This window comes from Rhamphochromis sp. 'chilingali' (assembly GCF_963969265.1).
Source record: "Rhamphochromis sp. 'chilingali' genome assembly, chromosome: 17".
NCBI classification, from domain to species: domain Eukaryota; kingdom Metazoa; phylum Chordata; class Actinopteri; order Cichliformes; family Cichlidae; genus Rhamphochromis; species Rhamphochromis sp. 'chilingali'.
The window spans coordinates 32,988,285-33,132,463 of NC_137944.1; the positions used below are offsets into that span (position 1 = coordinate 32,988,285).

Here is a 144,179-nt window from a genome sequence, read left to right on the forward strand (position 1 = left end):
TTTTGTAAAAGGAGGTTTGTTTATTGCCCTCAGGTAGCTGAGTCAGATTCTTTTCTCTGACTTTGAATAGCTGCAACATCACATGGCATGCAGGGAAAAAAATGTCTGTATTTAACGCACATGGAACAAAAGGAGTAATTTATTAATTCCTGGATTAGTCGGGATCATGGGGTAATTTCTGCACCGTGTTATTCCTCTACACATCCTATAGCCCGGCTGTTATACACAGACTTATACACAGTCCAAAGACAGCCCTTATACTAGAACATATCAATTCACCTTCCCCTCCTGCTCCCACATTACTTCATTTGCTGCTTCTGGAGAGAAACACATGCGTAAAGCTTGTGCTCGTTCACTCTCACTTCCTAATGGATCACCTGCAAACATCCCTTATGATCACTGAGACGTCACTTTTATTTGTCCCGCCTAGTAACTCTGGCCAAATATAAATTCCTGCACATGGCAAAAATAAAGGAGTCCCTATTGAATCATCAAAAATACTTTCTACATGATAACTTTACAAGTGTAACTGTGGTTGTGGTAATCAAATGTAACTGCATTACTGGTAGATACAATAAATGGCAGTTAAAGGAAGAGTTATAGGAAGGTGTTTTACTACAATAAAAGCCATAAAATGAAACTAAAAACTAAGACATAATTCAAATGTTTCAACAATGTTTAGCTCTAGAGTGCAGCGCCCACAGTCAAACGACAGACTCTCAAAGGAGATTCTGAGAGCTTGTATTTCAGTTAGTGATTATTTATTTGACAGTGAGTTGATTCCTTGTGATATTCCAGAGTCTGTTTTTACTTCAGGGTTTTCTAGTAATGTCCTCTTCTAGTTTGGGTTCATGCGTTCATTGTTACTCCAGTGTGTTGAGCTTTATTTTGACCTTTTTTTAATTTGAAGTCTGTTTTCGTGGCTTCCTGATTCCTGATTAGATGGTTGCTGCTCTAGCGTTAGTTTTGAATTCTTCATCTGTGTTAAGCGTCAGCTCCTAGTTTGAGTTGGATGTTTGTGTGTTTGGTTCTCTTGGTGTTCTCGTGTTTGATCCTCCTCATGTCTCATTTTGTGGTTAATTGCCTTTCATGCGTTGGGTAAGCAGCCGATAAATGGCTCACTTTTCCATCATGTCTGCCTTCGTGTCCTGCATAAACCTTGACAGCTCTCCCCTGTTTAGAAAGTTGCTCATTAAGGCAAAGAGGTAACACATTATCTTAATGAAGGCATCACAGGAGAAAAAACGTTTTTGGCACAGAACAGCACAGAGAGGAATTTGTTTCCCAGAATATATATTTTACACACAAACAAAGCTACATTCATACAAACATACATACAGTGTTACATTCATACAAATACATATCGGTTTATTTGATTTTTTCCCTTTTATTATAAAAAGCAATTTGATATATTATTACTTTGTATTACTGTGTTATACTGTTAGGGCTAGTTCACTGTTAAAAAGCATGCACGTTCTTTTGGTTGTGTCCAGAGCAAGTGTTTGCAAATAACTCCAAGTGCATGCCTCAGGTTGCCATGAGTTCTAGATTACGCCGTCTTTACCTCATCAAGACATCTCAGCCGTCAGTCAAACCTAAACACATTAATTAGCCAATCAAACTGCTCTCTGACCAGGTATTTCTGGCCTTGAAGGGGTGTTTATTTTTGCATACAAAAGCCTACTTCTGATGCTGAAAGCATCTTGAAACAGCCACTCTGAATTATTTGCAAACCCTGATTGTGCCCATGTTTGTTGTATTGCACTGAATTTATAAATAGGCCCTTAACTTTTTTCTTCTTATCCTTTCTTTTAATTTTCCCCCATCCCTCTGTTGCCAGTTTGGCTTTCAGTCCTGGTTCTTTGTTCCAGTCAGTCCAAACTGTTTATTGAATACATCTTTATTCTCAAACAGCTTGTTTCAGCAGTCACTGAATTCAAGTCTCTCTTCTGCCTTAAATTAAAGTTAATTAGTCTCATATATGTGATATTCCAGATTTCCCATACTAGACTGGTGGTAGGGGTGTCTCCTTGGCCATAGTGTACATTACATCCCACATTCTCATCGAAAAAAAAGTCGCATTTCCTCGGCCTCAAAGTAGGTAAATATTTGGGAGAGGGAGGGGTTGGGATAATAGCTTGACTGATTATTGAAGTATTAATTTCCAGTTTTTGACAGTGTTTCGTCCAAATGACTCAGTTGGTTGCAACAACAACAATGGAGCCCTCGTCTGCCTCTTCATCTTTCTCTTCCAATGACTGGACGACGCAGGGCGTGACGTCAAAGGGTATCCTCTCTGCGACGGGTTCGGTGGTCTGTGCTGGTAGTCCTGGGCTTGAACCTCTGGTCGAAGGGGCATCTTCCCTCAGCGGGGAGGGCGTCAAAGAGCACGGCTCTGGCTCCAAAGTTAATGTTACCTCTTCTACCTGTGAAGGCAGGAAGTAGAGATTTTTAAGGACATTTGTTCTGTATCGCAGGTGAGTGAAGCTCTGTTATTCATTCTTGTAAGGTGCTTACATGTTGTTCTTACAGATAAGAGCCAATTTTTGAAATAATTGTGCTCTCTAAAATGTTAGTCATGTGTCTGATTTGGGGCAGTAGAACCAATAGAGCTTGCCCGGTTAAGATGCCACCATCCCTTCACCCAAGGGTTTGTCAAGTGGCATTACGCAGGCTTCATTTAGGCATCATGAAGTTTTGGAACCATGGGTGGTTATAATTAGTCAAGTGCTTAGTTATAAATATTTATAAGCAAAAGATTTGACTTTCACTCACCAAAACTACAGCACAGATTTCTAAAACAGTCACTTTTCATGCTGAACTGTGCAAGCAATAAAATTGTCATATAATTTCATTAATAAAAAAACACAACAAACATGGTCAAGAAGTTCAGTTCGGTGACTCGGATAATCTGAAATAATAATAATAGTTATGAAAGATGAAACTGGTTATGGAGACCAAAACTGTTTATGATTTTTTATTGTGCACAGGAGTCTATGGAAATTTGACAAAACTGCAGTTCATCACATGGCCACTTGACTCAATCCCCATAGGTTTCCATATTAAATATTCAGCTTTTTAGCATAAAAATGTAAAACACAGTTTTGGTCTCCATGGATACTTTCCTGTTTGAAACAGCTGGGTTATCTTTTTTTTAATAAATTGTCTCTTGGAGATTGTCAAAGCTTGGCTGCTTTGTTTCCAGGCGGCTGGTAGGTGTGTCTGTGTGATGCAACACGCAGTTTAAGACTGCAGCTTGTTAACTAGTTGATAACCTAGTACTCCACCATGACCACAAATATTAAAAAAAGGTATGGGCTGCTCTTTTATGTACAATATTACTGTTTTAAAATGGGATTGACTTACCTTTACACCCAAGCGGCAGTTTTTAATAATAACGTTTTCCTGATTCTTCAGCGTTTTTAGTACAGTGTATTGTTTCTAACTCACCTTTGTTAGCTCCTCCTCTTCCTCTTCACGCTGTTCAGGGAAGTCTTCAGACTCAGGCTCTGGCTCTTCTCCGACCGTCTCCACCACGCCTCCGACCATGTCAGCCATCTGTGCATTCAAGTGTCCAACGATCTCCACCTGCAACCAGTTAAATTTGACTGAAGCGCTTGTTGAACGGAATTTAAACTGGAAAGGGATTCAACAGGTTAGTGGCATTTTCACACGTAATTTAAACTGACATCCGTCCTTCACTTGGGCTCCAGAAGTCCCTGATAACAGGTAAAATAAAAAGACAAATAAAACAGAAGACGAACAGGAGATGGCCCGACCCAGCATGGTTTTCATCTGCAGGTGGTCAGAGCAAAAGAACATACACTTTAGCTGGGTGCAACAGATACAGATGCCGATTCCAAACGCTGAAACTTGCGGACCTTGTGGCATGCCACTCTGACGACCAGGCTGATTTACACATCTCTTTCAAAACTCATCAAATCCACTTCAGGCAGTCATGCTGAGTGCTCCATGCAGACCTCCAGCCTGTCTCCTACCTTGCAGACTTTCCTGGCAGTTCATCTTTCACTGCTCTACAGATGTGTGCTAAATAGGCCTGCTGATATAAACAAAGCCAGATTCATAAAACAAAGAATTAGCAGAGAAAACACAAAAATATATCAGCATTCAACCTTTATCTTTAATCGAGACCAAACATCATAAACCGTAGCTTCCAGCAGAAACTAGACATGCTGTCACGGCTATGATGACTGCATTGTCTCAGTCACTCTGTAATAGTGACAGGAGACAGAGTCCTATCCTTGCAACTGCATATATAGTCACGCACCCTTGTGTCCTTGCAAACTGTCATAGCCGCTCTGTCAGAACATATTAAACCACCATCGAGTCTGCAAGCTCTGTAATCCGAGCATTTGGATTCAGCAGGCGAGCGCCTACCTGATGTGCCTCAACCTGTGCTGCTCCCCACAGGTCAGCTAGCCGAGGGTGAGTGGGTGGACCGAGGCTGTGGATGGTGCTATTGGGCGTGGCTTGGAGTGAATGGGAGGCACTGTGTAGCCTGTGCTCCATAGACTGTAAAGGGAAGCAAGAATAAAAACAGAATATTCAGGATTTGGCCGTTAATATGTAACCCCGATCAACAATCTCTTGGCTTGTGGCCGCTTATTTTTTAAACTTTTGTTTTTCTCTGGAACAATAAAATTGCCTCCCACTAGGAATCTAAAAACACCCACAACCAACTGCTCCTGACATTTGAATAATGGACGGCGTAGTGCTGTAACGCGCACATATCGCCAAACAAAAGACGAGGCCGCTTTTTTCTTCCAACATTTATCCCAAGGGCTTTTGCAGGAGGTGGAGGACACATACTCTAGTATTTTTTTTTTTCCACTCTCTTCTAGTTTGGCTTCTACTTTTAAAATCTCTCTAAATTATGAGGTTGCTGCAGGGAACGGTGAGGAAATGCCTTGACTGGAAGATTTTATTCTAAATGTAACACGTTCAATAGTCTCCTTCTCCGGGGAAGGCATATAATACACACGGTAAAGCTAACAAGCTCATTTCCATTGTGGTCTCGGATCAGTACACCTTTTCTAAGACACAGTCCCTGACCTTTTCAAGTATGTATTTCATAACTCGCAGTTATTTAATGAGCTCTGAGAATGCACCCAATGCAAGAGCAGCCAACAAAGTCTCGGGATGTCACAGTTCACCGTGACTCACTTCGTTTGCAGAAAACCTTCCAGCAGACTGAGAGCTGAAAGTCAGCAGCTGATTTCAACAATATTCAAACTGTCTGCACAAAATGAACCCATAAGAAACTTAAACAAGGTCAGCAAGCGCACATGTTGTGGTAGCAGAAACATGTGGTGTATAGATTTAATAGGACAGCAGACCTAAGGCTGTGTGCATGCATGATTTATACTGGACTGTGTTAGTGTAACAGTTATCTGTGAAGGTGCTTTGAATCTGCTGAGTGGTATTTGTGTTTTCCATTTTAAGAAGCTGCTGCCATCAACACTGCAAAATCTCACCAAACAAGGTGGAAACCTTTCCTTCATGTTGAGAAAGTTAAAGTTCAGCCATCATGGACTTTTTCCCCTAAAGCAGAGGTGTCCAACATAAGGCCCGGGGACCAGAACCAGGCTTAAATCCAGCCCACTGGACATCTTTGGAAAATGTAAAGGAGGGTATTATAATAAGGAGGGCTGTATTTTTATCAGTTTTACAGCTTCACCTTCTGATAAAGACCTCCCCCATGGCCTTTTTTACTACACCAAAGTAACAAGTAAAATATAACAGAAATTTCTATATTATAGAAATTATAATAATTATTATATTTTTTATTTTGATTCATTAATTATGAATTACTAATTTAATTGTGACTGTAGGAGAGTCTAAGTAAAGGCCATAACCCTTTCTATAATTTTCCACATTTGTTTATTTGTCCTGACTATAATTCACTTCTTTCACTTCTTCTATCTTTCTTATATAAAATGGATTGAATGTGTAGTTAAAGATCCTTACACAGACAGAAAAGAATGATTTGGTTCGGCCCACTTAAGATGTAAGTGGGGTGTACGTGCCCCATGATGTAAAAAGAGTTTGATATAAGTATACACAAAGGACAAATTCAGCCTCTAGGTCTGAAAAGTAATCAGAACCTACATCCTTTCTAATGGCCACCAGGGGGCGACCTCTCTAAGTCTGTCTGTAAATAAGTCTTTGGGAAAACGTCTGTACTTGTTGCTTCATGTGTGACCTCAGTAGATGTTTTTTGGATGGGTTTATGTTATGAATTACTACTTTTAAATCTTATTTAATATAACATGTAATTATTTTGTTATGTTATAAACTAGGGTACAAGCAAAGACGTGGCTAACTTGTGATTTACGAGTTATTACCGTATGAGCATTAAATATCCTCTGTTTGTTGTTTTTGTCTGTCCCACACCTTTGTTAAATCTATTTTCAGAAACCCAAGCTGGTGATGATCCTAACACTAAGCTTCAGGCCTCAATCAGCAATGCAGAAACCAGTTGGTGAATAAACAGTGGATACATCCATTTCTTTGATAGAAATTTATCCCTGGTGCTGACATGTCTGCTGCATCTGCCGCTGTGTTTATATGAAAAACAGTGCAAGGCTTTATAAAAATCACATTCACAGACCTGCTGCTGTTGTTGGTACTGCAGAAACTGTTGCTGCTGGTAGTGATGAAGCTGTTGGAGATGTTGGAGTTGACTCTGCTGCTGCAGGGCGAGTTGAACCTGGTGCTGCTGAATGTAACTTCCTACTGTCCCCTCGTACCCCTCACCAGGTGTGCCTCCTGCTCCATTGCTGCCACCTGCAACAACCACAAGACACCCAGTGTGCAGTGCTCAGTGACACAGTCTGGTGCTTAAAGCCTGTAAGAGAGGATGATAAATCATCACCGGCAGCCATGATGTAGGAGCCTGCAGCAGGCGATGCCACGCCCGAGGGCTGGCTGGTGATTGGGTCCCAGGCGTCAGAAGACGACAGGCAGTACAGGCCCTGCGAGACGTAGGTGTGAGGCCAGACATCCGCAGAGGAGTGATGGAGCACCTGGTCTGTACAGGGAAGCACAGACAGATGGTAGGCGTTGTAGAGGAAAACACAGACAGAGAAGACGCTGCTAGGGTGGAGAGGCAGGGGTAAACCAAGTCATGGGCAGAGAAAAATCAAGACGTAGCTGGAGGAGCGGAGCTGGAACGTTCTGTAATTTGTCTTTTTAGTTTGCAAAAGTTTAGGAGTTGGATTAATATGGAAACTTCAATCAGTTTAGATTCAGAGGTTTTACCAAACTATTAACTGTCGCATACTTTTTGGATAAAATGTTACCTATTCTGAGATTTGAAAGCCACAAAAATTAAAAAATACCCTAAATTACATTATTTTAGAATAAAAAACAAACAAATTCAGATCTTTCATTTCTCTGAGCTAACTGACATTAAACTGAGATTAAAGCACCTGAGCTGGCGTTTCTACCATAGCTTTGAATGCACAGAGAAAGTTGCAATAAGCAAGCAGCGTGCTCTGAGTGCTAATTACAGCTTAATTATTATCCATGATTACAAACTGTAGTTATGAGGATTTTTTTGTGTGGATGTGTTTAAAAGCTGTTATGGTTATAAGTGGTTATATAATAAATCCTAACAGTTCCAGAATGTTCTTGCTTCTTTCACTTTCAATAAAATATAATCATTATAATTAATAATCATATTATAATTTTGGCTGTTATGTTTTCATGTCTTAGATATACTGGGTCTGGTTTTATTTTAAAACCTAATAATTACTCTCCCTGCACTCTGAAACATTTATTAATGATTAATCATCCATTTATTAAAGTCAGACAGGAGAAAAAGATCTGTAGTTCAGAATTTGTTGCAGATACATTTGGTCAAAATTCACCCAAACTGTACTGTAAAGGTAAACAATGAAATGTTCTTCTTAAACATATGATGGAAATCAACAGATGACTGTTTCTCTTCACTTTGTGACAAACAAAGCACGAAAAAATACTTTTGATAACTCCGCAGCAATATCAGAACCACGCTGTTTTTAATTGCAAACCTTGTTGTGATCTCTTATGGATACTATTTCCTTTCTAATGAACTAAATCTAAATCAGAAGATCTAATATTACACCTCAGCCATTAGTGTTTATCTAGGCTGATATAAAACAGGGTTAAACCTGACCTCAGCCAAAAGAAACATATGGTAATAACTTTAATAGCAGTATGATTAGCTTATCTACAGAGCAGAGCCATGGAGGGATGCAGCGCTGTGGAGGAGAAACATGCCCTCAGTCCTAATGTGGATATGAAGTAGCTGTGTAACCGTTGTTGTGTGTGTATCCCTTGCACGTGTGTGTATGTTGATGTTGCATGCTAGATAAAGCACTGAGCAGAGCCCATATGGTGGTGTTAATGAGAGCGGGGCTAAGTCCTTGTGCTAACCTACAGGCTCCCTCAGGGCTTGGACAGTGCTCTGCTTTACTAAACACCAGTCAGAACAAACATTTGCCTGCACAGAGAGTTTACAGTGTTACTCTGTATGCAGGTAAATGTTAAAGCGTACACATTAGTTTTACTTTATCTTAGAATGGGAAGAAAAATATGGGAGTATTTCTTGTTTTGCTTTGATTTTTATGAGGATACACAGCCATTCCTGTGAGGCCAGAATGTGTTTGAAACAAATATCTTATCACCCGAGGCTCAAATCAGGATATGAGTTTGCCAACATTTTTCTTTAATAAAACCTTGTGCAAAATTTAAATCGCCTCAACTTTCATCCAGTCTGTTTCTGCCTTTGATGCACGCAGCTCTTTTGGGCTACAGACATGAAGCCCTAACAGAATGTGCTCTGGTATTTCAGCACTGGCAGGCTGTCATCTGAATTTGTCATTTGGAAGTTATTGAGTAAGTGCCCGGTCAGAGTGAAAGGCAGACATGTGCAGCTGTGAGCCTGCCCTCCAAAAGTCCTTTACCCCTGCTTTGGAGACAAACTGACAGGACTCTTTTTTTTTTTCCCGGAGTTCACTGTGTGGTCCAAAGACGTGAGTTTGAGACCTGTTTGAATCTCTTGCACAAAGTGAGTCCGTGTTTTACTTTAACAGCGTTCAGGTTTTAGACACAGTGAGTTAATTTATCACAAATCTCTGTCTCACATTTAACTCTTAGATCCTCTCAGTAGTTCCACATATTGTGTCATCAACATAATTAATCTCTATTGTGTTGATGGCACCAAATGTAGCACCATAGCACCTAATTTACAAGGACCGGGCTTGACATCTAAGACTTAACTGGTCACTCTGCTGTGGCTCACAGCGACCGAACAGTGGGACAAAACAAACGCTAAACCGAGTCACCAAATGGGCCGGCTGGTGATGCACTGACCTCTGCTGGTGATGCTCTCCTGGTTGACCTCACTCAGGTGGGCGACGCTGCCCTGGTTGGAGCCGGCTCCCATGCTCTCCCCGTCCATCGAGTTCCAACCAAACAGAGTCGCCTCAGAAATTGCAAACTGTTGCATGATACCTGAAGATGGAGATAAACAATGCATGTAGCAAGAATGAAAAAATCCCCCGACTCGCTAAAACATCATGAACGTGAAGCAAATCCCAGTCCCTGCTCTGGTACCACATACACATGTTAATTAATGATACAACAACAGTCATTAATATGGATAAACAGCAGGTTTGTGTTGGATTGGAGGAGAATACTGAGGGTTTATTAGACTCATTTTCAAAGAAAGTGCATCACCCTGTTTTTTCTCTGAAAGTGCTGCAGTCATTAATTACCAGCGACAGCTCAGCTAAATATTACCTAAAAATCTGATCAATGTTTCATTTTCTGAAACAACACAAGGTCGTCTAATAACATTTCAGACTTCGTTTTGTTTTAATAAATAGCTGCAATGTTCTGAAACTGACTGCCAAGTATTTGTTATAAGTTTATTAAATCTTTTGTATTCATGTAATTCTAGCCATTAATCAGCATGAGATGAACAAATTTGTAGGATAGATTGATTGTGAATAAAATATGGACGCACAGTTATGGTCTCTGAAAAAATTGGAAAGGATGCAAGTTGGCTTCACTTTCCAGACTCTTTATATCCTGTTTACTGACTTTTTTTTTTGAACAATTTGCCATTTGTTATTTATGTTTACTAAAAAGTCTACCTTTAGTCTTATATACATAATGACAACCTGCTCATGCAACAGACAACCAAGAAGTCATCCAGTTATTGAGCAACACTTTCAACCTCTGGTTGCACGTCACAAGTGCAAGGTAGTTGCAGAGGTTGTCACCAGACAACGGTGGTCTGACTTGGACTCACTGCAGTTTCTTTCAGAAAGATTAGTGATGATTTGCAAACGCAGGCACTTCAGCAACTCAGTCTGCGCTGAGCAAAACTCATCTACGATGCAGCTTTTTGCAATATAGGACTCAACTCAGCTGTTTGTCCTCGTGGTTGTATTCTGGGTATATTTCTAACAAAAGCAAGATTTCTAAGCTCCTCCTTTCCTCACAGCAAGAAGGTCCCGAGTTCATTTCCACCATCAGGCTGGGTTTTCTGTGTGGAGTTTGCATGTTCACAGGTGTGAATGTGAGTGCGAATGGTTGTCTGTCTCTATGTGTTAGCCCTGCGACAGCCTGGCAACCTGTCCAGGGTGTATCCTGCCTCTCGCCCTAAGTCACCTGGGATAGTCTCCAGCCCCCCCACGACCCTGAACAGGATAAATGGAAGAGAATGGATGGATGCACTAATTAATCATTTTCAATATTATCATAAATAGATTGCAAGCTTGACTCCATTTAATCACAAACTGATAACATACTGATTGCGAGTAATCACAGACCCGCTGTCCGTCTGTGGACCAACCATTTCAAAGGCGACAAGATTGCAAAATCATTGCACACAGTTTCCTCAATGCGACTGAAGCATTAGTGTAGCATATTTGCAAATTCAGCACTCAGGTGTGTCCTCACCTGCAGCAAAGCGAGCCTCCTTCTCGCCATCGCTAAGGTCACTGTAAGCGTCGTTCTCCATCCTCCTCTCCTTTTCCCTCTGAAGGTTGGTATGGCCCGCTCCCCCTAGCGGCCCCGCAGATGGTTTGCCCCAGCTCTGCCACTCTATCATGTGGGCCACTCGACCCTGGGCCATGGCGGTGGGCTTGGTCACCTTGTCCTTCATGGAGCGAGTCACACCTACAGGAGGTATGAGGGCGGCAGGAGGGGCAGACCAGCAACACACACGTACAACACACACCACACACACACACACACACAAAAACTCTGTCAAAACTACTTCTGGCCCCTGCAGTTGACTACACCTCCATCTGAGGCTCATGTGGGGGTTGGGGTGGGGGTAGGAGTAGAATGATAATGAGAAATGTGAGGGTCTGTTTAACACTTGAGATGATGATAGGAAATGTTAGCTCAGTAATAAATGAATTTGTGATTGAACGTGATTTTATGACAACAACATGGCACCTATTTAATTTCATTAATCTATAAAAACGCATTCAGTAGTATGCTAGGATCATCAGAATGAGCATGGATGTATTTGTGGGTGAACTGGTGTTTCATTATTTCCAAAGAAGCTCTGCTGACTGCAGTAATATTCAGTCCTTTGGACAGCTTCTAGTCACACCGGCCATGTTTCAGAAGCATTTAGTCTGCACGGGTCTTTTTGTTATTATAAGCCTTCCTCAAGAGGAACATGCTAATATTTATCTCTCTGTGGACCACATTAAACTCTGACCTGAGGATATCAGCTGTCAGCAGTCAACTCGTTTTAAATGTGTCACCTCGGTTATTACCCCAGTACTAATCACCACAACGAGCGTGACAGTCACTCCTCGGCTTCTATAGTGAGACAAATTGTTTAAGATAATAATGATACGTGCTGCGATAGTACAAGATGTTTGATTCAGTATGAGACTTTGTTTGGCATGTGAGTACTCCCCACGGAGACCCAGATGTGTACTCATACTGGTCAAAAAGTTGAGTGTAGACACTCAGTGTGGTGGAGAAACTTCTAGCAACCACTCACCAACCGTTCAGGTTATACACATTTTTCAACCTGTGGTTGCCATGGTGAGGGGATCAGCCAAAAGAAGAAGCAATCACTGACCAGTCTACAGGCCAGTGCAGCCAGGATCTAAGCAGAAGATTTGAACCAGAGCTGTGTGCCCTCACAGATCCTAAAACACTAATATTTTTTTCCATTTTTTTTTATTTGTCTTTTGTAAAACTGAAACATGGCTCTTAAAAGCCATAACTCCACAAATACGTTGTAACTTGACTGATAATATGGGAGAAGCCAGCATATCAATGTGACACAAATTGAAAATATTTTAAAATTAATAATTGCAAGATGGTTTATTAGCTATTAGCCCTAGCATAAAAATAAATATACATTTTTGTATCATATAACTCTCTATCATCTTTATTCACTGCTGAATCTTCGTTTGTATGCACAGCAAACCATGCTTAATCTTTGGTCAGGTGATTGGCAGGAATGATGAGGTCAGAGGTCATCGTGGTTGCCCATGTGCTTGTTAAATTTTGCTCATTTTAACAAAGAACAAAGGATGTCGAGTGAAATGCTGACGAACCCACATTAATAATTACAAGAATTGCTCATCTTCTTGTAAACAGAATGAATGAGGTTCATTAGAATTTACGTGATTAAAAATGTTTTACGGAGCCGAAGAGAGGCAGAAGAAATAGTCCCTCGGTGTAAACAGAACAGGGAGAAGTGTCCACCGGCAAATCTCTGTCCAATTAAGATGCAAATATAGGCTCCAAACTGGGGACATATTCACTGACTCAAATGGGTACGGAGACACTGATCGATTAAAAAATTAAATTAAAATCCAGCAGGCATGAATAAACAAAGAGCGAGCTTTGGAAATTGCTCCCCTGGTCCATGGGGCAAGTAACAGGCTGGGCTAAAAATAGAAACACTTTTCCTCTTAGACAAAGCCAGCCAATCTCATTTGAAAATCAAACAGTCCCTGCAGAGCCTAATTGGGGATGGAAATAGGTGGAAAGAATGGGGATGAAGGATGAGGGAGGGTGTTGGGGTCTTGGCTATTCAAAGGCTCAAAAATATAACACTATACACTGTTAAAAGATAGCTGCAGATGTATTTAAAGTGCACCAGACACAACAGAAAATACATTTTTTACATAAACACTCTGAGATGCTGCACTCAGACAAAAAAGAGCACTACAGTTTGAAGCACAGAGCAAGAGAGAGCACGAAAGAGGCACCGGCCACTTGTAGTCACGACACTGCACAACAGAGTCACAAATATTGGGCCACACCACCAACACCACCACCAGCAGCAGCACTGCCACGGTACAAATACACTACATTTCCCAACACACCTGTGGAGATGCTTCAGTAAGTAATTAAAGTAAGTATTCTTACTTACTTTAGTTTCTTTGAAATCAAAGATCTGATTGAATTTCCATCAATGACTCTGAAATGTGTCCCGTCATTGACGTCTGCTGTTGATATCAGTGGAAGAGAGAGGAAAGTAGGGAGTGATATAGGAAGGGGCACCCACAGGGGCGGCCATGTTGGTTCCAAGCTCCTCCTCCTTCGCCTGCTCTAGAGTGAAGTTGTTTGTTAAGTCAGAGTTTCATTTACAAAGTCCATTGCCGTTTATGGCAATTTGAAAAGATAATTAAACATGTTTTCTTCGAGGGTGTCAGATGATTCTTTGGCCTGCAAGCAGTGTAGAAACCAAGTGATGGAAGAAGCAGAGTGGAGATTTTATCAAGCAAACAGATCTCAGAGGCTGCCCTGGAGGTAAAAACATGTCCGTTTGTTATGTTAAACCAAGGTTCAACTTAACAAAGAGCATTTGACATGTAAGATGTGTAACTGTAAGTTCTGTGGTTTCAGTTTGTGAGGCTCTTGTGTTTTTCATATTCGGTCTAATGAAAGCACAACTTCTTCACCCTGAAGTCCTCCTAAACTCCTTTGTTCACAGGCTATCGAGGTGCCATGAAAAATGTTCCATCTTCCCATTAAAGGTTAAAAACTACCTGATTTCCATTTGGCCCATATCCCTTTCAAGGTCTTCTCCGGGTGCATCTATGGACTGCTGCCAGCACTGCTAATAATTTTTAGAGATCTCCTTGAAAGTCTTGCTCTGACCACCCTCACAAGTGGTTCTTACCTTGGGGTTCTTTCTATAACATCCGAGGATATTTATCTTACAATATAAAGCACTTTACATGACTATTGTTGCTATATATGAAAAAATGAAAGTAAATTGAACTGAATTTTGGTTAAGATGGAAACACATCAGACACGTGGGGCAGGTTTTCATTACGTCAATGTAATGAAAACACTCCTTTCTGAACCATGAATGGGCAGGAAATGGGATGTACCACAGTTTTTGGTTGTTTGATGCTAATCGTCTTAGAACTTTTCAGGATAACTCTGATCCCGGTTGATGAGCACGCTTCTGTTTTTTCTAACTTGATGGACGATTTTTGAGGAGCTTGGACATCATGAGCTCATCTACTGATATTTGATGTTTGGACCCTTAACATGGAAGCCGGGTTGATGCTTGGTCTGTGTGTTTGAGGTCTGTGGTAAAACTGCAGATGCACACATGCAGACGGTCAGAGCGTGACTTCCATCAAGCAATCCCAAAATTAAGCTGTGCCGTTGACATGTTCACAGGGAGACATCCTTAAAAGGAAGACTGACCAAATCTAAATGCGCTCAAATATTATAGTTATTTGGATTTTGGATAGTAAGCCAACTGTTCTTCTTTGGTGTTGGTGTTGTTTACAAAAAGCTTTAATAATCACAGGTTGATGGGGGCATATGCTAACTACCACTGATGGTTCAGGAGGGGTTGTCTACACTGTATTAGGACGTAAGAAATTATTTACTGTTCAGAAGTTCTTTGATCAGTCAAACGACTCTTTTCAATGCATTTTTGCATTTGTTGTCAAATTGCATGGGCAGAGCTTTTCCAGATTTTATTTCCAGACTACTCTTTCTATTTTGTAGTTTATTATAACTGAAAGGTCAGCCTGCACCTTCTGTCTAAACCAGTGTGACTGCCACCGCTTTATCACCCTCTGAGAAAAGTTTGCAGAAGGGAAAAAAAACCCCACTCTGCAAAGAGGAATGAATGGTTTGGTTGCCTTAAATAAAGGGCAACACAAAGATTTAAAGTTAAGTCAAAGTAATTACCAATTAGAAGAGAAAAATGACAAGAGATTACACAGTCCATTTAGCCTCATTTATACTGGTGATTCCCATTAAACCAAACCACACACTGATCATTTGGCTGCTGCACTAATGTGTCACCAACCAATCATCTGAATAACACGCAAGAAGAAACCAAAAATTATCTTTTGCACAGCAGGGAAAGGAGATGCAGCCCCTGCCAGAGCTCAACAACAACTTCACTCTTGATCCACCGTGGAGCATGTGGAGGCAACATGGGGGCTGTTTTACCATCTAGCAGCACAGACACACACCTGACACACCTGACAGAGAGGACTTAGCCAGGGCACCGATCCCATAGGTGTTGGTGGGCTTCCTCTTGAGACGAGGCAGAATGGAAGTAGTGTCCTCCATGGACAACTAAAGAGAGAGGAGAGGTAAATGTGGTATTGGTGCAGCACAGGGGTGGACAGAAGGAGGAGGAGAGATAATAGAACCAGAACAGGTGAGAGAGATAAATGCAAGAAAGGAAAAAAAAAGGGAATAAAAGAAATTGAGGTGAAGAGGGCAGACGATACAAGACTCAGAAAACAGTCTGATGGAGTGAGAAAGAGAAGAGAGGTTGTAGCAGAGGAGATAAGATAGAAGGGTTAATTATTTGAGCACTTTGTAAATGGCTTACAGGGATCGTTGAAGAGAAGAGAATTATTGATATTCTGTGTCTCAAAGGAAAAATTAATGATAAAGTGTTGATTTAAAACCAAATTAAAAGGGTAGCAGTCTATTGTGAGCTCAGCAGCTATTATTTGACATAAAACCATCCTGAAAAATGTGATATTGAACAGATATTGAAGGCAGAGTGTTGTCGCATTACAAAGATTACCTGTAGCGCATTTTGCTGTGACTCCATTGTTGGATATTACTCACTGTCTCGTCTATCACCGTGAATGTTACCAACCCAAATATGCTCAGCTGTTTCTGCATTTTACCAGGAAAACGTTGGAGGCTTGTTGTGAATACATGAAGTCGTGAGACTGACACCAACAACCGCTCCTCAATTTACAAAATCAGGTCATACAATTAGTGTCAAACACCACTCTGTTGGATATCAGATGCCGTATATGTCGTATCGTATCTACAGAAATCCTGAACACTGAACAGTAACCTTTTTTCAGGTTTAAAACTCTGTGAGAGAGTGAGTTGCACGTTTTGTAAGCCGAGGAATGGTGGTTTGTGTTTTTTGGGAGCTTTGCATTTTGCATTTGTTTTGTTTTCATAAACTTTATATCTACGCTTTCTGGGTGTAACCAGACCCGATCCTTACTAAACCTTTGGTTTTCTCAAGCTGCAACAGTGCTTGTGTTTTTTTTTCACCCAGCAAAGACTACATGTTAAAGATGGCGTCTAGCTCAACTGCTACAATGGCACGCTCTCAAATCATTGGTTAAAGGTGTGGTAAGATTCAGCCAGGCACCGAGTGGTTCTTGGGGGCCTGGAGCCCTGGGACCCTGATCTCTGCTCGCACCGGCCTCTCGCGGCTTCGACTGCCCTTTGCCTCCGGTCCTTTGGGAGTCCCACACCTTAGCCGTGGGTGCCCCACTTAAGGCCTCACTCCTTCTCCTGCTGGGATGGGCGTGCAGATTTCACCAGGATGTGTGGCCTTGGGTCTTCAGTATTCGTGGCTGCCAATGGCCCGGTTCTCCCGGATCCATCTCTGTCTTTCTCTGACTCCTTAGGGGCTGTTATTACGACTTCCCACCCTCATTTTTAAGTGCATTTCATCACAGAGACACACACTCTCTCTTTCACCCTCTCACACACACACACACACATTCTTTTTTCTCTTGCCTGTCCTCCCTTAAACATCGTCATACTGTATACCAAATATAATAGAAATAACACGAATAGAAATGATGAAATAAACAGATAAACCCTGAACAAGAGGAGCCTTGTACACAACAGTTCATTCAGCTCATTATTCTGCCCCACAGGACGGGATTTGTTTTTCCTCCTTTGTGCCATATAGCCCACATTCACACTTACAAGCCGCATCTTAAGATTTCTCCAGTATTTAGTCAATAAAATAATGTGTAGAAATAATAATATGTTGATTTCAAGCTATGATCATTCAATGTTTCTTTTGACATTTATTGACAGGAGAGTAGAGCACGCAGGGAAGCAAAGAGAGAGCGAACAGGAAAGAGCAGACTCAAACCGAGGCCCCTGCAGTAACCTTTTCATCTGTGGGTGTTCTTGACTCAACCCTCACGTATCTTTGTGTTCTGATATAAGAGGAAATCACATTGTTGGCGCTATATTTTTACGCTGATTTGAGATTTGTCTCAGGGATGTAAACTACAAGTTTATTTAATCAGGAAGTGAAATTATTTAGATTAGGAATCCTGAGCCGTGATAGGCCGAATTAAACGGGCTTATTTGAAAAAAAAAAACCCACAAGAACGGAGGAGAACATCCAAAATTCACAGAGAAATCAGCTGTAGTATTGTTAACATCCAAAACATCCCCAAACCTTGTCACCACCGCCACTGTTATAGGAACTTTCTGCTGAACTGCCAATCAAAAGATGTGCAGACAACCCAGCTTAGCCAAGACCAGAACAATTGACATGGATAACTACCAGCACAAACAAAAGATGCATGTTTGGTTTTCGGAGTAAACGGTCCATTAAAGTGAGATGTTTTGTCTTTTATGAATCAACCAGAAGGTCCCCAAAGGAGAATAATTTAAAGTGAAATTTCAAACATAAGTCAACAACAACATACTAATAATGAGAACCTAGATGCTGTTCCTCTCCTTTACACTTAAATAGCTGAATGTTGAACAGTTTTCAAAGCTATAGTTATTCCATAAAAACACTCATGTGTACAGTAAACTTGTGTTACTTCCCGGCAGCAGAGCTCCTGGCAAACAAAGCCAAAAATTAATGAACTCAGAGACTGAGCCCGGCTCTTAATGAGGCCCTCCCAGCGGCTAATTACAGTAAGAAATAATAGGGAAGCACATGGACTCTGTTACACGGGAGGATTTTGTGAGAGATATGATGTAATATTTTGAGTTAAGGTGTATGACTCACAATAAAAAGGCAAACTGATATGATCTGGTCCCTCTGTGGTGTGCAAGTGGAGCATCATCCACACGCTCCTACTTTAAACTGCCTGCATGCACCAGTAACATTATATGGTGTTGTTGCTGGGCAGCCAGAGAGTCAACAGGCATACAGATGAAACTATTACAGCAATCTTCTTCCATTAGTCGTGTATCTGCTTGACTCTGTTTCTCCTCAAATATAATAAACCACAGGTGGACGCCTATTTTGCAACTAAAACCATTGTTCTCCATTAAAATCCTCCTCCAGTCCTTCCAGCAAAGCACAGCCATAGCTAAACCAATATGGCAGAGAAGTGTTTTAATGTGCATTAATCAGCATTTGGTTTTATTTGTAAGGTTAAAAGGGTCACATATTCATATTCATATGCTACATAACTTTGCCGCCCCCTTTCGCTTATGGTTTTTCATTCACTGCATTGTTCAGGCTCACAGCAGGCAACCTCAGCTGCTCTCTACTGCTTTGATTAAACCACTGCAATCACTCCACTCTGTACTGCCAAACAACAGATTGGAGCTGATGGAATATTGAAGAGTGTATGGAGCCAGGATAGGAGCTTAAAGGATCCCGAACTTTAAGATGTATGAACTGACGTTCTTTGCTAACAGCAGAAACAACTTTCTAAAGCAGTAATATGCAAAAGACCCTAGCCTCATTAGCCTGTTTCATGAGCTCTTAATATGCCTTCATATGATCTTAAAATCACTCTACACTAACATTCAGAATGTGGTTTCCTATTAATATGCCATAAACCAGAACAGAGTTCACACAAACACAAACTTTCGTCTTTTTGGAGAGTTTTAAAATGTACTTAAAACAAAATGTACTCTGAAGTAGCTGAATAATGTTTCCCAATTTCCAAATAGCTGAACATTGAAGCTTTCATGCAATGGTGTGTACTCCCTTCATCCTTATTGGTGAAGCTGACAGATGAGAATGTGTGACGGATGTGTTCCTTAGACCTGAGATTATGATGCATTTTTCCCTCATCAGTTTGGCAGCACTGGTGTTTTCCTACTGTATTTAGTTTGTGTTCTTCTTTAAAGGGAGTAGTACACTCCAGTCACCCAGTTCTTAAAAGAAATATAGTCGAGTTTCAGTATAAAGCTCCTTTGCTCTCAGCTAAACAGATTAATTGGTTTTCGCTCTGCAAAGTTGTCTTCATGTATGCAAGTATGATCCGTTAGCATTCTCCCAATAAACTCAAGTGAAGTAACACAATGTGCCACTGGGACTCAGGATGTTGGGTACTGAAAATATGTATGCCTACATATATACACTGTGATATAAAAGTATTTACTGTGTATTTTACATTTTTGTACTGTTCATTTTTGTACATATGCATATTTAGATTGTTAAAATACACACATGTATCATAATTTCACAGATATTTGTCCGTTATTTGAAAGATTGAACTGTTAAATTCAAATGTAATGCTATGGAAATATATATATATAAATGATTCGTATAAACTTTTTTTAAATCAAATAATAATAATTATTATTATTGTTATTTAGGGCGATCGTGGCTCAAGAGTTGGCAGTTCGCCTTGTAATCAGAAGGTTGCCTGTTCGAGCCCCGGCTCGGACACTCTCGGTCCGTGTGTCCTTGGGCAAGACACTTCACCTAAAGTGCTTTGAGGGTCTCAAAAAGCGCGATATGAATGCAATCCATTATTATTTAAAGCAACTGTTAACTGTATATTTCTGTACATTTAAGTATTATTATTCATATTGCCGCATTCATTGACCTTGTTTATAAGTAATTTCATTGTTTAATCACATTAAAATGTTCCTAATTTAATGTTTAAAAGCACTTGAAAAAGGCAAAATCCCATGTAAAATTAGGGCAACAAACTGTATTGTCATTACTGAAAATAACCATATTTTCATGAGAAAGTTATTTTCTGTTATTTTCTGGTATTATTTTTGGCGCCACAGCTGCCGGAATATTACTTTTCTTAGGATTTTTTTTTTACGGTGTGTAAGTTACTTGCACAATCATGTGATTCCTAATTAATGATCCCATTAATCGTTGCTTGTACTCCTCTCATGCAGCAGGGACTCCCACTACTCTTTTCATTTAGTTGGAGCTAAGTCACTGTTCTACAAAGGGTTTACACATTTGTATGCAGCCTTCAGTTTTTTATCGGTCTGAAACAGCCATAAATTTTGCAGCGATGAAATTCATTAGCCCCATAATGATTTATGTATTTGTTTGCTATATATCTACATATATGAAAAAGTCTAAATGACTGCCATTAACATTTGCAACATTTAAGATCAATTAACACTTACATGGAGGAAGTTTAAAAAAGAAAACACAGGCATTTCTTAGTGACTCCAAACTTTTAACAAGTAACTTTCAAATAACTGGTGCTGTTGCAAAAAGCTGTTTTTATTATTCCCTACATCACTTTACTAAAGTACCACACCAGTTTATCACTTTAAATAACAGTAAACAAAAACCTCCTTTGTCGGCTGTGTTGCCGATTCATCCAGGATTCTTACTCCCATCTTAAAATCAGTCGGTGCTTTACATCAGAAATGTCTCTGGACCGTTGTTGCATAAAACCCAAAATATGTCTACGCAAGATTATTTTCCTCCAGTCAGCTCCAAGTTGAACAAATGCACATGGTGCAAACAAATTCTGCTGAAGGTACATAAACAGTTGATCCACCTTATCATCCATTGCTTTCAGTTAAAAAAGAAAAAATGACTTGTGCAAAGGCTTCAGCTGTGCATAAGATAAGCTTATTACAGCCTGTTATCTGTGACTCTGTATATATATATGCAGTATATGAAGCTTACAGTACAGTAGATTAGCAGAGAGCTAAGAGTGGAGACGGATGGGGGAGTTTACTGGGAGGGAAATAAAAACTAGGGGATAAGAGAGAGGCAGTGGGAGTGAGAGATAAGAAAGTAAGAAAGAGTGGCAGGAAAAGGTGGAAGGATAAACGAGTGGGATGTCAACTTATGTACTCCAAGTCAAAGCTCAGGTAGTCGGTTAAGTGATGGAAAGGGAAATGACAGGTAGAGGAGATTTGAGGAGAGAAAGGAGATTTAAACAAGGAGACTTACATTGATTCCTTCCCAGGAAAACTCGGCACGGCCATGCTGGGGAAGGAGGGAGAGAAGGGCAGAGGAAAGACGGAGGACAGAGGGGGGAGAAAAGTACAAGAAGGTGTAGCAAAGGAGGGAAGAGAAAAAGGCAGATTAAAAGAGGAGGATGTCAGATATAAAAAGTGCTATTAATTCTGAATTTGAATATTTACATTTTGGATGTGAGGCTTTCGTATTTCATTTTTAAATGCACCAAATTATATATGTTTGTTGCTCTTGTAAAATGAAGATTCACATTTATTTTGAAGGTCAGAAAGGACTAAAGCTCAAAAGGTCATTTTAGTTTTTTATTTTCTGGATGTCAGGACCATATGTGGTTGGACTCTGGCTATATTTCTAGAGAACTGGAAGGTTGCTGAGTGCAAATGTAATCTTTGAATGTGAATTTGTGTTAAATGGGAATTTTTGTCTACATAGACAGTAACACATAGGTGATTTTCTTTGATTTATCACAGTTTATTGCTGTAATACCACAAACAGATTGGATGTAATTGCCAACTTGACTCTATTAAAATGCCAGCTGATCTTCATCTTCATCTCATGGCAACATTTGTAGCGGATTTTAGTGATAGTGTTGCTCGACAATCTCATTTTGCAGCAAAAAGATAAATAAATAGCTGAAGTGAGATAACTGTATCTTATTGGATACAACAGATATTGACAAAGTTTAACTTTAATATCTGAATTTGCTTTCAAGATCAGATTCCTGTTAACCTCAAATCCACGACGAACTGTTGCAGATTAATATTTTCCTTAAACCAGTCTGCTCGGTCCGGACTGTGTTTGTGAAACATACGCTGGAACCCACAAACTGAACTACATGGCTCTTTATGTGAGTCATACAGTGTATGTGTGAACATTACTACAACAGTCTAATCTCACAAGACTTAAAAGGCTTTATTTTAATCAGCTGAGTCAGACTTTAGAGAGGAACAAGTAGACGAGCGGGAGGAGAAAGTGCAATTGCGTGTGAGTGTGGCGCTGTGAATGCGATCAGCTGCACTCACCCTCTTCGCTTATACACGCTGCATTGAATGTTTAGGTAACCAATGGAACCCACCGAGGAGTGACACTGTTGCTGGGGGCAACAGCAAATCTGATGGGTGGCCAGACCAAAGTGCCATGTCCTCACATGCACACACACGGATGCAATCATGCACATTCATCACACTGTACAGCAGACACAAAGAGTGAAAGAGGAACACGTTGAAACTGTGGTTGCTCCGGAGGATTCAAGTCGACAGCTGTCAAAAGGATTTTTTTCTTTTCCTTTTTTTTATTTGTTTTTACGTCAGACTCTTTGTCACGGTGCCCCGAAGAGTTTCTCCACTGGCACTCCGAGCTTGTTATCGCAGTTGTACCGTTCAAAGCCACATATCAGACCGCAGGAGAGGTGAAACGGAAAATGCCCTAAACTTTATGTCAAAGTAAATGCCAAACTTTATCTTCTGCTCCCCACACTGCAGCCGCCGCTGCATCAACACAGGTTTTTAACATTTACATTAAACATAAACTAGAATTTATATGATTCATGGAAAGAGTAGCTGGTTATGCTGCACACTGATCCTTGTATTATTTTCACACAGCACAGAAATTTTACACGTAGATGTTCACAGAGTTTTTAAATATAGATATTTGAAATGTAAATATGTATCCTCATCATCTAGATCATCCAGGTACTCTGACAATTGGGTCTATAATGATCTACTAATGGCATCTGATGCAGGAAATTGTTCCGTGATCATTTTGCTAGATCTTAGCGCAGCCTTCGATACCATCGACCACAAAATCCTACTCAACAGGCTGAAGGTTCTGGCTGGTGTATCTGGCACTGCCTTAGACTGGTTTTCTTCCTACTTATCAGACAGGACTTTTTCTGTTAGGACTGATAGGTTCTCCTCTAACACTGCTGCCCTAACCTGCGGGGTTCCACAGGGTTCAGTTTTGGGTCCATTATTATTTTCTTTTTATATGCTTCCTTTAGCTGGCATTATTCAGTCTTTTAGTGACCTGTCTTATCATTTCTATGCCGATGACATTCAGCTGTATATGTCCTTTAAGCCTCATCAGCTGTCCACCCTAGTCCAGGCTTTAACTCAAATCTCTGATTGGCTTTCTAACAGTTACCTTGTTTTAAACATGAATAAGACAGAGACCATGATCATAGCTCCTCCTGATCTATATTCTAAAATCAGTCAGGTTCTTGCCCCTTTCTGTTCTTCTGCTAAGCCAAATATTCAAAGTCTTGGAGTAATATTTGACTCTTCTCTGGGCCTTGACTCACACGTGAAATCTCTGTCTCGTTCCTGTTTCTTTCATTTAAGGAACATTTCTAAACTGCGACATATGGTCTCCTTAGCTGAACTGGAAAAAATTGTCCATGCATTTGTGTCATCGCGTTTAGATTATTGTAATTCCCTGTTTACCAGCTTGGATAAATCATCTCTTTCTCGCCTCCAAGCTATACAAAACGCAGCAGCCAAAACAAACTACAAAACTAACTCGCTCTAGCAAGCGAACTCACATCACTCCTATTTTATGTTCTTTACATTGGCTCCCAATAGATTTTAGAATTCGTTTTAAAATTATTGTTTTAACGTACAGAGCACTAAATGCATACATTTGACTGCTCAGTACTCGTGTAATAATGTAACAACAACACATGTTTTAGGATATTTTGCATCATTTGAAAGTCCTATTAAACACCATCTTACTACTTACATGAATAAATTGTGCTGCCTCTCCTCTAATTTCAGTGGAATTAGTGCTCCATACCAATCAAGGATAGACTACACTCATCATGGAACTTAACATCTTAAAATCAGCCAAGTCATCGATTACAAAAAACAGGATGGTCATTAACCTGGATAAGTCGTTTAAGAGGTTAACTACACGCCTGTAAGCTTCCTGACTGTATCTTTGATAGTTATGACGTTGTTGTCTTGACAATATCTGTCAACAGAAATTAACATAGCCACCATCTGCGGTAGTTCTCGCTGCAGTAGTTGTCAACAGGATTGTATTCTGCCACAGCGAGACACAGACAGACTCACAAGGTGAAAACGATACCCCCCATCCTGCCAGTGTCAGTAATATGGCTGGTGGACACTCATATTTGAAGATGGCAATAAAAAGGAATAAAAATGGAAAGCAGTGCACCAGCGGTAATAAAATATTAAAGCGCCCGGCCTCTACTTTATTCATGCTTTAATCAGCAGCTGCTGCGCACAGAAACTCTTTAGCTCTACATCTCCATGAATGAGTGTGAATGTGACTCTCACTTGGTTTTAAGCCCTTACTGCTCTGATTAACATTTTTCATCTGGTGTCAAATACTGACGACGGTTAGCAAATTGAAACCACGGGCGAGCAGAAACAGAATTACTACTGGCTCCTTTCACTTCCTCAGCAGATCTATATTCACATCAGATGTTTATTTTCATGACAGGAGAATGAGGAATAAGAATAATCCTTTTCTAACAAAGCAGCTTCTGAGACGGCAGAGGGATTTAACAAAGACGGTCGTGTTAGCGGGTGATTCATTCAGATGCAAGCACACCTTGCTCAGTGTTAGATGTGAGCAATAAATATGCTAATAAGTTACATTTGTTAACCTTCCCGTTGATTAGAAACTCATTTTCCTGGACAAACATGTTAGTTTGGGGTGTTAATCACTAAAACTTTGCGTAAAGCCAACACAGCTGACAGATTACACCGATCTAATTGAATAATGCTTCGTTTAATCTCAAATGCTAATGAACGCGCTCGGCAGTGCGTCGCTCACAGAGCCGAGGCAACAAAGAAGGTATCATATCGCTGTAATCACTGTGTTAGTGTATTAGAGTATTAGCCAGATGAGAATATACACGAAAACAGCAAAATATCTGCGGTTTCTGTTTAGGAAATATTCGGTTAATAGTTGATTCAGTGATGGGACGCGCTGATCCAACTGACTCTACCTCTCCATGCTGAATACTAACCTGACATCACTTTCACTCTCTGAGACTGAAAATCTTATTATTTCATAACCTTGTAAAATAAAATGTAGCAGAAAGTGAAGCAAATAGATGGGCTTCATAATCAGTTTATAGTCAAAGACAGTTGAACATCTGCTGGACTCACAACTCAACTAAATGTCATACACTAAACAGAAATAAATTAAAAAAAAACCTGTCATCTGGTATTTTACACCTGTGTCGTTTTTACATGGATTCCAGCTAAATGATCACTTTGAGTATAAGTATCATTATTTTTGGTCTTTTCAGTATCTTATCAGTATTTTTAGTCTTTTTAACCATATCTCGACACAAACAGTACTAGTGACTGACTGACCCAGTTTAGCCCCCAAAATAATGTTAGTGGACATAATGAATAAGTCTTTATTTAATCTCAAACAGTAATAAACACACTCAGCAACAAGAAGCTTACAAATTCAAGGCAAAGAAGAAGATATCGTCTAATTGTAATCTTAATAAATGTATGACTAACACTCATGAGAGAATACGTTCAACAGCAGCATGAACCGCTTCTGTTTTAGGAAATGTTTTGTTAGCGGCTAATGTATTCAGTGTTAAAGGCCCATTGAGTCACTTATGACCTCTGTCAGCTTCTGTTTGCGTCCTGCAGGAAATCATGCAACTGTGAAAAAAGCCATCTCCTCTTTAACTGAAGCACATGCCCATATTAGTACAACAATGCAAACTCAAGCTATAAGACTTTGCACCCACGTTGATAATTCACAATTATCTGTCCTCTAAGCTTAAAGCCAATCAGCGATTCATAGATGCTTTCAGTATTTACGCTTTTATAACTTTCTTTATCCTTTAATGTGCTATTTGCTGGTACTCGTAACTCCTAAAAATGAGAGCCAGGCTTATCTTTAGCCTAAACTGCTGGTTAATCTTTGAGCATCCTGCTCCAGATCTCCTCCCCGCAGCGCTAAACACACTTAGTTATTCTTCCTGAATCACAGTTCATTTGTAAAATTATTATTTCCCATCCTGCTTCTGCTCTCTGTAGACTACATCTGGGTTCTTATGGGACAATTATACCTAGTGCAAACAGCTCCGTACCGTTTATACCAGCTATGAGGGCACGAGTACTCACTGAGTATTGAACTGAATACTAGTTGTCACCACGCAGACAAAACCTCTACATCAGTACACACACATATGAGGTGTAACTGGTTCTTTACACTCAGTGAGACCTACTGACCGTAGGACCAGCTGACAAATATCTGCTAAGAAAATGTTTACGCTCATCTTTTATTGGTTTGGGGTGGAGCCTTACTCGCGGATAAGGAAGATATGGCTTTTCAAAACTGAGAAACCCAAAGTTACCCCTCAGATCTGCAGTGTAGCGTGTTAATAAAAAAATTAATGAAGCTCTTTTCAAGAGGTCAGACAGGAAGAAAGAAATACAAGTCTTATTCTCAAATTCTGGGCCTTTGAATAAGTTACTGCTTTCACAATAAGGTTATTAGTTAGAAATCACCGGTCTTCAGTATTTGCCAAACAATTCTAGGCATTTACACCAATGAGCAACACCAACAAAGTACTGAGTGGTGATGTGACCACACTGTTTATCTTGTGATAAAGTTGTGTTCTGCCTGCAAATGTAGGTCCTGGAAATACTGTGTAGGTTACTTTGACAGTCCAGCCCTTCCTCTCCAATTCCAGCCGATTGCCAAAGCAGGAAAAACAGCTGAGAAATGGCTCAGAGAACATGACCTTATCGTGGTTAGGGAGTTTGGAGCCTTGTTTGTAAAGTCTTTATCTTACACTTTAGTTACTTGTACTCGTGTTCTTTCAGAGTTTTTCTTAATCAGCCAGTTTCTTATCTGCACCTCGGCCTATATTCTCCCAAATTTCCCTTTGTTCTCTGGTGCATCGTGTGTTTCCCAGCTGTCAACCTTTAATTACTTATAAATAGAGCAGGGCGATATGACCAAAAATATTTATCACGATATACATTTAAAAATTTGCGATAACGATATAACTGACAATATAATTGACACCAGACAAAATACTTTACAACTCCACAACTTTATTAGTGCAAAAAAAACCCATCAATGTATTTTCACTTAAACAAGCAGCTGTTTTTTATGTGCATTAAAGTTATATAAAAATGTAACAGTGCAAATTCCTCGCTGACAGTTTAACCAAAAGGCATTTCAGTGGAAACTGGCCGACACATCCTCAGCATAACCATGTATAATATGCACAAAACTTAAAAAGAGGTTATACACACACAATACGGTAATATTATGTTTAAGCGCAGTATGTATCACTCCGCCTACGATAGCCGTAATGCTCGGACAATCCATCAAGCGGTGCGGCTTCGTAGCTCAGCAAAGTCGTACTGAAACATTTGACAGATTTTCGAGCGCCGTGCACATAAAATCGTTTCCAGGTCAGTAAACACAACCAGAGTTCATACATAAGGCACACGGGATTATAAGGGGCTCTGTCGACTTTCAGAAAAATCAAAGGATTGATTTTAAGTGCGCCGTATTTTCCAAACAATACGGTAATAACGACAGCCCGCTAGCATGCGCTACCAAAAATAGTGCTTTGTTGTGTATCTGACGGACGAAAGCTAAACCAGTTCCACACCAGTGAAGCTGCAGCATTTTTACAAACCAGTTTTGGTTCATCCGTTTCATTTTACGAAGCTTACTGGAAAAACGACTTAAACTTGTTGGTTAAATCTTTGACTTTAGTTAAAAAGAAAAAGGCTGCTTTTTTTGTTTCCTTTATGGGAGATTTTGATTTAGTGAGTTAATAACCTGTTAAATTATGTGACCCCATCTTTATATTTTATTTTCACTATGTATGAAAGTTGCTAATATGTAAGAAATATCTGTTCTCTGAATCTGTAATATATGGTGCATTTTGTTTGTATGTTTATATTACTAATAAAAAAATAAAATAAAAAAAGTTTCATTTTATGATCCGCTTTCGCTCTTCTCATTCTGCGTCGCCGCAATGTGCGTATGTAAACAAAGGCACTGCGCATGCGCTTTTTACCCATATTCTATCGCGATATTTCATTTTCCTATCGTTGCCCAAAATTACACCGGTATTACCGTGAACGGTATGATATAGCCCAGCCCTACTTATAAACCTGTTTTTCTTTATTAACCTCACGACTTCCATCTTCCTGATTGCCTGACTCTTTTTGCTTCGTCATTTTGACCGAAAGTTTTGGACTTTGTTGACTTTTTACTTCAGGCATCTGCATGTACGGCCTCTTCTCCGTACATTCCCAAACAGGAGGATCCTCTGAATCTAATTCTGGTGTCTCGACATCAGAAAGCATAGAACAGTCCTGGAGGCCGCAGCCTCACCTGTACCATCATAGTCAGGTGGTGTTAGGGATGTAGTTTTCTGATCTAAAGGCATGTTGTACTTGTAGGCAGAGGAGTCCTGTGCACTGACTGCTAATGTCAGCATAGCTTAACTTACATGCTGACTTGGCATAGTTGCAATTGTCACACCATGACCATCTGCATTTAGTGTGATGACGTGCTGACATTTGCTAATTAACACTAAACACAATGTTTGATGGTGCTAGATGAGTTTTCATCTTGAGGAGGGCATTTAACTTTATTTTATAACAATCTATCCAGTTGTTGTTAAGACATTTCACTCAAATTTGAATACGGCTGATGTTTAAATCTATGCAACAACTGGTTCACTTTCAGTCTGAATGTCTCACATGTAACAGAAGAAAGCAGGAGCCTTGAAATCTTAAAGTATTAGCCTCTGAATTATTCAAGGTTCAAGGTCGGACAATCTAATTAATAACTGTGAGTATAAGTTTGAACTATAAATTTACAATAATCAAAGTCACAGATACATGTGTTAGAAAATACTCTGGTAAAAGCTGAAGTACTGACTCACATTAAAGTGAAAAAGTTCAGACATATACTCAAAGTACAAAAGTAAACGGCAGTTCTTTGGAGGTCACTTCTACCAGCTATTTGTGTGCGAGGCTAACTGAACCTCATGTTGTATAAATAGAATAATACATCTTTCTCCATCTCTGAGAGTGAACTGTGCACTGACCTTTCATTTGTCTCCCTGGGAAATACAGAAACTGCACAGAAACAGTTTGTGTGTTTGCTGATATCTGCTGGAAAGTTGCCTTTTTAATTACCTGCCACTTAGAAAATGTTACTACATTTACACTTGCCGAAGCACCGCAACCAAAACTGATTGACATCTACACCTTGGCCTGCGTATAGTGGCCCGAGTGTAGTGCAATAAATGATGCATAAATGATATGTTTGTGGCCTCTTTCATTTTACATCAGTAGCATTGATAACGGAGTATAATATCATTCTTTCCAACTGCTTTGACATAATTAATAACTCCGCTCAGATGTGTTGAACCTAAAGTAATGAAGCTGTTTTGAAGAGAAATATTTTGATATTTGTGCTCAAATGTAGGGAGTACAAGTTAAAGAAAAACAGTTATCCTTCTTTCTTTCTTTTACTGCCCTTTGAACTTCTCAGCTATTAACGATTTGCCTTTTCTCATTTAACTTGATCCATGACTCACTATGATGCTTTTACTTGGGAGGGACAGAAAAAATATTTTAAATAATACAGTTGAGGATGTAATTAAAACTTTGGATGGCATTTGGGTTAAAGGGGTTAAAGCAGCTCAGTGGGTGCATAACAGTGAGTCACAAACAGAACCTAATGGTGCATAATTAAATCCGGAGATCGGGCTTGTACTACGTGTCATTTCAAAATCAGAGCCGTGGGATCATCTTTCTAAAAGACGAGCTAATCTTCTTTAATTCTGGTTTCAAATGATGTGAAAATGCAGTTTCAGAAGCTTTTTTTCGGTTTTACATTCCAATGGGAAACATTACAGTCGGTACAGATCTTCCAGCAGTTTTCAAGAAACTTGTTTTAAATCACAAACTAATGAAGACAAAATAGGTCCTGTGACTGCAGCTGAAACTCCGTCTGATCTGTTTGTGTTTTCCATCCTCTGACTCAGATTCTGGAAGGCTTATATCCTCGGAGGAGATCTGGTCAGAGCACTCGGTATTGATCAGACAGGCTGATGTTTCAACTAATGCGCCTTTCACCGAGCCTAATGCTGCAGGGATGTTTTCTGCACTTTTGTATTTAATGTGCAATGTGAGTCCAGCATGATGAGCTCATTCCTTTGATTTTCATGTTCACTGGTTTGTGCTGTAAAGTTTTAGTTTATCTATGATCCTAACCTCACCTGTAGCCACAAGCTGTGGGTTTCACTGATACATGCACTTAAAATGAGTGACTGTCTGAGCTTTCACTCGGAGATTGGGTGAGAAGCTCAGAGTAGAGCTTTATTTAGATTTATTTTATCTTAGATTTATTGCATTCTCATTAAACCTCCACCTGTGGTCAAAGGAATGAGGCAAGTTGTGTAAAGCCTTGAGTGCTAAGATAGAATAGAAATATGCTATATAAGAACCAGTCCATTTACCATTTCAGACATGTCCAACTGGGAGGAGACACCAGGAAATGCTGAAGAGCCGTGCTGTAATAGCCGTGCCTGCACATGTTTGAACCCAAAAATCCAGCTTGTTTGGCTACAGTGATCAGATGCCATGCTTGGGTAGAGTTAAATAAATCGCGCCCTGGTCTGCTTGAAAAGCTGGACCTCAGATGTACTCAGGTACATCACACAGTGTGATCACTGTCCTCCCTCCAGCATGGATCCCCAATGCTGCCTCCATGAAACTCACTTTAACCTGTGACACAGGGCAGTGTGTCACTGCTTCCCCAATTAAGTCCCAAAATGCATACAATTGTGAAGAGAACTGTGCAAGAGCACATCTCAAAAGAGAGAATGTGAGAGAGAGGCTGAGATGCTGAGACAAACTCTCGGGCCCAGATCAGTGAGATCAGTTAGAGCAGTGTGAGTACAGGGAAATTTAGAGGAGGGGCAACTGTGTTTGAGCACAGTATACAGTGAATCAGTGCTTGGTGCGAGCACTAATGTCTGGCTTGGAAACACCCCTTTATTTCCCCAGAAGGAGGAGGGGGCTGGTGAGAAGGAGGTGTGGGCACCTGACCCAGATAAGCAGCAGATGATGGATGGATAATTAAGAACAGAGTAGATCAGATCAGCAGTGCCACTGGCTCATCTAATAGGGTAAGAATTATGAGTTCAGTTGGGCACCTTTTATAAAAAAGGACTTCAAATGCTTTTCTGACCGCAGCATCCTGAGTGACAGCTACAGCTACCTCAGGTGCCACTAATTAAACGTGATGGACAGAAAACCTCCTCTGGGCTACTGTTTGGAAGCACTAAACATTTTGACCATTTTGGTCATTGCTTATCAAAGGATGGTATGATATTAATAACTTGTTCACCACGCTCTAACTGGCAGAGTTTTATCATCTGTTTTACAGTAAATGGTACCAAGTATTTGTTTTTAAATTGAAAGTGTTTAAGACCATGAATTAATCTGAGAAGTGTTTAGTGAGGTGAAATGAGATGTAGGCTCATTTTTCCATACAACTGCAACCAGACGCAGTCTCCCCCTGCAAACCGCTAGAAGGAATTCAAGCTATAGACATTTCTGCATTAGCTTTGCTGCAGGCCTGTTCCTTTTCTCATTTTTCGCTTTATACATGCTCCCCTCGTCTCTTAGTCCCTTCAACCAGAGCAGGGCATAGGAGACGGGGGAGGAGTTACAAGGAGAAAGGAGCCGAGGAGACAGGCTTTTAACTATGAGACAGACTTGCTTTGGAGCTCATTTTATTGCCATATCAATAAATTATGACATTTAGCACAGCTGCATTATCTGCTCTGCTTTGTTACAGCCTACATCTGTATTTATTGATGTCTGATGTCATACGAGCGTAACAGTGTTCATGACAGCTTTTATATTTAGTGCTGCTTTTAATTAAATTTACAGCGCCGTCTGAAAAGATACATTTTTTTTTAAATCACACAAACGTTCAAGAGCAGAAAGTTTCATCATGGATGTGACCACCTTAAATAACTGAAACATCTTATCAAACGAAGGACTAACTGCTCATAGATCGCGCCGAGTGCCGCTGTTTGGATAATCCAAAGATTTTGCAGGCGTCTTCTAGAGGTAATAAATCTGCAAAGAATATACCTGTGTATCTTCGATCCTCTGTCCTCCAGATGCATTTTAGGAATTGGGACATCCTTGAACATGTGGGGTGATTGTGGCTCAAGAGTTGGGAGTTCGCCTTGTAATCGGAAGGTTGCCGGTTCGAGCCCCGGCTTGGACAGTCTCGATCTTTGTGTCCTTGGGCAAGACACTTCACCCGCTGCCTACTGGTGGTGGTCAGAGGGCCCGGTGGCGCCAGTGTCCGGCAGCCTCACCTCTGTCAGTGCGCCTCAGGGTGGCTGTGGATACAATGTAGCTGCCATCACCAGTGTGTGAATGTGTGCGTGAATGGGTGGATGACTGGATATGTAAAGCGCTTTGGGGTCCTTAGGGACTAGTAAAGCACTATATAAATACAGGCCATTTATGTAGACAAGTTCAAGATGTACTGAGATTATTTTTGATCAGAAGCAGAAGGGAGGAGGACAGAGGAGACTAGGAGGCAGAAAATAAAGCAATGAGAACATTCTGTTAACTTCCAAATTTCTATTTAGATCAAGCCATGAGATCATTGTCGATGTTTCGATCTTCACGGCCTGAATTCTTCTGTTTTACTTGCATTTGAATCTAGTTGAATAGGATTTATTCTGTCTGTCAGTCTGTAGCGTTTGGTTTGTCGCACTTGGTCAAGAACTCCCTGTTTCTGAGTCTGAATCATCTCTCCGAGCTCCTCATCTCTCTCCACCTGCTGGCCTCTGTGCAGGCCAATAAATTACACAGAGGAGTCGTGTTTATGGAGGTAAACAACTCAAAGGCTGCTGCGGGATCAGAGCTCAATGCAAACAGCACTTGATCAAAACTGAATTCTGTTTCTGATGCCGTGACCGCTGAATAACAACTATGCCTTGCAATGCCAATGTTCCAGGTGCTTCTCACGGTGGCAGGCGGGTGCAACCCATGCATTTATACACGCTGATGTAACAGGCTTGCAGGATGCATTTCTATCACAGCCATGTTGTTGGCTGGTCTGATGTATTCCTGCATAAAACCAGTGTTTTTGTGCTCGTTCTTGATGTTCTGTTGACAGCAACAGGAAATAATGTTTTTTTTTATTTTATTTTAAAACAACAAGCAAAGTTATTTTAAGCAATTTAGGAAACTACTTTGAATTTTTATGTAAATGTCCATTGTGTAAGTTTCCTTTAATAGTGGCTCAGTAGTTTATGGTTTACACATTCACCTAGTATGTAAAAGATCTCTGGTTCAATCCCAGAAGGCGACACAAGTCTTTTGTGGCGTTTTTCAGGAAGAGCATCTGGTTTATAAAACAGCTCCATGCTGTGGTGACCCATGGTGAAAAAGGGAGCAGGTTAATGTAGCTTGCTTTATTGAAATTTCCTTTTACACCAGTGGCTATGTGATGCACACAGATACAGACTTCTGCAACCTTTGTGGAGATTTAACCTTCTCCTGCCATGTTAACTGCTCTTTAATTCTCACTTTTTAAAAAGAAATAAATTTCACTGATATGTCAGGATAAAAAAAAGACAAGAAATGTGGAGTAAACTGAGTGTGGCATCTATTTAATGGATTTATCATAAAGTTATGTGAACATCTATGTTCATGTTACTGAATATGTTATGTTCTAGTGGCTCTGAGTTTGTTTTACATGCAGCTTCTGATTTCTTGTTTTATTTTAGCTCCTCTTTCCTGTCCAGTCCGTCTCCGTCTCGTCTCCGTGTTTGTTCACCTCCAGTCTCCACAGTCGTGCCCCCGTGTCTGTCTGGTCTCTCTGTGTTCTGTCACCGTGACCGTCTGTGTTCCCCGTCTTGTCTAGTTAATACATCTGCAGTCCTGGTCCCATGTCCATCTCAGTGTTTCATCAGTCTGTCTGTTTAGTCAAGTGTCAGGGTGCTCGGTCTGTGACCCAGCATTTTGAGCTTATTTTGTATTTTTGATTTCTTAGGTTATATTTGAATATGTTAAGTTCTTATGTTACTTTTAATTAAGGTTTAGTATAATCTATGTTATCATCAAGGTCCATTTAGTTTTGAGTTTTTGTCTGTTTTGTCCTCTATGTTTAACTTTTAGTTTTGCCCGTGCTTTCATCTCCCTTATCTGTTCTCATATGTCTCTCCTCATGTTTCGTGTCTCCCCAGTTTGTCACGTGTCTCATGTCTGTGTGTTCTATGTTGTCAAGCTCTTGTTGTCATGTCCCATTATGTTTCCTGTTTTATTTTGAAGAGTCCCGCTGTGGCATCATGTTCATTTGTGTCAGCTGTGTTTCCCCAGGTGTTTCCACTTCCCTCATTATCCTTTTGTGTATTTAAGTCCTCTGTCTCGCTCTGTTCATTGTCAGGAGATCTGTTTAGCTCATCTGAAGCCTTGGTTTTCTCAGGTTCGTGGTTTATGTTTGTATGTAGAGTTTTCCATGTCTAGCTTTAGCTTTCCCAGTTTAGGTTATAATTTAGTTTTCACCATTGTCATTTTTTTTCTACGTCTTTCTGCTTTTGGGTACGCTCCTCAAACACACCAACCAACCCAGCTGTGACAGTCAAGTCCACGTGTCTGAGTCTCAGTGTGCGTTACATCGGCTGTATCCCAATTCAGGGTCTTTTAAGGCCGATTACGTCACAGCGGCGCAACGAAGGCTGTCCCAATTCAAAGGCTGCTCGAAATGCGGCCTCAAATGCGTCCTTCATTTCCCTGAATTTTAAGGACGTGGCGGTGTAGACTTCGTGGCCCAACATATCCCAGAATGCATAGCGCGGCGGTGGGTGTGGATAATTTTGCCAAAAAAAAAATGGCGGATGAGGAGCGCCCGAAGAGTAAACTTTAAGTAAGTACTGAATATCATGTCACTTATGTGCAAATGTTTAATAATGAAGAACATTAAAACATTCCTGTTGGCCACATGTCGGCAACGTCACTAATGTGACATTAGTGACGTTTGTACTAACTTGGCTTTTAAAGCCTTTAAAATACGCCGTTCAATAGCTGAGCTTAATCTCACAGAGAATGATCAAAGCTCATGTAGAAACAAACAAACAAAAGATTTTCTCCTTCATTTCTGTCAAACACAGCTGTATGAAACGTCTCCAGCTGTTAGTATCATGGTTGCTAGGCAACCTGGGCAGCGCAACGGGGGATAGACCGTCCCATTTCACAAGCCTCGCACTTCCGGCCTTCTGGCGGTCTTTAAGTATGCGGCCCTTGAGGATCTTTAAGGCTGCAGACCCTGAATTGGGATACAGCCTTTATCCTGTTTTATTTTGTTAGTAGTCTGTCCTGTTAATCAGATTTAGTTCACCTGTGTTCCCTGGTGTGTTCCAACTCCCTGATTATCTCATGTGTGTACTTAAGCCTCTAGTTTTCTTCACTTTCTAGTTGCAGTCCCCCCTCATGCTCTAGTTAAATAAATCTGCCATTTCCCAGCCAATGAAGCTGTGCTTTGAGTTCACGTTTGTCACGATTCCTGCATTTGGGTCCACTTCCTGCCTGCTACACTGTCCCGTGACAGTTTCATACCAGAATGCTGATCGTATCCATGACTGTTCAGTTATATAAGTCTGAAAATGCTGGGAATGTTTTGTTGTAAAAGCTCAAAGCTTCTGTAAGTGTACATCACTTCAAACAGGGAGAAAGCAACAGGGAACAGGCTTTAAGGGTTAGAAAAGTTACCTGGACTAACTATTACTATAACAGCACTTAAAAGACAAAGTGACAGCAGCACATGCATAAAGCGTCAATCACTGATGGAACAACAAAAAGGACGGACGTCTCTGTTTTGTCTCCCTTTCTTACTCTTTCTGCTCCTCTCCATCTCTCCAGGGTCCACAGCTGAGAAGTGATACATGGCTCAGTAATAGCCTGAACCCAGGGGACAGCAGCTCTGTGGCCTTGGTAAGAGACTATCAACACTGGCACACCTTCACACCCGGTCACACACAGACAGTCACAAGAGTGCCGGCGTACACACAGGAGTACACATAGGTTTGACTAATAGTAGCTCCTGCAGGCTGTGACACCACCATTTTCTCCCAACAGAGCATCCCTTTTCCTTTTTCGTGATGTTGTGACACGTGCAGGAGTTGAAATTAATATTCCTTTTGTCTGCTTTCCAAAGTCTCTGAAACAGCATTTAGACTGGGCACGTACGTCTGTGTAGCTTCTCACTCATCCGGGTCAGTCCTGAGAGCTTAGAAAGGAGAACACTTGCATTTACAGGACAAAGGACAGTCTTTTGAGGATGTCAGTGTTCACATTTTGGACAGAGAAGACAGATGACCTCCTTTACTCCTCTTTCACACCATCTATGTCCACTGTGAATGAGCATCATTGAACAGAGGCAGTGACTTACAACATCTGTTATAAGCCACTGACAATGCAGTCTTGAAATCCCTTCCAAGGTGCTTCAATCACCACTTACACTTTGCCCAGGTGACCTCAACACATCACACGATGGGGTGGACGTCACCCCTGGAGATGGTCTAAACCTACACCTTTTTCACACCTTAGCTCATGTGATGAGTCACAGAATCAATAGTGGGTCATTGACATTAAGGATCACCTTAAACAAAGACAACCCGACTTGGAATAAAATACCCAGGACTCTCCACCATTTGTTTTTAGAACTGAAGAAGCCTCTACCACGAGAGATTACATCTTCTAAAACATAAGCAATCCCATTATTCTTTTTTAAATCCTCAAGACTACACTAGGGATGACTCAAAATGTTGGGGTGTCCCTTGTGTTTGATTGACCTGTCATTTAGACAAGGAACAGAAAACAGACTCCTCAACTTGTCTAAAAGACAGAAAAACCTTCAGAAGACATTTAAAAATGTTAAATCGATGAAGTTAAAAAATGTCCAAACAAATATTGGGTATTTTAGGGGCTATATGAAACTGTTAATCACATTCTCCGTTAACCAAATCGTGCTTTGAACATCGCAGAAATATGCAGCTTTTAGTGTCACCAGTGCACCGAGAGTCAGATTAGTTTCTAGAGTTTAGCAGTTTGTTCCATATCATACATCCTGATGCAGAAGAAACAGAACCTGGTTACATGTAGCGTTGGTTATATTTGACATGCAGCCTTTTTTTTTTTTCAGTGTGGTGTGTTTTCTTTTCTTTTCTTTTTTTTCTTTCCCCACCTCTGCTCATTTATGACTTTCGTTAATGGAGACAGTGAGTGACACTACCCGGGGTGGAGCCATCTGTCAGGGATGCAGACTCAGGTAGTGGTCAGCGGCCGTGTAACACCCAATAACTGCTATTTTACATTAATAAAATATGAGTAATACATTTAACGAGTACTATCGCTGGCACCGACCAGCAAAGGCTGCAGTCTTTAAATGACTAGTGGACATCCTCAGTCCACTAGTCGTTGCTGGTTCAGGTTCAGATGGCTCGTTTGGTCACTACACTGTAATGAAGCCCATTAGTTTTGGTCACACCTGTGGCTGTTTGGCAGTACACTGTATGCAATGATTACAGTATGTTTTCATTCACTAAAGTAAAGGAAGTGTTGGTATATGTTGCTTGTTTGCTGTAGAACAGGTGTAAGAGTAAGGTGGAGACATTCAGCTTCATCTTCTGGTGAGATTTTGTTCATGGCTCTTAGTTCCCTTAAGCCAAACTTAAGCAGACATCCATCCATCACTCACTATCTCCGCCTGCTTTTCATCCAACGTGGCTGGAGCCTTTCCCATCTACCACCGAGTGAGAGACGGGGCACGTCCAAGCTGCCAGGCCGTCACACAAGTGACACATGGAGACAGACAACTATTCACACCTCTGCCAATTTAGAGGCACTAATTAATCTGAACTACAGTCTGAGGCAGGAAGGTGGAGCACCAGCAGAGTCAGACTGAAAATGAAACCCAGAAAAGCCTCGGCTGTCTGGAGGTTTCAGACCCAGAACCATTTGTTTATAGGTCAGCAAAGCTGATCAATTAATAATAAAATACTGAGATGAATTCTGAAATTTAAATGACATGTCACGTGTGCCTCAGCCACTTGGTCACTCCACCTTTTTTAATGTTTCAGTGACTCTCTGAAGTCTGTGACTCACAGTGATGCTGCCAAACCAACACAGCAGACACACTACTGGGGCGTTTTTGCCTTGACTCTGGTTTTTAGCAGTAAAATTAATAATCAGTTGAATTGAGGGCAGATTACTGACTCAGCCAGATGAGACCATCCCACTGTCTGGCCATGAAAGAAATCCTTGGCAGGCTTGCATGTTTGTTAGAAAGAATCGTGTCCAGATGCACTGACCGACATATTAAAAGGCTTGTGCTCTTAATTAAAATGTTTATTCACTTATTTACAGCGATACACAAAACAGGATTATGGACATAAAAGAGTGTTTTTTGCTTTATTCAGCTTTCTTTAGTGCTCTGATTTTGTCTTGTGGTATATATACTGGGAGTCACAGATTTGGGTGTTTTATCCTAATCTGCTCACTGAGTCTGGCATCATTTTCAGGTCCAAATGCTTGTTGAGTTTTTAGAAACTTAGCTTAAAGACGAGCGACACATAAGCAGTGTAGATAAAAAGCTGGACAGGCCAAAACAACACCTCAATAGTTTTTGGAGTGCTTGTGTTAAAAAAAGAAAGCACTGTAGAAGGTAGAGATGATGGGTCTTATCCAAACTAGCAGACTGGAAACGGGGTCGATTATTATCACCTAACAAGCTTTGAGCCTCTGGGCTCAGGCTGCGATGAAGGCTTCAGAGTTGAGGTAGGTTCACTTCTTACAGATTCATTTTCACATTTCAGCACCAACTCGGTACATTTGAGGATATAATTCAGGCTTCACAGAGCTCCCTGTGGTGCCACCAAACTCTTTTCTTACTTTTGATAATGCGGGGGAGGAGGATGCCCCAAAAAGGAGTGCTTTCCCTTTAACTCAGGTAAATTCCCATGTACTGAAACAGACTGTCTGAACACTTTACGCTCAATACACACACACACACACACACACACACACACACACACACACACACACACACACACAGGCTTGCAAATACAGTGCTGTAAGAAAGTATTTGCCCCGTTCTGAATTTCTTATTTGTTTGCATATTTCTCACACTTAGATGTTTCAGATCATCAAACAACTTTATGATAACCAGAGTAAAAATATAATGCAGTTTTTAAATGATGATTTCATTTATTAGGGCAAAAGCTACCAAATCTACCAGGTCCTATGTGAAAGTAATTGCTGCCTGTTGTTATATCTTGAATTAACTGCAATTAACCACATTTTTCAGAAACAAGACTTAAATTTCACCAGGTGCACCCCGGCCTGATTACTGTCAGTTTAATCAATAAATCACATAACTAGAACCTGTCTCACAAAGTGAAGTAGGCTAAAGATTACACTCTGCAGGGGATGCAAACAGCTGGAAATGGCCAACGGCCGAGTAGCCATTTCTGACTTATTTGATGTCTGCAGGCATAGTTGAGACTTCATCACAAAAAACAGAAGGCATACAGACATCCATCCGGACCCTGGTGCTGACTCTCTAATGAAATTTATACCACTGGGACCCAAGCACACCCTAGAAGTCTCAGAAAATATGATCCCAACTTTACTATCTCAAAAAGCAGCACATCATGTTACATCCACGAAAGAAACTAAGTAACTGACATATATCATCCTGAAATGGGTTACAAAGCCGTTTTTAATGCTTTAGCACTCCAGCAAACCACAGTAAGAACCATTATCCACAAACGGAGAAAACTTGGAACAGCAGTGAACCTTTCCAGGCTTCCCAAGCAGATTTACTCCAAGAGGGTCACAAAAGAAACCAGAACAAAACCTAAACAACTGCAGGTCTCACTCATTTAAGGTCAGAGTTCATGATTCGATAGTAACAAATAGACTGAGCATGAATAGTGTCCATGGGAGAGTTCAGAGGAGAAAACCACAGCTGGCCAAAAGGAAAACATGAAGAGTTCTGGTAAACTTTTCTGTGGACTGAAGGTTTGAGTCCTGTTACATCTGGTGTAGGATTAACACAGCATTTCATAAAAAGAACATAACAACATGGAGGCGGTAGTGTCATGGTCTGGGGCTGCTTTACGGCTTTCAGGACCTGGATGAATTTATGGAACCATTAATTTTGCTCTCTAACAGAAACATCTGAAGGAGAATGTCTGGCCATGAGTTTGTGCCCTGAAGCTCGATGGCACTCGTGCTATACAGCAGGACAGTGATGCAAAACACACCAACAAGTGGCCTAGACAAAGTCTGGTCTTAAATCTGATTTGGCGTGACCTTAAACAGGCTTTAAAATCCACAGTCTGCCTCAATTAAAGCAATTCTACAAAGAACTGTGTCAGAATTCATCCTGAGTGATGGGAAAGACTCATTGTCAGTTACTGCACTGCAGTCCGTACTGCCAAGGTTGAAACAACCAGTTTTTAGTTTTCGGGGGTAAGTTTGGATAACTTTGCAAAACTGCATTTTTTTTCATTTATCCAGCTTATTGTTGTCCAATATCAGAAGTTGTGTGATCTGAAACATTTAAGTGTGACTCATATGCCAAAAATGAAGAAATCAGGAAGAGGGCAAACATTTTTTTTTTGCAGCACCACGTATCTTTGGGGGCGGGTCTTTAACATTTCTAAGGGCTACACTGTGTAACAACAGGAGACAGTTCTGGATGAGTAACAGCGCTTCTTTCTCACCTCCATAATATTTGAGGGGCCAAAAATCAACACTCATGCTACCACTCTCACGCTGGAGAGCGCTCAGATGTAACAGGAGAGCTGAGGACGCCAGCACCAGAGTGTCTTTTGCATTCTGTCACAGAGGCTTTCAGCAAAATGGAAAAATAGATTGAGGTGTGCAGCAAATGGTGCAGGCATTAATTTTTTTTATTTTTTTTTTAAGAGATAATAGCACTTTACCTGATCCCCATCTTTCCGTACCGGCACGGCATCCGCTGCTGGAGAGGCAGAGAGGGAGAGAAAATGAGATGAATTTAAGATTTCATTATCAGGTGCTTCAGTAGTTACAGGTATGATGCCACATGCAGAAAACAGGAATCGGTTTAAGCTGTCTGTGATAGGAGAAGGTGAGACAGGAAGATACAGTGAGGGAGAAACACTGACAGCAAGAGGGAGAAGCAGATAACAGTATGTCACACTGAAGCCGCCTTCGGCCTGCTCGCTGTGGAGGAATGACAACGGCGTCCAGTATTTCTCTCTCACACACACTCGAGCACAAACACACCGAGCTAAAATTAGATTAATTATCCACGCCAAGCTTTGGCACGCAGAGGGCACAACGAGTGTGAGTCATAGAGGCCAGAGATGACTCTGAAATATCTGAGGGTGATAACAGTGGATGCTTATTATTGCCAGTAAAGTTAATAATTTAGTGCTAATAAAATAGAAAACAGGGACCACTGTTCTCTGGTGGAGCAGAGTAGAGAGACTGTGATGACAGCTGACTCACCACTCGTCTTGCTTTCCTTGATGACCTTGAGCATGACCTTAATGCTAAATTAAGTTATCCAATGAATCTGTCAGTGTAGCAGCTCATGCTAGCACTCTGTGTGAGAGCTAGCAACAAACGAAACAATGAGACACAACAGGCTGCCCTGCATTATTTTTGCTACATTACTGGATGTACTGTGCACCAGAGCAGCATTAATACCCCGGAGTACTGTGCAAAAGTCTTGAGCCACCCCTTCATTCTTAAATTTTTCTATAAAAATGGGAAATAGGTGCAATTATACACGGGAATACAGTGCATAAGGCAAAAGGACAGTATTTTATGAGCTTGAAAATTAATAGTCTGAACTCTTTTCTGTTCATCTGGACTTAACGTTTTCAGTGGAAGAAAACATTAAGTCCAGATGAACAGAATCGACTTTCTGGGATTTCCTTACCTGGATGATTGAGCGTGCATCAAGACAAGATCTTTTAGATATGATTTCTTGTCATTTCAGGAATCATTTTCCAGGCTTCTTGAAGGACATCCAAAGCTGTGTTTTGGATGTCGGCTGCTTTTTAATGCACTGGCAGTGTGTTTGGGATCAGCGTCATGCTGAAAAATAAAGCTGTTGCCAGTCAGATGCTTTTCAGATTGTAATGCATGGTGGAAATCTGAGAAAAGAAATCTGATAGCGCTTTACTGTCATTCACAATGACAATAAATTGAATCAGAATTTTTACATTTGGATCAATCACTCTATAAAACCTGCTGCCACTGATTTTCCACCCAGTTCTTGTGTAGTTTACCTCGGCCTTTTCTCTCTGGTCTCCAGCCTTAAGAATGACATCTTGACAGTAACCATTTCTGATCATACTTCTGTGAACAGTAGAAGAGCTAAGTGCCTCTTTCAGATCCTGTGCTAAGTAATTTTCTCCCCCCCCCCCCCCCCCCCCCCCCTTTTTTTTTCTCTCTTAGACCTGCCAATTCCTCCTCCAGTTGTCCAGTTTACCCACATAGTTTTAACGACACACTGCGCACCATGCCAGGATATGCCAAGTTTTCAGCTGTCTGAGAATGAACTTGTTGGTGCAAACATACCATTTTATGATTGTCAAACTGTATTATCGTTGGCATTTTTTATATATTTAACTAAAGAAATGGGAAGAAATTGTGCTGTTTTAACAGGCTGCCATAACAAAATGCCAAAAGCTAAAACTTTAAATTGCTTCTTTGCTCCTTTGTGAAGTCTGTAGACATAACACTGATGTATGCCTTGAGATAGATTCCTTTTTGTGTGCTTAAATGACTCATAGGTCAGTGTCAAGTGGCCTAACAAAAACACGAAAGCATTTCTCTGAAAATGGTCAAGTCCGAGGACTGGACTGAGGCTTCAAAGACTAACTGGAAGCAAAATATGATGAAAGGATGGCTCAAGACTTCTGCACAGTACTGCAGGTGCCTGAAGTTGTATATGTAGTGTGCCAGCTCAGAGATTACAGTAAGCAGGCAGTAGAAAATGCCACAGTAATTTGCATCCAATGGCAGATTTATACCAAGTGTCAACATTCTGCAGTAATGAATTATTTTTCTGTAAATCGAGGAGTGTTTACTACATTAAACTGCATGACTTTATTCAGATTTGGTGCTTGAATTAGACTTTTCCCACCAAATTTATTAATGTTTATTAATGCATTGCACTGTATATTAACGATGCCAGAGAAATGTTAAAGCATGTTACTGAAAACCAGGTAAAAAATGAGGCGCTTGTGTTACGCTTGTACTGCTCATCCATCTCATCAGCCATCGTGCTTGATTACATTTTCCCTGATATCGGTTTTCCATCACCTTTTATATGTTGATGAAACCTTTTCGCATTCCTGACATCGCCCAAATTTTGGTGGAAAAAAGTCAAACAAGAATGGAATAAGTGCATCTTCAGTGGCAAACACGGCGCAGTTCTCTACTCTATAATTGCCAAGGAAATTCCAGACAACATGCACGAATGCTTCCAAGCTGCTGGTTCAGTGGGCTTCAGCTCCTTTTGAGTTCATTGTCAAGCATCAGGTCATAGATTTCAGGACCAAGAAAGACACCTTCCTTAATTATTGGTTAATTAAATGTATTTCTTAAAAACTGAAGCACATCACGTTTCCGTCAGGCTATAATAGCTGTCCAATACTTCATAAATAACAAAACAGGATGTTCTAGATGAAAATGGTTTTTAGATTTTGAGTCAGTAAAATTTGTTCCAGGTGCAGGTGAAAGAATCCCAGGAGCAAAGTGCTTGTTAACCAGTGTTACTGGATAATAAAATTAAATAGTTAGATCCTGAATACAGCATAAAGCTGTTCAGTATTTCAGGTCAATATAATAAACCAAATCATTCTCAGCAGATTGTATTGATACAAAAAAGAGTGAAAACCGGGCTACAGACACAGAGGGCTGAACAGAGACTTCTTGAGCTCTAAATCATGTTAACAGGAATATGAATGGCTCTTTCCAGTAAGCTGTCCTTGATGCTCCTGTTATGATTCAGGAGCCTTGGGAGGGCTGTCAGCTAATGTGGTTCACCTGGTCATCCTGTGCTCTGAAGATCATAAAAGCTTGTCTCTAAGCTCATTCTCTGTCTCAGCACCAGCTGGCATCAAGCTTTTAGCTCATTTATTTATTTATTTTATATTCAAGCACAAAAGTGCATACATTTAATTATATATTCAGCAACCAACATGCTAATAAAAAATAAAACAATCATATATTTTATGAAAGGGATGTGCATACATGTGCTATGCTAACCTTAATAAATGACCTTGGTCTTATTTCTTGTGTGAACACTGTGGCAGTCGCTGAGTCAGTTTGTCGCAGTATGTTTCACGTAGCAAGCATCACATCCTAAATATGTAAACAAAAACAGGATATGAGTCATAAGCAGGGAACTGAAGTGCACGGAAAAGTCTTCTTTTCTTCCTTCTTGGAAGCACCATCTTTTATTGCAGCATTAAGATGATTGAGAAGCAAATCTCTGTCCAGTATATCACTGAGTGCCAGCGCTAAAATTAGATTAATTATCCACGCCGTGCCTTGGCGCAGGAGGGCGTGACCTGTATGAGTCAGTGATGCCTGGGATATTGAAGGATATTAGAATTAAGTGGCACTGAAAGGAGGGGGCTCCCCCTTGTTAACACAGATTATAACCTACATCTGTAATATCTTTTGGTAGAAAGAACTGAGATAAAATCACTGTTTGACTCACTTATCAGGCTACGCTGCTCAAAGAGCCGACATTTCTTATGTATCGCATTCTGAACATATGGCCCAACATGCACACCGATGCTGTCTGCATTGATTTTAAACTCTCTCCCTGGTCCCGCCTCACTGGTCCCAAGCACGACAGTGTCTAAAAATACCTCAGCCTCCATAACTTCAATGGAGACCTAAGTTGTCTCTCCAAGGAGTACCAACAAAGACCAAAGGTGTAGGGAGGGTGTAGCTTTTTGCTCTTGTTCAGGGGTGGACAACACAGATGTTACACTTTATGTCAAGGGACAAGAAGGTGATAAAAGCAATTGATTCAGTTACAAAAGACCCTAGTGCTCACCAAGCTCCACTTGGAGGAAAAAGGTGTTTCTAATTATTTTTATTCCAAAACACAGATGTTTCATGGAAGTGTAGATGTGCCAAAAACTGCATTAATTGTACTGGACAGCAGGGGGCGACTCCTGTGGTTACAGAAAGATTTCCAGTTGCGCAGACATCCATAGGAAAATGATCGCCGTTTCTGTTTTCTGTTGGGATCTTAGCAAACACTTTCCTGATGACTTTATGATCTCAGTTTCTAGTTTCATGTCTTACTGAATCAAGCATGATGTTTATTTTGTGAATTGTGGTCTCCATCAGTCCCAGAAGGATGTTAAAGCAGAATATGGTTTAACACATGTAACTGGCAAGTTGTTTGCTGTGCGAACAACAATCTGTCCCTCACATAGAAACTATCCATCCATTCTCTTCCACTTATCCTTTTCAGGGTTGGGGGCGGCGGTGGCGGCGGGAGGGGGACAGGTCACCAGTCTGTCGCAGGGCTAACACGTAGACACAGACAACCATTCACACTCACATTAACACCTGCAGGCCATTTAGTGTTTCCCATTAACCCTTCCCTACTAACTTTAATTGGTCCCTCGCTATAACGCGGTTCACCTTTCACGGCCTTCCTGTGTGCAGTTTTATTTTGTTTGTTTTTTACAGCGCATTGTGTTCTGCATCCTGATTGGCTGTAGACCACTGTCAATCAATCTCCTCCTTGCTGTGTCTCCTGTACAGTACAGAATGCGTTCAGCTTGTCAAATTTACATAAATCTTCAATCGCTCGCAGTGTGACTCTGAAGTGCTGCACTGTATGTTTGTAAGTTTTCTCCCCAAGAAACAACAATGTCGACGAAACGTTTTGCACCGTCAAAGGGACCTGCGATAGCGCCCAAAAGGCAGAGGAAGATGTTAACCGTTGCACAAAAAGTTGGACTTCTGGACATGCTAAAGGAAGGTAGAAGTTACGTTTTTTTTTCTGACCATAAGGCGCATTAAGCGAACAAAACAGTCATATAAGTCAAACTTTACTCAACTCATTCTTCTTGCTTCCTCTATTTCCATAGTATTGATTCATTAATGTTGAATTCCCTCACAGCTGCTCTATTCCCATGTTCTGGACCTGAAAACAGAGTTTGATCTTTGGTTTCATTCTGTAATACTGGACTTATTTTTCTACAAAGGTTTGAACTTTGAGAGTTTAAACAAGAGAGGAAAGTGTGAAAATGTTCATGCCTGTCTGAGAAAAGTGTATAAAGTGTGTAGTGAGGGGTTTTACAGCCTTAAAACATCTATAATAATTGGAAAAAATAAAGTTGGCTACTTCGCGGATTTCACCTATCGAGGGTTATTTTTAGAACGTAACTCCCGCGATAAACGAGGGACCGCTGTATTTGTTTAGAAATGTCTCTTAATAAAGTGTGGAGCTAGAGCTAGAGTCAGTCCCATAGGGTGAGAATCCAGGCTCTCCAATTCACCATTCAACAGCATTACTAATAATTACTGATAAAAATGTGATAATGTTCTAAATTATTACTAATAAAACAAGATGAAGACTAAAGGTTTGTGTCTTAAACAAAGAGAAGTCATGTTGATTCAGTATTACTTCACCTCACCTGCAGTGGCTCCATGCACAGCTACTGATGCCCAAGTTTAGAACCACTGATTTAAACACATCAAGCTGTTAATGCAGCAGGCCTTCACACACTGTTTCATTCTCTGTGATTGTGCAAACATCAAAGCTCACTGAAATGTGGTGCACATCCACTAAACCAGTAAACGGAGCTAAATAGGCTGCGCGCATTCATTCTCTGTAGGATTCCAGATAATCACCTCTCAAGACTAGCGGGAAATCAGACAGCATGGAGCAGACTGAGAAACGGGCTCCACACACAGTTTCAACTTGGAAGAGGATGAAAATTTAATATTGTAAAAAATGTAAGTTATCTAAATACTCTGTAGGTACAATACACTGTAATGTAGCTGATCAAACATCAGCTCACCAAGTCCTGTGTTGTTTACAGAATTAATGTGATCAGATTTTATTAAAACATCTTTCTTATGTAAACAAAATAACACTGACTTTGCAGCAAGTTGACCCACACCCACGCATGTACTCTGACATGTACTCTGACCCACACAATGCAAACTTGTTCCTTAAAGACATTTCTTAGTCTTAGGCACATTTCCACCAGAGGAATAAATTGACTTTTTCAACTTTGTTAGACACGTTTGCTCTCTCTCTCTCTCTCTGTTAATGAAAGGCATGCAGTCTTAGTCATGACTCTGCTTCTCTGTGAGTACATTTGAGATGCAGCCCTGGGGATCCTGGAGGCCATTTACTCCACACAACACAACCGCACGCACACACACAGGCACATACAAATTTACACACACACACAGCAGAGACCTCAGGAGCTGATGGAGATCCCTGCTGGAGAAGTGGTGGAGGAAGGAGAGAGTGAGGAGAAAGGCACAAAGGGAAGCTGAAGACTCAGAGAGTCTGACAGGAGGAAACGTTGAGAGCTCAGGACATCAGGGGATTGGGTATTTAGGTATGTTGGGTAATAACACAGACTCATGGAAATATTCATGACATTTAATCTATTAAGTTGTGTTTCTGGACAGGAATTTTAAGTAGTCCAGTCTCATACTTAGTTATTGGTCATGTCTGTGGTTACAAAGTAAAGTTTTTTTTTCTCTCTTTAAGGCCAGAAAAAATCCACAGTAAACAGTTGGAGGCTGTGACATTAATCAGTCCACTCATTCAGAGACCACAGTCCCTGAGGGGACAAGATATTTACACTATACATACATTTGATTATTCATTATCATTCAGAAAAGTTTAGGTTAGGTTCAGGGAGATGCTTCTGTTGTGTGGAGAAAAAAAAAAACGTGTCTAGTTGTGTCCAAGGACATAAACTACTAGACTGCTGTAACCATTTAATGTTTTACCGCTTGGCTGTAGGGAGACAGCAGCACGGCTGCTGGGAAGATGGACAAAAGGTAAACAGAAGAAGAGCCAGAGGAAAATATGGGAATGAAAGGAAGAAAGAAGAGCAGGGAAAACGTCATGTCAGCAGGTGGTGGTTGTGGCAAAACACAAAGAAATCTCTGTTATTTAACCTCCTAAGACCAAACTCCTTCATGGCATGCATTTTTAATTTCTCTTTGCTATTTGGGCTTTATACTGTCGACAGAACACTATAAAGTCACGATTGAGTAATGATGTGCAAAACTGTTTATTTGGTGTCTGAACACAGCAGCATTTTTCCTGAGTACAAAAACAAAATGAGAAACAACAATTGTGCCCCTTTGAGCAATATGGCTCATTTGAAAGAGCAAAATTTAGTATTGTGGTCTAGACAACCCAAAATGTGATGTCCCCATATGTGGACGCCAGGTCCAAGGAGGTTAATGTTACTGACACCATCACATCTGTACAAACCTGAGAACCTGCAGTTTTCATCTAATACCAAATAACCAAAATTAAAGATCCCCTGTAACATACAATCATTGAAATAATGCACACATTTATATTTTCAGTGAGAAAGAAAACTGCACTCATGAAAGTGAGACTGCGAGATAATCTGTGGAATAAATCAAAGCCGTCACTATAATGCAAGGCCCACACTGGCATACTGTGAAATAATCACAGCTGCTTGGACTAATATGTGTAAGTCGGAACAGCTGGCGGCATCAGTGATCACTCTGGTGCCATTTGATGGACATTTACCCAGAGTTCCCTGCAATACCAGGAGGGACTGCAGCGTACATCGCAGTCATTAGTGTCAGTCAGTGTCAGACGACTTAATGACCATTAACACTTCAACTTCTTTTTTAGCATCTGTAGTGCTGAATCATTTTTAAGAAACAAGGTCTGTGTCCTTACAAGCACGTGCTGTTTTAAGAGAGTGAACATAGCCTCATAGCCTGGGAAGTGAAAGTGGTTTAAACCTGCAGGTTCCTTTAACGGCCAGCAGGGGGCAACACCTGTGACTCTAAAAAGAAGACACATTGTATAGAAGTCCACGGGGGAAACAGCCTGTTTTCACTTGATTTATTCTGTCAACAAATGTTTGTCTCATGTTTGTGGTCCAGGTCACTGGTTTCAAGCCGGATTTATTACAACATGATGTTTCTTTAATAAATTGTGGACCCATTCAGAGAAAAATAAATGAAAAAGCAGGGCATAACCAGCAGTGGCTACCTTGTGATTGATAAGTGACTTATGCTCTCCGTTTGTCTAGCCAAATGTGGACACTTCTGTCTCCAGAAACTGAGATGGCAACAGGAAAAATATTGCAGACTGACGGTAGCACGGAGCAGGTATTCTATCTTCTCTTGAAAATGTTTAATCAGCAGCAAATAATTCTAATATGATAACACAGCTGGTGCATTTCATTCAGCATCTAGCGGGTGAACCATGATGGTGGTGAAATTACAGTTAGAAGAGTAAATGTTGAATTAAAGGGGAGAAAACTTTCAGCAGCACGCAGCGCTGCTCACTCGCTCAGCTGTTCTGGGTCTGATGTTAGCGGGCACTGAGAAATCGATTTCTGAACACACAGAGAGAACAAGGCAGTGTGGCAATCAGAGAAAGAACGAGTTGGAGCTGCTGTAGCTGTTTTATTTAGATCGCAAACAAACTTTGAAGTGAAACATCATCATTACAAACACTGGTTCTCCTTTTTGTGAAACACCTCATGTATCTGAATCTATAGGATAACTAAAGCAGAAGAAATGCTATGCAGTCTCTCTCCATCAAAGGTGACTTTAACCAACTCTAAATACGACCACTACTTGTATAAATGCAGGTGCTGATGTGAAATCCCACCAAGAACGCACAACATTTGAATGAGACCAGACTGATATTAACGCTAGATGAAACTCAGACAACAAAAAGCCACTTTAGCTCATTGTTTTCCTGCTCCTGCCCATTTCCATCATCTACTTGGTGACTAAGAGGCAAACTAAAGAGTCATTTATCTCAGGACCCTGTTTTCTTCGCCATAACAACAGTATAAAGCTGTAAGCATCTCTACATGTCATTACAAAGGATTTGGTGGGTTTGCCATCACTTGCGAGAAAAAGTGCTGGCATATTTGAATCTATAAACCCTTCTCTGTCTAAGCTACAGAATTACCAGCGACGTGGCTTAGACACTCTGCAGAACGATCCAGACATCAGCACGGTTGTATCGACTGAAAGAAAATGACGAAGCCGGCATGTTATTTTACTGAAAAGCTGGTATTCGTATGTCATGCTGTATATTCTGCATGTTAAGCTGTATTTGTTGCAGCTTTTTCATATTTATAAATAGCTGCTACCAGGTTTCTTCTGTATATTAGATTATTCTCACTGACACTTCCTGATGTCATGGATTTTAAAAATGTTTCAACAAACAGCACCTCTGACGTTGATACATGTGCCCATTGTCATCATTTATGTAAAACTTATTGTGACGCGGCTAATGATTATTTCTGCCGTTGGTTAATCTGCTGTTTATTTTCTCTATTACTCAGCTGATCTCTTAAAATATCAGACACAAGTGAAGCATAGCCGCTGAACTTTCAGTTTACAAACGCAACACAGAGTTGAAATGCTGAATTTAAGCAGTGTTTACAAAACTGTTACCGGTCATCAGAATGATCAAACTGCAGATTCATTTTCTGTTGACTCTCTGACGTATAATCAGGCTCCCAAATTCTAATTTATTCTGCTCAAACTCGAAATCTTAACCGCTGTGCTGCAGTAGATCCACCCAACAAACAGGCGTTGAATCCATTTGTGTAATTATGTAACTGGTTTTACTAAAACAGCGAGGCAATGGATGCTAAATCTTTTGCCGAGCATTGTACTTGGTAATTAACCTGACTCCGAGTCTGATTATGAATTACACAGTGTGGAGCTGCAGCGTGATGTTTGCTTGTTAGCCTGTGAAACATGCAGCCCGGCGCCTCTGAGGTTTGGTACAGTATGTGTGAGGCTACTGACCTTTGAGGAAAAGGTTGTTTCTGTTTGTGCACGTACCCAAACTCTGCAGCGGAGTCGAACAAAAGCAAATGACCATCAGATACAAAACGAGCCGCCTTCTTCTTCATGACCTTCGGTGTCGTTCATAGATTTGTGTTACAGCAGCTACCACCATTGATGAACCCCCATAGCTGCTGTTCTTCATATCTAGAAAGGCCATGTTTTTGTTAACTGTGATAATCAGTTTTGTTTTAATTAGGAAATAATCAGCAGTGGATAATTAGGATTGGAAAACAATATTCATTCGTTTGCATTTGTTACAAGTCACACAAATAGCAGGGGAGTAAATAAGCGTGTAGATGAGAAGAAAACAATTAAACTGAACTTTTAAAAGATTGTTATTTTTAAACAAACGATTCACAGATGAATAAAAACATTTACAGCTTATATTTCCTGCCCTGCAAAGCAGCTCTTTTTGTTTGTTGTTTGTTCATTTATACTGAATCTTGAAGTCCTTACAAAGCTCCTGCTGCTTGTTCCTCAGGCTATTCTTCTGTAGTCTGAAGATTACAAAGGCATCGGTGTAGATGTTGATGCTGCTGTGCCTAATCTGTTTGGCAACAAAGCAGGTCTCAAGGAAATGAATCGGAGACGTCAGTGGATGACAGAGAAGTGCCGTCTGCCAAAAGCTCTACTGCAGCTGCACGCTTCATTTAGCCAAGAACAGTTTTTACTTCAGTCAATCTGCTGCAGTCTTGGCAGCACATTTCTGTTCTTTTTTTTTTACTTTTAAACTAATGAAATATGCTCATATGAAAGAGGGAGGCAGAGAGATATTTAGGCCATTTTATTTAATTAGTCTTCAAAGCTGCAGCAGAACAGATTTTTATCCAGAAATATACCCAATAAATCAGCAGTAAATAACTGAAGAGGAGAGACAGCTGATCGGGAAACCCCGGCGCCGCTCGCTGCAGGTACAATTCAAAGAAAACTGGGATTTAAATGCAAACGTTCAAATTGTCTTTAATTTCTCTGCAGAAAACAAACTATAACATATCTCCATGTGAGACTATTATGCCAAGAACATGCCAACAAATAACTACACGTGCCAATGAAACCACTTGCAGGTGATTCATTGCAAAGACACCTGCTAAATGTCTAAAGCAGGATATTGTATATTGAGTAGCAAGTAAACAGGCGGTCCTTGAAGTTGAAGTACTGGAAGCAGGTAACTGGCTGTGGACTAGAGAACTAAGCAAGTGCATTTATACTATGAATTGGTTAGTACTCACTAAAACAAGACTAAGGAAGCCACAAAAGTGAAAGTGGTGCTCATGGTGGTCACGGCCACTCAAGGCTCACTTATGCGAAAGGGGAGCAAACATGGTAATGAATCCCCAATGCATGGCCAGAAAGCATCTGCAGTGAACACATGACCATCAGGTTTTTCTTTTATATCACATGGAAGGCCACGTGAGTGTGCATTAGTTGCCTTTGGAAGAGAAGAGAAGCCAGGAAAGGCATCACCACCGGTAATGGTCTGCTGGAAAACACTGGGTCCAAGCTTTCTTTGACATCTGCCAGCTATCTAAACATTGGTGCAGCCCACATAGACCCTTTCGTTCCAATAATATGATGCCAGTGCCCTCTTTCAGCACAATAATGAGTCCTGCCTCACCATAAACATAGCTCAACAATAGATTGAGGAACAAAGATTTCTTAGTGGTGTCACATCTAGTTGGCACAAGGCTTCTCTGACCTTTTTGTGATGATGGATGATGTGCAAGATAATGTTAGCCCTCCACAATAACCTCTGATTTCTGTTATGTGCAACAGTGAAACACAAAAGGATTATGGTCAGTGTAAACAAAGAGTGGAGAACCAAATAAAGAGATGTTCGATCTCTGTGTCAAAGGCACCAGTGATCTAGCTTTAGCACATAGGCTGCTGAATCCCCCCTCTATGCAATCCTGAACACAAGAACAGAGAAAGAAATCAGGTTTATTAACGTTACTGTCAGAACAAAAACAGTGTGTTACGTCAGAAAGGGGGAGTTTGAAGACTTTGTGCTATGGATGATTTGAGCACTCAATCTCTTTCTGCTCCAAAGAACTTTCAGTACCATTCAAACAGCATGCTGCTTGATTGGGACATACATCAATGTCATGTCCTAATACAGTGTGTGTGTTGGCACATTTGAACATTGATGGCACATCTTTGAGTGTCAGTGTGTTTTCTGCTCAGCAGTGAACCAGAATATGTCCATCATTATTGATCAACACGTAACCAACAACAGCAGACAACCAAAACTAAAGCAACGCAACCTATTTCACCTCTTTACTGTGCGTGACAACTTACAACCTCAGTAGTTTCATCTGCAAACGCTGAGATTTATGTTTCCTGTCTAGAGTACAAATGACAAAGTCATTCAATATCACTCGGTTTTCTTTTGATAGCACAAAGGTACTTAGTCTCAAGGCTGGAAACAACACAGACTCTTAGACTGATGGTTTTCCATTAACCGTTTTGCTACTCTGGAAGCATCATGGTGCTCAAACAGCAACTTCATAGAACATAACTGTGAACAGACACCAAGAACCCCTGTGGGCACATGGGCTTGTTGGTCTAGGAGTGTTTTTAAACCTAGGGTTCGAGAGGTCCTGGGTTCAAATCCCAGATGAGCCCACACTTCTGACATACCCCACTGAAATGTGATGTAGTACATAACATATTCTGTTGCCCAGTCTTTGCTATAAAGAGCCCCTAAAAGCAAAGATATGGAACTAAACTCAGCATTGTTTCTGTTTTTCCAGTATCAGTTAGAGAAAAAACACTGTATACTGTTCTTGCTGTCCTTTAGGGTTGTCTTTGTGTATAAAAATCAATGAGTGCAGCTTTAACGTCACCATTTAAAAGAAGAAAAAAACTGAGATGGTGAAAAACCACCGAGGGAGGAGAAGATGAAGAGAGTGAAGGGGTGGATTTATGCTACAAAGTGGTTTAACTGCTCCATGAGGACTAATGAAGCTAAATTGCACCACAGGGACACAGGTGGGAGAGGAAAGCGTGGGAGCAGGGAGGGCTGATGTAGGACTTCACGGCACAGCCCGGGAGACGTTACAATAAACACAAAGATCACTTAACGGAGGATTTTCTCAATAGTCTCTAAAAGGCCAACACTTTGCAAAAGTTTATGATATAAATGACTCTTTAATTAGACCAACAAACCATGGAGGGTGCATTTTATAAGCCTATCACCTCAGCTTACACACGCTTGTCACTTAACAGGTGAAGCACAGCAGCTTTACTGTGCAAGGACTGTGTGTGTTTCTTACCTGCACATAGAAATGTTTTTGAACTTGGATGCACACACGGCATCACCCACACATAAAACAGGTCACTTAACAGGTTTAACCTTGTAGCTTCCAACTGGCCATTAGAGGACACTTGGTTGTGTGGATGAACTCTCTGATGTATTTATTTCTGTGTTATGTCAAGGATTTTCTTCATGCCCGTTAGCCGTCTCTCTAATAACTTGTCACAAAGGTCAGATAAATTTAATTTGGTATCCATTCACTTCATGATGTTTTCTAGTCTCGCAGTCTCCTCCTGAGGATGCCCCTTGAGCCTGATATTAGGCAAAGTTGTCAACTCATACACAGAGTTTCCTTCCTCAGTCTGACATTGCCTCCACTCTGACTGATACCCATGGGAGATGGGAAGAATATATTGTCTTGTATCTAATGTCGTCTTAGGTTAACATTGACTGTAGGAATGCCAACATACTGACTTTTAAGACTAAAAGCAGTTCAGCATTCTTCTCAATCTGTACAGCAGCAGTGCTTCAGGCCCAGTGAAAACAAACAAGCACAAGACGATTAAAATCACTGTGACAGCATACCGCGTGACATGAGAGTTAGCCCATGGTGCTAGTAAGTACCCAAATAGCCAATATAGAATTGAGTTTTTACATATCTAAGTATAGAAAGCAAGAAAGGAGGGAAGCAAGGCTTGGCAAGTGTGAAATCTGAAATGTGCTCTTGGAACAATAAAGGCAACATTGAATCTTGATGTAATCACAGAAGCTATCGGTCTAATATCCCTAAAGTGGAATGAGAGAGAGTAAAGAGAAGGAATCGCTGTAATTTATGGAAAATAGAAAGAAAAGGAGGAAGAACAAGGGAAGGTCAGGCTTAAGTGTCACCAGGAAGTCAGGGGTGGGAGAGAAGGCAGAAAGGGAACAAAAAGGTAAGAGTAATGTGAAGGTGACCAACCGGGCAGAAAAGAGGACACTACACTTGAACACAAATACACACAAGCACAGACTCTAGCACACACACATACACAATCTGTCTAAGGAAGGTAGGTATTGTGAGACCGGGCAACAATAGGTCCTGACAGCTCTCTCTGGCAGACCATCGCCTGTCTCCTGCTATCGCTCTGGGTATTGTGTGTGTGTGTGTGTGTGTGTGTGTGTGTGTGTGTGTGTGTGTGTGTGTGTGAGGTGACACACGGACTGTGACAATGATCCGAAGTGAAGTCTGGAGTCTGACTCACCTCCGCTTCAGTGGCGGACGCTCTGAGCCGACACCAAACACTGAGGGAGTCCTGCTCACTACAGCTCGTCGGTCGGGGTAATACCTTCATCCATCCATCCGTTCATTCTTCTGTCTGACTCCGTGTGTGCGTGCGTGCATGTTTAGTATTTCATTAGACGTCTGGGCCACCCCAAATTCCCAGAGGACCTGGAGGTTTCCATGATGCCTCTCATAAGGACAAACCTCACAAGCCTCACCTTACATGTAGTAAATATAACGTCGTGTATTAAAAACAGCCAGTGGTTATTTTCTGTACATTTAAAACGCATTAGTTGTACTTGTTTCATGTATTTATGACTGACAAAAAAACATTCCATTTCATTTAGTACTAAAATTATTTCGTCGATATCTGATTTAAACATTTGACATAAATATTTTTTGTGGTCTTTTTTTTTATTTACATTTTCTCCATGCAAGCGCTTGGAAAAAATACATAAACATCTCATCTTTATTTAAAGCTGGTGATAAAATATAATAACCTAGAAGGTCATCCATGATACAAGGGCGTGCAGGTAACAGATGCAGGTGTGTTATCCACAGATGGTACAGGACGGACATAGTCACTGTGATGTCACCCATTGGTTAGTGAAGTTATGAAGCCTTGATAATTCTCACCATTACCTTCTCTCTTTTTATTAAACTAGATGTGACGAGTAACACGTGGGATACATGCTTATTAACAGCTTTCCAATCACACGTTCTTAGCCGAGAGTGTATCATGGATAAATAAAATCTACAAAATGTACCTAATGTTATTCACTATCAACCTAAATAAGTGCGCTCATCAGGAAAGTCTATGTTTTCCCCGTAGACGTCTACAGGAGTGGAAGTAGCGGTCACAGGAGGCGCCCCCTGCTGGGCTTTAAAATAATTTAGGTTTAAGGTATTTCCACATTGGCTTCCTTTTCTGACCTGGAAACTCCATCCATCGTTTTTACTGCATGAACAGACAATAAATCACATTAATAACAGTGCTACTGTATCTATGTTGCCAAAATGAGTCCTAAAAATCTAAAGATTTGGTTAGTTTTTGTTTATTTCTTGTTCATTTTCTTCCAGAGTGCAAAACTATTGAGATTAAGAAGAGAGTGTCTTGGGCCTACAACAATAGAAAGAAACTGAGAGACGTTGCATGTTCATAGGCTACCAACATGTCAGTCAAGGTAAAGCATAGCCAGGTTTATGATCCCCCTGAACACTGACTGGGTCCGGTGGAGTCAGCCCCTGCTGGTCATTAGAGAAAACGCAGATTATGAATCACCTGGGAAGACCATATATGATAGATAGTGTTGCAGTCCACCACCTCTGTGACAGCAATGATCCATGACTTAATTCACACCTTGGTTTATTTGCCTCCATTTCAAGTTCTTAAGACTACCATGACCTCGATGACTGAGAACCTGGACAGCCACCTGTGCATCACCTGTACTGGACACACCTTGGTGTGAGGAGTATGCTTTAAACTGAGCTCTCTGGTCTCTTTTAAGGGTTGTGGATTCTGCACTTGTAGACTGTAAAATATTTATTTCTTCTTTTATTACTTCTGAGATGTTTTTGCTTGATTTCAATTGCTTTATCCTCATGAGATTTCAACGGTGTCCCAGCTGCTGTAAGCAGTGCTCGCTTGAAACGTAGACTGCATAAATCTGCAGCTGATCAGTTATTGTGTTTGACAGCAGCCTTGTTTTTACAGCCAGAGACTCGTTTTAAAGGCTTGCGTGATAATCTCAGGTCATTGTAGGTCTCTGTCCTCTTGGAGCTTTTAAATTATTCTGTGTGAGATGCTCAGTGATGTCGTCACAGTGAGTAACACACAAGTGTGCGTCCAGTTACAAGAGCGCAATCCAATTTTATCTTTTACAATCTTCTTAGCCACTAAAGACAATTTCACACACAAGAATGAACTTAGAGTAAATTTGTCTTCATAAGTTGAGCCCACTTTTCCTTAAACTCTTAAAACTAGCATCTCAAATTTATCCAAGAAAGCAGTTTAAGGCAATTCAAGGTCCAGGCCGGTGCCTGAGCAGTTTGGGAGGTTTTATGAAACAAAGACGTGCTTTCTGGTGTTAACTGTAACAAAGAGAACTCAGGGAACTTGTTTTAGTTGTGTTGGTTGTTTGTGTTCCCAGATTTAATGGTGCCATTTCAAGGAAAGCAGGAGTTTTTTTCCTAAATTGGAAATTTCTTTTTGGCAGATGGCTACACACATCAGCAAGATGATAAGAGTAACTTCATACTCACCATCTAATGAACAGTGTTTGACTAAATTAATTCACAGCTAGGGTTTGTGCTGTGGTGGCTCTCAGCAAGAAGGTTTTATTTTATTTAACCTTTATTTAACCGTACGTAACACAATAGGCCACTAGGGTACACTCAGGTCAGAGTGACAAAAATGTTGTCATCAGACATTGAGCCTGAGGATCTGTGCAGATTTCTGCATGCCTGCTAGTTTTTAGTGAATGTGCCGACTCATCCGTGCAGAGTTTGCATTACAATGCACCGATTACACGTGAGCGCCTCATGTGCTCTTCTCTGAATCTTATTTCATGAGAATTCTGTTCTACAAAGTTCAGAAAAAATCCTGCATACCCAAAAACAGAATCATCAAGAAGACTGCAAATCATGCCAGTTGTCTATAAGTGTTAACAGAGATGTAGGGAGCTTGCTCAGTATGACTTTGTGCATTAAAATATACCCGTCCTGGTATCTCCTTAGACTTAATGAAGGTCAAGAAACCAGATTGCAAAGTACGCAGTGATGTAAAGAGCTGCAGCAGAAAGAGTCTAGACAACAAAGTGTGGAAGAGGCATGCATGCAAATAATATCCCCATAATCAAAAACCTTTAAGGATGCAGCTGTTCTTCCTGAGCCTGCGTGGGTTCACCCAGAGTGCTCGTTGGTCGTAGATGTGAATCTTTGGCCCTGTGACGTACACCCCCTCTCACCCAATGTCAGTCGGAGTAGGTTCAACACCCTCCTGCAGACCTGAACTGGAGATGTGGTTGTTACTTCAAAATACATGGACATTTCACCCTGACTCTCCATGAAATTTCTCTGTGAAGAAAAAACCCTGGAAAGTTCTTTCCTATTTCAACTTCCATGTCTACAAAGCCAGGTTTGTAAAGAAATGGCTTCCCCACCATATAAACTGAACTGCCACGCTCTACAACTGTCCACATGGCTTGGATGAGCTGAAACTTAAAATGTGGGGCTATCACCCTACATAATGTTCACCCTGAAACCCATTGTTTTTGTGCTACACCTGTGTCTGATCACCTACCTCACTGTGAGGCCCTGCTTGCAATCTAAGCATCTGTGCCTGCACGGAGTGTTGAAATGTGTTCTTTGTTTATCCTTTATTGGAAAACGTAATCTTTTTTCTCTTTTCCTGAGGAATTACCTCAGTAGGAAGCTGAAACGGTTATACCAGCAGATCTAGTCACACTATAACTTAGATCAGATGTAGATAATGTGATCTAAACGTTGTCCGGATTTCAGGATGTATTTCTCTTTCTCTCTCTGCCTTACAGCTCAGATGATCCTGGGAAATCCGTCAATCACATTATTGACTGGTCACCTCATTCCATGTATCTGTCACCCTTTGACTCGGCAGCAAGATCACACAATCCATCAAATGTGTGCATTTGTGTTTTTCTATGCACACACACACACACTGCTTAGTGCACAGAGCATTCGTCAGTCCGTCTGTCAACAGTGGTATCAAAAAGTCAATATTTTTAGTGTAGGGAGGGATGAGGGCTTTCCTGTGTAAGGTGATACCTCAAACACACCTGACAGAAGAACAAACACAAGGGAGTGTTTGACAGTTTAAAGACCTCTTTGTGTTTATTCACAGGTTCATAATTTTATTTTCAGGGTCCAATGGAAGGTTTAATGTCCACAAAACACATCACGTTTGCCTTTGCGCATCACCTCTCTTCACCCCTTGTGACTTTAGTGCCCCACTTCCAAAAAGCCCACTCTGCTGTGACGGGTTAGCTGCCAGCAAATCCCAGAGGTCAACCATTCACGTTTGAGCCAGAATCTGAAGTCACCGTTACACAATGCAACATGCTTTCATGCAGTGAAACACAATTACTTCCCAGGTCACTAGTGTTCACATCCGTACCATCTGGGGATGTTAACACAAAGTTAACAAAGATGCACTATTGTGCTGTTGTGTGGCACAAAACACACGTCCTTGTTCTTGTTTCCAATCATTCTTAAAGTTTGAACAATATCTGATTACTTAATTTCTGCATTACATTTTCCACACAGTTCTGGGTTTATTTTGATTAATACTCGAGTCTGACTAATTAAAGACATTTACTCACCAACTCAACAAGCACTGCTTATTTACAGAACTTAAAAATATCCTTTTTATAGGAGACTTCATTAAAGTTTGAGTATAATTCAAAGAAAAAAATAAAAACAGGTGATTGTGGAAGTTGCAGCGTAATAAAGAGCGGAGGCAGACAGAAAACACACCAAAAAGAGGAATGACAGTCTGGATCTGGAAACAGGGCAGCCAATATGATTAGCAGACCTTGTTAGGGTACCTGTGTTCCAGTTTATCTTGTATTCCTAACTACCAGCAATAAACCAGCTGATTTTTTTTAAGTTCATCTTTGCCTCTGCGAGTCTGCGTTTGGGGTCCTTTCTACCAGCCGCACACAGCAGACGTGACAGACCTACAGAAACCTTCTAACAGTTTGTACTTCCTCTAAATATTGCTAGTTTTCTATCATCGTGGCCTAAGGTGAACTACTGTACATAAGTTTGGAGTTTTAAGCCATTAGTCAGCCAACTATGGTAAAAACTAAGGATTTTCTTGATGAGGGGACAGTCATGAAAAACAAAGGAATGTCTATGGCTGATACCTGCTAACAACACAGCTGACAAAAACCTTCTGAACCTATAAGTGATAAACAGGCCAGACAATATGACCAAGGGAGACACTCCGTGCTATCAAAGTATGTGGAGAGCCAACAGATAAGCTTTAGTGCTTTTCTTGATGGTGTTTTTTGCATAAAAGGACAATGTGTGCTGGGACAGACTCCAGCCTAAACCTGTGACCTTGGCGAGGGGTAAGTGGGTTGATGCAATTAATTAAGAAATGTCTGAGGACGCTTTTGGCTGCTGAAGTCTGCAGTCTGTAAATCTGATCTCTCCTTTACATGTGTGCTGGGATCTCTGTGATATGTATAAATTATGTTTAAATTACATAATTTGAGCTTTAATCACGTTTCTACTGCAGTAAAATTAAATATTTTCTCAATGCAGGTCAAACTGACTCCTTTAATGTGCATAAAACTGCAGCGACAAGGGGGGCCGTGAACGTGAGTGGTGCGCAGTCTACTGACGTCACCTTTTTTGGCATTGAAATTCAAGCTGTTGTCTCTGGATGCCATTTATAAGTTGCTTTTAGTTCCTTTCCAAGCTGCTCGTCACATCTAAAATTCATCTGGCATGGCAGCTTCAGGCTTCCGTGTTGAGGACCGGGAGCAGGAATGTAGCCACTGTGATGCAGATTTAGTTGAGAAAACTGAGAAACGGGCGAGTCAGAAAAAGGCATCACCTTCGTTTTCCATTAGTGGCCTGAATCGATTTAGCTAAAAATAAAACCAGCAGGACTCCACTGTGATCCCACTGCATTCACAGATGACCGCACAGGCCAAGTGTCACATCAGATGCCACTTGCATTATCCAACCTGGGTGTATTTATGTGGAAATCGAGCTGCTGTCTGCCAAACACCGAGTCTGCTCTCTACTCTCGGTCAGAGCGTCTTCCTCTGTCGTTGTTTGCTGCCAGATGAAACAAAGAAACGAAAGCAGAGCAACGGATCACATAACATCTCAGGTTGCACCAGCGTGGACAAACAGAAGACTGTAAATGTATAGATTCCAGGATTAATGTTCCTGTAATATTGATATACACAATGGAAATGTGACGGTAAATCTGTTATATGATCACTGCACACAAATCATCAAGCTACACTTCATGAAACTTTGTGGAGAAGAGGCCCGCAGACAACAGAAGAACCCTTTGAACTTCAGAGTCGAAGGATCCTTTCTTTACAACTGCAAAACAAGACAGCGGCCTTTGCAGAGAGGTGCGGTCCCTGATTGCCACGGTAGTTATCAAATTTCCAGACCGACATGCCATTAAATGTTTCTAATTCCGCAGCAAACCTCAGTAACACTACAATGTTGCTGCTCACTGAGCCGACCAATGCTCCATCGTGGCCATGCTGAAGCAGTAAAATCTGTTAATTAAGGGCTTCACAGTGGAAACGTGAGCAAAATATTCATGATGCTCACTCAGAGGTGACTCGGTCTCTGAAATCTCCACATTTTTTGTTTCCACAGCTCTGCTCATTAAAAGTGTGCAAAGTGGAGTCTTTCTAATGAATTGAACTCCTTACTAATAATGCTGATCTCTGTGAACTAATTGTGGATATGAATATGAAAGCCAGCGTACCCTTTGTCGTCTACTCCTGAGTTCTGTTGACCAATCACGTTTGACATGCTGATAAAAAGTCCACGTGCAAAGAAAAAGAGAGAGAGATTCCAAGTTTGGCCTTATAGAAGTTCGTTTTAATTAACTTATCCACTGATTGGTGGCTTCATCTTTCTACAATGAGAGAATGTTTGTATATACGTCAACCTGTATCTCCTCAAACTGAACTAAACTTTGCACAGACATCGTTACACATGCACCGATTATTAGCATCTATATGTTTAAAAAGAAAAAGAAAACATTTATTATAAAGTTCCCAGTTCTTTTGATTTTGGTATTTGTCATCCCCCTCTGACAACTTCTGTGTTTATCTCACGTTCAGCGTACGTTGCCAACTTAACAGTCTTTAAAAAAACTTTCCTATGGAATTTTATGGAATGAAGAATCTGAAAAACCACTGCAGGCCTGGTTTGCAATTATAAAATATAATTATAATTTATATAATTAGATTTAAATTGTATACCAATAGTCTAAATATGCAAATTAAAAACAACTAAAGCTTTGAAATAAATGTAGTGCAGCCTCCTTGTGCCCTCCTTTAGGCTCACCCCTGCATGCTGCTGGTCTCACTGCTAGAGAGAAAAAGAGAGAGAGGACGGGTGCATCAAAGTCTACAAGAAATCTATGAAACTTAAAGATATTAAACACGCTTTAATCTGAGCAAACCGGCAATGCACAGCAGCAGCTAAGAAGACTCTTCTTTACCTTTGTGCTTGCTGATGTGGTTGTGTCATAAAGGACTCTTATTGGCTTTTTACTCACAAAGCTTTCACGGCAACTTGCGCTTCTGTTGCTGACTCTTAAAAACATCATCTTTGACTGTGTTCGCAGTCATGGTACCACCTCCACATTTTATAGTGTGCATGCATCTGCTTTTAGTCAAATGTGAATGAAATCCCGTACTGTCCAGCCCTGCACAACCAGAGTCTTCATCCTACTGTTTTACGGGCCACTAACACGAGTCTCTTTTTTGTTATTAGCCTCATAATGTAAAAACAAGCTGCCAACAAAGAAAAAACATCTGATAACCTTTAGCTACAGTTTAGCTTTTATAATTAGCATTTTGAAAACGATCCACTTTTGGAAACAATGACAGTGATAAAATCTTGGCCCGGATGGAGGCTATTGGCTCCAGACAGTGGAGTAGTTAATGGGTTCCCAAATCGAACCTAATTTAACTGATTCTTGCTCCCTTTGTTAAGTCTGACTGAATGACCAAAGCAGGTAAAGCAGTTTCAGAGCAATGCAGCTCAAAAACATCAACAAAAGAAATTAGATATTGGACTTGAGCTGGGTTTTAAATATTGGACTATGATCATTTCCCCCCTTTTTTCTAACTTCCAAGTAACAGAAGTACAAACAGTAAATGTACTAACTGCACACACACGAGCTGTAAGCCAGCTGGCACTGCATGCTGATAGGAAGAGTGTTGCCGTGTGTGGAGTCTCAGCCTCAAACTACGGCTGCCAACTCTGGCACTTTCATGCACCAGCTCACACTCACAGTAAGTATGAGGGAACTGCAAAGCCACTCCATAATGGAAAACCACAGATCCATGGATTATATAGATCTCCTCGAAGTGCATCATCTGGCATGCATCTGCACTTCATTTCAGCACTGACAGAGGACACCTTTCACATATTTCCAGTTCTGCCCATTAACATTTTTTTTTTTAAATCCTGCATCAAAATGTTAATTGGAAAACATGCAAACCTAAAACTTTCTAAGGCTCTGCCCCTCTCTCTCTTTAGTTTACCCAGGTTTCACGCTGCCTTTGGCCACTTTTTAACAACCTCCTCGAACTCACGAGATGTGTTTGAAAGGTTCAGAGCATTTCTAAACTGTTCTGAGACCCGAGGAGGGGACATCTGACACAAAGAGACACCTTTCTTTCATCACCGTTCGAAAACAAAGATGACTCACAACCAAACTTTGTCCTCCTACCTACCATTAAGTTCCAGTTTAAGGGGCACTGTTGTGACAGGGGAGGAGATCCAGCATGAATCAAATGAGCAGATCTAAAAATGACAGGAGCACTGGGAGTGGTCTGGAGCTTCTCAAGGGGAAAACCTTGAAGGGATTAGTGCCAGATTTACGTCAAATTTAGTTTTGTTATTTTTCATGCCCCAGGTGATTGAATCCTATGTGGCTTTCTGAAAACCTTCACAAAATTGTGGAATCACCTCACTTCTGTTTTCTTTGTATAAAAAAACAGCTATTTTTTTTTTCTTTAATAGTTATCCTGGCATCATAACCATCAAACAAAATGAATTCTGTTTAATTAATGGATTTCCCGTTGCTAATTTGTGCTTCATCATTAAAGATCACTTTCATCCAAACACGGCACACAAGCTTGTCTTGGTTCTCTTTAGCTCATTGTTACCTTGATTTTTTTTTTGTTTAACTATTAGTGTTGGTTTGAATTTGGCTTTCCTGACCGTGAATCTGAATTTCAGCTAGTTTGTTGCAGTTCTGTCACAAACTCTGATTCCTGTTTCTGCACTTTTCTTTTGCTGTTTATTTTCTTTTGCTGTCTATTTTTCAGGTCATATTTATTCAGGCTTTATGTCCAGACTCTTTGCCCATGTGTTTTGCTTTTATAACCTTCTCACTTTGTTTTCATGCAATGAATATTTTAGGCAAAACTTATGAGAAACAACTGAAATCTTTTCTCGGATTTTCTACCTGAAAGATTTGTATAATCCTTTGAGTTGTTTCAGCTGGCAGCCCTCTTGTTGGGGCCATGCTTTCCTTCAATCAGCCAGGTGCAGCCACTCATTGAGGCCTGCAAACACTTTCTTTTATTTGCAAACCTTTTTGGATATTTAGCTTTGTCCTGGTACTAGTTTGCATATTACAAGGTGATCCAGTATATTATATGTCCCTCTACTTGATATAATTACATTTTTTTGGATGTTTCCTGAAGCCAGAATGTTGAGCTATTAAACAAAAAAAATGTCTTATATCTGTGGTTTGATTATTTGCTACAAAGTAAAACAGGTGATGTCTTGATGCATTCTCAATCATCCAGCAAAGTAAATCTCCAAAAGTTGATTCTGTTCATCTTGACATAGCGTTTTCAGTGGGACTAATGTAATGCTAAATTAGTGTTGCTTTGTCTGTGCAGGTATTGTTCAGTGGGTTTAGGAAAGCTTCCAGCAGAAAACAGATGCTTCCATTTTTTGCTTGTAAGAGCAAAAATTACTGCAGTGAGATAAAAGCAGGACGGGTGAAAAGAAGAATGGCTTTAAAAGTTAAAGAGTTTTTAGACGTGATACTTTGACACGCCACATCAAAGTGTTTATCTGTACATACATACTGTGACAGAAAAGCACCAACATAAAATCTGAAATTTTTGCAATGCTCAAAACAACAAGTGCCAAGTGCTGATCTGCCTCAATGTGATGGTGACCAGCACCTGTGATATTCAGTTTCCTGCATCCAGCTCCAAGTGCACTTCACTGTCAGTGCAATTATTGTAAACAAGAAAGCAGTAACAGTGAAATGCATCCAGCCTTAAACAGTCTCTGTTCTGCTCTGCCTTTTGTCAGCCTCTGGTCTGGATTTAGGTGGAGAGCTGCTGGTTCAAGAAAGAAACCGCTCTGAGCTGTTCCTCCCATCAAAAAGGCTCAGGCTCATTTCTCATGATGGCAGATGGTGGACAAATTGAAAGGTGAAAAATAACCAACATGTTTGATCTGTTCTGGAAGGTAGAAGGTGAACGTAACATGTCTGCTTTTGCCACTTTCACTTTGAATTTCGAGGCATTAGCAGTAATTTGATGCTGCTCAGAGGCAACTCTCTTCCACACATTTGCTGTAAATGTATCCTAAACTACAAGCCAAAGCATCAGCCAACACTCAGTCCCATTTACAACTTCAAAAACTGGCATTTGCCGTCCAAAATGGGTCCACGACTCAGTTGCTGCTCTTTGTAGCTGGAAATCAGACGTGTGAGTAAACATTTATTCAGTGTTATGCTGCGGTGATGAAAGTGGTTTATCAAACTCTTACCTCGAACAAATGTCCTGATTGACAAAGTCTTTTAACTGCACCTTAAAGATACCTTAAAGCGCCTCCTCTTCAAGGAAACCACATTTTAATCCTTCCATTGTTACCTATTTTAAGAGTATTTCTAAACCATTACACCACCACCACCACCAGACCGCACCGCTGATATGGGACAGAATGGACCCATTTTTCTTGCCAAATTCAAACATCACAGCAGAAATTGAGATTAATCAGATCAGGCAACATTTTTCAAACTCTAGTCTCTGTTTCCTGTTCTTAGTTAACAGGAGAGGCATCTGATATGCTCTTCTGCTGCTATAGCAACCACTTCAACTTCCTATCACCACTGGCCATTTTCCTCTGACCTCTGAATTTCTCTTTTTTTAGACTAGTCTCTGTAAACCTAGCTGGCTGTGTGGGAAAATTCCAGTACATCAGTAGTTTCTGAAAAAGTCAGATCAGCCCACCTGACAACAACAATCATGTCACATGAAATCACCTGTCTTCTCCATCCTGATGCTAAATTTAAACCCCCAGAGGTCATTTTGACCATGTGTGTCTAAATGCACTCAGTCATGTGATTAACTTTGCATTAACAAATAGCTGAACAGTTGTTAGATGCACCTAACCTAGAGTGGATGTCCAAAATATGACGCATGGACTGAAGAAGGTCATGATATTGATGCTTTTCTAGACTTTAGCTGCATGTAGTGGCATTAACGTAGAGCAACATGTTAGAAATACTAATTAATTTGAATTTCTCTTTTGGATTGTGTTTCATAGCTTCTCTGCATAGTGAATTTTTTTATTTAGGAGGGCGCCAGTAATGTGAAGGCTCAGCAATTTGGAGCCCAAACAAAAGATAACGTTGTATTTCCTTTACATCGGTTTTCTTCCATCTAAGACAGAGAGGCATTGTGTTAAAATTGTTCCTGTTTTTCCCCAAACTGCTATTTTAGGGTCTAAACTAGAGTCTAATGCTTACAGAGGTTGATTGAGTTTTTTAGCTGACTTTGTTTGTCATTGGAAAAATCCCTGAAAATAAGGGCTCAGCACAAAAGTGATTTTTATTCCTTTTAAAGATTTTTCCACAGCCTTGATTCCATCATCTGCCATGCAAAGCTTGGTTTGAAAGTCTCTCTTCAAGGCTTAAATTAAAAATTTAGTAAAACATTTCCTTAAACCAGTGTATTTAGCCTTACACTACTAACCCAGTTTGCTGCTTTTGATTTAGTTTTCCATGTAAAGTGGTCTTAAATCTACTGTGGTGACAATTTATGGATGTGAAGCGCATCAGCCAGACGACGCCTCGATCCTCTGATGCGAGATCGATTTTATTAGTGCGAGTTTCTGCAGAACGTCTTTCTGGGCCTGATTGGAGAGTTTGGATATAGAGATCCTGCAGTATGCCTGAGAGCCTTTCTGTGTGACTGTCCTGCTGTCTGAGTGATGACTGTTAAACATCAGCTCTAGTGTTGCTGGAGGATAATTGAGTGTAATGACAGGCGGTGATGCTTTGGTTAAATGGCACTCTGCAGGAAACACACAGCTGAGTGATGAAAGGCTTAAGCACGATGATACTGCGGCCTCATGTCTTATTTTCTTTTCTGCAGATCACCTGACAGAAGCTCAGAGTCAAGGGTGAAAAGTGAATGTGACACAAAGGAACACAGAGAGCAAGCTGTTGACCCATATTTACTGTAACATTTTCCCTCCTCTCCCTCCCTCCGTCTCTGATTGACCTCCCTCTTTTACCCCGGATCTATTTTTAGCAGCCGCCGCTCTCACTCAGGCCGAATATAAGAATAGATGTTCCTCACAAGTAACGCAGCAGGAAATATTCTGCAGGCAATAATTTGGAGGGAGGGGAGGGCTGTCCAATCACCCTGACCGATTTAACAAGCTCTGTCATGCAGCGTGTCTCTTCTAGGTCCCATCACTTTTCATTCAACCCTCCAGTCTGATTTTTAGAAGCATTCTGATCCTTTAAAGAAAATAAATAATGTGATACGACAGTAAAACTATCCTGATGGTGTTCATCATGGGGCTCTTAGAAGACTGTTTTTGCCTGCTTTGATGCATCGTTTGATTTTTTTGTTGTTTTTTTTGTTGTCCTCTGTGGGCTGCATCATTATTATTACTATTATTATACACTGTAATACATATTAGGTGGTAAGCATCGTTGGGCAACCTTATTTTTTAAAGTTAACTTGTTGCATTGCAAGATTCCTGCCATTAAAAACTAATCAGCCACATTATAACATTAACTACTAAGAAGGTAACTAATTAGAGCACTTTCAAATGATCAAAAATAAGCAAAAGTTCACATTTACAGTCAGAGAAATACAGTTTTCATGGAGTTCTGTGCAGTTCTGTGAAAGCTAAGTCCACCCTTACTGCCTCCAAAGGAAAGAAGAGGGTATATAGCAGCCTGGTGCTGCTAATTAAATGCACTAAATTAACTGATCATCAGTGAGTGTGAGCACCTCTATAAAAGCAGACATATTGGCAGCGTGTTCGTCTGGAGTATTTAGGTGTGTGATAACACAATGCCACAATCGTCCCAGCAAATCCAATCCAAGGTCAGACCATGCAATGCTCAGAGAAACTGTAGAAAACCCAAGAACTACATTTCACACTCCACAGGCTAAAGTTAGTTAAATTCATGACCATACAATTAGAAAAAGACTGAAAAAATGTGGCTTGTTTCAAAGGGCTGTCAGGAGAAAGCCTCTTATCTCTAATAACAACAATGCTGCTCAATTAAGGATTGCAAAGCTACATCCGAACAGAGCACAAGACAAAGGAACAAAGCTCTTTGGACAGACGGAGACTGAACCAAAGTGCTGATGTTTAGTCATAATGTAAAGCACCACAACTGGAGAAAAACAAAACACACAATTCAGCACAAACATCTCATGTCAGGTTTTCAGCAGTTGTGCTTATTTTGCAGCCACAGGACCTGGGCAGCTCACAGTGACTGAGTCAACCATTAACTGCTGTGTGTACCAGAGTAGTGAGGCCATCTGTATGACAGCTAAAACTTGGCTGAAACTAAATCAGCACAATGATCCCGAGCAAAGCAGAAAATATGCAACAGAATGGCTGAAAAAGTAAAGAATCAAGGTGTTGTGCTGACCCAGTCAAAGTCCAGACTGCAACCTCATTGAAATGCTGTAGCAGGACCTTAAGAGCTCATAAATTAATGTCCACACACCTCGATGAACCGAAGCACCGCTGTAAAGAAGAGTGGACTACGTTCTAAGAGACTGAAAGTCAAACAGAAAACAATCGCTTCAAGCCATTACTGCTATAAGTAATAGTGCAAGCTCCTGAATGATGTGATGCACTTAGAAAAATGACTAGTTTGATGATGAACTGGTGCCTGTGTAACATTTTTCAGGCATCTGTCTAGTGGGGAAAAACTGTACCCTACTCTGAGTGACAAAGTACAACTGAATAATTAATTCAAAAGTAGTGCATGCAGATTTCAGAATATAAATGGAATGGAATAGTAACAGTGAGCAAAGGAAGGGGAGTTCATTGTATATCTGACAGTGGACTCATTTCTGTGCATGTTCTGCAGGACCGCAGTGCAGCATTCAAGTGTTGACCACAATATCTTGTTAGAGAGATTAGCAAATCCCATAGTTATTAAAGGTACTGTTCTGCAGTGTTTTGAATCATATTTATCTAAAAGATTTGGGGAGTGCAAATCACACACTAAGGTTAACTGTGGAGTTCCACAGGGTTCTGTGCTGGGACCAGTTCTGTTTACAGTATACATGCTTTTCTCGGGGAGTGTGCAGATGATATTCAGCTTTATGTATGTAGGAAGCCAGATGTAAACTGTCTTACTGAATTTGCACAAGATCTCTACAATGAGACGCATCCCCACTAAGAGTAATGCCTAATAAATTAGTTAATGACTTTATATTTTCTAGGGTGAACTACTGTAATTCATTATTATCAGGCAATGATGCAACAAAAATACTGACAGGAACCAGAAAGAACCACATTTCTCCTTTATTAGCTTCTCTTTGTTGGCTCCCTGGCTTCTTCCTGTTACAAGGGCTTTTTTCCTTCCTGCTGTCACCAAGTGCTTACTTGTAAAGGGTTGTTGATTGTGAAGCGCCTCAAGTGCCTTGAGGTAACGCTCGTTTTGATTTGGCACTACATTAAAAAATAATTGAATTGAATATCTAAGTAACTGTGCAGCAAACTGTGCGTACTGAGTCATGGCCAATTGTGCCCCAGTAGAACTTTACATCTACCAACATGTGCAGGGGTACTGTGGTGGTAAGACCAAACCTAAGAAGCAGCAGAAATTAAAATGTCAAAGTCTGAGCTATTGCTTGTTCTGCGCTGGTAAACAATGACAAGGACACAGAAGTGCAATAACAATAACAGTGTTTTTTATTCTGCAAAGAAGCAGCTTTGCTTTCTCTTTTTGATGTACTCAGCAGCTGTGAGCCTCCACCTTTTCCTTCAGTTCTTCAGCACGCTCGTCCCAACAATGCCGCCACTGTGTCCCTGATCAAGGTCACACAATATTCATCCACAGAAGTTGTTTTATGTCTGTCTCATTGTAGTTTTCCTAGATTAACTCTTTGTTTTAGACTGACTTCCAAAACCTAGTTCCTGTTCAGAGACAGACACCTAATACTTGCAGAGTTGGAAACAAAATTAAATCCCATTAAAGTGGAGATACAGTGAAAGCAAAAATTTCTAAAAACTCTGTTATTGTCAGTGTAGGTTTAGCTCTGATACTTTGCTAAGATATTTTTGGTCTCATTTATCCTCTGCGAACAGTCCCACTTTTTATTGCTTTGTCTCCCCTGCGTGCAGACAGTCAGCTCCAGACCTCACTCTCAGCTCACTCCTCACAGCGTCTGGAGCACACATTTCCAAAAATGAAAATATCAACTGGAGTTAGATAACGTGGCCGGCGCATAGCTAGCATAATGTGCTTTGATCTACTTCTGACACAGCAAATAATAGAGAGAGAAGAAGAGGAAGGGAGGGAGAGAGAATCAGCCAGAGGAGATAAGAAAAAAAAAACCTAACCACAAAGGGGAACACACCCACTTATGAGACCAAATAAACGCTCCAGGATATTATTTTGGATCTTCACACCACAAGCTTCTGCTCTTCTTCCTTATCATTCCTGACCCACTACAGTCCCTGCCCCAGTCCCTCGCCATCCTTTACCGGCTCTGCTCAATGACAACCAAAGGTCAAATTTTCCTTTATTTAAGTCCTCCAGCACCCTCCATTTGTTTTCATAAAGGAGCTGATGAGGCTGTGATAGTGTAGATAGAGGGAGGGGATCATGGCTCTGGTACAATGTGTGTGTCATCACATATGAGCATGTGAAGGCAGGACACAACAGCTGGATGCTGCACATAATGGGAAATGACAATACACATGCAGAGAGGTGACCACACTTTTCTTTATCAGCAGTTTGGGATATCTTGGGTTGTGGTATTTGTAGTGGAGAGAGACTTTAGTGGCACTGGCATGTGGGAATTTTCACAGAAAGCACCACCTCCTAAACTACAAATGACCACACTACTGCTGCGTGTCTATGCTGTGCTGAAAGTCCTGTATCTGCCTGAACATGTTCACCTTGCACTCCTTCCTGACTGACTTACAATTTAGTTTTAAACTGGCACTGAACATTTAAATGTACAATGAGCACATTTGTACTCTTGTCTCTTTGTAGACCAGTTCCAGACCTTAGGAGCAAGAGCGCTTTCTTTTAACGTTTTAAACACTGAATTTAAAATTTGATTATTGAAGGTTTAGCCGAAATTCACTCTGAGACTTATAGTGTCGCGTTGGCTACAAACCACCAAAACATTTTCAGCCAGTAGAAGGAGGTTATGTCATTGGCATAGCTGTAAGTTCTAGTTAGCTAACTGCACGCCCATAACCATCTATAGGGTTCAAGTACCAATGAACCCAAAAAACATTAGCGTCACTAAGGAAGTGGGTAAGTTTGTTCTCTCTTGTGCTGTTTTAATTTCAAGAACACTGGAAAATTGCTAATTTACGATAAGCCAACAATTCCTGGCTAACAGCATCTGATACCAACACTGTGAAACTGAGATAATATTCCAAATGATTTTGATGCAATGATACAACCGAGTCCAAAAAATCGGAAACTGGAGCAAGAAAATTAAAAGTAACAAGAAGGAAGAGTAGCGCACTCTGGAATGATAGTGTAGGGGGCGCTCTAAGCAAAGAAATGGTTTTCCTTTTTTTCCTTGTGATTTCTGGGCAAAAATGTAAAAAGGTGAATCCAGGCTGTTAGAGCCTAAACCTTTGGAAGGGAAAGATCAATGCATAAGGTCAACAGGGGTCCTCACAATGGTGTGTGTGCGCGTGTGTGTAGCATTGACTTCACAGAAATGACCTACATGAGCTGAGCGTTCAGGCGCACACCTGAGTGCGCCGAGCCCGGTTCTGACTCATCCTGCAAGAGTCAATCTCGGAGCTTCCTGTTCATAACTCTCACCGTGTGTGTGTGTGTGTGTGTGTGAGAGAGAGAGAGAGAGAGAGAGAGAGAGAGAGAGAGAGAGAGAGAAACCCGGTAGTATCCACTGCCTGCGTCTTCAATTTATTACGTCGCAGCATGACGCACAGAAGAGGGAGAGTCAAGAGGAGAGGATGGATGGAGGGAGGGAGGGATGGATGGAAGAATGGAAGGAAGGAAAGAAAAGAAGGGGTGAGTAAGAGGGGAAAGTGGAAGAAGGGAGGAGGGGGGAGAGGGGGATTTTGTCAGACACCCAGCATGCAATGACCTTAGTCTTGTGTCAAGGCGGAGGTCTCTCTCTCTCTCTCATCTCTCATACACACACACACACACACACACACACACACACACACACACACACACACACACACACACACACACACACACACACTGTCTGCATGCCCAGTGTCATCCATGTGGAGACGAAAAACGTCAAAGCGCATCTTATTCCGCTCACATCTCTGCTGCCTGTCTGTCCTGCCTCTCCCCTCACACACACACACACACACACACACACACACACACACACACACACACACACACACACACACACACACACACGCACTGAGATGCGATAGTAATCCCTACAGTAAACTGTGCAGACACTACACCCTGAAAACAGACACCTTTATGGGCACGAAAAGAGCAGAAGACCACCGAAGCGCTGCAACTTCCTGCGGGATAATTAGCGATAAGTAAACCTGGAAAATCACACATGTGTGTCTGTTTCATCTCATTTCTCTTCTTTTAAATTCTCCACATGCATGCATCCATCCATCTCGCCACATGGCGGGATATAAAGAAGCGTGTCCTTACTGATTGTCCGGGATCCTATGCAGCCCATGTTGTCTTACAGAGGCTCGTTCAGCTCGGGGAAAATAAAATCCATCCGTCCAGCAGGCATTTCTCCCCGGGTCTCTTTCTCTGCGCGTTCCCCCTCTCCTCCGTTCTCCTCTCTGTCTTCTTCACTGTCCTCCTCTCCTCCGTATGTGAGAAGCAGAGAGGGTGTGTATGTGCGTGTCATCCGACTCTCTCTCTCTCTCTCTCTCTCTCTCTCTCTCTCTCTCTCTCCGCCGTACCGTCGTCACACACTCCGGTTTCCCCCAGTCACTGCTGATGTTGCTCTATCGCTCTCCCTCGCTTTGTCGCTGGCACGCACACACTAACGCGGACACGAACACATTGTCTTACATGGAAAGACAAACACAGTCATGCAGAAACATGGATGTGCACACGCGTAAAGGACGGGCAGCAGAAGTTTCTTCGGTGCTCTTATTTCCGTAAAGGTTACAAAGAACTTTCATCCAGATTTTACATATTTAGTCGCCACTACCAATGCAATGCAACACTCCCATTCCGGGAAAGACCCCAGAGCATGAGTCATGAGGGACACCCTCATAGCCTAAAAGTAGGACGCAGATCTGATCTGATCGGGATATTTTGCATATGTTGAGACCCAAACTCAACCAAAGAACTGCACCTTCTACTTCAGTGATTTTCATCAACAAAATATCTCTGAAATGTGTTTATTGGTTCTCTTTATTTCTTTAATTTGGCCAAAATTTTTACTTTTGCTTCAGTGTGTAAAGGTTTGAGAGGTCATATGTGAAGGTCAAGGTCAGTATGTGTTTTTGGCCATAACTCAAGAATTATGACAAAATCTCCTACAAATACCTAACAGGATCAAATGAAGCCATGCCCGGCGTTTTGTCTGTTTGTCTGTGTTTTTATTATGTCCTGAAAAAAAAAACATTTGTGGCCAATTTTAAATGGCAGCCTGAGGAACAAAAGAAAGGTTGACATTTAAAAAAATCTAGTCATTACTCAAATCAAAGAAGTCAGACCTGATTAGAATTTGGCAGATTTCCCCTTCAAGGGCATTTCCTGTTGCATCTCCAGACTGCTTTCAGTGTGTTTGCTATTTTTAGATCTCTCCATGAAAGCCTATTATGACCATGTGTACTTGTGATTTCAACTATAGCCCACTAAACTTGTACAGAGAGCAAACATCAGCTTCTCTTTTAAAACTGGCCCGACCTTCAGCAGTTTCCATTTTGACAAGTTCACTATTTGCAAGTCCAAATACAGCAAAAACTACAAATGTAAATGTGCCGTTGTGGACTTTCTTTGCCACAACACCAGTTTCCTTTACAACATGCCCAGCTCACTGGATTGGTTTCCTGAGTCTTCAACATAAAATAGAAAAACAAGTCTAAATGTTGTCAGAGAGCTTTAACGATAACTAAGTAGGCTCTCTACTGTCACCTTGCACAAAAACACGTTACTTCGTTTATTGCACTGATACAGCAGCAGAACAAAGCTGCTCTCTTTGGCAAATATGCTTCTTTAAATCTAAAAGCCATCCACCAGACAGAAATGAATATTTAGCTCAAATGATTCCCACACGTGCAGTTTTTCTTCACAACAGTGTTGACAAAGAAGAGTTTCAGCTACAGATACAACTTGAAGGGCCAGATGTCCAGTGTGTCATAACATTGGAACCAAATCTGACCAAAACAACATTTGCATAATGAAAGTATCCCAGAATAAGCCTGAGAGTCTTTGCTGTCGGCCGCTGTGATGCTAAGTTTGGCAAACGTTACTGTTTCACTTTGTCCACACAACCTTTCAGTGTGAGAATCATTTGGTGCTTTGAAGTATACTTTTCAAAAACATAATTATATAGTAATGTTTATCAGTGGAGTCATTAAGCCATTGTCTATGAAATGATATGATCCATAAATTAAAATGATGAGTAAATAAGCTGTGACTCCAATCATTTTGACATTTCTTCACAGCAAACATTTTAAATGTCAAGAAAAAAAATGCCATAAAGTAATTAATGACATTAAAGATGAGTGTTTTACATTTAGGGGAGTCGGGTAAACTAAGAATCTCTATGAGTTCTAAGTTAGCTGTCAGAGCTTCTGCATTGGTGTAAAAAAGCAGTCTGTCTTTATCTGAAAAATATGACAAATAAAAGATGTTTAAACATATTCAGCTAAGAGTTTTAACGTGACCAGTAAAATGATAAGCATGGGGTTGTACTGCAATATCCTCACATCTTCAACTCCATAATCAGCAGAGAATTGATGGTGTTATTAAAGGGCGATCGTGTGATTAGGGGCTTCAAACGTTAGTCGATCTTGATAAACTGCCTTGTTGAAGTAAACATGTTTATAGCAGTGAAACACACATTTGATCTCTCCTAAAACATTCCCTCTTCTTAACAACTGTATGGTGGGTGGAATTTTTATAGCTCATTTATTTTCCAGAGCCTTAAGTTAGGGGGTGACCACTTTGACTGACCACTGTCAGCATGCTAGGCTTCACCAGTCACTTCCTGTTTTAATTGGATACAGATATCAGTTTAAAATCCTCACTCTTACTTTTATGTCTCTACAAGGAGAGGCCCCCATTTATATCATCGAGCTTCTTCACCCTTACTCTCCAAACCGGATCCTTAGATCCACTGATAGCGATCTTCTGACTATTCCATGGACCCGTTTAAAAAAAAAAGAGGGGGGGGGTCGTGAAGCCCATGAAGCATTTTTGATGCAATTATCTGCATGATGTTACATCTTGCTGTGTGGTACAGACATCCAGGAAGTTTGTGGTTCAGTCCTGTTGAATGAAACTTGAGTATTTAATTAGTTAGCTGATAATTAGCAGTAAGAAGCAATGTGTGCATGTGCATTGCACCTGTACAGGTTATGGATGCAGCTCGATAACCAAGCATGTAACTTTCTCATGCAAATGTGGTCATTTCAGGCTCCACAAAACTATGATTCCATTGACCAGAGCAATGGTTGAATTTTTCCCTGTTGCCACTGAACACATCTGTTGTCAGGAAAACGCACATGACATATTTTTCTGATTTTTTTCCATGAGTGGATCACTTAAGTGCAAATCTCTGTGTTTAACTTTGAGAACCTGAGACCAAAACTGTTCATATTTTGCTGCACTCACAGCCCATGAGCTGTACATCTTTTCATGGCTTTATCTGCACCTTTCAGCTACTAATCCACTCATATTAAACCTGTCTGCTCAGCTCTGACAGCGACATCCTTACTCATCGTTTGCACCCAGACGCCCGCCCATGAACCATCTGATGCACATTTCTTTCACCATCATCGTTGCTGGTAGGTCTGGAAGTTTTCATTCCACTTGGCTAAAGGTGAACAAGTGTTGATACGAGCGGCATCTCATGCATGTAATGTGCATCACGCTGCAGCCTGTTTCGGTTGTCCTGTTTGGGCTTTCCTCTCACTCCCTCATCTGTCTCTCACTAACAATGCAGTACAGTTGTTCCCCTCCTCCAAACATCTCTGCCCTGCCTCCCTTGCTGCCTCTCCCACAATATGAATATGAAAACACGCGGTGATTCAGCTAAGCAGTGCAGCAGGCGAGGAAGGACGGGGCGCTCTGGACTCTATTAACTCAGATCTCCATTTCAGACGGATAACAGAACTCGACTCTCTGAACTCAACACTCAATAGATATCTGACCGAGCTGGGGGATTGGAAAAATAGAGTTCAAAATATGTTATACTGTGACAATAAACTCACATTTTATGCAGGAAAAAGCATTTTGAAGCTACTGAGCAAGCATTTCTGTCATCTCTCTTAACACTGATGCATATCATCAGACATCAGAAGAATATATTTAAGCTTTATAGGATCATTTATCTTTATTGCAGCTTTGCAGTTTTGTTTCGTAGCATGTGCCATCATTCGTAGCCTTTCACCTCTGTGTTGGGTGGACCTGTTCTTTGATCAGTCCTGTTTCCTTTTGCTTGATGTAACTGGATGAAAGCATCAAAACCACCTGAAGAAACGACAGCTGACGTTATCGTGATTAGTGACAGGCCTTAAAATCTCACGTTGTTGTGTTTGAGTTTTGGTTCCTGTGTATTTATCTACTTTAGTTCCTCATGTTTCTTATTGTTGTTTCTATCGTTCCCTTCTATCCCGTCTTCTTCTGTCTCACTTACAGTCACTTCCTGTTTTAATTTTCTGCATCTTAAGTAGCTCTACTTCCTGTCTCTGGCTTCTGTCGCTTGTCTTCTTTAATTCCCTAATTCTTTTCACCTACGTCTATATCTCATTCAGCTCATTTTGTATATCGTCTACCTCTCTGACTGTGTTTGTCAGATCCTGGTTTGTGTTAGGCTTGATTTTTGTTTTTTCTACCACTTTTATAAACAGATCATCTTTGCCAGAGTAAAGATTGACTTCATTTCTTCATTCAGTTTCTCTGCAGATGGATCCTCTTTTGAACAAAAACATGACAGCAGAGTATAAAAGCTGATATTCAGTACTGTACATCATTGCCTTGTATTTTGTTTCCAAGGATCTAGGCATTCTTTAAAAATGTTTAAAGTGGTCGTCAGAAACAGTTCTCAAGGTTTTTCTGAAGATTTGCCAAAGTTCTTCTTTGGACATCAGCTGCTTTTGGACCTATTTTAATGCCATGTCAGTTCTTGTACTTGTTCATTTTCAGAGGAATGTGTTTTAGACCCAGCGCTAAAGTCAGTGGCCAATAAATAACTCAATCATAAAAAGCACCCTCACTCAAGTATTAGTATTTAGTATTTATTTATTTATTGTCATTGTCAAGAACAATGAAATTGCGTTTGGGGCTTCCATACAACCCAAAAAAAAGAAGAAAATAATAAATACCCCTTAAAACCCAAGTGTACATATTTAACCCAGTGTGACTCCAATGCAATAAGACAATCCTTAGCAATAATGTTCGTAGAAAGGGATGAACAAACATTGGATATCTTAGCATGGTGTGCAAAGTGTCTTTGAAAGGATGAGGAAACTAGACAAGTACAAAAATACAGTTGGATTTTAATCCACCATGCGATATTTTGTGGCAGCATGGTGGCACGGTGATTAGCAGTGTTGCCTCATATCAAAAAGCTCCTGAGTTTGATTCCCACCACCTGGCCAGGTGGAGTTTGCGTGGGTTCTCTTCCTTCCTCAGACATGCAGTTAGTGGGGTTAGGTTAATTGGAGACTGGTGATCAGTTATGGATCGAAACAGAACCAATACTAGTGAGAATCCAAAGAAAAGCTTTGAATTTCCTTTTAAAAAGCTGGAGAACATTTCCAGAACACTACTTAAAGAAAGCCTGTCTCAGATAGTTCAGACTTTGTTGAAGATTAAAGGTGCTCATACTAAATATGGACTTGTTAGAATTGAACAGAACTCTGTTCGTACCTTATATACTATAATTTTCATGTATGTATCACATTTCAACAAATTCCTGCACTTGTTTCCCATTTTTCATAGTAAAATATAAAGAAACGAGGGGTGGCTCAAGACTTTTGCACAGTGCTGTATAAGGCCCTGAAAGCACTCATACTCACAGGGAGCTAGTCAGAGTCAAACAATACTCTGAAACTGTCGAACACAGAATGAGTCATTCTGCTTTTACCTTCAGCTTTCATAGCTGAAAATAAAATGAATGGGACACTGGTGGGAAGTGACGTCTGTGCCCTGAGCTTTGCCAGATGTGCCCTGAAATTAAAAAGAATAAAAATATCAAGTCCAAAGTTCAGCATTGCATGTAAAAACATGGTTTCGGGAAGCTGGGTGCTGCACGTACTGTAGTGAGGAGACTCGTGGTCTGATGATATTTGCAAATGCTCCCGTTTACTCTGATCAGAGGAGAAATGTTGACTCATATCAGCAAATTGAAAGTTGTCTTTGGCAGAGAGATGCAGAGCATATGGGAGGTTTTCTGTTGAGAATTATTAACAGTCATGGGTAGAAATGAAGAGATGAATGGGAATTAGATGGAAGGGGAGCAACATAGAAAGAGCAAAAAAGGGAGGTGAAACCCAAGCAACTGTGGATGCTTTCCAAATAAAAACTCGCCTGAGAGAGTGAAGTGATGGAGGGATGAAAGAGAGGAGGAGGGCGAAATCTGAGTCATGCTGAGAGATGAGGAGAAAGAATTCAAGCAGAGAAAATTTATGGGGAATATGAGCTTCTGTAGGAATAGAAAAAAAACTTCAGATGGGTAAAAAAAGTAAGAGACGGAGGAAAAGGGGTTATTAGTATTCTGGCTGAGAGAGGAGAAGGGAAGACAAGAAGGAGGTAGAGGAGGAGCAATGAGAGACGGGTGAGGTGACGGTGCAAAAGGAGCAGAAAATTAATGGGAACTGACAAGAAGGAGAAATGTTATGTGTCTACATAAAGACAAACAGTGCTAACTATTTATAGCTGGGAGTGTGTTACTGAGTGTGCATGATACTTAATTGTACAGCTGGTTGTGTGTGTGTGTGTGTGTGTGTGTGTGTGTGTGTGTGTGTGTGTGTGTGTGTGTGTGTGTGTGTGTGTGTGTGTGTGTGTGTGTGTGAGGGAGAGTGAGGGACGTATGAGCACAAAAGAAAGTGATGAAAGGCTTTTCAGAGGACAATAGTTGTTAAATTGCTTTTTAGCACCAAAACAAATGGAAGAAAACCACATGACGGAAATGTGTTGAAGCGGAGTCCAGTTGTTTTCTCTGTTTTTTCCAGTCCTGCAGGCCAGATGTCCCCACAGTAGTAAAAATGTCCTGCTCATTTCCAGCACTTTCATAGTCCTCATCTTATGCTGCTGCTCAGTTTGTCTTATGTCTGAAACAAACTGTTACTGGCTCCTTGCCTTTTAAGACAGCTTTATTCTGATTGGCTTCCCTTCACAAACACAGGATCTGATGACCTTATTAGGAATGTCTTTTCTCTGTGACATCACAGAGTGCCAGGAGTAGAAAAAAATTATAATTTGGAGTGTAAACCAGGTCTTTTTATCAGTCTGAGCTGCTCCTCCCCTGAGCTCTTTAATCAAGGGACATTATACATGTTACCTAATGCTCTTACTCTCTGTCTTTTGTTGCCTTTTGTTATTGTTGGAGTCAAATTGTTAAATGTTGTCATTGTGTTTCTTAAATTTGTAAAGTCTTAGTTTCAAACTATAGGATCAAAGATATTCCTTTGTCTCTGACCACCTCTCCAGCCACTCTGGTGCTGGGGGAGGTTTTATTTTAAGCACATCCTATCTGAAAGATCTGTTTCTTGTGTGGTAAGCTTCCTGCTTTTATGATCCTTTTGGTGAGCAGGAGATCACACAAAGGCAACCCCAAACACATTCTCACGTACACAAAACACACACATTCTTGCACATGCATAGACGTGCACACACCTACACACATAGTGCCTTCTTTTAGAACCATAGGGGGGTTTACGAGGGGAGGTGCTTGTGTAAACTGTTTTCAATCAGGCCAGGGAGGGGCCACCATCCTCCATGACTGGTTTGGGGTGAGGGGAGTTTCAGCTGCTTGTTTAAAAGTTGGTGGATAAACTGTTTTGTGTTTCTGAAGTGGACACAGTTTGAGGACCCGTGCTTTAACCAAACGCTCTTCTGATTGGCTGACTCCTCATTTATGTCACACATGTCTTCTCTGCCAGGAACAAGCTATTGTAGCTCCTCCCCCTTTAAATCAACTTATGAGTGGTTCACCCAGAAAGCCAGTAAAGGCGTCCTGGCCATCCGAGAGGCCAACAACAAACGTAAGCACATGCATGCATATACCTGTTCAGGTATATGCATGCATGTGCTGCAACAGTGTTTTTTAAGCACAAAAAAATATTGTGCTGTATTGCTAGTGGTGTGATAATTGCTATACCTATTTAAGAAGCGAAACAGTTTTTTCCCTGTGTGTCTTACTTTACTATGCAAATTCTGACTTTTAAGGTGCCTGGAGCGCAGCATGACACCTTAAAGGTGGTCACCGTGGAGCTGGTCAATGGCCCACCCTGTCATCATGTGAGTCTTTGGGATCATATGAGCAAAGATGTGAAGTGAGGGGAAAAGTCCAGCTGGCTTTAACTCAACCACTAAAATTACTGAGAACTCACAGAGAGAAAATATCCATTTTAGCAAATTTCATCAAAAGATCAAAGTGTCTATTTCTGGCTACCAGCTCCATCCTATCTGTAAAAATCAAATGACAAAATGAGGATCATTAATCAAACACCACAAATATATGCATGTGCAAGAGTTCAAGGTCTGATCAAAAATGTGATTTGATTTGTTCCCACTTCATGAAAGTCTCCGAACCAATTCAAATCAAGACAAGTAAATAAATGAATAGATTAGGTTGATGCATTTTTTCCCTTTTACCTAAAACTAAACAAAAATAATAATAATAAAAGTACAGCCACTTCTTTTGGATGGAAGAAGAAATAAAGAAAAGAATATATGTGAGTAACAAAAGTAATTTATTTTCTATCTAAAAGTAGCTCAGCTCCAACCAGATTTCTGTCTGTTGGTTTCTTTTTGGTAATAATGTTTTTTGCAGAACATCAGGCTGTCTTACTATGATCAGAATTCATGCAGTCGCCTCTGGCTGGTTTTTGGAGTTGCTAAGATTAGCTTGGGAATTAGCTTAAGGTTAGAGGTTTTTGAGGGAAAGGTCAGGGCGGTTCGTCTTCAGAAGATGTGTTTAGATGAAGGCAGCAGTGTGGCTGTCTGCTGAGTAATCCTGTCCTTGGCAGCTGGAGAGGAGGACTTACTCCTTAAATACTCACCCTGACTGCTTAAAGAGCTTCAACACACGGGGTTTCCTCTGCGGGGCGGGAGGGGCTCATCAGCTGAATATGTGGCTTTACAAACCTGTTGCAGTGCAGTAAATATAGAGCACACCCTTCATAAGAGCAAAATGAGTTTGCTCTGTTCATTTATTTTTACAAATATCACCTAAAACAGTCTAAACGATCATAAAAGAGTTACAAATCAAAGAAGGGGACACAAATGCAGGATGTTCAAGTAAAATCCAAACATTTCATGTTTACCATCAAATTCTCCCTGCTGGCACTGTCCTGGAGAATTGGATGAACCCAGAATCTCAGTTTCTAAGTTATCAAGTATTTTTATTTTCACTTGTCCTGGTAATATGAGCAGCATTCACTCTAGTTTAGCTTCATTTTGAGTCCTGAGTACCGTTTCTGCTCATTTCCAGTGCCGTTTATTGTTTTTCCTCTCATAACAAAGATAATTATGGCCTCTGTAGTAGCTTTAGCATTTGCACATCCTATAAAGTTACCCTAAAGGTTGCTGCTTTAATTCAACCTTGACACCTCAGCATCATTCTCTGTGATATGAATGACGATTACACAGTCACATACTAACACACACACACAAGGCCCAGCAGCAGGTTATAGGCTTCACAGAGCTCACAGTAAATGCCACAATGATTGATCCCATACTTGAGTCCGGCAGAATCGATACTCTTTGTTTTCAGCTCACAGTGTCGTCCCCGCTGCTCGGCTCCCCGCTGCCGCCAAAAGGCCTCCGAAGCAGCGTTTGGGCTGCTCGTCAGGCTTCAGAAACCAAAACAAAACGGCTCCACAGGGTTGAGTTCACCGGCTCTGTGCTGAGCGGGGAACCAAAGTGATGTAAACGAAAGTGCGAAAGCATCCAGCTGAGGAGAAAAAAGTAGAATCCTCCATTCCCGGCTGTTTCCGTGTCTGGCAAGGGTTTCATCTGGATAAGGTCCCATTAGTCAAGCACACCTGAAGCCTTCACTATGTAACCTATTCTTTTTCATGTTTTATGTGCCATACTCTGAAGTACATTTAAGATATTTTAAGTGATATTTTGTATTTAATGAGAATTTTGAAGGTGCAAGCATTTCATGATATTTCCTTTCTTGTATCTTGTATCTGTCCTATAGTCACCACTGTCTAGAAAAGACAAGTTTTAGGCAAATGTAGAGAAGAAGTAACTCCAGGAGGTGTTTTTTTGTAGTCAAAGTCATTGTACTTCTGGCACAGCAATGAATCTGAGGTATATACATTATCTGTAATACCTCAGATTGCTTCCTCTTTCTTTGGGTTTAGCTAAATCACTGTTAGTAGCTGCAACACTGTTAGCAGCTGAGTGGTGCAAAGCTCGGAGAGCAGCGCTCCCCTGCTGTTCTCTCATCTGACTGACACTGTGACTCTGAAATAAAAGCTGCAGATATTAAATTATCAGCTCTACTCCTCCTCACTTTGCTCAACACTCAGGCGTCAGAGGCAGAAAACGGCTCCGAAAATTTAACTATCTGCTCGAAACACATGTTGTTCACCATCTGGCTAAATAAATTAGCTTTCTTTCTCCCATTTGCGGCACACAGAAAGCCATAATATATGATGATAAAGAACATGTGGCCACGTCCAGGTTAGTGCCTCCTGTTAGGAGGGGTGAGGCCGATAGCACACAGCCTTCAGCCACAACTGCCTGTGCTGGCACACTTTTCAGCTAATGCATCTCCGCCCCTGACTCCAGTATCAAGGTGGATGAGTGTGAAAAAAATATAAATAACCCTATAAAGTTGTTATGAAGGGCGAAGCAGTCCACAGACACCAGCACTGTTTTTGTAGGACGCTGCTAAGATGTTTATTTCTGCTGGAAAGTTGGTCATTTTAACAGGAGAGTGAGTGGGGCTTGACTCCCTTTTGAACAGAGCCTCTAGTGGCCAACTGAGGAACTTCTGTTAATGAAGCTTAAGTGTTGCTCAATAAGGATGATCTGTAATCACTCATCTTCCTGCTTTCCTAGGTGCTTAGTTTACATCACTAACACTTTCCCACAACGTCTCAGTCCTGACATCTAGTCCAATCATCTTCTTGACTTCTTGTCTTTGGGCCAATCGGCCTCTCCTCTGCATGGCTAAAATCTGTGCTCTCTATCGTCCTCCGCCATGTCCACCTCACCCAAGTCACTGAGAGCGCCATCCAAACCTCAGTCTTCATCTTCATCACCAGTCTCCAGACTCAGGGGGTCCTGTCCTCAGTCCTGTCACTGCTGGGATTCCTTTCTGTCATGGTGGATCATCTGAGTTAAATCAATTTCTCTGTCTCAATAAATCTAGTTCAATTCTTCCAAATCATCTCTCGTTATTAAACTTTCAAACTGGCTTCATGTATTTTTCAGCCCCAAAGATTGCTGCTTGGGTAATAACAGAGAGACATCCCAGTGATCTGAATATGCCCCAGGAGCAAGTGCTTAGCGATGATGAGGAAGAGGAAGGACTCCCCACTGGAAGAAATTTAAATATTTATATTGATGTAGATATTGAAAGATTGTCCCACAAACAAGGTCATCATTTTTCCTTTTCCTAATGACTTACCTGATTAATTAAAGGTTTTACCCTCTCCACCTTCTTGTAGTGCAAAGTGGCACTACACTACACTACACTACACTACACTACACTAACAGATTTTGGGGGGAATAGAAAGTCACAGAGATTGTGTCTTTAGATCATTTTATGTTTTATAACAATTTAAAACAAGCACCAATTATCTGCTGTACCAGTCACAAGCCAGTATTGTTTTAACCTACACTTTGTCTCTTTTTTGTCATCATTCCAAAACAAAGGCCCATTTGTTGTCTCACTGCTTCAAATTTAGTTTTTGGAGTGTAAGCTAATAAAGTGGGCGAATGAATTATGAATGAAAAATCCCACACAGCCCACACCAGCCTTTGCCAGCAGCATCCATCCCATCTCATTTACCTCTCCTCTCACCTGGTTTCCTGCCAGTTATCCAAGCATCCTCTCCGCAGAGCTGATTAGAGGCCCCTTCCTGTAAAAGAGGACAACACAAGGACGACGCGCTCATCGTCTGCCAGCACAGCTCTTAGATTTTAGCCAGTCTGGCCGAAGCAGAGGCTGCAGCTCGATGAAGATGGATGGTCTAATCCATCGTGCGGAGAAAAGGTGGGTTAAAGTGGCGGCTTGCAAAACTGTCTGTCACACGTTTAATGAGCTAATCACGCACTGCTCCAAGCTTGTGCTTATGATCTGCAAGTCAGCTGTTATTTCACTTTATTTATCTTTGTGTGTGCATGTTTGTTTCTCCTCAGCTGAAACCTAAAAATGTGTTTCCTTTCTTCTAAGCAAAAGGCTGTGCTGATTATTAGGCATGAAAAATGATTTAGATTTGCTCCAGAAACTTACAAGATTGCTGTTTAAGTCTCATTTTTTCAATATCAATCAATATTTTTATATAAACTGTGAATCACAGGACATGTGAAACTGTTATTGATGAGCCGGTCCTGCAGTTCTGTGCAGGTTTATAGTGATTTATGTTGCTTTTCTCTTAACTGCTTTTTTCTTTTTCTGCTTACAGATTCTCAAAGCCCTGTTCTGTGGAACCGGGTACAGAAAACCCTCCAAGCATGACCTGCTAAGGACAAAATAACTGACAGGCAAATTTAGAGATTATATCTGGTAAACCTGGTGGAATATTTAGAATATTTGTATTTGTATAGAGCTTTACTAGTCCCTAAGGACCCCAAAGCGCTTTACACATCCAGTCATCCACCCATTCACACACACATTCTGACAGAGGCATGGCTGCCGAACACTGGCGCCACCGGGCCCTCTGACCACCACCAGTAGGCAACAGGTGAAGTGTCTTGCCCAAGGACACAACGACCGAGACTGTCCAAGCCGGGGCTCGAACCGGCAACCTTCCGATTACAAGACGAACTCCCAACTCGTGAGCTACGATCTCCCAAAGTAGAGTTAAAAGAAAGATAATCTTTTATATTCATTCCACATTCATCAAGTAGCATAAATGGCATTTTGTGAATGGATGACATCTAAATGAGTGATCACGCTGCTCTGTGACTGACGAGTGTATAAATAACCGAGTGTTTGTGAAAGAAATGCAAGTAAAAAAACAAAAGTTAACTGAAATCATGTCTAAAAGTTGTTATTAAAAGGTGATTTTATCTTGTTTTTTGTAGGATTAATTGCCTGTCAAAACCAGAGACGAGAGTGGGTAAATGTCATAAAAGTCAAGATAAAATCTACAGTTTCACTCAATGCAAGTTTAACAAACTCAAACTATTACACAACAATCAGCTAATCTGGCAGTAATCAAAGTAACAGGTGCCTTTTTGTACATGAAACGCCAGATTTTCATTCTGCTTTGCAAAGAAACTGTGTGCTGCTGGAATCAGCCATCAGCAGACGCGTACACTGCAGCCATAAAGGACGGACACATACAGAAAACAATACTCTGGTAGTCTCTGGTGTTTAAGCGATGCTGAGCTGCTACTAAGGGATCCAAAGTGTGCCATGACAACATCGCCTCCACCATCACGTGCCTGAAATGTTTGAGCTTTCAAGCTCATCAGACCAGGCACTGAATTTCCAATTTTCTGTTGTTCTGTTTTCAGTTATTGTTCAGGTGAAGCTGTGTGAAAACATTTTCACCCAAACACTCACTGCATATTTTCTCTTTTTCTAACAATTCTCCATAACAAGATGGTTGCGACGGAAAATCTGTGTAGATCAGCAGTTTGTGAAATGCTCAGAGCTTCCAGTCAACTCTGAATGTTTCATGGTTGCTGCAACATTCAGAGTCACAAGTTACCTTTTTCCCCCAATTAGATATTTGTATTAATGAGCAGTTGAACAGGTGTACCTAATGAAGTGACTGGTGAGTATAAGCATCAGAGAATAACAGCTCCTAACAACAGGTTGGAATTTGTTTCTTTAAATTACCCTGAACTACTTTCACCGTGTTTAACTGTTCTAACCTTAGACGTATCTAAGCTGTCTGCCACTCGGACTGCAAATGCTAAATCCAAAGTAAGATGATATTTCTGCAACATGCTGGTTTTCTTTACGAGGAGCTGTCATATTGTCCATATTTTTCTACAGTGGATGCTTCATCATGTCTTCCGTTTATAATTAGGGCTGGATGGCTTCTCCAGTCTGCAAGTTGAAGCTTTTTTGGCAAAATAATGAGCCCCGAATTGTCCCCAATGGTCCATCAGATTATATGTGTGTGTGATAGTTAGAAAGCTAAAAAAAAAAAAGCACTTTATAAGAAGCCTTTATAAGCTTGTAGCAGCAGTTTGAAAGCTCAGAATACAACAAACTGCTACATTTATTTAGTTCCTCATGCCACAACTGTCAGCTGATGTTGGTGTGCTTGTGTGGTCTACTCAGTTTGTTTGCTTTAAATTTAAAAGAAAAATTATTTAAAAACTTGTCAGTCAGAAACAGAAGTTTCCAGCGGAGCTCTTAAAGTTTTGTACTTTAAACCACATCTCAGAATCTGTCTGTGCGGTGAGGTTTACTCAGATGTCCTGTTGGCTTCAGCCGACCTTTTTTCCGGTAAAGAAGTAACTTTGAATTCAAGTTAATTGAAACATTTTGATTCTTCATCATTTTGTTGAACTAATGAACCCATTTGTTTTAGCTTTTTAACATTTCAAACATTTGGTTTCATACACTTTAGTCATGTGACCAGAAAGTAAAGATAAAAGCTAAAAAGTAGTATAAATAAATAACAATTATTTTTTATCAGGAAGGTTTGACTTGAGCTGGTTGCATGTGGTCTCACTAGAGGGCGCCAAACAGCAGTGAAAGAGAGGACCGTTGATTTATGTGAGACTGGAAATGTTTTTGTCTCCTTGCTCGTCCACTAAAGTTTCAATTCTAGAGTCTAGAAGAGGAAAGCCTCCCCTCCTCGATTCCTTCTCTGTCTCTTTTCTCTTTCTCATCACCGGTGTGTGTATTGATCATTGTCTCCTCGCTGGCTCACATCTGTTCATAAACCTCCTCGTCCCTCTTTTTTTGTCTCTGCTCTGTAGTTTGTGAAATTAGATCATCTCGTTTTATTCACAGGCTTCAATTTGTCTTGATTGGGATTTTTAAAAAACATCTACAGGCCAAATCCTTTTTTTTCTTGAACTAATAGATCATTTATTTATCATTATAAAAATTGATCTATTTGATGTAGCCCGCCTGTCATACAAATCTTCTCCGTCTGGTCAGTTAAAAGCAGCACGGTGTGCTTTGCTGTGCATATTCTCACGATGGTTTTCTCTGTGGCTTTTCTGGTCTTCCCATCACACACCTGCACTTGTTCTTAGGAGGAGCTTTTCTGTCCCCTTTATTATTTTCACTGGACACCAGCTGCTCCAGTTTTCCCCCCAGAGGATTTTATCATGTACCTATGAAGATGATGCAATTGCAGAGCAACAAAGATCAGCAGTGCCTCGTTCTGACAGACGTCTGCTGCTGTTAGAGAAGGAGCTTGATAATGTCTGACACGTCTTACTGGAGTACTGGAGTGGAGTTGCTGGCCCTGGAAATGTAACCATGCACCGAAGAGTCATTTAAAATTCAAACGCTGTTGTTTCTACCTGCAGAGCCTCAAACGTGGCTCTCTGTCCTGGTAACAGTGAGGGAGGAGCCTGCAGTCGTTAATAAATAGGTGACACTTCATGTGTGTTTAAGGCCATCAGATAAGAATCTGAATCGGTTTTAATTTACAAGCCAGTTCCAAAAAGCAGAAACACAATTCAGTGATCTGCAAGCCCTTTTTAGCCAGAGGTGTAGATTTCAGTGAGGAGCAGGGGAAACATCCCCGCTCCTTCCCCACGATAAAAACACTAAAGAATCAAAAGACTCAGAAAAAATGTTAATGAGTATTTGTAACATGACAGCTCTTCATTAGAGTTCTGAGAGTTTAAAGTTGATCCATTAACACATTAAAGGCTACTTAGTCTATTAATTTCTGACACTGTCCCAGTTCAAGGAAATAAGGAAATCTGTTTAGTTTGCTGCCAAATCAAAGTGAAATTCATTGTAATCACTCAATATTTTTGGTGACAAATAACCAACACAAAGATCAGTTTTCTCACAGCTGTCATTCCAACATGTTACAGAAAACTGATCAAGGACCCATTTAGGATCAAGCATAAAAACTAAATAAATGTAAATTCCTGCGACCATGCAATGCATACTCACGTCACGTCTTCTCCATGTGGTGTTAGTAAGGTGCAGCTTAACAAGGAGCATACACACAATCCTTCAGCAGAGAATCTACACCACACTCAGATTTCATTGTAAATAAAACGTGGCACTTCCAACTGATTTTTAAATCAGTGCTCTGAACATGACCAGGTAATACTTTCAGCGTTTAGTTTCCATGGTGATCTAATCAGATTAAAAAGGAGACACCTTTGGGAAGCAGAGGACTGTGACTCTAAACTCAACTTGGCTGACTTCCCTCGCTTTGAAGAAGTACACCCTTCATAAACAAGAAACTACAGGAAATCTTGAAGGAAAGAATAGCAGCAAATAATTTATATCTTTTTTTCTTACAGAGAAGCTGAATTTGTCCATAAATTACTTCTGATTGATACTTTCAGGATTCATGAAAGCCCACACTCGCTTGATGTACCTAAGTGAAAGTATGTCTTCTTCTTCTTCCTCTTCTGCCTCCATCTCACCGTAGCATCCTCTTCTGTCGTATCCACCCTCTGCATGTCCTCCTTCACTACACCCATGAATCTCCTCTGAGGTCTTCCTTTTTTCCTCCTGCCTGGCAGCTTCATATTCAGCATTATTTGTCTGTTGTCCTCTCTCTTCTGCTCACACAGCTTCGTCTTCTTTACTTTGACTCCAAACCAGAGAAAATCATCTGGCTGTAGTGCAAACCAGTATTATAACTATTATCTCAGTCTGTTTTACTAAACAACTGAAGAATAGAAGAAAACATTTTTCCTATTAAACAGGAAGTCTAAATAGCGGGAGCTGTTGATTATATTAGAAGCTCTCAGGATGATTGTTTAGCTCCTGTCATCAGTAGATCCGTGTTTCCTTCTGCAGAGTGATACAGTTGCCATGAAACTGCTCACAACAAGGCCGAGATTTCTGGAAAGAGACATCACTGCTCATTTTTTAAACATACTTTTGGTGCTTTGAGACAAAATGTAATTTTATTAAAGGAAACAGAGAACTATATCTTTACAGCCAATTATTCCAAAACTGGGCAACTTATAACAAAGTATCTTTAAGGATGAAAAAAACTAAATGCAAAAAGATGACCCGTCACTTTAAACTGGATACCAGAGATCGTGGTTCAGGAGAAGCAATTAGCAGTTTTAAGCTAAAATCTCTGTTCCCAGCATTTTTGTAGACATTATCACTTGCATGTGTTATAAGGCTCTAAGAGTAAAGCCTTAATGCCACATCACTCCGTGTGCCTGAATGAAAGCGCAGGCTGTGTTTGTTGTTCTGGAGGCTCAGCGGGTTTAATCGCCCACTCTCGTTCTTTGGGTTTAAATCTGCTTCTTGACCTTTGCACTGCCTCTTTCTCCTTCCTTCTACACCCACAGACACATCCATTCTTTAATAAAAAAGGGGGAATGTTATAAATGTCATCAGCTTAAAATGAAATCATTAAAGGTCACTCATACAAACACTTTGAGCCTCCTGCAACTTCGAGTCAGCTGCTCGGTGGGAAAGGATGAAGAAACAGCAGAAGGTCATGAAGATGATTTCAAACTTTCTTCATGTATTATTTTTAATGTGTTCTGCTCCTGATGCTCCCGATGTTCTGCATTCCTTCTGCCTTTTGTTGACTGTCATTTTCTTTATTTAAGTTTCTGTCATAGCAAATTCAAATACTGATGCACGGTATAGCAGAATACTTTTCTGAATGCGTTTGGGTAGAAGGTTTTAATCTCAGCTCCGATGGAAATGAAGCCAGAGAACGGGGCAGTGAGAAGATCGAGAGGAAGAGCAGCTCATTTCAGGAGCTTTGACTTCCTCTGGAAATGCAGTGACATAGTCTGTGAATTTTAGACAATGTTTGTACAGTCTGTGCAGCAGAAAGACAAATATCAGACAGGAGCAAGCGAGACTTGAATTATTAACCAGCTGTCTAACCACTGGGGTTGTCATAGCAACCAGGTTTCCTTTCTTTTTTCCTAGATAAGGCATGGCTGTGTTGGATCATGGGGCTTATCTGAGCAGCTAGAATGCACCCCTAACCAAAGACAAAGCATTTATCAGGCTCTGCATTACATTCAGTGCAGATATGTGCACAGTTACACCATCACGCACACAAAGGGCGCACATTTATCTCACCTGGGCTCTGCTTTTGAGAGCTGTCCGGGCTTCATTCAAACATACAAACCAACCTTCAGTCCCTTTTTGTTTCAGAGACGTTCTTGCTAACCCTCTGGTGTGTCTGACCCCGAACAGAGGTGCCCAGCTCACCTAAATGTCACACTCTTTAACATACTGTCTATATGAAGAGAGTTCAGAACAGGATGCCATATTTATAGGCTGACCTTTATATGTTACCCTCCACTGACTGACCTGTAGAGCTGTATGTTCTTTGATCCGCAGGGCTAGATTGTTCTTTTGCTTTGTGAGTACTAAAATACACCCATGCAGTCTGTATAGAGATACGGTATCTGGATAATTATCTACCTTTCATTTATTATTGGTTTCAAAATGTGTTCTTTTTTCTTGAAGATGTGGTCATGCTGCATAGATTGCATTTGTACCTTCTAATATCTGATCAAAGTATGAACTATGTTCTTGGACTTAATGTTCTAGGCCAAGCAGTAATACCAGGTATGAATGGGGTGCAAATGTCACAGGTTTGGATGCATGTATTTGGTGATGTTTGTGGTTTAGACTGAAAGTGTTAAGTCTTATTTATTACAACATGATTTGACTTTATAAATTATGGTCCCTTTGAGAAGAAAACAGATGATAAACCAGGCAAATCTTTATGATGTGTCCTCCTTTCACTCTCCACACATCATGTCAAGTTTCAAAACACCAAAATCTCAGGGTCAAAACGTGCAGGCTGAGGCTTCAAAAGAAGAGCTTGAAAATCAAAATGCAACCTGACGACAGCTACGTCCATCTTTTATATACAGTCTGTGCATTTGTAAAACACAACAATATTGTGTGTGCATTCATAGCCTCAAAAGTCTTATACCTGCGGGTTTCTGTCGGTTACCAAAATCTATTTAAATCTTCGGTGAGCCACGCTGAGTGACATTCCTTCATTACTCCATCGTGCTGCTGAAAATACTCACAGGACCACCATATGTGGATTCCAACCATACCGTGTCTTCTTGTTTGATTAACATTAGATGAAACTTACAGTGATAAGCCGTATCAGATTACTCAGCCTCGTTATTACTCATTATTATTCTATTTTTACAAGGGGAACTTCATTTGTAACATGTTTTCAAAGCTTTAAAATAAATATCCAGCCATTCTCTTCTGCTTATCCAATTCAGGGTCGTGGGAGATAATAATATTTTTGGATGAATTAATTTTCCATATGATCCAATTCTCTGGTTGCTGAATATAACCGTTTAGATTTTCTGGCTGAAGTGGAAAGCTTAGGACCAGATGTGTCAAACATACAGCCCAAGGGCCAGAATAGACCAACAAAAGGATCAGATCTGGCCCAGTGGACGGGTTTGCAAAACATTAAAATCTAAGCCAGCATCGGCATCATTTTTGGAGTTTTTGTCTCTTATTTTTTACAAAAATCTGAGCGACACCTGTAAGCCAAGACGACATCCCGATGCAGTTCTGCAGCATTTTTCTAATGATAGTAGACTGACAGAAAGAGGAAAACTGGCACTGTTGAGACTATACTCAGTTTTCCTAAGCCATCTCAGGCTGCTAATCATCTGTTTTATGGTACATTACATATGAATGTTTTCAGAGAGTACATGCACATTTTTACACTTAAAAGAAAATATTGTGGCGTGTTGGGGGAGCGGCTAGTTCTCTCCCATCATGCCTTGGGACTGCTGTTTGAATGTTCTTGTTTTGTTGTTTATGGTTACACTGCTTTTGGCTGTTGTCTTGAGTGTTGTGTTTGTACTGCGGTTCAAAGGCACTTACAGTGTTGTTTATAGAATGAATGCAACCATGGGTGAGTTCTGTTGTGCTGTTGATGAGCCTCGAAGCACAGTGTAGCATCAGTGTGTGTTGTAATAAAGAGCTCCCCCTACCAGCTTGGGGTTGAATAACAATCTCTCTCTGTGAGCTTCTTTGTAAAGATTCCTCTGCATGCCACAATATATTTCTATATGTTTTTATAGGTTGGACTGTTTTTTCTGAGTCTCCCCACTTGAGATCAAGTTGAACTGTAGGTGGTCCATGAACTAAAATGAGTTTGAAACTCCTGGGGTAGAGATTTATTTGGTCACCAGCACATTTGGTGACCAAATTAACGCGACTGCTGTTAAAGTTCAGAGGCTCTGCCACCCCTGTAGTTTTTGCTACGAACACACAAGCCTGCATTCAGAGATTTGTTGGGGGAATTCAAAAAATCATTGTGATTATTTCCCTGTAAGTTTCACTGTAATATTTCTTCATTTAAATACATAAAACTAAGCTTCAGTGGGATTAGCACTAGACTGACTATGAAAGTTGCCCTCCTGTCTGTGTGTGATATGCTTCACGTAGTGGTGGAAACCCGAACATCACATGACCGGCAGGATCATCCTGTGACTGAGCCTGGACAGGGCAGCAGTGGGGGGGTGTCCTAGGTCTGACTTTGGACCGAAGACCAGATTAACACATCAGTGCTCTCACCTTCCTCATTAAACTCTCTTATGTAATTTTTGACAGTTGTCTTTTTAATAAAAATAGATTCTTTGTGCTTGCTGAAAATAACACAGCTACAGAGATGGATTTATACCCAACTGATCACAGATTTCTGACAGTACTAAAAGGTAAATCACATTTCAGTTTTATAACATTGAGAAATCCGTTTTGGTAATTGTGATTTCACTTGATTAACCTATTATTTAATTTAATGTATGATATAAATAAATTACACACAATCATCAATAAATTGTGAGTAAATCTTTGATTAAATTAGAAGAAAAACGTTTTTGCTAGAAAATGATGGTGGCCTGGAGCAACAAAGCAAAAGCCTTTCACCATTTGAAAGGATGTTATTCCAGATTTTCTGCAACATGAAGTAACAAGATGTCGTTATTCATGATATCAGATTTTCATTTCATGAGTCTGATTGTAAAATAGAAAAATAAATACAGTAACATAAAATTGACATTGGCAACATCATTGCAATGCCTGCAGAAATGATAATATTAAAGCTGTTAATGAAATCTGCGATTTTGTGTGTTGTTTGCTGTCCTTTTGGGCAAACGAATCAAATGCAAAACAATTGTAAGTGGATGTTTTGTTATTTATGTTATTATTATTCCCATGATATTGGTATTTCCTTCCTAAAATTCCCAGTTGCCACAACATGGTTTTGTTCTTGTGTTTTCCTGTGGAGCTCCTTCCAGGAACTATTCTGAAGAGTGGCGTTTAATTCTAATTATGCCATTACAGATTGCACATTTGCACTGTGGTTCTGTTGTATAGCGACCTCTCAGACTGAGCAAAGACCGCACAAAAAAACGACGCTCTTAATTAAACTCGTTCGCAGCTTCACGTGACCTTTAAAGTTGGGCCACTGAGGAAGGGGGCGTGGCCCGGGAGGACAGCGCATATAAATGGCGTGCCTCGAAACTTCTTTCCCGTTCTCGCTTCTTCTCCGAAGGACGTTCGTATCCCAGTGTCCTCTCAGGTAAGGGTTTGGTTTCCCGCATTTGTTGCCTTTGTTTAGTGGTTGAGCTTTGACAGTTTTACCTGCTGCTCAGAGTAACAGGTGAACGAAACACACAGAAAGTAGCGTTTTTATTACACGGTTTCTGCTTCCTGTAAAGTTTTGTTTTGAGTTTTTTGAAACGTTAATCTTTTAATTCTTGAATGTGCATCTTTTTTTTTCTTCTTCTTGTATAAGTGAATTAAAGGCTAAACTGTTTCCTCCCTCTCAGTGAGGTGTAGACCACATCAGGCACAATGGTGAAGATTGGAGTCAATGGGTAAGTTTCTACACCTGTCATTGTGCAGGTGTCCTGGCAGAGGTTTCCTTCTCATCGGCTTAATTAACAATCACTACCCCATGTGTTGCAAAGGGGTGTTTGGTTTGATGCTAGTAAAACTTGAGTAGGTGCAACTAAGTCTTGCATTTTATTTGTATATCTTTTAATAAAGTTCAAAGTAGATAATCAAGCAGGCATTTCAGTATACCCCGGATAAGATTCTTGGATTTCTTTGGATGCTTGATTTGTATCCAGGTATTTTAACTTCATCCCCTGTTGTCTGAATGGTGTATTGACACAAGTGTTTATGTCAAAGGTTGAAAGTGTTTCTAAAATTTAGATCAGTGGGCAATTTAATTGAATTGTAGGGCCTCCGATTTGGTTTTCCTCTAGTGACATGTTGTCCTTGTGGTTTTACTTATTGGCTCATGAAGTAAAGATTTAATCAAGTGGCAAAAGCAGTTTAAACTTAACACCTTGTTGGAAATGTGCTAAACAAATGCCTTATGGAGGCCAAAATACAAACTGATTGCCAATGTTTGAAAGCTGAAACGGCAACTTCTTGTCAAGATGGTAAAAGGGCAACTTGTTAAATGAACATAAATTAAACAAGGCTTGAAATCTAGAAATGCCAGACACTTAAAGGTGTCTAAATATTTAGCTGCCTCACAGAGGACCGCTGGAGTGCTGCCTGAGCATCATCTGAACCCTAAAAGCAGGACAGGACTGCGGTCTGGACCTGTCTATTCTCTGGTTATTTATAGTCTGGTGGTGTCACAGTTGGCGTCCGCTCTTCAACAACGCCCTTCTGTCAGTATCGCTGCTCTCTTCAGCTGTCACATTCCTCTTCATTCTCCCCTCATCTAATTTTAACTCCTTAACCTTTCCACTGGAGATCAGTGATCGGCCGACTCTGTGTGGACACTGCTCAGACTCGGAGATCACAGCTGAAACATTTTCTCTTCCTCTTGTGAAGCAGCAGCTGCTGCTGCAGAGCCGCAGGGTGATTTGGCTCCCTGATTTTGGACACGTACCTCACAATGAGGCTCAGAAACAGAAGATGGGCTCCAGTCCATTTTGGCCTTCTGGCTGCTCAGCAGCTTTCCAAAACAAAGGAAATCTGCATGCCTGTGGCTCTTCCCCCTCCTGTCAAAACTTTGTCAATGATGGCAGCGCCTGACAAAGAGTTTGAGAGGATAACTTGAGGGTTTCTGCACCTGACAATTAAAATGATTCACTAATGAGACAGTAGTGAAGCTGCTTGTGTTTAAAGCTGCTAGAATTGCCAAATTTCATAAGTGTCCCCCAATGGTACAACATTAGTGTTTTGTTCTTGACCCCTTACTAACTTTAAGGATATGTACACTACTGACTTTGCCACAAACTAGACTGTGCAAGCAGCCTCCATGGCAGCATGCTGTCATCCCACCTGAAGTTAAACTTGCTAACATTTTACTGTGCTAGTGATTTCTAATATCAGTTAAATGTGAAACTGTTACATCTGACTTGTGATAATTTTATATTTGACAAAAGTAAGAACTTTATATTCAGTAATTACTTTACATTTAACTCTAAATTTCATGAGGTGAATGGCTTTAAGAGAACACCAGTTGATGAACATGGACTTTATGTAGGTTCCTACAGATATGAATTTTCAAATTGCTCCCCTTAAGACTTTCCTTCCTGTTTTGCTATTGTCCAGATTTCCTCTTACTCAACCCATAAAGTTCTCTAGCAGTTTCAAAGGAGTCTCAGCTTCCTGATACATCAAAGCTGATAAAGTCGTTTTGTGTGCATGTTGTATATTTGTCTCCTGTTGCAGGATACAGTTGCAAACAAACTATGTAATGTGACTCGTGTGAACTGAAGGCATGCAGTGTTGCATGACAAAACTCTGGTGCTCAATAGTTCATGCCACAACTCACTGTCTTCAGCTTGATCTAAAGCCAAAGCTAGTGGTGGCCTCAACCCTGAATTTACTATCGGCTTCCCTCTGACACAGTAGTTGGTATGCTCGTCCATAATGGCAACGTTTAACTTCTGCAGGCTTTTAGCAACTTCTTTAGGAGAGTTGCATGTTGCTTCCAGATCAGTTTACATGAAGAAACATGTTTCACCACATCTTTAGAAATCTTGAATTGAGCAGCCTTGTTTGCTCTGATAGAAGCTGAAATACAATAGAGCCTAAATGCAGTATTATTGAAAGGCCATGAATACAATCAAATTCCAACTATGTGGCAACTGTATCTTAGCTGTAACTAAACACGGGTTCAGTCTTGCAGTCGCAAGGCAAAGTCTGCTTTTGGTTCATCCACATATGAAATCCCACTTTAAGTTTGTTCAGAACTTAAACTTGATGAGGAAAATTGTGCCTTTTGCCATCTTGGACAAATTTTTTTTTTTTTTTTTTGTGTTGCGTTTTATTTTTTGTATGCCTCCAAATCTACTTGGAGGCAGCAATTCACAAGAATGGCCTAATCTGTTTGGGTAACCCACAAGCAACTGTTGTACTCTAACACCTCCACACACTCAATTCTGAAGCACTAACTTGTCACAAAACATGAAAAAGTTAGAGACAAATGTTTGGGTGATTTAAAAACTTGTCTTTGTAGCATATCTTGATTTCTCTCGGAAACTCTTACTTCACAACCCTCTTTATCTCCATTACTATAACGTGCTCTGAACTTTCGACCCTCATGCTTCCTTAGTTCCACACTCTTCAATCTGCCTCACTGACAATGCCCATATTGGGCCTAAACAGGCTATCAGCTGCTGGTGCCAGCCACTGTTATCTTCAGTCAAGGTTGGCAGGCCTTGCATGGCAAAGCCATCCTCTGCAGTGACTCAGATTAAACCTGCTGGTCAGACAGGAAATGAATAAAGTGGACATAGTTGCAATTTAAAAACTTGGGCCTGGAACCTGATATTTTAATTGGACTATGCAGACATTACAAGGGTCTTCAGTTTGAATTCAACAAAATATTTCATCCTTACTGTCTCACAACAACCTAGTCGTTCTTGCTCCCTTTCATATCTGTACTGATTCTTTAGTCTGACCTGCATTTCAGATTTGGACGTATTGGTCGTTTGGTGACTCGTGCTGCTGTTGCTGGTGGTAAGGTTGAGGTTGTAGCCATCAATGATCCCTTCATTGACCTGGAATACATGGTGAGAGGATGGGTTTCTTCTGCTCTATAAATTGATGGTACTTAACAAGCCTGTTTGATTCTGTTTAGTAATGTAGGAAAAGCAAAGTTCTTAAATGAAACATTTTAAGCAAAGACTGCGTTGTCAAGGACACCAGGAAGTTTTAGAGACCTCATGTTGACTTCTCTTAAGAAATGGCAGGTTTTGTTGCATTTTTAATGGTCACCTCTTAATGCAGGCCTACATGTTCAAGTACGACTCCACTCACGGCACTTGGAAGCACGGAGAGGTGAAGACTGAGGGTGGCAAGCTGGTCATCGGTAACATGCACATCATGGTCTTCCAAGAGTACGTAACTGTCACATGTGCACTTTGTCCAGCAAGTTTGCCTCAGATTGAATAACTAACTTCTCTGAACTGCATAGGAGGGACCCCGCCAACATCAAGTGGGGTGATGCTGGTGTGGACTATGTTGTAGAGTCCACTGGTGTCTTTACCACCATTGAGAAGGCTTCTGTAAGTTGGCTGCTGTTGTGCTTTCTCACCTGTCTAAAGTGCAGTTTCACCCTGAAGATGACTGGATTGTTTCGCATGTTGAAGGAACAGTTTTCATCATCCTGACCTGTAGCTCTAAATTAATGCAATCTTTTTGGAATCTAGTTTGCATAATCTTGGAGCTTCCTGAAGCATCAGTGATTGTACAATCAGTCTTAAGCTCTATTTTGATTTGTTAGGCTCATCTGAAGGGTGGAGCTAAGAGGGTGGTGATCTCTGCTCCCAGTGCTGATGCACCAATGTTTGTAATGGGTGTCAACCACGAAAAATACAACAACTCATTGACGGTTGTCAGGTGAGTGTTGGTACTGAGTGCTTACAGATGCCGTGTGTGCGTGCGTGAGTGTGTGCGTGCGTGATTCTATAATGGCTGTTTGGACAGCTGGCTGCAGATGTCTAGATGGCTTCTTAAAGTTTGTTTGGTGTAGCATCTCTGCACTTAAGCTGTCATACATTAAGTTGACATGTGCTTTCTCCGTAGCAATGCTTCCTGCACCACCAACTGCCTGGCTCCCCTCGCCAAGGTCGTACACGACAATTTTGGCATCGTGGAAGGTCTCATGGTAAAGAACTGATACTGCTTCTTTTGAGTGAATCTCTTATAACCAGAAGATTTTAGGAACTTTAAGAGCAGTCGGCCAACAAACTGTACAATGCGTTCAGCAACAACTTCATTTAGTTACATGTTGCTAGTACTCACATACGTATACATTGCACTTTTTTTTTTTTTTTTCTCCTTCCCCTCATTGTATTTTGTCTTTTGCACCTTTGTGGTCCAGCTACCCAATTTCGCTGTGCAAAAACTGCACAATGCCAATAAAAAGCTCAAAGTCTCCTCAGTTTGACATTCTGGGGAGGGTCATTCTTTGTGGCAGACTCACCAAATTTTAGTCACTGATGCTGGAGACTGATGGCCCTTCACAAACATCACATGATCAGAAAGCTTGGATACTGGGTGTCTATATCAGGGTCCTGCTTTCCAGTAGTTCTCTTGTCACAAAGTGTTTCTGCTGCATCAAGTAAATGTGGTCCCTCTACAACATCAACAAAGCTACTTGCCTCTGAAATTCTGTTTAACTTGTCCGACAGCTGCTCAGATTAGCTCACATTGTTGGGACGATCTGATTCTGCCTCTGAATAACCTTTACCTGCTCTTTCAGAGCACAGTCCACGCTGTCACTGCCACACAGAAGACTGTTGACGGGCCCTCTGGTAAAATGTGGAGAGATGGCCGTGGTGCCTCCCAGAACATCATCCCTGCCTCCACTGGAGCCGCCAAGGCTGTTGGCAAGGTCATCCCTGAGCTGAACGGGTACTTTTCCTCTAATTCTCCATTTTAAAATGGCACATGTGTCTTCCTGAAAAGGATCAGGACGGTGTAATGACAAACTATCAGCAAAATGCCCTGAGCTTTGAATGTTTGTTACAGTAAACTGACAGGTATGGCTTTCCGTGTGCCCACCCCCAACGTGTCTGTCGTCGACCTTACTGTCCGACTGGAGAAGCCTGTAAGCGTCTCATAATTGACATAAAGCTGATTCATGTTCCCTTATCTAGAGTTTGCATTTGTCTAATCTGAGGATTATAATTTCTCATCTCAGGCAAAGTATGAAGACATAAAGAAAACGATCAAAGCTGCTGCTGAGGGACCCATGAAGGGAATTCTGGGATACACAGAGGACCAGGTACAAAACACCCACATCTGAAACACCAGGCTACATTATACTCTTAAAAGGGGAGAATGAGACTGTTTCACTTGTGTGGCCACACAGGAGTCACTAGGTGGCAGCATTTGTCTAACTAGCTTTACAGATGTGCTCGAGGACTGGCACACTAACAGAACAACTACACTTGCACTCTTTCTGTTCAGGTTGTGTCCACAGACTTCAACAGTGACCCTCACTCGTCAATCTTTGACGCTGGAGCTGGCATTGCACTCAACGACAACTTTGTCAAGCTGGTTTCATGGTGAGACTCGATGAACATGTCTCTAGTATGAAACTGCATTTATTAAACTCAGTTGACCAAAGCTTGTTTGCTGCATTTAAATGAATTGATTACTACAAATGGAAATCTGAATCTCATGTAGTATGAAATGAGTAAAAATGTAATAGACTGGTATTCCTAGTCACCGAGTTTACACCTAGTGCCCCAAGAAGACAAACTTCTGTGATTTAAACAGTTAGCCATTATGCACTAAAGCCTGCAGCTTTCCCATCTTTCACGTTTCCACTGTTGAACCTTCTGCTCTCATTTTTGTACCTGCAGGTACGATAATGAGTTTGGCTACAGCAACCGTGTGTGTGACCTGCTCGTGCACATGTTCTCTAAGGAGTGAAATCCTGATTCATCATTCCTTCACCTGGATGTCACAGCATCTGCAGAAAGGACAAACTGAATAACCTGACCAATGGGGAGAGAAAATGTATTGTCCTGCTTAAAATAAGCTTGTCCCCTGTTCTGTCAGAAGTGATGTTTGTACAGATTCTTTGCAGTATTGTTACTAATCTTGTGGCTCCTTTGCACTTGAAAATAAAGAACACAATTCATGAGAAATGTGTAGTTTCTTTTCCAAAAGGAAAAACGAAGCAGGGAGAAACTTTGCTGCCTATGCAAACTTCATGGATATTTGAAGCCTTATTTCAGATCATGTTTACATTCGGTGTAAGAGCTTTCAGCATTAACCCTGGTATAAGGCATTTAAAGCACATTGTGATATGCAATTTAAATTGTATATAGTTTAGAATGGACAGGTGTAGCATTAGACCTGTCCAGACTGGCTTCTTCATACAAATCCAGCCCTTCAATGACATCTAGTCTGTAAAAGTCACTTTTGTGACTATGGAAACACCTGACATGTGTAATGAGTGTAGTTGACAAACGCTGGTTGTAACTGAACGTGAGCTGGCTCTATAATGTGCTTAGTTTTCTCCATGTCACCAAAGTGGTTTTGCATAAAGTTGAAATGCATTTGTAGTCTGACTGCTGGAAGGTCGTTAATGCATCTGGAGTTGTTCAAACTGTCTAGTTTCTGTAAGTGTCGTCTCTGTAAACAAGTGCGCAGATTGGCGCTAGCTTTCTCTCAGATTTGTGTGCTTGTTAAACTATTTTAAAGGAATTTTGGCTAATTGAGGAGCTCTAAACTTCGGTTGTTGGTATTTATACCAAAATGCTTTCATTTACGTTTAAGTAGATGCTCCTTTAGTCCGGTTATTACTGTAGTTGAAACGTCTTGGTGTCCTGCTTTCAGAATGAGTACGGTAAGCTGCAGCCGCAGTCACTCGCTTGTTTATTCCTGGTCTGTGTCGCACCGCTGATTCACTGACTTCGCCTGATTACCTGGAGCCACAGTCGGCGTTTACACCTCGGACTGTAGGTACGTTGCATAAATGTTCATAAAGGCAAAGTAATATTTATTTAGCGTGATGGGGTTTTTTTTCTTTCTCTTCTTTTTCCCCCTCCAGTGCTTGAATTAAGAGAAATCACGTTTTGGTAGTGCGCATCGCGGCTCTATCTCGCTTTAGAAATTAGTCCTGCCTAAAAGTTTACCGTAATTCTGCTGCAGGGTGCAGTGGTGTATCTGCTTTTACGAGTTTTATGCTCCATTGTGCGCGCACAGCTTTACTGCAGTGCTCGTTTTGGATTTGATCATTTTGCTGCCATTTTGGGCCCTTTAAAGCATCATTTTAAAACGCATCCTCTGACTTTCAGCGCACAGCTCCTCCGCATAAAGAGGGTCATCGGGTGTAATCGAGAAGAGGCTACTGGGCCAAGTTCCACTTTGGGATCATAAATATATTAAATTGCCTCTCCGAGTGAATCTATAAAAGTCTGGGTTCATGCCGGATTTCGAGCACTTCAGATTTTCCTACTCTAGTATGAATCCGGTCCTGGAGGAGAGCGGTTTCCTGGCACCGCAGCAGCAACATCCCCAAATGCCGAGCCAAACAGATTCCGCCATCCCAGACCCGGGCTACTTCCTGGGGGACCACGGCAGGTTCGGGCTTGATGGGTTGTCCGGGCTGGACCTGGGCGCTCTGCCACCGTCGGGCCTCGCCTACCTGCACCTGAGCAGCCCCTTGCACCGCGTCCCCCCGGCGGCCACGGCTCTGCGCAACGACCTGGGCTCCAACATCAGCGTGCTGAAGACCCTGAACCTGCGCTTCCGCTGCTTTCTGGCCAAAGTGCACGAGCTGGAGCGCAGGAACAAGGTGCTGGAGAAGCAGCTGCAGCAGGCTTTGGAAGGCAACAGCGGGGGCGATGGACACCAGAAGCCCCTCACCAAAGACATAGGAGTCCAGACCGGATTCATCGGGCCTATCCCTCCAAGGCCGGGTTTCATCCCGCTCCTCAACGCCAACAATTCTGCCTACCTGCCCGGAGGCCTCCTTTCCCCCACCTTGAACCCCCCTCCTCTGTTTGACAACAAATACCTGAGCACGGATTCAAACTCCAACCTCACCACCTCCGGCTTCTCCATCAGCCCGGCTCTGAGTCCCATGGACCCAACCAAAACCATCACCAACATCAACGAGAAGTACTCCACCCACACCGGGACAAACACCTCCAACGCTCCCCCACCTCCCCCTCCTCCGCCACCTCGCTTCCTCCCCGGGACGATCTGGTCTTTCAACCACACCCGCCGCTTTGGCACCGGGAGGGAGTCGTGCGTCACGGGGCCCGGGGTCTCCTGGACGCACCCGGACGGCGTTGGAGTCCAGATCGACACCATCACGCCGGAGATCAGGGCTCTGTACAACGTGCTGGCTAAAGTGAAGAGAGAAAGGGATGAATATAAAAGGAGGTAAGGGGCGCTGGGTGATAAGATGCTTTACCTGTGATGTGGAGTTTTCACCATGGTGTGTGTGTGTGTGCTCGCGTGAGTGTGCGTGCACAGGTGGCTGATTACAGGTGGTTTATGACATCATGGGTCTGATTTTTGTCTTGGAGATTAAGGATTCGGCTGCTTAGACATTCAGAGATTTCTTCTGCATCACTGAGCATATCGTCAGGTTCCAAACAGTCCAGTTGGGCCAGCAACTGCAGATCAACTTCTCTATTATACTTGTCTAATAGACCTTGGCCATGGGGTCAGTGGTTCTGTTGAACTCTTAGTTAAATAATAGCTGTAATTCACAAAATAATAAAAAAAAAAAATAAAACTGTGTTATAAAACAATAGCTCATTTTTTAATGTATTTTTTAATCTTAATAAAATTAAAGAAAAATAACAATTTGCTTTAAATTTACAATTGCAGCAACAGATTTGTATAAAATAATAACGCAATTTGGTCACACAAAAGAAGCAGTGATTCAGGTAATAGAAATTATTTATGCAGCACCTTTGAAGCTGAGTTTACAAAGTACTTCAAACCATCAAAAGTGATATTCCCAGAAATAGCAGCGTAATAATGAAAGTTGCAGTTTGCTTCAAAACCTCAAACCTTTGGCTCCATGTCAGTGCGTGGTGCAAGTTTCAGTTTCAGTAGGTCTACACCCAAGAGCTACAGTGAAAGAACAAACTTACAGTGAAGCTGAGTGAAAATAACAAGAAAATAGGAATGCAAAATGCAAAATACACATTTTCCTTAACAAATAAAAGATATCAAACATTGCAATAACATCAGGCAGTTAGTAAAACAACAAAAAGCCCAGAAGACACAATATGAACAAAGAACTAGTTTATAAAAATATGTTTTCAGATGTGATTTAAATCAACTTTTTTCTTTTTCATGTTGCTGTGGTTCATGTGTGTCTTTCTTCACTGACAAATGCACTCACTGATATTCAGCATTCAGTAAAAGGTGACTCAGTTTCTACAACCACAGTTTCTAAAAAATGACACTGTGTAAAATGTAAATAAAAACAGTGCTTTGCAGATATCAAAAACACACATGAATGGAGAAAAATATCAAAGGTTTAAACTGAGAAAATTTAGCATATCAAGAAAAATATTAGATCATTTTGAATTTGATGGCAGCACAACGTCTCAAAAACGTTCAGGGAGGGTTGTGTTTACCCCTCTGCTGTCTGTGAACTGAGGAGACCAGCTGCTGGACGGTTTGGAGAGGAATGCTGTCCTGTTCTTGTCACAGGATTCTAGCTGCTCAACAGTCCTGGGTCGTCTTTATCCTATTTTCCATTTTATGATGGTCCACATGTTTTCATTGGTGAAGGTCGTTCAACCTCGGGCTTTTTTACCGCAGAGCCATGCTGTTGTATTTAATGCAGATTTAGTATTGTCTTCCTGAAATATCCAAGACCTTCCCTGGGGAAAAATGAATAGGGGCACATGTTACTCTAAAACCTGTATATACCTTTCAGCATCGATGGTGCCTTTCCAAAGGGGCAAGCTGCCAGTACCTTATCGGCACTAATGCACCCCCATACTGTCAGAGATGCAGACAAAGATTCTGAGTGCCAGGCTGGATGGTCTCTCTTGTCTTTAGTTTGCAGACACAGCATCCATGCTTTCCAAATAGAATTCCACATTTGGATTGTTTTGCTTTACTTCAGTCCATGTTAAATGAGCTTTGACCCAAAGACGGCAGCAGTGTTTCTGGATGTGTCTTTCTCTGTACATGACAGAGATTTAACCCAGATTGAACTGTGCTCACAGGTAGTGATTTCTGGGAGTGTACCTGAGCCCCTGCTGTGATTTCCATCACAGAATTAATGTCTGCTTTTAACGCAGTGCCACTCAATGACCCAAAGATCCAGCATCCAGTCCACATTTTAAGCCTTGCCCATTGTGCACGGAGATTTCCAAATTCTTTTGATGATATGATTTACTGTCACTTGATGTGAGATTTCCATATTAAAACAGAAACACAACAAAGTATAAGATAACATACGGTTTATTGAAAGTTGAGAAATTCCTGATAGTTTTTGTCTGTTTAGCTGAGGGTAAAAAAACAGAAGGATGTAGTAAAAGATGAAAGCATCACTCTGAGTGTTTCAGGGTCGTCTGACTCCTTTTCTCAGAATCATATCGACCTGAAACCACAAAATATTGATGACGGGCCGCAGCAGCAGCACCTGCCCTCTGATACCAAGAAAACACCAATGCTGCTCATCTTTAATTCAAAGTAAATAAGACATCATTTGAAGCCCTTTTGTTAGGAGGAAAAGAAACTCATCATCGATGTAAAACTGATTACATTTCTACTACTAAACAAAGCTAAGTATTGGTTTCCAAATACAGATAAAAGCACCACTGATATCTTAGATGAAAAATAGTGAAAAGGTACAGCTGAGTAAGAAAATGGCCGACCCGATCACCAAGCTGGCTCCTGTTCCTCTCTGCAGTGATTGATTGGTCAGAAAAACATGAAACCTGATAGTTATTATATTTAAGTGCAGTCATAAGTCACCCTGCGAGGATGGGCGCTGCCATTAATGTCTCTGGCTGTACGGGGTCAGCGAGGGCGATGCTGCTGATCAATGAGCAGGGCTGCTTTACAGGATGTTTTTAGTCGGTCGCTTTTTAAAAGTGCTGCAAAACTCCGCAGAAACACTGTTTGAGTCATAAAATCTGAAAGTGCTTTGCCTTCATTTGTCAGCTGTTTATTTCTCTGGATTAATCAGTGAACTCTGGTGCCAGTCACTGCTTTATTTTGAGGACTACTTGGATCTTTTTATGAGCTTTATCACAATTTACATGTAATTTTACGACATCTTATTTTTCATTACCCTGGGGAAATATGTAGTTGGTGCAGAGCAGGGTGCTTCAACGCTACCTGCGTTTTTGCTAATCTTCTGCAGTCGTGGTTTCTTTTAGGCAGTAGATTTGTTGTACAGCTCGCAGAAAAAACAGTTTCACTGCTGACCTGTTCCCCTCTTAAAGACATTGAAACACTATTTTGCACCGCTGCTTTATGCTGAAAAAGCACTGACCTCACTGCTTTGTGCATCAGCCTGCTGAGGCAGGAGGCCTCGGCATGACAGACCTTCAGTCACATCGATTTCACTCAACAGCAGTGACTCCCTGACCTGTGATGTTCAGATACTGCTGAGCTTTTAGTTTTTGCACTGCACTAAATTACATTAAATTCTTGTCTTTTTAAGACCTTTGAGAGTGACGTGCAGATAGAAACGATTTAAAAATTTGCGGGCACCAGTTTGAATCATTTTAACATGTTTTCAGTCATTTTGTCATGACAGGATAGATGATTACTCCGGTGTCCTTAAGCATTCGCTACTCTGGAGCACAATAAAGTAAAAGGTTAGGTGAGAGCTCAAACGTTTAATGAAGTAAATGAAAGTGAAACTCAGAAAGCAGCAAGTTCATCAACAAAAATCTGACATTAATGGTTTATAGACATATTAAACACGACGTGCTTGGTTTGGGTATTAATGTGGGACTGCCACTCCTGAGATACTTGAAAAGACACTTTGTTGCCACATTTAAGTGCAGTGGAACTTAAATGCAACATTTTTCAGTGTGCTGGGTTAACGTTGCAAAGGGGAATAATTTAACCCAAACCACGGTTAGCTGTTTAAATTTAGCGAGTAGATTTTGGTGTTCAGAACTAAAAACCTCATTGTCAAAGATGTAACCTAACCTGATAGCTTTTGGTACCGGAGCCTCGCCAGTAAGGAAAAGCAAAAGTAAATCAATCAAAGAGAAACAAAATCCCAAACCCTTCCATCCTCCTAATCAGGACTTTTATTTGTGTGCAGGGAGCTAACGAGGGTTTTTATATATTATTTTACAAATGTTCTTTGCAAGTTTAATTATCTACCATGGAGAGCCCTTTAAAAGCCTGAATCGATGCAGCTCTGACGGACAAATGTGAAAGTCTTTCTTTTATTTATTTCCTTGCTGGCAAAACTGTGTCGCAGTTACATGGGTTGAGCATAGAAACACCAAAATTCACTCAAAAAGCAAAATTACAAATACATAACAATATTCTTCCTGAGCTGACTGATTTTCTTTCCAGTGAGGATAAAGGTCTTCAGTTTCCCTTTCATGTGACACGTTCAGCTTCATGTGTGTCTGCAGGGACACGCTGTCTGGGGACAAGTTGAAGATGAGCTGTTGTTTTTCTCTCTCATGAGTCATCCCCTCCTTTCTTTCTTTCCTCCTCCTGTTTGATCCTTTTTTTTTCTATCCCCCTTCCTCCTCCTCCTCCTCCTCCTCCTCCTCCTCCCTGCCGGGTCTTGTTTTGGTACCTGCAATGCAGCACCGGCCTGTGACTGCCAGCAGTGATGTCACTCCACCTGACACCTCCCTCTCTTCCTTCTCTCCATTTTATCTTTTTACCCTCTGCTTCCCTCTCAGCGTCTGGCATCTTATTACATTTCTCCATTTCTAAATGCTCTCACTCTGCCCGGTCTTCCTCTTTGAGTCTCTCTGTCCTCGCTGACTCCTCATCCCTCTCTGCACTCCCCACCTCCCCACCCAGTGTGTCCGAGGCGAGCTTCTGCAGCGTCAGAGAGGCGCTGACATCAACATCTTTGTCGTCATCATTAGCTCGTCTCCAAACTACACAGCTGCAAAATGCTCGGGTTTCTTTCTCCGACGTTCTGCTTTTTGCAAACATTAATAATGATTAATAGAAGTTAAAAGTATGCAGACACGTATGGATGGCTGAGCGTGCCATTTAATAAGCACAGCATTAATTCTACTCCCCGTATCTGGGAAGTTATCCAATCAGATGTTGAGTAAACTCTAAGGGTTAAAACAATAAAGCTGACTGTGTGCAAGTGCCAATAACTGCACTTCCTCTACTGTCCACTTGAGGCTGACTGCAAGAGTGAAGTTCAAACAGGAAGTCTATGAATGCAGCTGTACAGTTTATGAATGGAGCTGGCAAATCATGCTTTAGCCCTCCACCATCGTGTCCCAATCTCTGGCTCCAACAAACGAAATCCAACATGGTGGTAACCCAAATGGCAGTCTTGAGTCTTTAAAACGTGCGGTCCAGAAGCACTGGTGACATTATAGAGGCTGCATATGAGGGCAGTTTATTTGACACCGGGTTGGGAGGTTTTTCTCCCAAACAGCGTTACTGAGATGATGTGAGCTGATGTGCTTTCACTGGTCAGACCAGATCAAACATCTGCAGATTTTCAGCCACATATTGCACATAAATACACACTGACACTGTTGTGTTATCTCCTCTGGCATTAATCGCTCACTCTGTAACAGAGAGCAGCAAATGTCAGTGACTCATACTTTTTTGTGTGCTGGAGGAGAGTGAGATAGCATCACCTTGCATACAGACGCAGGTTTCCTGATAGTGTCATGTCTTCACTCTTTACTCCTTGAGAGCCTGTTAGGTTTAACCCTTGAAGCAGTTTTCTGCTCTAAGCAGTTTCTGTTTATTTCAGCCTGCTTATTGAACAACATGACTGGATGTGCATTCAAACTTTTTCAGGGTGGACGCTGCCTGTGCAGCCATCATTGTGCACATACTGTTCTCATGGCCGTCAAATCACGTCTTTGTTGACGTGTCAGAACCTCATCATTAAAGGTACAGGAAGGTCGTCACATGCATCTTTAAAGGGGAAAGATTTAAGGAAGAGTGTGTGTCACTGTTTATCCCCCTTTAACTGTTATAAGTTGCACTCACTGGTCACTTTATTAGGTATACTGGTACCTTTCCTAGTACTGGGTTGGACCCTGTTTTGCCTTCGTTTTCATGGCATAGATTCAACAAGGTGCTTGAAATATTCCTCAACGGTTTATAAACCGTAGTGGGAAATTCCCAGTGGGTCAGCCGTTTCTAAAATACTCAGACCAACTGGCACCGACAGCGATGCCACGTTCCAAGTCACTTAAATCACCTTTCCTCCTTATACTACTTTTTCCTTTGAAATTCAGGGCATCGTCTTGATAATGTCTGCATGCCCAAATGCATTGGCTGATTAGAGCTGAACTAAAGAGGGTGCTGATGAGTTTATAACTGTATGTGAGGTGCAAACGTCCCGTTTTTTCAGGAAAAGTTGCTCATTTAAATGTGTACTAGGTAGTTTTTTTAGGTTTTTGTGAACCTGTTGTAGGTGTTGTCACACTTTATAAGGAGATCCACTGTGTGATGATGAGATGGTAAAAAGAGGTCAGGAGATTGTAGGTCGAGCAGTTTGCTTTTCCACAGGCTGTAGGTCAGTTTAGCATAGTTTTTAGATGTCAGCATGTTTAAGGTGGTCAGAGTAAATCCGATGTTTGCCACTTTTGACAAGGATGTTTTTGTGATTTTTTTTTTTTTTGTCACAAGCTTTGTGTAACTTCTCATTTTTCTCTTTGTCTCTTTGAAATTGGAACAGTTTTAAAATCACTTTGTTGGTGAGCTTGATTTTGCTCCAGGTGCCGTTCACCTTGATTAATATTTAGCAGCTTTGCTGTGTGATGCTGCAGCCATGGTGATTTTACTTTTTGGCTTCTGCATCTATAAATAAATGACAGAGCTGCAGTTTGCTGTTTACTGAGGTGTTTTCTGCCCGTGTGTCACTGATGCTCTCTCTAAGGACAGAACAACGACCTCTGCAGATGTAACTTCAGTGTGAGGATGGTGAAATTCACATTCACAGTATTGCCCAGCTCTGATGAAGGTCGGCAGCTAAAACCTCATTGGAGATAAAGATCACAGTCTCACTTAAAGGAAATCAGTATTAAATGGTTCTGAGCCTTTCAGTCGATATTGGCTCGCTCTGAGAACAAGTCGGTTTCAGGTGGTTTGATCAAACGAGCTGTGTCGTTACTGCAGAGGGCTTTTCAAATTCTTTGACGTCACATCTGAGTGCAGCGCAGCGGCCTGGGCTCATTCTTAAAAAGTAAACGGTAAACGGTTTACGAAGCGTCTGCATCACCCAGCAGTTAGGACGTCAGCGCAGGTACACCGGCTGCTGTGTCTTTAATCAGTCAAACACACCGACCACCAGCAGCCTCACTGCAGAGCTGCGTGTTAGGACTGGCAAACAGACGAGAGCGAGGACAGCAGCTCGCTCTCTCTGGTTTTCATATCTGAGCACTGACTCGTGTCGTTGCAGCTGAAACACACCAGCTGCTTCATAGTTAATATTCAGGCTTTGAGTTGGCTTGTTGGTGCCTCTCCAGAGCACCTGTTGTCATTGTCATTGGCACCAAAGCAGATCGAATGGACTCACAATGGTTTATGCTTCCTGACAGTGCAGAATAATAACCCTGGAGTTTAACTGACTTTGTGTTGCACTGATGGTGTGTTCTCTTGATCAGCTGTTCAGGAAGTCATGTGATACATGTGACTGCAGAGATTTTACCCCAGTTTAAACTTTCATGATCTAAAACAGATTAGACCATATGTCCTGCTATCGTATATCAGCTTTATCTAATCCACTGATCGGTCCACATCCAGAAGGGTTTCTTGTCACAGTTATTTTTGAGGTCTTCAGAAGCTTCCTCTGATCTCATGTTACTTTACATATGTGAGGAATGAGTGCAAAGACATCCGATCAATACTATACATTAAGCTTTAGTGTCGTATCAGGAGAGATGGTTGAATATTATTGAATATACCCTCTAGCAGATCATTACGTGAAGGAACCTTTTAAAAACAAGCGCGTCCATGCTCACAGGTGTACACACAGGTGCTCACACACACAAACTACACCCTTTTTGGCTCCTACCTCAAAGCACACTGTGCGCTGTCGATCTTATGTGCTGCACAATAATGTTTAATATTTAGTATTTCCTGTTATATTCACATAGATCATCGTGATGTTGTTTATTGTATTGCTCTCATTTTCTTCTGCTTGTTTTCTTTTTTCTTTCTCAACAGATGATCCAGGTGATTGATATATGTATATTTTTTATTTTATTTATTTATTTATTTTTTTGTCTGCTTATTTAGTTGGTTTTTGTTTCTTTGCCCTTTATCCCCATCCCTCTTCTCTGCTGTTTTTTCCCCTCTTCCTTTCTCCCTTTTCTTTTCCTCATTCAAGTCTGTCCCGTATCTAGCAAGTGAAAATAAAAAAATAAATAGAATAAACAATAAAAGGTGAATCAAATAGACCATTACGGCAAGGCTGGGATGGTCAATTTGGTAAAGTAAATCTGTTGGGCATCTTTCTTCGCCTTTAGACAATAATTCTGATGCAAAAGAACCAAACGGGACAGGCAAAAAAAGAAAGAAAGAAAGAAAAAAAAAAAACAGAAAAAAAAATATATATTATTGAATATAATCGGATTTTGTCTGACTTTATTACATGGTGGTGCTAATAGTAAGACAAACCATTTTTCTTTTAATATCATCCTGAGGTCGTATTTATATGAGGCAGAAGAGGCATCGCACCACAACACAGGAACCAGATATGAGCCGGTCGTCCTGCTCTCTGTTTGTAGTGACTGCAGCGTGCTCTTCATGCCTTCATGCTCCAAATGCACACTTCTTGGATTCTCCTTATGTAACACATGCTGAGTAATGACAGCGGTGGAGCTGGGAGGGGCCATGATGCTGCACAGTGTGGGTCTGTGTCAGGTGATCATGAAGGTTTTTGCCTTAAAGCTGCAGACATGAAGATAAAGAAGTGAAAATTCATCGCCTGTTTCAATCCATCTGAAAAAATCTCCACGGTAACCTGACAGACTAATTATTGTGACGTCAGCTAACACACACACAAAATCAAACTGTATTTCCCAAAGAAGTCACCAGCTGCAGTTGAAGGTGGTGGAGGTGGAGTAAGTTGAGTCAGGAGATGAGAGACTGCGATCAGGGGCAGGCGAACGCCACCAAGGAGCCCAGTGTGAGAGTGAGCTGTCGACTGAGTGCTCAGTACTACTCATGAGGACGTTTAGTGCAAATGAGTTTTCTCCAAAGAGTGTCTGAGTTCAGTCTTAGAGATCAGGCGAGGAGCTCAGGTAGAGCTGCTCATCATCAGCTAAGGTGGCTCAGTCTTCTGACTGTGGGACACAGTAGGCGGAGTTAAACTCTGTAGGAAAGTGTTGCTTAAACTAAACAGCTGATGGCCGTGGTAATGCTTTGTGGAGCATGAATGCACTCACTTTTTTTTTCTAGTGTTATTGCATTTTATTTTGTCACACGTAAACGTGTTTGTCTGCTTCAGAGAGTTTCTGTGCTTCACTCTGTGTGAGACGTCTGCTCTGCTTGTGTTTGCAGATGGGAGGAAGAGTACACAGCCAGAATGGACCTGCAGGAGAAGGTGGCTGAACTCGAGGAGGTAAAATTGACATAAAAATATTAGCTTGTGTTCAGATTAAATGTTTCTCATTTTAAAAGTGTTTGGTTTTACCGACACAGTCAGCTTCTCATCATGAACTCGGGTCTGATGATAGTCAGCTTTTTGAAGCTGAAGCATCAGCACATCAGTGCAAATTTAGCTCGTGTCATTTTCATGAAGCTGGTAAAACTGTTTTTACATACTTCTCTCTGATCCTTAAAGTAAGACGTGTGTCCTTCGGTAAACTTTGTCCTCTCAGTTGGGGATAGTTCAGTTTACCTGGAGCACACCTAATATTAGTGAGCAGCTCGAGAGCGGGGCCTGGGCTGTGTGAGTTGGAAATACAGCATCAAGCTGGACCACTATTTCTATTTCTGTTTTGAAAATGCACAGAGCAGAGAAAACAGCTGTTCCAGGGTTTTTACAAATCCTTAAAAAGTTCTTAGATATGTAACCTCAGATGTTTTAAATGTTCTAACACTTCATCAGATATACAGATATTTTTAGTGCTTAGAGTTTGCATTCACAGAACATATAACCTGCTCAAACTTTAAATAAAAAGAGGAGAACAAGGAGATAGGAGGAAATGTGGGTTTAAAACTTATGGGTCCAAGAAAAAGCACCAGGAATGGGATGGGATTGAGATGAGCTGAAAAAACATTTCAAGTTTTTGATTGAGGTTGAAGAAAACATCACGTGTGGACATAAAGACCTCACGGATGTCTTACACTTGCATACCTGTGCAGAGCTGATTGATCTGACCCACAGATGTTTGTGTTCGTAGGACCTGCAGGAGAGCGAGGTGTGTCAGGACGAGCTGGCTCTGAGGGTGAAGCGGCTGAAAGAGGAGCTCGTTCTCTTCAAAGGACTCGTCAGCAACGTGAGTCTGCTACAGCTTTATAAAAAGAAATGAGTCACAACTTCATCCATTTAGTTTTTAGGCATTAATTACATCTAATTACATGTGTCGGCCTGGGACTGTGCACATAAGCTCGATTGGTCCATATCCTGACAAAGGTTTTTTTTTTAAATGGTGAAATGCTCTTTTTTCCCTTTTATAGACAGAGAAAAAATACACAGAAAAAACATGATATTGTTAGCTTTGTGTTTATTTACCAGAACAAGAGGAAATATGACTAAAATGAAAACTTTTCTGTCTTTGGGTCAGAACCTGTCAGATCTGGACACTAAAATCCAGGAAAAGGCCATGAAGGTGGACATGGATATCTGCCGCCGGATTGACATCACCGCCCGCCTCTGTGACGTTGCCCAGCAGAGGAACTGCGAGGACATGAATCACATCTTCCAGGTAGATCCACAGCCACAAAATGTCCTGAACCACAGTCTGCTGCAACTTTCAAACCAACCCGTCTCCACGCAGCAGGTGCCCACGCCGCCCTCCACTTTGAGCCGCCGGGTCAGAAAACACAGCGGGCAGTCATTGAAGGGCGGGGACGGAGACGAGCTCAGCGTGTCGGAGAGCGAGGGAGGTGGGGCCAAAAGCGAGGATTCATGCAGCACGTCGGCCAATCAGATTAATGAGCAGATGCAGAAGATGCTGAACCAGCTGTAGGTGTTTTTTGTTCTTTATTTAACGTCTGAAACTTTCAGAAATGATGCTTAAACAGCTTGTGTGTGTGTGTGTGTGTGTGTGTGTGTGTGTGTGTGTGTGTGTGTGTGTGTGTGTGTGTGTGTGTGTGTGTGTGTGTGTGTGTGTGTGTGTGTGTGTGTGTGTGTGTGTGTGTGTGTGTGTAGGAGGGAGTGTGAGTTTGAGGATGACTGTGACAGTCTGGCCTGGGAGGAAACTGAAGAAACTCTTCTCCTGTGGGAAGATTTTCCAGGATACACACTAGGAGTGGAACCACAAGGAGAGGTACGCACACACACACACGGGCATTGACAGGATTTAACTTGATTAAATGCTCCTTGCTTTCTACCCTTGACAGACAACCAAGCACAGTGTGATAATACTGTATGTAATACGGGATATAATACATGTTGTGTATCTGATAGTATTTAGCTTAAATGAGAAAACATCTGCACATTTCATGCTTTTCCATATAAAAGAGTTAAACCTGGAAGTGTTGAAACACTGCAGCAAACGTGTGTGCTGCGGGCGGTCTATCCTTCAAGCTCGGGTGCTCTACCAGAGGCCTGGAGGTCCTGCTGCAGTATCTTAGCTGTTCCTAGGATTGCGCTCTTCTAGACAGAGATCTCAGATGTAGTTCCTGGGATCTGCTGGAGCCACTCACCTAGCTGCACTGCATTTAGTGCACCAGTTACCACTGGGACCTTCCCCTCCACATCTTCTCTGAGCCCTTGGTACTTTTCTAGCTTCTCGTGTTCCTTGGTTTTGATGTTGCTGTCATTCGCTATCAGTATGGCCGTGTATCTTCTGCTTCTCCACCACCACTGTGTCCGGTTGGTTAGCCACCACCATTTTGTCCGTCTGTATCTGGAAGTCCCACAGGATCTTAGCTCAGTCATTCTCCACCACCCTGGGGTGTCTCGCATTTTGACTTCAGTACTTTCAACCCATACTCAGCACAGATGTTTCTGTATACTATGCCAGCCACTTGGTTATGGCATTCCATATACGCCCTGCCTGGTAGCATCTCCAGTCTCCCTCTCCATGCTGATGGTGGTTAGTCTCGGCAGGTATCGTCTGTAGTGCTGCATTCACATCATCTAGTAGAGCTTCTGAGGGTACTTCATGTAGTCTTGGTCACCGGCTACTGGAGGATCCAGCTTTCAAGCTTCACACACTAAACAATCCTTCTTCCATCAGGGACCCAATCTCGGGTGGGGTGGGGGTGATGATATCTCCCCCTGACCCCTTGCCGTAACATGTGTGTTGTAGTCTCTAGCCATAAAAGCACCTACAGCTCAGTTCTCATCAGGGTGCCCTGGTTCCTCAACACCTGATGCGGACCTTGTTGATCCATTATGACTTCATAGTTATCTCTCTGCAGTAGGCTTGCTTAGCATGGGGGGACCCTTACTGGATACAGATGCCTCAGGTGGGAATTAGACTTGTAACTCCCGCTCCCAAGGCATGTAGTCATACTACTACTATGCTATCCAGCTGTCTGTGTGTGTTAGAATTTATCTAAAAATAAAACATTTTTTATAAAATATGAGCAGTAGCATCCTGAAAAGTTGGATTATGGATTAAAGACACTGCAGCATCATGCTGTCTAACAGAAGGTGTTCGGTGTTTCCTGTCAGCAGCAGTGTTATTTTGTCCGACTTGGATGACCTGACCTGGTGGACGAGCTGTTTTTAGTCTGCAGCCGCGTCAGAGTCCATCCTGCTGACCTGTAAGCTGCTTTTAACCAGATAAACTAAACAAGGTTAATGACCCGCTTAGTTAGGAAACAAGGAAACTAAACAGAGCTGCAGAGCTCATCTTCACACATTTAATTCAATGAATCCTCTTTAATTCAGTGTATTTATTAAGTGTGCCTATGCCAAAAGGCACACTTATTACTATTCGTCGGATTTATTATTATTATTATTTTCCTTTTTCCTTTTGTGCGGCTGGGTCTGGACTAGTATGCTATGACTTTTGGTGTTTATGACTGTTATAGTTTTTTAAATATTTAGATTTTAGTGCAAATTTTGGCCCATTTCTAGGCCCATGAGAAAGATTCAACTTTTGGCCCCATAGAAACAGATTTCAAACTTCATTTGTGGTGTGTTGGCTCTCTCTAGTGGTATGTCGGGAGTGGTACGGCCTGTCTACCCGTATTTGGATTACCGTAATGACGACAATATCAACGGCGCGCACAGCGTCGCTGCTTTCAGGAACCATTGGAATTTTTAAGGTTGCGCGAACCATTGAATAGTTACGGTAACCGCAAGGGTGTATGCTTGGTGGAACACTCCATATCCCACAATTCATAGCACGCCTCTACCGAGTCAAACAATGGCGGCCACCATTTCGTTTAATATATTCCTCTTATTTGTGTTTCTAGGTCACAAAATAAACTTTTAAGATATTTTCAGGTGAGAATGTAGGTGTGTAAACGTCAAATATCTGCTCGTTTTGTCAAAACATCCCATATTAGCAACAGTTTTCTCACGATGTTGCTGCTAGCCGGCTAGCTAGCGCGGCTAGCGCTGCTTCGCTCAAAAGCACCCGGGCTTGGCTTTCAGTGAGGTGGCTGACACTCGTTTCACCACCCGATCGCTCACCAAGAGACTGTTTTTCAGCTGGACTTATTTTTCGTTTATATGGGCCGATAATTCATTTATTCGTTTTAGTAACGGTATAAACAGTGAAAGGTGGTTGTCCAGATGCTGGTCGATGTGGGAAAAATAACTGAGTTGTTTGGTGGTGGCTAACGCGGAGCTCAGTCGTGGATAAGGGAAACCGAAGGCAGGAGCGTGAGGTGGTGGCTGACGCGGAGCTACAACAGAGGGCAGCTAGCCACCGGTGTATGTCTCTTTCCCCTCGTATGCGGGGAAAGAAACATGCGAGGCGGCCGCGGATCGACCGGTGGTGGCTAACGCGGAGCTCAATCGTGGATAAGGGAAACCGAAAGCAGGAGAAGCAGGCGGCTGCCGGTCGGAGCGTGAGGCTGAATTTCAGGTAAGAAGTTATGAACTGCACTCTATTTGGGTCAGATATAAACAGAGTTTAGGTGTGGTTTATTTTCGTTGTGCTGACAGTTACAATAACTGTACTGCGTGGGAAGTTATGAACTGTTTCTGAGAGACAAATAACACCAGGATCCTTTTTTTGTGTAGCTGACAGCTGGTAACTGTGCAGGGGCGGATCTAGCAAAGCTTTTGCCAGGGGGCCAGGTAGGGCATTAACAGGGAAAGGGGGACACAAAGATATACTTTTCTTTCTTGCTCTCATATAAAATATTTAGCTTTTATTAAATAGTTATCTGAATCTTACAACCAAAGTTTGTATAATAATACACAAGATTGGCTGTAGACCATTGTTAATCATTCAGAACACTGTGTAAAAATAACAAAAAACAAAAAGTGAATGAAAAGTGCATAAATATTTATTTTACGTGTTTGATGTGTGTGGCAGGCCGTGGTCTGCAGTGCCGCTGCATGGGAGGTGGACCCACCTCAGCGGCATCTGCAATCACGCCTCTCAGGCGTAAAGTCTGTGCTCTCTCGGTTTTTTTTTTTTTGTATGTGTCGGGCTGTGAGATGAAAAGCTACAGCCGGCTTTTTTGGGTACAGCAACTATGTGTGAAAAGTGGTCCATAACCCAATGCTTCAAAGCGTGTTCATGCAAACATTGTCGGGTCTGCTTATGAACCTCTGTGCACAGTGTCTGCAAATCGGGGCTGTACGAAGTCACCTCATCTTTACACAAAACTGTAAGCTGTCATCTGTGAGGCGCGAGCGGTGTTTGGTTTTACCATAGTTGATGGTGGAGAATGGCTGCTCTGCTGAGTTTTGCTCTCGGTATCCGTTTGAATGGCAAACTACACTGATTAGCGGCGGCATAGGCACACTTAAAATTTCTTCTGAAATTTTCGCTTTCTAGTTCTTTTATTATCCCTTTATTATTTTTATTATTCTTTTTATTAGTCAATGAGGTTCTTTGAGTGTCATTCTGTCTGTAAACATGAGAGCTCAAAAAGCTGTAGGTGGATTCAATAAAACTTCGGTGTCCAGAGGAGGGTCATGTTAAAAATCCATTCAAATCTGGCTTACGTCCTTCAAGCTCTTCAAGGTCAACTCATTGATTTATTGATTGAAAATGGACAAAAAGAAATTATTCTTACACGTGTAGCATTTACTGTCCACTTATACATTAGAAAGTAGTGTGTAAAGATTGTAAGTGTGACCTCTCCTTTAAGGATCTGATGGTCACAGCTAATAGAAGCTAATAAATTCAGTTTGCTTTTTTGTTTCAATATTGACTCAAATATATTTGTTGGTGATTTCAATCTTAATTATAATTAAAATAATGCAGAGCAGTGGTTCTAAAGAGTGCTCAGCCTTCACGCTGTGACTGGCTGATTATTAGAAGCAGAACTAATCTAATGCAGTTAAATCTCAAAGAGGGAAACACGTCTGGCTGAGCACTCACAGGAGGCTCAGCCATGAACAGCTGTGTGCTTAATGTTTTGGGGTTCCTGCAGGGACAGTATTGATTTTGAAATAGTCATTAAGTTCTGAAAGAAAAGGTTTATTTATCTTTGTAATGATCTTTGTAATGTGTAATGACCTGCTAGTGCCACAGGGTGGCAGTATTGCACCTAGAAGCCGTTTGTCAAAGTTTCACACAGAAAAACAATATTTATTATTTTATATTATTATTATTTCTATTATCTTCTACTCCTTTATATATTGAGACTGTTGACTAGTTTTCACATTTGGACTTTGACCCTGAAAAATGTCAAACCTGAAGCAAACTTGGACTTTTTCGTTTTTCTTTTTTCTCTGCAGGAGGAGTCCATTGAGGAAGTGATCAAAGACACGGAGTCTCTGTTCAAATCCAGAGAGAAGGAATACCAGGAGACCATCGACCAGATCGAGGTGAGAAGGTCAGGTGCTGTTGGACGTGTTAAATAAGGGAAGAAGGACAGTGAGCTGGAGGCAACTCTCATACCTATAATTGTCCCTGCTGCAGGGACCTGCCACACATCGCCTGCATGTGTTTCCCCCTCACTGTCCAAAAGCTAAAATAACCACAACTAAAACTTAAGAAAAGACAGAATAAGATCCCCTTAAAGTTAGCAGCAGTCATGAAACAGCAGTGGGAATGTCAGCATTTCTGCCTCTCTGTGCGTCATCAGCTGGAACTGGCCACAGCGAAGAGCGACATGAACCGCCACCTGCACGAGTACATGGAGATGTGTTCAATGAAGAGAGGCCTGGATGTCCAGATGGAGACCTGCAGGAGGCTCATCACACAGAGTGGAGACAGGTAACACACACACACACACACACACTCTATTAGATTCACTGGTCGTGCTTGTTTACATGACCTGTGCAAAACACCAGGCTAGAGCTCATGCTGAACAAAGACCTGGGTATTGTAGTTTTACTATGGCAGATGTCCAGTGTCATGGTGTTAGTGTGAGCTAGTTCAGATTCTCAGCACGCCGATCTTCTCTTTTCCAAAGTCATAAATTCCCTTTCCCACCTTTCTTTGGTGTTTCTATCAAGGGCAAAAAAAGAGATTAGGAGATTTGGAACGTATCCATAGAAATGACAGATGCTGACCTCTGGTTGGACAGCAGCAATACCAGACTTTTTATTGGGTATACATACAGTGGGGCAAAAAAGTATTTGGTCAGCCACCGATTGTGCAAGTTCCCCCACTTAAAATGATGACAGAGGTCAGTAATTTGCACCAGAGGTACACTTCAACTGTGAGAGACAGAATGTGAAAAAAAAAATCCATGAATCCACATGGTAGGATTTGTAAAGAATTTATTCGTAAATCAGGGTGGAAAATAAGTATTTGGTCACCTCAAACTAGGAAAATCTCTGGCTCTCACAGACCTGTAACGTCTTCTGTAAGAAGCTTTTCTGTCCCCCACTCGTTACCTGTATGAATGGCACCTGTTTGAACTCATCATCTGTATAAAAGACACCTGTCCACAGCCTCAAACAGTCAGACTCCAAACTCCGCCATGGCCAAGACCAAAGAGCTTTCGAAGGACACCAGGAAAAGTATTGTAGACCTGCACCAGACTGGCAAGAGTGAATCTACAATAGGCAAGCAGCTTGGTGTGAAAAAATCAACTGTGGGAGCAATCATCAGAAAATGGAAGACATACAAGACCACTGATAATCTCCCACGATCTGGGGCTCCACGCAAGATCTCATCCCGTGGGGTCAAAATGATCATGAGAACGGTGAGCAAAGATCCCAGAACCACACGGGGGGACCTGGTGAATGACCTGCAGAGAGCTGGGACCAAAGTAACAAAGGTCACCATCAGTAACACACTAAAACGGCAGGGAATCAAATCCCGCAGTGCCAGACGTGTTCCGCTGCTGAAGCCAGTGCATGTCCAGGCCCGTCTGAAGTTTGCCAGAGAGCACATGGATGATACAGCAGAGGATTGGGAGAATGTCATGTGGTCAGATGAAACCAAAGTAGAACTTTTTGGTATAAACTCAACTCGTCGTGTTTGGAGGAAGAAGAATACTGAGTTGCATCCCAAGAACACCATACCTACTGTGAAGCATGGGGGTGGAAACATCATGCTATGGGGCTGTTTTTCTGCCAAGGGGACAGGACGACTGATCCGTGTTAAGGACAGAATGAATGGGGCCATGTATCGTGAGATTTTGAGCCAAAACCTCCTTCCATCAGTGAGAACTTTGAAGATGAAACGAGGCTGGGTCTTCCAACATGACAATGATCCAAAACACACCGCCCGGGCAACAAAGGAGTGGCTCCGTAAGAAGCATTTGAAAGTCCTGGAGTGGCCTAGCCAGTCTCCAGACCTCAACCCCATAGAAAATCTGTGGCGGGAGTTGAAAGTCCGTGTTGCTCGGCGACAGCCCCAAAACATCACTGCTCTCGAGAAGATCTGCATGGAGGAATGGGCCAAAATACCAGCTACTGTGTGTGCAAACCTGGTAAAGACCTATAGTAAACGTTTGACCTCTGTTATTGCCAACAAAGGTTATGTTACAAAGTATTGAGTTGTATTTTTGTTATTGACCAAATACTTATTTTCCACCCTGATTTACGAATAAATTCTTTACAAATCCTACCATGTGGATTCATGGATTTTTTTTTTCACATTCTGTCTCTCACAGTTGAAGTGTACCTCTGGTGCAAATTACTGACCTCTGTCATCATTTTAAGTGGGGGAACTTGCACAATCGGTGGCTGACTAAATACTTTTTTGCCCCACTGTATTTAGGGAGGATGTTGGTATTGCACTGCAGTCTTTTTAGCATTGTGCTGCTAATAAACTGGGAACTAAGCGTGTCTTGAACTTTTTTCCCCTCATATATTTAAGCTTTGAAATCTGTGACGCCTTCACGATGATTTAAAGAATATTATGTACTGTGTTTATGAGAAGCTGTAAGTAAATATCAGCCCTCTTCCTGCAAAACTATGGTTTCTACAGGCCTGTTAATCTGCTGTCCTGGGATGAGATATCAAAATATTTTCAAGGAACTCAATAATCTGTCATTGTGTTTGATTCAGCTCCACTCCTGAGGGTTTATATTCAGAGAGCAATAATACCAATTGGCTTGAAGGACCTGGTCTCTACCTTCATCCTGAAATTGTGCTGGTAAGGTTTGCTCGGGCAAACCTGCGACGGTCAGGTTGGGTTTTTGATGAGCTGACAACGAAACGCACAAAAAATATCTACCAAGGGTCACAGGGAGGGCAGGGTGAAAAGGTGTCGCAGGTGCAGCTTTTTGTAATTTACCTGCATTAACTTCATATCCTCATCACAGGAAGTCCACCTCGCTCATCTCGCTGACGGTGGATGACTCTGACAGCGAGGAGAAGGACAGGAAGAAGCCGGCGCTCCCCGCCGACTCGGAGATCAGCGACTCCTGCTGCGGCGTCAACGCCGCCATCCCACCTCTGACCTGGAGGAAACCCTAATACACGCTTCCTCTGAGGAAGAACAATGCAGAGCTTCCACACGTCTAAAATCATGTCTCTGTGATTTCTGTCACATTTTAAGTCTCCAGTGTGATTTTTACTGATCGTAAAGTCAGGCCAACATGGCAGCCGGAGATTCAGAGCCAAGCATGGAGGTTTTTACTGCTTTGAGGAAGAAGAGCTTCTCCTTACTGATGAACCTGTAGTTTCTTTGCAATATTAGTTATAGTATATGAAGTCATTTTAATTAAAAAAGCAGCAATAGTAATAGAGTGTGCGAGTGCTGCCCTCACATGGTTACCAGCTGTAACTGCACATCTGGAGGTCAAAACTTTACCGCACTTTAAAGAAAAGATGAGATGCCTGTGAGCTACATTATTGTATTTGCACACCGAGCTCACCAAAACCGTTGTTTGTAAAATGTCTCTAACGCTGCAGGATTAAAAGGACGCACATACAGGCTGTAATGCAGAAAGAAAGCAGTTTGCACAGCTCACTGTTCCAGCTCCATATTAAAGTGCAGTGGTTTTATATTACACTGACATTAGCAGCAGCTTCAAAATGTTAAAGCTCACGTTTAATTTGATTCTTTCTAACTGTAGTCAAGACAAAAATCCAGTGAAAGACCAGCTCGCCTTAAACCAATTTCCAGGACTTTTTTTGGTGTGGGGGCATTTTGAAGGTTTAACCTTCACAATATTTACCTTACAGAAATCTTACATAAGTTTATTGATATGTACTACTTCTTGAATTTGAAGTTTATTAAAAGCTCTGCTCCTGGTTTGTCTGTAAAAACTGATCCTTACTACAGTTTGGAGTTAAAATACTTCATTTTCCTCTCGGCGTAACATCAGCCGTGATATTTGAACAGATTTTGATACTGTGTAGTGATATACATGTAGTAATATAGATAATTTGGGGGTTTTGTAAGCTTTTGTACAGTTGTGGTTTCAGACCTCTCTCTCGCCTCCAGATCCATCTCAGTTTGAAAACATCAAAACGGTGCAAACAGGATCGGTTTGACAGTAAATGCCATTTAGATTTCTCACATTTTCTACAGATGATGTGATGCTAAAAGGTAAACTCTTATACTATGACAGTAATACTGTTTTTAAAAACCAGGTTAAATCACAGTTAAACTGATTTATTGTGGAAATGCCATTTTTAAACCTCGGTCTTGAAGAAATATTTTTTAAGTTAAATAATGTGGCAAAATGTACATTTCCACGTATTTTGGTGTCTGTGTTAAGATTCTATCTGGAATTAGTTCAGTATTTTTAGGATAATGTTAAAATGGACCTAAACAAATGCTCACATGAAACATGTTTTTAAATCAGGGCGTCCACGTAATCCCCGCAGGACTAAAGTTTAGACTGACAGTTTTTTTTTCTACTCGTGGATCTGTATGATGTCATAGAGAGAGGATATCCTGATATCTCCTACAGAAGCCTATCACACAGTTCACAGTTTAACTTGTATGTCTTTTTATGAGGGGCAGCCAATCAGAAGACGGTTGGCTAATAGGGGGAGGAGCTACAAGAGACAAATAAGGATTATTATCAACTGAATTATGCAGAGCTACTCTGACATAGCCCAAGAATAACAAATACAGAGCTGGAAATGATTGAAAAAGGCCCCCTTTAATCTTACACTTTAGGTAACACTCCCTTTTTTTATGTTATTTATTCTTAATACTGTTAATTAACAAGGCAATAATAGGTGTAATACAAATGTTATTTTTGCCTTTGATTTTCTGGGATCGGGAGGTATTTTGTCTTAAAGATGAAGATGCCACATTAGGTGGGACATACATGAGGATCAGTCACTCTGGTTTATTTGTTTATCTGTGTACAGTTTGTAAAGGACAAACACTGTAATTAATGTACATACCAATGCTGAAGTTGTACTGCTGCTGGAAGCTTCATGGTGTAAATTTGGCTGAAACGATTCATATTTTTTACTTTATTTTTGTGGGTTTTTGTGGCCTTGCTGTTGCTCTCAGCTAAATCAGACCTAATGTTAGTGTCTCAGCAATAAAGCCTGCATCGGTGTAAAGTAAGAAAAGTCGAGCAAAAAGGCCTCCAGATGTGATTCAAAGCAAAAAGAAACAAACGTGTACAGGATGCTGCAGGAAAAGAGTCCTCATCACGACTTTAAATATGAGCGTGCTTCTGTCTTTGCTGATGCTTTGAATGTTTTCACTCCTTCAAATGTCATCACATCTTTGATTACTTGAATGTCTGCTTGTTAAGTAACCGGCCATATTCACCAGAGAAAAAACAGACCCATTAAAGGAACAGCCTGACCTCCAGTTTTCTTCACTGAGCACATCAAAAACATCCAATTTAAAATCTTTGTTCTTTTATGTGATCTCAGTGCAGGGAGAGAAATGGGCAAAGAGTCATTTTGTTCCTTTAATGATGAGAAAAAGCAACAAACTGCTATCGTTCAAAGCAAAGCTATCACTCACCATAGGAAACAGTGCAGACGCTCCGTTAGCCGAGTGCTTCATATCTATATTATCTGAATGTAAGTGGAATCTGTGGAGAGAGAAACGTGAATTTAAACATTTCAGGAAACACAGGAATGAAAGTGTGACTCGGATGAAAAAGAAAAAGCAAATAATCGAGCTGAAGGATGAAGCCATTTGTAGGAAAACCTATGAACGGAGTGTTTGAGCTGTCAGGGGTTCAGGTTTGAGTGTGTGGTGCACAGAGCTGTATGTATGTTTGATGAAATGAAAAGATGAGCAGAATAAAATACTTTGAAGAAACATAATTCTTTGGTTTTGTTCCCATGTAGCTACTCTGTTCACTCATCAATGAAAGGTTTTGTTTTAATAAACTTCTACACAAACAAACTTTACATATTCATATAAAAAAACTTCATCAATTCAAAAAGCTCGAGAATTTTTTTAAACTTCCTCTTTTGTTCTGATCGACTCTCAGTACGAAACTTTTCCAAGTTATCGTTGTCTTTCACGCCGTTTGTTCTTCCATTTAGAGGAAGTTTTGTCGTCACTTTATTATCCGCTGTGCAACATTTGGTGTTTTTTCTGGCTGTTCGTGTTAGTGAACAGAGGAGGTGGGCTACAACACCTGCTATCATCATCCACAGAGCCTTTTACAGATGAAAGTCACATCCTGACACCCTGATCTACACGATGACAGCAGCTGTGCGGATGTCCAAGGTCACAACCTCACCAGAAAATACCTGGTTTCTCCTTCAGGTTTTAGATCTGAAGAAGCGTTTTGGATGAGAGGACTGCTTTTGATATAATTTGCTTACACAAGTCTGATCTCAGTGGATTAACTGGGCAGAAATTACATGTATTCAAATTAAACACTAATCAGTTGTACTGTTAGTCTGAAATGTGTATAGAGAAGCACACGCTTAAAAAATAAATGCTTTGTATTCAGATTAGACGTTTCACTCCTTCAGAGACATCGCAGTTTGTCTTTACAAGCCCAAAGTTCAAAAGCAGGATCCACTCATGACTTGCTCTTTTTCTTGGTGTTTGCCATTGCAGAACTTTTCCATTCAAAAAAGAAATCAATCAAGTGGAAATTATTCTAATAGCTATGCACTCTATGCACTACAATGCTGTGCAGTGTGCACAAAGTCCAGGGGGGAAAAGCACAGAAACCAGTGGAGATGAAGGTAAAAATGAACCATTTTAAAGTTAAGAAATCACGCAATTTTGCTGAAGAGTGACAAAAAAAACAGCCACCTGAAAATCTAAACCCAACATTTTCGACTTTAGAAAAATGTGGGGGAAAAAAATCGGAAAATCCAGAAAAAGAGCGCAGTTATGCCGCACAGTGTGAGTAAAAGGAAAAGCAGAAAAAGACATTTAAATACTCACATAAAGACGCCGAGGACAGAAAACACCGGATACCTCGCTGCAGTCAAACCAAACAGAAGCAGCAGGAAACAGTTACCCCACCTGTACGTCTGATTAACGGAGGGGCGTTTGATTTTCACCTCACTTTGCTCAGTATTGGTCAGGTGACAACCCACGCTACCTTCAGCTAACATACCACAGACATGAAAACTTTACTGTTTTGCACACAGCTTGAATTCTGTAAAACATTTAATTCTTCAAATATATTTGTACAAAGGGAACATAACTGTGTTTCAGTCAGTGTAGAAGGAACCTAACACCGCTCCAATCTGTGGTGACATGCAAATGAGTTATGGAAAAACTATTTACAAAATGCTTAAATTTTGTCAACACAAACTCATGAGGGAAAAACATGAGAAAGGCTAAAATTGTGGTAAAAAAAAAAAAATCTGGGAAGAGGATGTGGCAACTTCAAAAAGTACAAAGAAGAAGAAATCCAGGAAAAATAACAATAACGTGTATTAATTAAAAAAAAACTCAAAGTCAAAAATTCATAAGAAAAAGTTGTGGGCTTATGAAAAAAGTCACAAAATAACAAAAAAATAATTATTGTAACATAAAGAGAGAAAGAGAAAGAAATTTTTAAAGAAATTTTTAAATATATGAAATAAGCTGTAATTTACACACACAAATAATTTTTTTATGCACGAGAAAAAATGTTCTTAGAATCTTCCCAGCCTGATCAAACATGAAATATCAGGTATTTTATAGTATTTATTGCCACCACACAAAGTCTGTTATTCAGAGTCACGTTCAGTCCCGAGTTTTTACTGAAAAAACATGAATTAGGATTTGTTGGAGTGGCTGAGGTGGAGCTGATGGACCGCAGGCTGATGATGTGACGTTTAAATTTACTCCTGAAAAAGTCAAATTAAAATAATAACAATAATAAAAATCCAGAAATGCATGTTTCAAATGCTCGAACGTAACCCATGATGTCAGGTTTGTGTTGGGATTAACTGAGAGACAGAGGAAGCGGGCATGCGTGCGTGTGCGCGCATAGGGGCGGGACTTGTGTCTGACGCGAAAGGTTTTTTCGGTCTGTGCGCAGCTGCTTCAGTTGTAGTTTTTCTACGTGTTTTAAGAGAAAAAGTGAATGAAGACATCAGACAGAGAACAGAAGTCCTCCTCCTCGGTTTAGGTCCAGCCTCACCCTCTGTCAGATCATCTCCATCATCCTCCAGCTCAGATGTGAGTACTCCGACTCATTTTTATTTATTTCAGGCTTTTTAAAACCTCTAAAATCTTTCAATCCATGTCTGCTTTAAAAAACAAAAAACAAAGTGTAGTTAACAGACTAAAGAGATTCCTCATTAAATTCCGTGGTGGGTACAGCTACAGCACAATTCAAACTCCTTTTTTCTTATTAATTTAATTTTTAAAATCAATTTTTATCTCTAAATTTATGGATCAAAAGTGAAACTTGTCTGGAAATGTCAGTGCTGAGACTGCAGAAGTACGACCGTGACTCACCGGGTGACTCACCTACAAAACTATCATCAAACAGTGTGATCGGCTGAGCTGTGATGCTTTAATTTCCTGTCACACACACACACACACACACACACACACACACACACACACACACACACACACACACACACACACACACACACACACACACACACACACAGAGAGAGAGAGAGAGAGAGAGAGAGAGAGAGAGAGAAACAAAGACTTAAACATATCACACGAAGCTACAAACACCTGGGAGTTTTTAGAGTGAAGAGAACCCACTGTGGGAATGTTTTTGGTGTGTTTTGTCCCGCGGGGGGAGGGGAGTGATTACTTAGTGCATGTTGATCTCCATCAGTCAGTCAGACTCCTGCTGCTGCTGCTGCTGCACTAATCTTTCTCCATTTTGCGGGTGGAAAACAAGCCTGCTGGCAGTAACACTGTGTGTGTGTGTGTGTGTGTGTGTGTGTGTGTGTGTGTGTGTGTGTGTGTGTGTGTGTGTGTGTGTGTGTGTGTGTGTGTATAAACTGTTTATTTTTTATTCTTTTAATTTGTCCTTTACCTCTTCTGAGCTGCTGAGGCTGTTTCATCCTCTGAGACTCTGATTTTGTGGACGGAGGCCAAACTTTGATGAGTCATGTTTCTATTACTGAATTAGAGTTTGTGTTTAGAATTCAGGCGGCGTTCCTGCTTTTAAGGTCTAACAAATTACAAGCTTCACTCTGTGAAAATCATCTGAGATCTTACTTCAGAGTTTAAAACATAATATTAGTAGCACACAAAGGTTTATTATATTTATTAATTATATTGTATTTATTGTCTGAGCCAAACTGAAGACTGCTGTGCTCCTCCCAAACCTGCAATCACGATCCTGATTCATTCATCAGCTGTGCTCATCGAGGCTGGCGCTCCATGAAAACCTTGCAGCTCTCGACTGTCACAGCTTCACTGCTGCCTCGGCCGATGAGCAAGGATCAAAAGTAAAAAGGAGAAAATCAAGAGTGCTGCACACCCTTTAAATCTGTTGTTTTTCTTTTTTCTTTCTTAAAACAAATATTTGGCCATTTTAAACCAAGTTCATCTCATTATTATTATTATCATTACTATATGTGCAGTTCCTTCACACAGGGGCGTTTAGAGGGGCGGCACCAAAGGAAATCAGACTATATAGTCAGAAATATTTCATCAGTGTAGAAAACTGAATGTCTTTCATGCTCTTGTGCAGCCATGCGTCTGATTGCTGATTTAACATTTGAGATTTGGAGCTGCACAAGAATGAAAAGTTTTGCTGTTTTAAACCTGAAACCTTTCTGGAACTCTAACTACACCTCGTATCATTGTTCTACACCACAGAACAACCCTGATTGGTCCATTCAGCACCGTGTTTCCTCCTATGTATTTCCAGCTGCTACTTTTTGTTAAACTGAAAGAAAAAGAAGGAATCAACAAGTATGTTGGTGGTGAAATCACTTCTTCTTCTTAATAAAGTCTCTTCTGCTGCCTTTGCATACACATAGACACTTTGCTACATGACAGTTTCCTTCCTATTGTTGAGTTCTTAGTTCCTAAATGCTTTTTGAGCTTTAAGTAAACTTTTGCAGCTAAAACATGTTATTTTCTAGAGAGATCCACGTAGAACCTTTAGCTATAGATCTGACCTACATACACACTATCTGTTTATATACAGTATTTCAAAAGTCAAGGCAGCAGTCGGCTTTGAAAAGTCAAGGAGCTGCAGTGCCTTTAAGCAGCATTCTTTAAATGGCCTTCAAGCTGTTTTTCCCCTCTGACATGTCAGTGCTGCTGTTGCCCTGCATCACTGTCTGCTCTCTCAGTGCCCCCACAACCCATACATCCACCTCTGGACGCCACAGGGATGTTTAGTCACCACTCCATCTTTATATATATTGCACATAAGCCTGAAGTTATGCGCTCAAAGCCTAGATGCCTACCTCTAACTGTATTCTACTGCTGGGATAAATGAGTCATTTTTGACTGAATTCTTGTTACAAAACTCACATTTTCCCTGCAGGTCGACTCCAGATGCAGCAGGGACTCCAGGAGCTCCCGGGGCCCCGGAAGGTGAGGGGGGTCCTCCAGCTCAGGCCCCAAACCTGACAAGCAACAGACGACTCCAGCAGACACAGGCACAGGTGGACGAGGTGAGGACTGCAGCTCACTACGAGCAAATGGAAAACGTATCAGAGATGCTGATGGGTGTTTTCATCCCTCAGGTGGTGGACATCATGCGTGTGAATGTGGACAAAGTCCTGGAGAGAGATCAGAAGCTGTCGGAGCTGGACGACCGCGCCGACGCCCTGCAGGCCGGAGCCTCGCAGTTCGAGAGCAGCGCTGCCAAACTCAAGAACAAGTACTGGTGGAAAAATTGCAAGGTGGGTGTGACACAAGGAGATTTTTCCACGTTTCCTTCCCATCACCCCACATCCTCCCCTCCGGTTGGTTTCTTGCAGCAGACAGTGTGGCCTCGGATTTCTGAGTAGAAACCACCATTAAAGTGTTTTTTTGTTTTTTTTTATAGATCTTCACGCATCAAACTCTAAACATAACATTACTGAAATAATGATCACAACACAGCTGAAGTAAATATATAGAGTTACAAATCAAGATTGCAGAACATTAGGTGCACCTGTAGAACTGGGCTGGACCCCTTTTGCTTTCAGAACTGCTTTAATACTTTGTGGCATTTATTCAGCGAAGTGCTGGAAACTTACCTCAGAGATTTAGCTCCACATTTTCACGCAAGCGCTGCAGATTTGTCAGCTGCACATCTATGATGCAAATCTCCTGGTCCCCAAGGTGCTCTGTTGGATTGAGATCCGGTGACTGCGGAGGCTGTTCAAATACACTGAGCTCACTGTCATGTTCAAGAAATCAGCTTGAGATCATTTTAGTTCGTGGCATGAGGTGTGCTATCTTGCTGGAAGCAGAATATGGATGTACTGTGGCCATAAAAGGATTGGCATGGTCAGCGACTATGGTCAGACAGGCTGTGGTGGAGAGATGCTCTTCTGCATACTTTAGTTGGAATGAGCAGTTATTAAGTTACCGCTGGCTTGCTATCAGCTCAAAGCAGTCTGGCAATGCTCCCCTGATTTATGACATCATCAGCAACCATTACTGCTCGCTGGATATTCTCTGTTTCATGTCATTCTTAAACTCTAGAGATGCTTGTGCAGGAAAATCCCTGTGGATCATTTCACACGTCTACATGCTTCAATGCATTCAGCTGCTGCCGATTAGATATTTGTGGTAACAGGTGTTTAAACAGGTTACATCCCTTGTTGTGGAAAAGATTTCAGAAAACTTTGAAATTATCTTTACATAATCAATGTGTTGTTTTCATGTTAATCTGTGATCATAACAGGTAGAAATGAAGCTGCACGAACAGTTTCAGTTTAATGTACCGATTAAGTGCATTTAACTTATCCATCACTACCTCACAGCATCTCCTCTTCATCCATCCAGCCTCAGATGCCAGGTCTTTTTTTATCTCAGCGTCAGTCCATCAAGCCCCGCCTCCCCTCTGTACAGTTCAGACCGTCCAATCGCTGGATAGCCTGAGGAGGAAGAGGATTACATTAGAGGAGAGGAGGAGAGACTGTTTGACTGACAGCAAATCAGAGAGAGGAAGAGGAAAATCTCAATCTGGATTAGAGTGACAGTCAGGGATTAAAAAGCCAGCTGTGATGTGTGACGTAACTCCTCCTATCCAACACACACACACACACACGTTTGTACATGGATACATCCGAACAATCATATGTGATGCATTTTATTCTGCTTTAATGACCCACACTGTCACCATAAACACACTCCTGCTCTCACAGTGGGCAGAGAACAAATGTGGATTCATACGCCGCTGAAAATAGACCCAAACAAAATGCTCTAAAAACACACAAAAACATTTTCTTTTAGCTTTTTCAATGACAGTTAGGAGATTTTCTTTCTTTATATGTAAACACTGAACAGCTCTGAATACACACACACATTTCAAACACACACAGTCACCACCAATCGCTCTCTCTCTCTCTAAACCTCTTGTTCTTGTTAATCTCTCTCGCCCTCCCCCCATCAGAGGTGATTTCCTGCCTGTTTCACTCTAATGTCATCATGTGGATTTTATTTATGGGGAATTTAGATCAACACACACGCACACTGTGCAACATGACATATATTAAAATCTGCAGGGCGTCGTCTGCTTTATATTTCTAGTTGGCCACGCCTACTCGGCTCATTTAAACTCTTTTTATTTTTATTCTTGGCCTCTGCTTGCAAACTTCAAAAGCTTCCTTTAATGGCAGTTATTGTAATTTCTTGTATTTAAAAGAAGTTCAAAACCTCCCAAAAAACTTACTGAAGCTTTAAAAAATAAAAAAGTCAACGAGATATCAGCTGAAGTTGAAGTATGGACAGGCAGTGCCACGAGGACAATGTCTTTATTTAATGATGGAAATAATTAAAAAAAATGCATTCTATTTCAAACGACAGCCTGGGAAAGGACATGGGTTACAAAGAAAAGTCCAAAGTTAAAAGAACAGCAGTGCACATCTAAAATCTATAAATGCTGCCCCCTGGCGGTGAACTTCTTAGTCCAAAGTTAACTTTTAAAAAGTACCTTTTAAAATGAAACCACACATTTCAAAGAGAAACAAGCACTAGCTCAACAAAGAATGACTCAGTATTATCAAAGTTATATGAATCTCTATCTCAGACTCACACAAGAGTGCAGAAACAGCTTGTTTAGCATCAAGGGAAATGCAATTAGTCCATCTTGTTATACAGAAATAGAAAGAAAATTCAGACTTTGAGAAGAAAGGAAGAAACATATGGGACCACCTCGCAGCTACAGACAGATCATCGCCCAGCTGTAAAATCCAGTTCTCACTGAACTAATTCAACAAATTTGGAGGAATAATTACAAAAAAGAGCGTTTAAGGCCACCCTCAGCTTACACCATCGTTCTCCTGATTGACTGCTCCCTTTAAACTAAAGGTTTGAACAGCAACACAGCAACAACTGTGTGTCTCAGATTATCATATGAAGACCATCAGATCAAGAGCTGAAACAACACTTTAGGCTTACTGGGATTGTTTGTACCGCTGAGACTGAATACATGACCGAGAATAAGTAAAAGAATAATCGCTCTCTTTTGCAATTACCTTCTGCAAATTTTAATAATGACCTTCACCACCAGGGGGCGGTGTTTGGCCAGTTGAAGTTGAGCTGATTTCTCTTCAGCACAGTCCACAGATGTTCACATGAAGTCATTGCTGTGGTTTCTTCACATTTTGTTGAAAGCTGAAACGTAATATGAGAAGGTTTATACCTATTTTAAACACAGTAATGTATATTAAGGACCTTAAAATGTATATTTGCAGGTAAATAAACTGAGGCTATAATTAATTGTAACTTCTACTTGTGCACTGTTTCTACTTAAAATTAAAGTGAAAGATTATTTCTAGCTAGGACCACAGTGCTCCGGAAAGCGCTCAAACAGGAGCCAGCGCTTCTCAACAAACAAGCCAGGTTTGGTGGACACATGTCTGGGTTAGAAGAGACCCCGAGCAGACTGAAGACAAGCTGGAGAGATGATGTCTCTGCTGACCCGGGAACACCTCAGTATCCCCTCTGAGGAGCTGGAGGAGGGGGTTGGAGGCTGATAAGCAGCAGACGATGGAGTGATTTATTGTCTCGGTGGAATTAAACGGCTGTTTCATCTTCTTAAGTTCATCTTTTGTTTCTGATGGCTCTGTTTGTTTTGTCTTTCTTCCAGATGATGATCATCATGGCCATTGTAGGTGTTATATTTGTTGGCGTCATTTTCTGTGAGTAAAATAAAGCCTTCTCTTATTTTTGCATGTGGTTTCTTGGCCTCCTTATGTGCACCTGTGGAGCATTTTCAGTATGGAGGTTCAGCTTCCTGGAAGCCCTGTTCTGCTTCTTCTGCAGAAACATTAAAACCCATTTTAAGGAAAGTTTGCAGACACACTCTGCCGATTAGGTTTTTCAAAGGCTAGCAAATTTTACTTTACTTTACTTTCAGAGCCGGTAGCTGCACCCATCACTGACTGCTGTCTGCACTCAGAGCTGCAGATCCTCGTGTAAAATCAGAGCAGTTTGATGCAGAAGTTGATGTTTGAAAGTACAGAGCAATCAGAGCAGCCTAAAAAAAGCAGACAAGCAGAAGATGATCCAGAGCTGCACCAGGAGACGTCCTAGGAGGATTTTACAGTCTGTTGCACTCTAAGGGTTATAAAAGCTTCTTTTTACTTTTAAATATCACTCAGAGACAAATATCTGTGTTTGCTGTCCTCAGTGTATTTCTTCTACTGAGCTGCTCTTCAGGGATGGACGAACAAGTCACAGGACGAGTCTGCACCACCGAACGCCAAATCCAGCCTCTCCTCAGTGCTCCTCCACCCCAGCGATGCCTTCCTCCAAAGCCTCCATGCATGCTCACATAATGTGCTCCACTACCTCCTTATTGTGCCTCCGCATGAGGCCAGTTTCCTGACTTTGTTACCGGGTTGGGTTTACTGCAGGTGTAAAATCTGTTGACCCAGGTTTGTCCTTTAAACACTGAAACAAAAAGAAAAAACCTCCTGCTGCGCCTGGTTTTTCTGCAGCTCAGTGCATGCAAGATTCATGGACAGGAAGCAGTGTGAGGTTTACTGGACACCAGTAAGAGCTGAAGTCGAATAGTCAGCTGGCTTCTCTTCAGAGGGCTTCTGAGTGACCCAGAGGGATGTGAGCAGCATCCAAAAGAGCTGTTTGAGTTCCTTAAATACAAAGGAAAGGAGCAGCATTGCAGACTAATCTTGAAATAAAATTAGGTTTCCGTGTTATACTAAAAATCTCTACAAAGTTAGGCTTTGTGCTTTAAATATAAAATCATCTATCCAAGTAAATTTAAACGTACGATAATTCAGTTCACATAATGCAGCCTTTAGGATTCTCATCGTCAGTCATGGAAATCTTCATAAAGGCAGGAGTGACACTGGATCGCCAGATCAGCAGGAAGGGAAATTAGAGATATTCATCTTTTCTGTAAAGTTACAGCTTTGTAAAGACGAAAGCCTGCATCGAACTTTGTTATCAGGCTTGAAACCCATCGTCTCTGTCAGGCTTTGAGGTTTTGATGATCCAGCAGCAGAGGAAGCCCGACTATGATGAACCTGCTCACCTCTCAGAACAGTTTGTTGCCTAAATCGACCAATTCTGACTTTCTCGCTCTTCATCCTAACGCTCACGCCACGAATCCTCATGAGTGACACTGAAATCAGGTTTCCTACTCGAGCTTGAAACATTTAAGCACAGCTGCTCTTTCTGTGTTAAACCTGGGTTTACAGATTCCTGCTTGGCTCTTCTCTCGGTGCAGACCATTACTGAGCAGAAATCTGACTTCCTGCGTGATTAACCCACCTGCTCGCGTGCCCAGCTCCGTCCGGCTGTCCTGCATTTGTTTCATCGTGTTGTGAACCAGCCTGAGTTTTGTTATCTGTGGTTTGAATGTTCAACATGTTTCTTTGTTCAGCCTGGATCGGTCCCCTGTGTGTGAAGGAGCTTTGAGGCTGAAGTGATTATTTAACCTTTGAAATATATTAGTCCATCTTAGACCGAATGGTGGAAGGTGGGAGTCGCTCATCATCATCATCGTCAGTGTTTCTTCTGTACTTCTTTGACACGCTCAGAGAGAACAGCCTGGACTTTCTAATAAAGTCATGTTTGCTACACACACACAGCGTCTTTGTGCCCTTGTTTGTTTGGCATCTTTAATATTCTTCAGCCTAAATACAAACTATAGGTTTTAAAGGGCTTGTGTTTTAAATGAGTCCACGTTGAATGTGCAGCAGTCGCCCACCTGAGCAGGCACATTTTAATAGAGCAGAAGATTTTGCCTTTCAGGTGAAGTCTCATACAGTGAGAAACATTAAACCAAACTAAAAATACGAACACCGCGTGGGTCATTGAGGACTTGGTGACATTTAAAGGAGTTTAAAATACAGTTACCTGATAAATATACTTTCGTGGTCACACCTTACTCGTACTGGATTCAACCCTCCTTCAGTGCTGCTTCGGCTCTTCGTGGTACAAAGGTACTGGATACACTCCTGAGATTTTGGTCCATATGAATACGATGGCGTCACACGGTGGAGGCCTCGAGTACAGTGAACTCAGTCATGAGAAACCAGTTTGATGACGTGTGGACAGAGACGTACCTGAGGACTGCTTTTCTTCAGTCTTTGGGCTGTGACTCGTTTCCTGATGGGAGAGATGCATGCGTGCATTTGTTTCCAGGCTGCACTCGGTTGTATCTGGTGGTCATTTGAGGTCACTGTTGCATTCCTGTCAGCTTGAACAGGCCAGCTCCTCTGACATCAACAAGTACTCTGCTGCACTCTGGACATTTTCTCCATTTTGGACTCTGATTTACCCACGTAGCCTCTCCAAAGCAGATCAGCAATTTCTTTAAAAATAATCAGAACAGCCCATCTCACGCCATTCCACATTCACCTCTCTTCCCCACGCGTACATGCCCGAATGCACCAACCAATAACATGGCAGCCATTTAATTTGATATTTGTGTTAATGAGGAGTTGAACAGGTACAGCCAACAATGCGGCCAGTGGCTTGCCGTCAAGTACCTGGAGCTAAGCTTGCTGGCTGGTGGAGACTCCTGTGAGGTGAAGCGCTAAAAATGCAAATCACAACAAGCCGGAGGAACTTTAACCGCGAGAAAGTGAACAAAAACAGTAAAGTCATAATGTGTGTAAAGCTTCAACAGCAGTAAACACCTTTCATCCTTCCATTTTCTTTCACTCGACCAATTAATTTTTTAAATTCTCAAAAACAAATCACATCTTTAAGTCACAAAGCTGCCACATGTGCAGGACTCACACCTCCTCCTTTAACATCATTGCTGCTACAACACAGAGAAAAACAATTATACCGGATATAAAAAGTTGGCAGAGTTTTTATGAGGATCACTTAAGCTCCAACAAAACTTCATTTAATTTTTTTATTTTGTTTAGGTCCCAAAAAAAACCATCATAATAACATTATATCAATAATATTAATACAGAAGTTGAAAAAAATGGAGGAAAAAATAAAACAGCTTTTCTGTCCACAGCCTCGTTCTCGGTGGGGAGGGGAGGGGGATTTGATCCTCCGGGGGGGGAAAAATCTGTAAAGTCCTTTTTTTCAGGGGTGGGGGTAATCAAAACAAACAAACAAAACCAAAAAAATGTGAAGTGGGCGTGGCTTCAAGCTTGAGGCGCGAAGTCTGTCTTACTCCTGTGCACCAATCAGGAATGTCGAGGTGAGGCAGGGGGTGGTTTTCGAGGTAAAGAGCCGACGTTCAGTCTCACTGCTGCGACATCTGCCGGGGGAGGAACGGAGAGGTGGGGTCAGAGAGATGTCGTGTGTGTGTGTGTGTGTGTGTGTGTGTGTGTGTGTGTGTGTGTGTGTGTTAGTTACCTGCTGTGTCTGCGGCTGTGGTTCAGGTGCTCGGCTTGCCAAGCGGCTCAGGATGTTCCTCTCAGACATCTGGAGTCGGACTGCAACCGGCGGTATCCGGGCGATGGTTGCAGGCAGCCGGGTGACGTCCGCCTTCATGTCACTCAGCAGCTCCTCCAACTGCTTCAGCACTGAGGGAGGACAGACACATACATTAGAGTTATTTTCGAGGTTCTTCACAACTTATTTTAATGTTCTCAAGGTGCTTTTATCTTAAAAATCAGACAAAGTTGACATTTTTAGCAGCGCGACTCTAAAAACAAACAGCTAAGCCTGCTCGCCGACGTTACCTTTGTGCAGGACGGCGTTGGCCGGTTTGTTCCCGGACATGGACTCCTTGCTGAGGTGCTGGTGAGACTCGGCCAGACACTCCACCTCGCTGAAGCGGGTGTTGAGGGCCATGGAGGGGTGGGAGGGGTCCTCCGACATGTTGAGGTAGGCGGCGCGTCGCAGCTGCTCCTCGATCACCAGCGCCTGTTCCAACAGCTGCAGCGGAGGCGAACAAAGAGTCATTTTATTTTAAATGTTCTGCTCAGTTCAAAGATCCATCTCCTCTGTAACATCGAATATCAGATGAGTGGAAGAAAACGATCAGAAACACAAACAGTGTTGATGTCGTCTTTTACCTGAAACAAGTCTTTATCAGAAAAAAATATCTTTAAAGTCAAATCTTTCATACCTTGAATCTTCTGGCGAGGAACTTGTTCTTGATTTCCAGGAAGTTTCCTCTGTTCATCTCTCCTTTAAAAGGCTCGTTGAGGATGGCGAACTTGACGTCATTCTGGATGTCCTGCCAGCGGGCGTAACCGTGTCTGAAGGAGGTAGAGGTCAAAGGAAACAACAGACTCTGATCTCACATTAAGTGCTATTGTTTTAGTCTCCAGGGAAGCCAAACAGACAGACAGGTGTGCAAAGGATACTGTATGATGCCGGCCAGCAGCCAGTAGTCGTGGCGGCGATGCCAGATCTCGTTGGTTTTCTTGGTTACCGTGGCAGCGCGCTCCTCGTTCTGCCACAGTGAGTGGAGCTCTGAGAGAAACACGTGAGTCAGCGTTGAATTGAAAACATTCGAATGAGTTGTGCTCGAGTCTGAGCCAGCGTGTACCTGTGAATCCTCCGTCTGCGATGTTGAACATGAACCGAGTCTTGGCTTTCTTCTTCTCCTCGCTGGCCCCGCTCGCCGTGGCAGCGGCGGTCGATGCCGTTCCCTCCTTGTTGCCGTCTCCGTTCTGCAGTTTGGCCGCCGATTCCACTGGTTTCTGAGTCTCCTTCTCCTCCTTCACATCTGCGGGAGGATGAAAAAGGAATCACAATTAACGACAGCAGAGCGTCAGAGAGCGCCGAGAAACCCTGCAGGAAACGTCATCGGCACCTTTCTTTTCATCTGCGGGAGGCGTGGTGTCCATCTTTTCTGTCTTCTCTTCCTTCTTTTCTTCTGCTGAAATCAAGATTTTTTAAAAAAAGGAAGAACTTAGTAACCAAATAACAAGGTGTATCTCTATCACTTACTCTCTAAAGTTTTATTTAAAAATATATTAAAACAGGAAGAATCCCGAGTGACTAGTTTTACCTTTGACCTCTGCATCCTCAGGTTTGACCTCTGACCCCTCTGTCTTTGCCTCTGAGGGGGGCTTCGTTTCCTCCGCTCCCTCTGGACTCTTCTTCTCACCCTCTCCTTCCTCCATCTTCTCGCCTTCTTTCTCTTTCACGCCCTCCGTTTCGCCATTGCTCGGTTTGTCCGTCTCCATTGGCTCCCCGTTCTTCTTCTCCTGCTCGGCTGACGGACTCTTCTCGTCATCGTCTGGGATGGCGATCACCTGCCGCAGACGTGGAAGATTAAAAATCTTTCCTCCTTCCGACTCCATAAACCCGATTTCATTCACAGCACTCAGTCTTTACCTCGTTGCTGGTTTTTCCGGCCTCTTTACCGTTCTTCTCTGCCTCGCCCTCTTTCTTCACGTCCTTCTCACAGTCCTTCGAGGAGTCGTCGACTACAAACAAAGTATCTCGTGATATTGTTCTATTTTTATACGCTTTATTTTTCATCACAAACACATCGAGTATCCTGTATGACTTGTGTATTTGTTGGTTTAGCTCCAGTGTGAGTGTTACCTGGCACAGGCGTGTTGGGCTGCGTGTCGGCGGGGGTGCCGGTGGACGGCGTTTTTGCAGGAGAATCGGGCTGAGCCGCGGCCCTCTTGTTCTCCTCCAGCTCGGCCATCCAGGGCATCGACCACTGGCCGTTTACGTGCTCGAACTCCTGAACCTGGAAAACAGGCGAGCGCGTCAGCAAGACGTCTCTACATGTTGCTCAAACTAAATAGAAACAAAATAAAATAAAAATCTCAAATCAAGCATTTCTGGGGAACATGACATTACCAAGTTTATTTTCATCCTTGTTTTTCTAAATAACTTCTGTATATTTTAACCAAAGCTTTCACCACCAGGGGGCAGCATTTTACCGCTGGGTGTCATGAAATTGTTCAGTTTTGACTTTTCGCCTACCAGCTTCTAAATGAAGTGGCATTTACTTCAAACACATTAGAAATGCTGCATTTATAAAACAAAACCAGAGTTTCCCCCCTGAGACCAGATTTAACTCATTTAAGCTTCAACTCCATTCGTTCACTAAAGACGGTCTCTGGAGCCCAGCCTGCAGCTAACAAGTACAACAGATCTCCTACAAGCTCTGGAGTTCAAATCAAATCAAAATCAAATCAAATCACTTTTATTGTCACATCACATGTGCAGGCACACTGGCACAGCACATGCGAGTGAAATTCTTGTGTGCGAGCCCCACAAGCAACAGAGATGTGCAAACACAACAACACAAACGAGCAAATACAAGAATGGCCAACCTGAAACTAATAAATATATGTACAATATATAATAGTGTATGCATTTCTGGATGTGTATACTAAATATTTTCCTACGTGTGTGTGTGTGTGTGTGTGTGTGTGTGTGTGTGTGTGTGTGTATACACACACACTTTTACAAATTAAATAGTAACAAAAAAAAAATATATATATAATAATAATAATAATAATAATAATAATAATAATAATAATAATAATAATAATAAAATATATAAAATATACAGAGTTGAATATGTGCAAAACAAGTGGCATTTATATACAGTGTGGAGTGCATAATGTTGAGTTCAAAACAGTGAAGATGTTACAGGCGCAGAGTTTTATTTAACTCTAAAAGGTTGTTAATGATTTTTAAAGAAAATAATTAAGAAAAAACTAACTGAGAAATATTCAGACAAAGTTTCTTTTAAGCGTAATTTGTTTTCCTTTTTCAGTTATTTGTGTGTCCAGGGTCCCTGCAGGTAAAGTCAACCTAGATTTAAAAGCAAAAATTGCAAAACCCTGTTGAATAAAATGTTATACTGCTATACTCCAACAAACCCAGTCATCCCAGTTTAGTAAGAAAAAATAGGAAAGCTTGACTGAGTTTACACAGAGAGAATAAAAAGAAAAACATACACTCATCCTCAAATACCTCTCATTAGTTGAAGATGGAAAAAAGTTTTGTTTTTGGTCCGATGAGCCAAAGTGTCGGAGGTTAACTGTACTTTTAAGTGACTGGTAACAGTTTTTACACATAGAAAGAGCCTGAAAGCACAAGTGGAACTATGAAGACAGCAGAGAATCAAATTCCTGCTGCAGACTGCTGGTTCATTTCTAGCTTCAAATGCATTTCCAACAAAACAAACAAACCAAGTTCTTCAAAACAAGCGTATGAACCAACCCTAAGGCGATCTACAGCTGTTAGCCTCTTATTACAAAATGAAAGAAAGAGTGCCTTCATTACCTTTTTGCGAATAAGTGACATGACTCCGATGCGGGTGAGGACGTGCTGCCGAGACAGCCCTTCTCTGGGGACGCCGTCCGCAAAGGTCTCGGCCCCGTCGGCTCCGGGCTCACAGAGGTGACGCATAAACAAAGACACGTAGGCCCTGAGGGAGTTTAAAAGATGAAGCAATAAAAAGCTTTATTACATCAGTTTAAAATGTGGCAGAAGACCACCTTGATGAGCACTTCACTGTCTTCAGTGGAAGCCACGTGTTTGTATTTAAGCTGCGATCCTCACTTGAATTCTTTCTCAGATTTCCCTCGCAGGTCTCGGACCAGCCACTGGGTGGTGAAGGCGTCTTGTGGGGGCATCCCATAACGCATCACTGCGTTCAGGAAGGCCTTCCTCTGCCGAGAGTTGAAGCCCAAAACCTGGGAAACGTCAGAGGGGTAAACATCAGAGTTTACATACAGAGAACAAACAGTCATAAGATCCACGATAGTTGAGTTTTGAGATATACCACCATTATACCTTAAAGACTATTCAAAGAACAAGGTCACCACTGATACACTTATAATCTGAGATGTTTGAAGCTTTGAGTCTCTGAGACGCTCACCTCGATGTTGCCCCCCACCCTGGCCAGCAGGGGAGGCAGCGGTTTGTCTTTGTCGTTCCTCAGGCCCTTCCTGCTCGGCCTGCGAGAGTTGGCTGCAGAGAGGAAACAACGCTGGTGATTTTACAGATGATAAGAAACACTCTGCAGGGAGGCAGACCGTGCCGCAACACTCAAAATTAATGTTTCCCTTTTCCGTCTACAGAATGACATTCAGAGTTTATTGAGTTAAAAGCTTAGAATACATTCAGTTTCTCTTGTCTGTCGTTTAAACCTTTAGTTATTCTGTTCTGCAGGTTTAACATGAGTCACTTTTCCAAAAAATATTTTTTAAAACCGAACAATTTTGTGAGTAAGTGAAGCTGGAGATCCTGTTTTTATGTACTTGTGAAGTAACCAGCACTAATTAGACTGCTTTAAATGTAGAGAGCAAATCTTAAACATTTCATCCTGGACCTCAGGAAACAAGTTAACCAAGTTTTTACCTTCTGATCTCTCGTCAAAGTCCTCATCGCCCTCCTCAGATGCCACCGAGTAATCTGATTGGCCATCTGACTGGTCATCCTGCCAATCAGCTTTGAGACAAAAGTAAAAAGGAAGCTTTAAATTTCATCATTTCTCTATCTGCACGTACGCACACCACAGCTTGTTTCATGTAATCTACAGTTTTTCTTATAAAATCAGGCTGAGATTCTTTGAGCACTGCTCCCCTTCACCAGAAGTCCCATTCAAAGGGGGAGGAGCAGGAGAAATGAGGGAGGTGGGAAGGAGAAAGAAGCAGTAGAGCAAAACCCTGGGGAGAGGGAGTGATCAGTCTCCTAGTAGATGTTATAAATTTGAAAATCCTACAAGTTTTTCAGAAAAGTTCTCCTTTTTTTTTTTTAACCAAAAGGTCAAAGGTGAAGTCAAAGGGGGGGGGACTCATCATAGAAATGGGTAATGGGGAGGGGTGTTAGAAGAAGAAGAAAAAGGGGAAATGGAAAAAGAAGGTGAAAAGTGAGGAGGAGGAGAAAAGGGGGGAGGGGCATGTGAGGAGGCAGCACAGGAGGATGGATGTTCCCGTTTTTATTTTTCATTAAATGTTCAAAATCCATTTCATCAGGTGGTTTTTTTTTTTTTTCAGTGAGCCATGAAGAGAAGCGAAAACCCTTCTTCCTTATGTAAAGCGACCAACGACATCATTAGAGACACTTGAAGAGAGTGACCTTAAACTCAAGCTTCCCCCTCAGCAGAGGAGAAACTCCTCACTGAAAACTCTGAACTCTAATACACCTGTGCGTTTTCCTCAAATATTTTGAGCACAAAATACTAAATCTGTTCTTAGACCATTTTATTTTATACATATAAAACACTGTTTTCCCCTCTCTAAAAAGTAAGAGGAGTAGAAGAAGACGCCCTCTCACCTCTGTCTTCTTGAGAGCCGTCGTTGTAGTTGACCTGCTTGCGGATACGTTTGCCTTTGCCCAGGTTTCGGGCCAGATCCTCCTGCTGCTGCTCG

At 41.3% G+C, this 144,179-nt stretch overlaps 5 protein-coding genes across 11 annotated transcripts in view; 3 read left to right on the forward strand and 2 right to left on the reverse strand.

The window, feature by feature from the left end:
- Window positions 1-1,287: 1,287 nt before the first annotated feature.
- Window positions 1,288-74,203, reverse strand: LOC308385107 (uncharacterized protein). 6 transcript variants are annotated; one of them, XM_080863872.1, is made up of 11 exons: window positions 74,026-74,203; window positions 41,457-41,494; window positions 21,401-21,436; window positions 15,516-15,612; window positions 10,975-11,193; window positions 9,379-9,519; window positions 6,896-7,051; window positions 6,632-6,807; window positions 4,399-4,533; window positions 3,451-3,588; window positions 1,288-2,426 (listed from the first exon to the last, which is right to left on the reverse strand). In XM_080863872.1, exons 1-11 carry the CDS (start codon window positions 74,051-74,053, stop codon window positions 2,196-2,198), a joined length of 1,395 nt encoding a protein of 464 aa, XP_080719998.1. In that variant the 5' UTR covers window positions 74,054-74,203; the 3' UTR covers window positions 1,288-2,195. The 6 variants fall into 6 exon arrangements, with proteins under 6 accessions (XP_080719998.1, XP_080719997.1, XP_080720000.1 ...); XM_080863871.1 differs by having other exon boundaries at window positions 15,507-15,612; XM_080863874.1 differs by lacking the exon at window positions 21,401-21,436.
- A 21,332-nt stretch (window positions 74,204-95,535) lies between these two features.
- LOC308385207 (glyceraldehyde-3-phosphate dehydrogenase-like) lies at window positions 95,536-102,201 on the forward strand. The gene is made up of 12 exons (XM_080864012.1): window positions 95,536-95,645; window positions 95,896-95,943; window positions 99,012-99,111; window positions 99,329-99,438; window positions 99,516-99,606; window positions 99,825-99,940; window positions 100,127-100,208; window positions 100,806-100,957; window positions 101,075-101,153; window positions 101,247-101,330; window positions 101,516-101,613; window positions 101,914-102,201. Exons 2-12 carry the CDS (start codon window positions 95,921-95,923, stop codon window positions 101,981-101,983), a joined length of 1,005 nt encoding a protein of 334 aa, XP_080720138.1. The 5' UTR covers window positions 95,536-95,645; window positions 95,896-95,920; the 3' UTR covers window positions 101,984-102,201.
- Window positions 102,202-102,948: 747 nt separating this feature from the next.
- On the forward strand, window positions 102,949-126,136 carry iffo1a (intermediate filament family orphan 1a). The gene is made up of 10 exons (XM_080864116.1): window positions 102,949-103,021; window positions 103,357-104,449; window positions 113,744-113,804; window positions 114,589-114,684; window positions 114,973-115,113; window positions 115,186-115,373; window positions 115,560-115,677; window positions 120,231-120,320; window positions 120,581-120,711; window positions 123,218-126,136. Exons 2-10 carry the CDS (start codon window positions 103,485-103,487, stop codon window positions 123,369-123,371), a joined length of 1,944 nt encoding a protein of 647 aa, XP_080720242.1. The 5' UTR covers window positions 102,949-103,021; window positions 103,357-103,484; the 3' UTR covers window positions 123,372-126,136.
- A 2,151-nt stretch (window positions 126,137-128,287) lies between these two features.
- On the forward strand, window positions 128,288-136,484 carry LOC308384230 (vesicle-associated membrane protein 3-like). The gene is made up of 5 exons (XM_080862687.1): window positions 128,288-128,466; window positions 130,763-130,892; window positions 130,965-131,123; window positions 134,525-134,576; window positions 135,068-136,484. Coding segments are annotated over exons 1-5 (360 nt in total). The 5' UTR covers window positions 128,288-128,464; the 3' UTR covers window positions 135,085-136,484.
- Window positions 136,485-137,756: 1,272 nt separating this feature from the next.
- chd4a (chromodomain helicase DNA binding protein 4a) overlaps window positions 137,757-144,179 on the reverse strand; it is a 27,316-nt gene continuing 20,893 nt past the window's right edge. For both annotated transcript variants that reach the window (XM_080862444.1, XM_080862443.1), the window contains exons 27-41: window positions 144,085-144,179; window positions 143,167-143,256; window positions 142,685-142,776; window positions 142,366-142,499; window positions 142,087-142,231; window positions 140,380-140,533; window positions 140,167-140,258; window positions 139,838-140,084; window positions 139,640-139,705; window positions 139,373-139,552; window positions 139,188-139,296; window positions 138,947-139,079; window positions 138,558-138,753; window positions 138,229-138,398; window positions 137,757-138,130 (exon numbers count right to left, since the gene is read on the reverse strand). The exon at window positions 144,085-144,179 is cut by the window's right edge. In XM_080862444.1, the coding sequence (XP_080718570.1) occupies window positions 138,116-138,130; window positions 138,229-138,398; window positions 138,558-138,753; window positions 138,947-139,079; window positions 139,188-139,296; window positions 139,373-139,552; window positions 139,640-139,705; window positions 139,838-140,084; window positions 140,167-140,258; window positions 140,380-140,533; window positions 142,087-142,231; window positions 142,366-142,499; window positions 142,685-142,776; window positions 143,167-143,256; window positions 144,085-144,179 (1,918 nt within the window). In that variant the 3' untranslated portion in view covers window positions 137,757-138,115. The remainder of the gene's footprint in view (window positions 138,131-138,228; window positions 138,399-138,557; window positions 138,754-138,946; window positions 139,080-139,187; window positions 139,297-139,372; window positions 139,553-139,639; window positions 139,706-139,837; window positions 140,085-140,166; window positions 140,259-140,379; window positions 140,534-142,086; window positions 142,232-142,365; window positions 142,500-142,684; window positions 142,777-143,166; window positions 143,257-144,084) is intronic.

Coding starts and splice junctions, on each gene's coding strand:
- LOC308385107 (XM_080863871.1), bottom strand. CDS start 74,053: ATGGGCTGCATAGGATCCCGGACAATCA. Junction 7,052..9,378: donor GGAGAGCATCACCAGCAGAG/GTCAGTGCATCA, acceptor TTCCCTGTACAG/ACCAGGTGCTCCATCACTCC. Junction 3,589..4,398: donor CACAGGTTGAGGCACATCAG/GTAGGCGCTCGC, acceptor AACTGGTTGCAG/GTGGAGATCGTTGGACACTT.
- LOC308385207 (XM_080864012.1), top strand. CDS start 95,921: ATGGTGAAGATTGGAGTCAATGG. Junction 99,439..99,515: donor CACATCATGGTCTTCCAAGA/GTACGTAACTGT, acceptor TGAACTGCATAG/GAGGGACCCCGCCAACATCA. Junction 100,958..101,074: donor GTCATCCCTGAGCTGAACGG/GTACTTTTCCTC, acceptor TGTTTGTTACAG/TAAACTGACAGGTATGGCTT.
- LOC308384230 (XM_080862687.1), top strand. Junction 130,893..130,964: donor CACAGGCACAGGTGGACGAG/GTGAGGACTGCA, acceptor TTCATCCCTCAG/GTGGTGGACATCATGCGTGT. Junction 131,124..134,524: donor ACTGGTGGAAAAATTGCAAG/GTGGGTGTGACA, acceptor TCTTTCTTCCAG/ATGATGATCATCATGGCCAT.
- iffo1a (XM_080864116.1), top strand. CDS start 103,485: ATGCCGGATTTCGAGCACTTCAGATTTTCCTACTCTAGTATGAATCCG. Junction 113,805..114,588: donor AGGTGGCTGAACTCGAGGAG/GTAAAATTGACA, acceptor TTGTGTTCGTAG/GACCTGCAGGAGAGCGAGGT. Junction 115,114..115,185: donor ACATGAATCACATCTTCCAG/GTAGATCCACAG, acceptor GTCTCCACGCAG/CAGGTGCCCACGCCGCCCTC.